Source organism: Acanthochromis polyacanthus, chromosome 4, assembly GCF_021347895.1.
Source record: "Acanthochromis polyacanthus isolate Apoly-LR-REF ecotype Palm Island chromosome 4, KAUST_Apoly_ChrSc, whole genome shotgun sequence".
NCBI classification, from domain to species: Eukaryota; Metazoa; Chordata; class Actinopteri; family Pomacentridae; genus Acanthochromis; species Acanthochromis polyacanthus.
In genome coordinates, this window is record NC_067116.1 from 12,136,359 (window position 1) to 12,274,838 (window position 138,480).

The 138,480-nt window shown below is 41.2% G+C and overlaps 4 protein-coding genes across 4 annotated transcripts; 3 read left to right on the top strand and 1 right to left on the bottom strand.

Moving 5' to 3' along the window:
• The first annotated feature begins 2,491 nt into the window (after positions 1–2,491).
• On the top strand, positions 2,492–9,998 carry bphl (biphenyl hydrolase like). Its single transcript, XM_022205149.2, has 7 exons — positions 2,492–2,723; positions 6,634–6,737; positions 6,921–7,087; positions 8,888–9,041; positions 9,179–9,310; positions 9,499–9,622; positions 9,714–9,998. Exons 1-7 carry the CDS (start codon positions 2,641–2,643, stop codon positions 9,802–9,804), a joined length of 855 nt encoding a protein of 284 aa, XP_022060841.1. The 5' UTR covers positions 2,492–2,640; the 3' UTR covers positions 9,805–9,998.
• Positions 9,999–11,569: 1,571 nt separating this feature from the next.
• psmg4 (proteasome (prosome, macropain) assembly chaperone 4) lies at positions 11,570–18,217 on the top strand. Its single transcript, XM_022205150.2, has 3 exons — positions 11,570–11,885; positions 17,198–17,273; positions 18,000–18,217. The coding sequence occupies exons 1-3, from the start codon at positions 11,709–11,711 to the stop codon at positions 18,119–18,121; spliced, it is 375 nt and encodes a 124-aa protein (XP_022060842.1). The 5' UTR covers positions 11,570–11,708; the 3' UTR covers positions 18,122–18,217.
• A 1,527-nt stretch (positions 18,218–19,744) lies between these two features.
• Positions 19,745–69,014, bottom strand: LOC110958562 (solute carrier family 22 member 23). Its single transcript, XM_022205151.2, has 10 exons — positions 67,931–69,014; positions 65,891–65,994; positions 62,753–62,907; positions 32,498–32,684; positions 32,110–32,237; positions 31,212–31,314; positions 30,763–30,989; positions 24,296–24,328; positions 23,990–24,113; positions 19,745–21,778 (listed from the first exon to the last, which is right to left on the bottom strand). Exons 1-10 carry the CDS (start codon positions 68,357–68,359, stop codon positions 21,358–21,360), a joined length of 1,911 nt encoding a protein of 636 aa, XP_022060843.1. The 5' UTR covers positions 68,360–69,014; the 3' UTR covers positions 19,745–21,357.
• A 14,993-nt stretch (positions 69,015–84,007) lies between these two features.
• On the top strand, positions 84,008–133,880 carry LOC110958566 (desmoplakin-like). The gene is given in 26 exon segments (XM_051947346.1): positions 84,008–84,356; positions 87,399–87,492; positions 88,201–88,316; positions 88,451–88,601; positions 90,107–90,232; positions 93,527–93,586; positions 93,684–93,851; positions 94,169–94,273; positions 94,377–94,472; positions 96,042–96,167; positions 96,591–96,743; positions 100,828–100,982; positions 101,119–101,245; positions 103,347–103,533; positions 106,017–106,516; positions 106,614–106,792; positions 110,446–110,584; positions 110,939–111,132; positions 113,392–113,554; positions 113,674–113,757; positions 113,845–113,952; positions 114,129–114,227; positions 116,082–117,908; positions 118,894–119,298; positions 129,489–130,941; positions 130,944–133,880. Coding segments are annotated over 26 exon segments (9,282 nt in total). The 5' UTR covers positions 84,008–84,087; the 3' UTR covers positions 133,142–133,880.
• Positions 133,881–138,480: the final 4,600 nt, after the last annotated feature.

Below are 138,480 nucleotides of genomic sequence, written 5' to 3' on the forward strand. Positions count from 1 at the left end.
ATATATATATATACAGTGCCTTGTGAAAGTATTCGGCCCCCTTGAACTTTTCAACCTTTCGCCACATTTCAGGCTTCAAACATAAAGATATAAAATTTTAATTTTTTGTCAAGAATCAACAACAAGTGGGACACAATCGTGAAGTGGAATGAAATTTATTGGATATTTTAAACTTTTTTAACAAATAAAAACCTGAAAAGTGGGGCGTGCAATATTATTTGGCCCCCTTGCATTAATACTTTGTAGCGCCCCCTTTTGCTGCAATTACAACTGCAAGTTGCTTGGGGTATGTCTCTATCAGTTTTGCACATCGAGAGACTGAAATTCTTGCCCATTCTTCCTTGCAAAACAGCTGGAGCTCAGTGAGGTTGGATGGAGAGCGTTTGTGAACAGCAGTCTTCAGCTCTGCCCACAGATTCTGGATTGGATTCAGGTCTGGACTTTGACTTGGCCATTCTAACACCTGGATACGTTTATTTGTGAACCATTCCATTGTAGATTTGGCTTTATGTTTTGGATCATTGTCCTGTTGGAAGATAAATCTCCGTCCCAGTCTCAGGTCTTTTGCAGACTCCAACAGGTTTTCTTCCAGAATGCTCCTGTATTTGGCTCCATTCATCTTCCCATCAATTTGAACCATCTTCCCTGTCCCTGCTGAAGAAAAGCAGGCCCAAACCATGAGGCTGCCACCACCATGTTTGACAGTGGGGATGGTGTGTTCAGGGTGATGAGCTGTGTTGCTTTTACGCCAAATATATCGTTTTGCATTGTGGCCAAAAAGTTGGATTTTGGTTTCATCTGACCAGAGCACCTTCTTCCACATGTTTGGTGTGTCTCCCAGGTGGCTTGTGGCAAACTTCAAACCAGACTTTTTATGGATATCTTTGAGAAATGGCTTTCTTCTTGCCACTCTTCCATAAAGGCCAGATTTGTGCAGTGTACGACTGATTGTTGTCCTATGGACAGACTCTCCCACCTCAGCTGTAGATCTCTGCAGTTCATCCAGAGTGATCATGGGCCTCTTGGCTGCATCTCTGATCAGTCTTCTCCTTGTTTGAGGTGAAAGTTTAGAGGGACGGCCAGGTCTTGGTAGATTTGCAGTGGTCTGATACTCCTTCCATTTCAATATGATTGCTTGCACAGTGCTCCTTGAGATGTTTAAAGCTTGGGAAATCTTTTTGTATCCAAATCTGGCATTAAACTTCTCCACAACAGTATCTGGGACCTGCCTGGTGTGTTCCTTGGTCTTCATGATGCTCTCTGCACTTTAAACAGAACCCTGAGACTATCACAGAGCAGGTGCATTTATACGGAGACTTGATTACACACAGGTGGATTCTATTTATCATCATCAGTCATTTAGGACAACATTGGATCATTCAGAGATCCTCACTGAACTTCTGGAGTGAGTTTGCTGCACTGAAAGTAAAGGGGCCGAATAATATTGCACACCCCACTTTTCAGTTTTTTATTTGTTAAAAAAAGTATAAAATATCCAATAAATTTCATTCCACTACACGATTGTGTCCCAATTGTTGTTGATTCTTGACAAAAAATTAAAATTTTATATCTTTATGTTTGAAGCCTGAAATATGGTGAAAGGTTGAAAAGTTTAAGGGGGCCGAATACTTTCACAAGGCACTGTATATATATATATATATATATATATATATATATATATATATGTAGCCTGGCAAAATGAACACTGCACAGGACACAGAAATAAAATTTGGGTTCTTTTTTCTGGACAAAATTAATTGGGGTTATTCAATGGTTAAAAATAAAAGAATAAAAATAAATAAATGAAACAAACTGCAAGACTGACTTGCTGCACTTCACACAAAACTGTGCAATCCAATAGGAATTTCTGGTGCTACTCTGTGCACTCACAACAGATCCTCCAAATAAAACTACACTGGTCCACAGTCAAAATGAGACTGAATGATGACAAAACAAAAGTAAGTACAAAAAACAACTGTAGTGGCACACACACACACACACACACACACACGCACGCACACGCACACGCACACGCACACGCACACACACACATATATATGAAGAGTTTATTTGCAAAAACAGATAACTCCGTTTTGATACTATCAATCAAACTGAAGTTGAGTGGATTTGACTCGGTAGAAAAATACATGACAAAACAGAGAGAAAAGTAATTATTAGTGTTATTATTATTGTTATCTCAAGTAAACAATAAAAATAAGTTTTCTGAAAATTTATAATATGGATAATAATGGATATATACATATGTGTGTATGCATAGAATTTTGCTCTTTTTTATATTTGATTTAGGCTGAGGGAAAATCCTGTGCAGTTTACAAACACAAACTAACAGGATTGTTGTGAGACTTGCGGAGAAGATCCTTCAAAATAAAACGCTGCAGGAGTTTTTAGCAGCAGCTATTAGCACAGTAACATTCAGGTGAATGCTGCTTTGTGTTCGCTTTCGTACTTTCGCTTTAAATCTTTCCGTGGAAAGTGCCAAACTGATCCCAGCTGCTGGACTTCCTGATAATCCTGCTGCAGAGCAGGACCGTGTGGACTTCAGTCAGACTTTGTAGAATCTTTAACCAGCTACAGCAGATCTTCAGGAAGGGATCTGCTGTCTGTGTGCACCTCTGAGGAATGGCGCTGCTTTCAGTTTGCAGACGGTTGTTAGAGTTCAGAGAAACCGTTCAGAGATCCATGACATCCACACAGCTCTACAGGTAACTGTCTTCACCCTGTTCACCCTCACATCAGCTCCATTATCCCTCTGACACCCACAGACAGAGCTGGACATGCTGCGGTGTGTGGCTGCCTGCTCGTTCTCTGTAGAGCAGCAGTTTATTTTTCTTAACACTTTCAAATAGTATTTCAGTCCACCAGATGGCGCTGTTTGTCCGAACATTGCCTTGTTTACCGGATGAACTCCGTAATTCTGCAGAAAGTCTGTGGGGAAACACCAAAAAGTCCAGATGTGTTCCACTTCTAGGGAATTTATGGGGGTAATTATTATTATTATTATTAGAAAAAAAATACACACCACATCCATGTGATGTGAGTGTCAGATCATGTCCAGATGTTAAACCACTGAAACAGAACCCGCATGTCAACGTCCCCCCACAATAGAGCACATCTGCAAGAAAAGTCTGTAGATGAACATAGTTACTATTACTAACATAATAACATAATAGTTATTATTCCAAATGTTCTGTTATACAGAAAAATATCAAGTATTGCTTGGAAATTATTCATACCCATGACAAAATTTTATTCATGGTGAACTTTTATTGGATTAGCAGATTTCTTCTGGAATGTGTTGTGGTTTTGGAATAAACAGCTGACCAAACATGATGAGAGATTGTGTTACAGAATTTGATGGTGAATTGTTTTCCATTTTGTGTAGGTTTTTTGCTTTGTTTGTTTGTTTGCTTTTTACATTTTTACTATAACTGCCATGTCTAAAGTTATTCATACCCTCTCTCATTAGTCAGTAGCAAAACTTTCATTTGCCACCAACTGAATCCAACAGTTCTTATATTTGCTAAGAATTCTTCTTCTCCATCACTCTGGTCTTCAGTTCCTCCACAGTTTCTCAATGGGAGTCATGTTTGGACTCTAAAATACTAATATTGTTTATAGTTAAACGTTTCTTCACCACTTTGGCTCTATGTTTCAGATCACCATCTTTTTTGGAAGATTCAGTGCTGCCCAAGGGCAAGTTTTTCTGTCTGATGTTTTCTTGCTGAATCTTAATGTTCTATTTTCTTTCTATTCTATTCTATTTTTTTCTGATCAGTCATCTGAAAAACTCCCCCAAAGCATCACACTCCCTTCACCATGCTTGACACTGGAGATGGTGTTCTTGGGATTGAATTATTCTCCTTTCTTTTACTGAACAAAAGTCCAAGTGTCCAGTCAACTTTTTAGCTTTTGTGTTCTTGTCATGGACAAGCAGAGTCATAGGTGTCTTCAGTGTCCACTGGAGTGTCTGACTAAGGTGTTGGTCCCAGAACTGCTCATTTTCATCAGGATGACATTGATGGTGATGCTTGAAATCTTCTCCATTCTTGTTTATGCAGGCACAACTTTTGGCTTCCTACCATGACATTTGAGATGTGACTCAGTGTGGAGCTCCTTGTACATTTTGATGATGCTTTGTACTGTGGCTGGAGAAAAGTGTCAGGTGTGATGTGTGATAGAAGAGTTTCAGCTAAAATGAAAGGAAAGGTTTACAAAACTGTGGTGAGACCAGCCATGTTGTTTGGTCTGGAGACAGTGTAACTGAGGAAAAGACAGGAGGCAGAGCTGGAGGTAGCAGAACTGAAGATGCTGAGGTTCTCTTTGGGAGTGACCAGGATGGATAGGATCAGGAATGAGTACATCAGAGGGACAGCACATGTTAGAGGCTTTGGAGATAAAGTCAGAGAGGCCAGACTGAGATGGTTCGGACATGTCCAGAGGAGAAAGAGTGAATATATTGGTAGAAGGATGCTGAGTTTCCCACTGCCAGGCAGGAGGCCTAGAGGAAGACCAAAGAGGAGGTTTATGGATGTGGTTAAAGAGGACATGAAGGTAGTTGGTGTGAGAGAAGAGGATGCAGCAGACAGGGTTAGATGGAGGCAATTGATTCGCTGTGGCGACCCCTGAAGGGAAAAGCCGAAGGGGAAAAGAAGATTTGTACTGTGGACACTGGCACTTGAAAACTCTTGTGACTTGCTGAGTCTTGTTAGCAGCAACTCTCTTTCAGTGGCGGATCCTAATAGCAGCTATCTGAGCTCTCTGGTATTAGCCATGACTTGCACTTGACTGGATAGCTGAATAGAGGACTGCTGCATCAGCTGTTTTGAACACTCGAGGACATGGAGGAAATTACCTGAAACATTTGGAATGGCATAGAAGCTGTGTTTTCTCCAAAAGTGGCAGGGATTTGAATAAGTGATCAATTTTGGACATTGCATTCTTAGTACAAATATGGAGGAAAAAAGTTTTTTGTATTAGCATCTCCAAAGCAAAGTCTTTGTGGGAATGAATAATCTGGGGTTGAAGTGTATCAATACATCCAGTTGGTAAAATATAAATTCCCTTTAAGATCAGTGAATTGCTTCAGAATCTTATCCTTGAGAATGTTTTAAACACCTGCACAATACCTGCACAAGCGCACCATTTTTTCTCTCTCACCCAAATCATTACCTCCGCCAAGGGGTTATGTGACACCCTGCGTTTGTGTGCCCGTCTGTCTGTCCATCTGTCCATCTGTCCATCTGTCTGTCTGTCTGTCTGTCTGTCTGTCTGTCTGTCTGTCTGTCTGTCTGTCTGTCTGTCTGTCTGTCTGTCTGTCTGTCTGTCTGTCTGTTAGCAAGATAACTCAAAAACGCCTTGGCAGATTCACATGAAATTTTGAGGGGATGTAGACTATGGTAAGAGGAAGAGCTGATTTAATTTTGGTGGCAATCCGGAAAGGATCCTGGATTCTGGATCACTTTGAATTTTTTAGTATGTTGTAGTATGTGGTCCAAAATATGACAAAAACATCATAGGTTAGTATGTCGTCCAACAAATTGGTGCAAGGTGTCCAGATAACTCAACTGGTTAAGAAGGTGCTTCGTAAACAGAACTGTGTCAGAGATGGAGGTTTGATTCCAGCTCATGATCCTTTACTGCATGGGTTTTCCTCTCTATCCTTGGCAGAGGTCCGCACTCTCTGAGTGCTTTTCTAGTTTTAAGCATGTGATTGTTCTGTAAATGCTTGTCACGCCGTCAAAGCAGTCAGTGAATCAGACATTGTCGGTGCAGCTTCATGTTTTCTTTCAGGTATCCTTGGTGACAGGATCAAGTTAGAGGCCATCCTCACAACATAAGTAATGCTTTACGTCATGTTGATCTGGTGGACACTGTGTTTACAGTTCAACCAGGCAAAACACATGGGCCAGACAGCAAGAACACAGCAATTTCTCACCCTAAGATTTAGTCAAAAATAACAAGAATCTTTCAAACTGAAGCTGCCATGGCAGGGTGTAGGGCTCAAGGTTTTAACTTTTCTTTTCAAACCTTTTCAAAACAATTAAATCCAAGTTTTCAAAAAAATATATGATCTGATTGTTGGAATTATTAATATGAAGGCAGAATTAATTTGTCATCTTTGGTTTTGGGGTTGGGAAACCAAAGATGCAGTGGTTGTCATTGTTGACGTGCAGCTAGAAGATCTGTGGTTCTCGTCCTGGTCTGGGATCTTTCATGCATGGAGTTTGCATGTTCTCTTTGGACTTGGTTTTCTCCGACAAATAATGTCTTCCTCCCACAGTCCAAAACCATGCTGAGGTTCACTAATGATTGTAAATTGTCCATAGGTGTGAATGTGAGTGTGCTTGTTCGTCTTTATGTGTAGCTCTGTGATAGACTGGTGACCTGTCAAGGTGTCCCTTGCCTTCACCCTAAGTCATCTGGGATAGACTCCAGCCCCCTCGACCCTAATGAAGATTAATGGTTTATAGACAATGGATGGATGGATCTTTGCTTTTAGTCTTTGGTGTAACTTTTGGAATGGAATGGATAGAAGGAGAAGTCCTTTCACGAGACTGATTTATTCTGTTGTTTTCCACTTTACTGCCAAAGTCTATTTGTGTTTCCCTGCAGCTCCTCTGTGGTCTCTGGCAGGCAGCTTGTTAATGGAGTGGATCTGTACTATGAGCAGACAGGCAGAGGGAAACATGCTGTGCTGCTACTTCCTGGGGCTTTGGGTAATAACATCAACGCACTTCTTTTTATTAAAAAAAGTAAAGTTTTTTGCAATATGTGAAGCACTTAAGATCTTTTTAAAAATATAATACATATAATGTCTCTGTTTTATATTATATCAGCCTATTCTTGCCAAAGTTTTGGAAAAAAAAAAATCCCCAACATTTCCTTCTTTTCTACCACAGGAAGCACAAAGACAGATTTTGCTCCTCAGCTCAAGTCTCTGAATAAGGAACGTTTCACTGTGGTTGGTTGGGATCCCCGTGGTTACGGACAGTCCCGCCCCCCAGACAGAGACTTCCCTCCTGATTTCTTTGAGAGGGATGCAAAGGATGCAGTGGATCTGATGAAGGTCTGTTTATTAGTCAAACGAGAAAATGATTACCAATCTCACCTGCACAGTTTACAATGAAGTTCTCTGTGGAGGATAAACTTTTCCATTGCACAGTTAATCCACAAGTTCTAGCTCTTTTGAGCTAAACTTTATTTTCAGATTATGAAAATATGCACTACCAAATAAGATATGACTTGAATTATATCTTATTTATACAATGCTCTGTGTTTAGTTTGTGTGATGCATACATTGTTCCACATGGTTTGATAATCTGTATGGTTGAATTAGCAATTCATGCTAACTAAATAATATTCTACCATTGGACCCACTGTGGGCTCAATGGCTTGCTGTGTCTGGATACAAAAGATTTTAACTGTTTACTACAGCGTCCCTTACTTGCTTTCTTCTCTTTGTTTATACACCAATCAGGCATAACATTATGACCACCTGCTTAATATATATTGGTCCCTCTTATGTCATCAAAAATGCTCTGAACCATTGGGCCTGGACCAGAGGACCTCTCAGAACGTCCTATGGGTTCTGGAACCAGGACATTGACAATGGATCCTTTGCAGGCACATGCAGAGGTGGGGGGGCGGAGGGGGCTGAAGCACCTGCCCCTTTGGCCTCTTGATGCCCAAAGTGCCCTTTTGTCAAAGTTGTTTTTTAAATTTAATTTTATTTAATTTTATTTTTGTTTGTAAATTTGTGTGTCTGTAAAACTATTTGAGCCCCAAAATAATAAATAAATAAAACAAAAACAATAATATTTCAGATCTACCCTCAGTCAGTCACATAATCAACATATACCCCTCACTGCTCTGATGTGTCTGAGCATTCTCTGTGTGTGTCTGACTCTACACACACCTCTCATCAGTTATAGCCGCTAGTTAACCACATAGCGTGCGCTGAGAGGATAAAGTATGTCCTCTATGTGCCCCCTTTTAACTTTGAGCACCTGCCCCTCCAAAGGTCTCTGGATGGCCCTGATCCTTTGAATTGTCCAGGTTGTGCAGTGGGGCCTCTGGGAATTAAACTTGTTCCACTGCATCCTGTTGATGCTTGATCATAATGGGGTCTTGGAAGTTTGGAGGTCAAGTCAACATTTTTGGCAATTGTCATGTTTCTCAGGATGTTGCTGATTGTTTGATGTTTCTATGATGTGGTGGGGTCCATTTCCCTGCGGAGTTAGACCAGTGACATTTAGGATTGCTATTTGCATGAAGGAGTATGCTTGATCTGGGACAATGTTTATTTGGGTGTCCCAGTCTCATCAACACGGATGCCAAAATCCAAGGTTCTCCAGCAGAACCCCACATAGTACCAATATGATCTTTGTTATTCAATGTCTGTGCTCATGATTTGCAGAAATAATGCCAACCTAGCAGAAAAAAAAACAGGAGGGGGTCCAACTTTGAATACGATTACTTCATCGGCATCTCGATTGGGTCTTAGGACCATGGGTTGTGGCTTTCCAGGGCAGAAGAGGTGTGTTTAGAAGGAATTTGCATCGATATAAAAGACGATGCAATGCTTTGTTTCGGCAGTTAAAATCTCGAGATTTTGCTCATGTTTGTTCTTATAGCCTCTGTATTGAATAAACATTATTTGCATCAGACTCTGAAGACTGCTTGAAGACTCTTTCTTGAAAAACGTTTTGAAGACTCCAAGTTTTGATCCAGAATTGATTTTTGACAATGTGTCTGACAAAGCTGCCTGATCATCACTGGATTTAGCAGATGGACTGAGTCACAACACTTGCAGTTGTAGTAATTCCATTTTTAGAGCAGTTTCAAGTGTTTGTCATTTCTTTGACAGGCACTGGGCTTTGGCAAGTTCTCTCTGCTGGGGTGGAGTGATGGAGGAATCACCTCTCTGATTGCAGCCGCCAGGAACCCCGACCTGATCAACAAGATGGTCATATGGGGATCCAATGCCTTTGTTTCTCAACAAGACCTCAAGCTTTATAATGGTACTCCACTTTATACTGTGTCAGACAACTGCCAGCACAGTCATGAACAGACTTCTTTATAAACTGCATGATACAGTCTTTCTTATCTGTGTATTGTGTGTGTTTTTGTGTGCCTGGTATGCTGTCGGAACACACAGCGGTCCGCGATGTCTCTAAGTGGAGTGCAAGGATGAGACAGCCCATGGAGGAGGTGTATGGAGCACAAGTCTTTGCTAAAACATGGGAGGCCTGGGTGGATGGAATCCAACAGTATGTCCACAGACCAGAAGGTGAGGACTTCATGCTGCTACAGACTCATTACACATGTCAGGTTTAGCAAACTAATTTCTGCTACAACTTCATTGTTACATCTATACACAAGGAACATCATACTAGCAAAATTTAAGACTCATGTTAATTAGTTCTAATAAATGGTAGCTAAAAAGCCAAGCTATCTCCTTTGATGTCCTCTGGTTAGGGAACATCTGCATGGAGCTTCTGCCCCTGATCAGCTGTCCAACCCTCATTATCCACGGAGAGAAAGACCCTATGGTGCCGAGCTTCCACCCTCAATACATCCTCAAACACATCAAAGGATCTCGGTGAGAACACACCACAATATGACAATACTTTTAATTTATAAAGTTCAATGTGGAGTACAAGCTAAGATACATTTTTCATCCCAAAATCTAGATTTCATTCAATGCCAGAGGGAAAACACAACCTGCACCTGAGGTACGCCGATGAATTCAATAAACTGGTGGAAAACTTTCTGGAAGAGTGAAACTACTGATGTGTCATTTCCTGTGAAGACCCAACGTTTATAATAGTTAAATGCAAATATTAACATATATATTTTCAATAATTTGAATATTATTGTTTTGATTACATTTTTATAAAGAATAATGTGAGTTTTCATCTGTGCTAATATTAAATTAGAATTTCATATTAAATAAAAATATATGCCGATGAGAAACAGCTATTGTCATGAATTGAAGTCAGAGTAAAACCAGGATTTGCAGGGCTACTTTATTACTAATTGTCTGTGAATAACTATAGTCACTAGTAGATATTTATCTTTAACAAAATACAGTTAGCTGTTTTGTATCTTTATGACATAACACTGCTCCATATATTCAGTTAGAAGTAAGAAGACACCCTTTATGTCTACTTTTTAAAAACAATTGTAAACAGAGGCTTTATTAGTACTTAAGAAATAGGTTACTGCTGCTTAGAGATCATGGTGGAAGAAATATTCCTTTATTAAGTAAAGCACGAATGTAAAAATACTCCATTACAAATTAAAGGCCTGCGTGAAAAATCCTACTTAGGTAAAAGCATGTAAGGGTTAGCAGCAGCATGTAGTTAAAGTATTAAAGTAAAAGTTCTGCCGGTCCTTTTGACTGATATATTATTACTTCACCAAGGAGCCGGAGCCTTGGCTGAGTTATGTGGCGATCGGCGTTGGTTTGTCCATTTGTCTGTCTGTTAGCAACATTACTCAAAAATGGATGAACGGATTTGGATGATGAGTTTCAGGAAAAGTCAGAAATGAAACAAGGACCAACTGATTAGATTTTGGCAGTTATGCAGCTTATTGTCTGCATCAGCAAAGTTGTTACAAATTTCAGCCGTCGGAAATACTACAACGACTAAGCAGCCTTGGCAGAGTACTGCGTTTCTAGTTATATACAAGACCATTAGATTATAAAGAGTAAACCATCAATGTGTCCGCAGCATGTTACAGTTGTAGTTGCTGCAGGTGGAGCTAGTTTAAACTTATACTTTGTTACTTTATATTCAGTTCTATATAGATAAAGTTGATAAAGCTGATGGCTCCAAACATGAATTCTGTTTTCAGTTTTTGGACTTGTTCTCTAATATTGCATTTTTTATGAGATATTGGATGAATGGAGCATTCACAAAAATAAAAATTATGTGAGAAGGTTAGAGGGGAAAAATCCCTATCTAGTGAAGCCACAAAGGTTGAGAACCACTGGCTTAATCTTTAACTTTGTGTTGTAGGGTGATAGTAACTAAAGCTGTCACGCAAACATAGTGGAGTAGAAGGTACAATATTCACTTGTGAAATATAGTGGAGCAGAAACATGAAGCAGAATTAAATGAAAATGCTCATGTATGTGCATGTAAAGTAGACCTACAAGTTAACCCAAGAATGCACTTTGGCACTGTATCTGATAATACAGTGCCAAAGTATTATTTTGAGATAAATATCACTCCTAGAGGGTTGCAAAAACTGGATGACCTAGAGCCTAGTCTATCAACAGTTCTTTAAGACAACTGCAGACCTGACGCCTTATTGATAATTGACATGTTGCCAACATTTCTAAGTACCACGATGACATGGAAACTTCAAATTTGCTTAGTGCATTAGTAAAATATTTCTGAACAGCAATAAAGTTCTTGATTGCAGCTGTTTTTGCTTAAAAAGTCTTTTACAAAGGTCGTGCTGTTCCTGAAATTAAGTTGCACGATAATTCACATTAAATGCATAACTTCCCTATTCAGCGGCGGGTTTACTGGAGCACAGTCTGCGCTGTAGTTCATCAGTTGCTCTGCACTCAACGAGAGCTGACGATCGATTGCTTTGGTCTTCCGTTCGTCGGTAACCAGGAAGTAATTGTGTACAGTTTCACATGTCCACAGCTACTTTAGGCTGAAACAAAAATGAGCACCACACAGAACGGGGCGGAATTTGAAGCTATTTCTGTGCACAGCTTTACAGAGAAGATTTTGGAGCAGGTCGTACACTTTCACGTGATGAAGTTCAGCGGCGGGTTTTTCCTCTGGGTCGGTTCTGCTCCGGTTCTGTCCAACCTGGCGGTGTCTATGAGCAGCAGATATGTGAGTAAAGTTGGAAATTTGAACCAAAACCAAATGAAATATTACAAATCACTGAGCAGAACTGATCAATGGAAGCAGTAGGTTTTTACATCATGAAGATTTCTTACTAGATTAGCTAAAGACAAGACTTCCCTGACTTTTATTTCCTCCATTTGCAGCTTCTAAACTGACTTTCCCGCGAATCGTGACTCATCTTCATTGATTATCAAAGAATGACCTTTTTTTTTTAATAGGTTATAATGTTCCGGTTTTTTTGTAACTGGCGCTAAGTAAATAGTGTTTGAAAATGGATGCTCATTTTGGAGAATGCTGGTTGTTTCAGTATTAGTACCACAGAGTGTAATGTGGGGAACGGTGCCACAATAATAATAATAACAATATCATAACTGTAGGAGATTTATTGGTGATTTGGTTGTGCAGAGCTGGACAGGACCAAACAGATGTAAACAGTTACACTAGCGTTCACAAGTTTAAGGTCACTTAGAAATGTCCTTATTTCTTGAAAGAAAAATTTTTTTTTCAATGAAGATAACATTAAATGAATCATAAATCCAGTCTAGATATTGTTAATGTGGTAAATGACTATTCTAGCTGGAAACGGCTGATTTTGAATGGAATATCTACATAGGGGTACAGAGGAACATTTCCAGCAACCATCACTCCTATGTTCTAATGCTACATTGTGTTAGCTAATGGTATTGAAAGGCTAACTGATGATTAGAAAACCCTTGTGCAATTATGTTAGCACATGAATAAATGTGTGAGTTTTCATGGAAACATGAAATTATTTGGATGACCCCAAACTTTTGAACGGTAGTGTATATTTGTACTGATCATTCTGATATTGATACGTATGCGTATTAAGCAGCTCTCACATAAACACTGTAACCCATGAGTACATTAATCTCATTGATAAATTAATTAATTAACATGATTCTGAAGCATTTTTTGTGAGTAATCTTGTTCATACTCCAACGTGGAACATGAATGGACACATATGTAGGATCAGGAGGAGAATGATTTTAGCATGAAGACAACATAGAAGGATACTGAAACTTTGCACACAACTAGATGGTACTTCCATCTACTACTTTCCTAAATTTCATCAACCTACCCGTGATTCAAGATGTTCATCTGGCCGTTTGGAAATGAGTTACTTTTTTACCTGTGCCAGCTCAGATTGGTCATAAGTCCCATTTCTACTGACATATGAAAGCTTTATAAGCAGTAGTAATATCATTCAGATATTATTCTCACAATGAAATTGATCAAATAGATTACATGTATTGTGTGCATATACATATATATATATATATATATAAATATATATATATATATATATATATATATATATACAGTCAATAAAAACTTTGAGGTAGGAATGTACGCAGAATTCTACTTGTCGGGGGGTTGTAATTATTCATTGTGGATTTACTGATGATCTAGTGCCCTGGTAATGAGTTGTCATTTTGTCATGATTCATTGCACATGGGTTGGTCACTTTGCAAAAGTGAACCAAATACACACCAAGCAATACTCAGTGAGTATCTGCACAATTTGAGAATGGGTTTTGAAGGCCTATATAAAGGCCCAAAAAAGGCCACCATTGTTAGTCCAGTGAACAGCATCATGCCGCGTCTATCACATGAACAACGTCTCCGGGCACTGGGTATGGTGGAGGCCGGTTTGAGCTACAGTGATGTAGCCAGGCGTATGGGCTGTTCCCAACCCACAATCAGAAGCCTGGTCCAAAGCATGCGCCGACGGACTGCTGCTTGCATCGAAGCAAATGGAGGCCATACTCGGTATTGACTGTTGTGACTTTGTGTTTGGCAGGTGCCGTTTTCTTTTGTGAAATTCTTTATTTTGAAATCATTCTTGAAACTTGAGATTTTTGTTTCTGTATGCCAATATGCTAAACAAATGATTCATATGAAGAAAATCCAGTTTCGGGCTTCAAAATAAAAATTATGTTGAAAAATATGGTCTCAAAGTTTTTATTGACTGTCACTGTATATATATATATATTTAACAAATCCTGAATTTGAGATGTGTTCAGTAAAAAACTGAGTCTCGATTGACATAATTTGCTGCATTCTCTCCGTTGACCAGACACTTCTGAACATACCTGAAAATGTGAAGACTCTAGGACACATACTTAAAGAGATATGAACATCTCGAAGTGACATCCTGTTTAATTTCCAACTTGCGAATGATTTATTGAAAATTTACACTGGATGAAAAATTCGGAAAATGTTGGAATTTCAGCTAAAAAGTGGGCAGATGTCAGTTTGAGATGTCAAAGATGATTCATACAAAGTTTCAACAGATTCTGAGACGGTCAAGCAACCAAATTCACTGAGTTGATACGGAATGACTTGGAATTCCTGGTCTCACACACTTATTCATGCACACAGACAGCTGTAGACACCTCAGACACATAGCTGTTGCTGTTACACTTTTTTTAGACTGCTATGAGAGCTCAGTTTAAAACTATAGTGCATCATAGATGCACTATAGTTTTTATCTAATTTTTCTACATGCACACTCCTGCCTTTGTAGAGGGGTTGCAAGATGAACACAGTTTTTGAGCTTCACTCTGGCCACAGTTACATGAAGTTTTTTTAATTCGGAATGAACTCATTCGGAATTAAAGTTTTGTGCTTCGCGTTTACATGGAAATATTAATTCCGAATTAAGGTTTACATGGACCGCAGGTTTATTCCCCTTCCTTAATTCCGCTGTAACGCTTGGGCGTTGGAAAGGATTCTGATTGGACAGGGAGTGGACATGACGTATCCCTGTTTACTAAAAGAAAACAAACTCCATTTGCCATGGCATTTCTTTTCCCCAACAACATGGAGGAACAACTAATAAGCATGCTTTTCGCTTTGCTTTTTATTGTCGTTTTGAAACAGCAACTCGACAATGGCCTACTACTTCTGTTGAGGTTGCAAGAATGTGCTTGTGCCAGTAAGGTCGCAGAAACGTGTACGTCACTACGTCCTTGCTGCGTGAGGAGCCAAGCGTGCGCAGAATCACCGGAATTAACTAAAGCAGAATTAACTGTATACGTGAATAGAACATACATAGGAATTAGTTTATTTGGAATTAACATTGGATTAAACCAGGTAGTTTATTCAGAATTAAGTTTATTCGGAATTAACTTTTCAATTCGGTGTGTTTACAAGGGGATTTTAAAGGGGAATTAACTTTAATTCCAAATTAAAGAGAAATTAAAGGTCTCATGTAAATGTGGTAACTGAAGGATTTGCACACATTCTCACTGACTTGGGGAGATGACAAATTTTATGAACTACAGTGAACCCTCAAGTGTCACTGAGGCCAGCGTTATAACAGTAGTGTTTCTGTTATTTTGTATAGATCATTTACACACGTGGACAAAATTGTTGGTACCCCTCAGTTAAAGAAGGAAAAACCCACAATTCTCACTGAAATCACTTGAAACTCACAAAAGTAACAATAAATAAAAATTTATTGAAAATTAAGTAATCAAAATCAGCCATCACTTTTGAATTGTTGATTAACATAATTATTTAAAAAAACAAACTAATGAAATAGGGCTGGACAAAAATGATGGTACCCATAACTTAATATTTTGTTGCACAACCTTTTGAGGCAATCACTGCAATTAAACGATTTCTGTATTTGTCAATGAGCGTTCTGCAGCTGTCAACAGGTATTTTGGCCCACTCCTCATGAGCAAACAGCTCCAGTTGTCTCAGGTTTGATGGGCGTCTTCTCCAAATGGCATGTTTCAGCTCCTTCCACATATGTTCAATGGGATTCAGATCTGGGCTCATAGAAGGCCACTTTAGAATAGTCCAACGCTTTTCTCTCAGCCATTCTTGGGTGTTTTTGGCTGTGTGTTTTGGATCGTTGTCCTGTTGGAAGACCCATGACCTGCGACTGAGACCAAGCTTTCTGACACAAGGCAGCACATTTCTCTCCAGAATGCCTTGATAGTCTTCAGATTTCATCGTACCTTGCACACTTTCAAGACACCCTGTGCCAGATGCAGCAAAGCAGCCCCAAAACATTACTGAGCCTCCTCCATGTTTCACCGTAGGGACAGTGTTCTTTTCTTCGTATGCTTGGTTTTTGAGTCTATGAACATAGAGTTGATGTGCCTTACCAAAAAGCTCCAGTTTGGTCTCATCTGTCCAAAGGACATTCTCCCAGAAGCTTTGTGGCTTGTCAACATGCATTTTTGCAAATTCCAGTCTCGCTTTTTTATGAGTTTTTTTCAGCAGTGGTGTCCTCCTTGGTCGTCTCCCACGAAGTCCACTTTGGCTCAAACAACGACGAATGGTGCGATCTGACACTGATGTACCTTGGCCTTGGAGTTCACCTTTAATTTCTTTGGAGGTTGCTCTGGGCTCTTTGGATACAATTCAAACGATCCGTCTCTTCAATTTGTCATCAATTTTCCTCTTGCGGCCACGTCCAGGGAGGTTGGCTACTGTCCCGTGGGTCTTGAACTTCTGAATAATATGAGCCACTGTTGTCACAGGAACTTCAAGCTGTTTAGAGATGGTCTTATAGCCTTTACCTTTAAGATGTTTGTCTATAATTTTTTTTCGGATGTCCTGGGACAATTCTCTCCTTCGCTTTCTGTTGTCCATGTTCAGTGTGGTACACACCTTTTCACCAAACAGCAGGGTGACTACTTGTCTCCCTTTAAATAGGCAGACTGACTGATTATGAGTTTGGAAACACCTGTGATGTCAATTAAATGACACACCTGAGTTAATCATGTCACTCTGGTCAAATAGTTTTCAATCTTTTATAGAGGTACCATCATTTTTGTCCAGCCCTATTTCATTAGTTTGTTTTTTTTAAATAATTATGTTAATCAACAATTCAAAAGTAATGGCTGTTTTTGATTATTTAATTTTCAATAAATTTTTATTTATTGTTACTTTTGTGAGTTTCAAGTGATTTCAGTGAGAATTGTGGGTTTTTCCTTCTTTAACTGAGGGGTACCAACAATTTTGTCCACGTGTGTATATCAATGACTATAGGCTAAATAAGACTAAGAATTGAATCTTCACATGTCTATAATATGTGATACATGATATCACAGACCAGAAACTAGAAATAACTAAGCTGTATCTTTAATTTGGAATCACTGGAAGATTTTAAAAAATATATCAGAAATGTTTGCTCAGTTAAAAAAGTATGTATTGGCTAATAGACATGAAGACGGTTAAAGGTTATGCTTGAATCCAGACAAATGATCAGTTTGCTCTGAAGAAAAGCTAACAGATTGTCCTTTTTTTCTTCTTCAGGATTCAATGCCTTTGTCTACGTTAGTGTTGGGGGACCCATCCAACACAGCTCCAAATTCTTTGGCACAGAGATTAGGTAATGTATGGCACAAGTATATGTGCTCTAGATGTTATTTAAATATGTGTCTATACTTATGTAGATATTAAAGGACCATACCAGTGTTTAAGTAAATGTTTATTTAAATGTAGCTTAAAATCACCTTACTGCCAACAGTGCTGCGTGTTTTTGAATATATTTTTTTTCTATTTTTGTTGCAGCGACTGACAGCCATTTTAGTAGCTTAAACATAGAGAGTTTAAAGCTGAGGAAAGTAATACCTTAAAGTGAACATGTCTGCTTTTGGTGTTGTCTGAGTGTGTTGATGTAACTGCAGGTGTAGGCTGACTGAAAACATTACATTGTACAACCATACAATCATAGCATAGTATTGGGTTAGGGTTAGGGTTAGGCCAAATAAAAGGTTGATGATGTAAATTGTAATAAATGATGCATGTCAAGTAGTTAATTCAGTTCAAGTCTCCACAAGTTGATCCAAACTACTTCGAGCTTAAAAGACAAGAGGCTTGCTGTTTTGTTTAAAAAAACAAACAAACAAAACAACCTTCCATGCACAAAAGGATGGCAATGCGAAAGAATCCACAGCAGTCTTAGTAAATGGACTAAAACACTGATATGGTCTTTTAACCTAAACATAGCGACTTTTATTTCAGGCTTCCCCAGCTTAATCTTATACAAAAACACGCCATTCTGTGTATTGTCTAAACTAAAAGTGAAATAAGTGTCTTTTTCTGTCTGTTGCAGCAAAGAAAACCAACAAGCAAGTGTTTGCAAGTTACAGTCTTCCAATGACGGACTCTAATCTCAGTCTTTTGGTGGAGAACAGAATCAAAAAGGAGCTGGAGCTTCACCCTGAGCACTTTTAGATACATCTGGCCCTTGTTGGCCTGTGGAACATACAGCAGCAGATCTTTTTTTCTGTTCATTGCACTTGGAATTAAAGTTCAACAATTTGAGTAAAATATGTTTTCTGACAGGTATTGATATTTGATTTAGAATATAATGTTTCAAAGTCCTGCTTTTAGTTCTCTCTGTAATATATGTATACACTACCATTCAGAAATTTTGAATCACCTTCTGATTCAATGCTTTTTATTTATTTGTGTTATTTTCCACGTTGTAGATTAATGCTGAAGATTAACATTTTTTGTTTACAACATAATTCTATATGTATTCTTTTATAGTTTTGATGTATTCAGTATTAATCTACAATGCAGAAAATAATAGAATAAAAACCATTGAATGAGAAGGTGTGTCCAAACTTTTGATTTGTAGTGTAACATGTGGAGGAGCATTATCACAACATACCAGCAAAAGTCTGTAAAACAACTAACACAACAGAACTGTGATATATATGAGGTGTGGCTATTCAGTAACAATAACCCAGCTCCAACCCACAAAGTCTGCCAGAAACTTGGGTGCCATGATCGATGACCAACTAACCTTCAAGGTTTATGTGGCCTCTGTTGCTCAGTCTTGTCTTTTCTCCTTGTACAACATCAGGAAGATCAGACCCTTCCTGTCTGAACATGCAGCACAATTCCTCGTACAGGGTTTCTAATATCACACATTTACTACTGCAGCTCTTTACTGGCAGGCCTCCCCTCATGCACGGTCAAACCTCTGCAGATGATCCAGAATTCAACCAGACAAAAGCAACTCAGGTCACCTCGCTGTTCAGATCGCTTCACTGGCTTACAGTTGCTGCCCACATAAAATTCAAAACTCTGACACTTGTCCATAAAACTAGGATGACAACAGCTCCCTCCTACCTGAACACTCTCATTCAGGTGTACTGTCCCTCCTGCTCACTATGCTCAGCCAAGAAAAGACTCCTGATACAACCACCACAACTGGTCCGGTTCATAGCTAGATTCTTCTCCTCTGTGGTTCCCCGGTGGTGGAACAAGTTACCAAACTCTGCTCCATCTGCAGAGTCTCTCTCAGTCTTTAAGAAAAGACTAAAGACCTAGTTCTTCACTGAACAACTTTACACTTGACAGACTGCCAAAATAAATAAAATCCTTTTACGTCTACACTTCCTACAGGCACCATGGTCCTGTTATCACACTTAAACTTGTTTTTGCTCTTATCCAAGTTATTTTCTACTGACTAGATCCTTGCTTGTGTTTTTTCTACTCTCAAACATTCATTGCTTTGGATAAAAGCATCTGCTAAATGACATTGTAGAACTGTAGAACTAGACTGGCTTATGTCAGTTGAACCACAGGGTGAATGAATGAACTACATAGTATTAACTGATCAATGAGAGAACATAAACAAGCCCTGACAGTTTCAATCTACTCAAATACAGCATTCTTACCGTCTAATTTAATAGCAAAGTATACACTTTGTATATCATTAATTGAAGCATTTGCAATTTTCTAATCACATTGTTTCAAATTATGATATCAATTTGAAATCCATTAATTTCTCAGCCCTGCTTTTATACAGTAATCACACTCCAACATAATAACCAGGACAAATGGTCACATCAAGTGTTCTTTTATTGACATAATAAATTAAGTGGTTTATTATCAAAACATGTAGGCCTATGGCTTTTTGTACAAATGCATTATATTAAAAAAATAACACTTAGAAAACAGCATTAGTGGTTAAGGTTTTTTTTTCTCTGTTTAACTGTTGAAAACATACGAACTAGCAAACCATACAGGGTGTTCAAAATATGTACTGTGTGCTAAATATGAATTAGAAAATGGAGGATGTCGGGATGTGTTGTATGTTTGGGTTCTGGTATATTTGCACAAAAATGGTTTCTGGGATGGTTTATCTACCTGATGTGCTTCATAGTCTATAAATGTAAGGCTATGCTCCGTACATTATGAATGAATGGCACATGTATATATACCTTACATTTTTATGCAGTCCTAAGGGATACGTATGTAGTAAAGTGTATAAATGTACACTAGTCACAACTAGGCCAGGTCTATGCAGGCTAAGCTGCTCTATTCTAAGCTTCACAAACGTTTATTTAAGAAAACTGTAAAATATTGTGCTTTCTGGCTAGGGTTACACTTCTTAGGAGCAGGCTTACAACATTACCACAGCGCAGAGAACAAGGATTGAGAACTGGAGTGGAAAGATTTGCTAATTAAGGAGGTATTTCAAGCAACAAAATTGCCCTTGGCAGCATGACAAAATAAATACTGTTTTTTAAAAATTACATTGTATCTTCTCTGTTTAGTTAAAAGAACAGAGCCGTCATGATAAAGACATTTGAAAGCTGAGATGCATCATAAGACATAGATTAGTGCACTGACAAGTCACTCTAATGTCCGTTCAGCTCTCAGATTTGTTTTAGCATTATGCACAGTCTCTACAGGCTACACTTAGTCTGCCAAGGTCTCCGGCTGTTCGTCAAGTCAGACAACCATCATACGCCCAACACAGAGTAATGCTGATTTAAAAATCAGTGTCTACACTGACCTCACCTCAGAGGATAAAGTGCCACATTGGACTTAAAGTAGTGAGACCACAAATGAAGAATAAAAAACGTGTAAAACCATGTGTGCCCTTTCATGCAAAAAAAGTGGTAGTGGTTTAGCCAATCCCTGGATCCCCCAATGTGTTGGCTGAAAATCACAAACACTTGATTGTGTCTCTGACATTTAGTGCAAAATAACTTATGAAGAATAAGATGCAGTGAAATCCTGTTTCAACAAGTCAAAACTACAAACAGAAAACTCACAGAGTACACATTATTGAAAGTTAATCTGCTGTACTTTGCCTCTCCACTTATCTGTGTCTGCTTATTTTGTCTGAAAAACCCTCCTGACAGCAGATGGCAGCTCAAGAAAATCACCAACACCACTGAAGACGTTCATATTATTTAACACACACTGACTTCAGATAAATTTAGTCCAGTACAATAGTTTTTGGCAACTCCTGAATGAATCATAGTCACTACAAATTACACAGTTTTACTATGATCATCATTTCAAACCTCACCACAACAAGAGCTCATCTGGTTCATCCGAACAATTCTTTTCCCTTAAAGGTTTTGTTTACAAGTTCAGCAACCATTCAGTCAGGTTAATGCTGGAGCTGTTAATAGCACAGTAGTAGACTATTGCTCTGATGCTCACACTCCGTTGGCTATGGCAGTGTTTCCTATCACCTCACCACCAGTTGCAAGGGCGTATGAGGCAGGTACCGCTGCCAGAGCAGTGGCTGCTGCCACTGTAGCGCCGCCAGTGGCTGAGAGGTGTAATGGCGTATCATGGACGCGAGAGTAGTCCCTGTCACTCTTGGCAAGAAGGAGGTGCTGCTCTCCTGGATGGAGCAGGGTTTGCCGGGTGAAGGTCTCTCCGTCGGCCAGGCTCTCCGGCAGCGGCTGACCCCGCGGCTCAGGCAGCAGCAGCAGGCAGATGATGCACAGCAGGGTACAGCAGGCGAAGATCACATGATGCAGGAAGTAGCCCTTCTGGTTGTGGAGTTCCATGATGGGGGCAGTGAGCATACCAAAGCCAGCACTAGCCAGAACCAGGCCCAGCCCTCCACCTCTGCACAGAGAGACATGCAAATGATGAGTTACCAAAGTTTCCTGATGGAACTTAAACTATAAACAGCATTAATGTGCTTCAAACTGCATGCGTTGAACAGTGTTGGAAGTGGGAGGCTGCATCCTATGAAGCAAACTTTATGTGGTCTTAGTACTTCCCTCTCCCTTTACCCAAACCATCAAATATAGCCATTCAGTACAGCAGTAAATACTTTGGAGGACACTTGATATGAAAAAGTTTGAAGCACACTAGTCTTGAATTCGGGCTGCACAGTGGAGTAGTGGTTAGCACTTTCACCTTGCAGCTAGAAGATTCCTGGTTCGTGTCCCGGCCTTCCCAGGATCTTTCTGCATGGAGTTTCTCCCTGTGCACGCCTGAGGTTTCACTGGGCACTCCGGCTTCCTCCCACAGTCCAAAAACATGCTGAGGGTTAACTGATAACTCTAAATTGTCCGTAGGTGTGAATGTGAGTGTGATTGCTTGTCTGTATATGTAGCCCTGTGACAGACTGGTGACCTGTCCAGGGTGTCCTCTGCCTTCACCCTACGTCCGCTGGGATAGACTCCAGCACCCCCCGTGACCCTTATGAGGATTAAGGGGTATATAAATATTGGATGGAGGGATAGTCTTGCCTGGCTATATTTCTGCAGCACAGAATGGTTAGACTTCACCTCATTATCATTCTGCAATAAGGTTTAAAAATGTTCTGACTTGTTTATATTTCTTCACACCAACCAGAATCATTTTTGAGTGGAGTTGAGGCCATGCTATGACAATGGTGCAACATTTGCATGCAGGCAAACAAGAACTTATTAAAATGGATAATGAACAAAGGGCTGCCTTACTACACGATTCAAATGCTCTGCAAAACTCGACATTTTCATTGTGGTAGGTTGCAGCCCAGAGGCTCTTATTGCTGTGGGGGATGTGAAGGGGATTTTGAAAACAACCCACACAAGGGGGAGGAGAAACCTGCATGAAATCTGTAGCCAGTGTCAGGCTTACAGCCACAGCCAATATCCAGTGAGTCAGAATAAAGCATACTGAACCCTTTGAGGCTATCATGCCTGCTTTGCAAGTCAAAATTGTACCACAAGATGGCACCATTAAGCAATTTGACAGCAGGAGCTGTGTCCTCAGGTTCATGCATTGTTAATAATATACAAGATCAAGTCAGTTAAATGGAACCAGCATGTTTTTCCAAAAAGTACTCTAGTTTCTGTCAATACCAAGTTCTGATTATCTTTTCTGTCATTGGATTTTTTTTCTGTGAGATGGCATGAGGTGTCTGAGTCAGCAGCCTGCCATGACTGAATGAATGTAGCAAATAAGAGAAAACACATTTTTTTCAAAAGTAACAGTGATAGAGAAACTGTTTTAATGCTGTATTGTTTGGAGCAGTTTTATCTTCATTAATAAAGTAATTGAATTTTTGTAGGCATGTATAGGTCCTTTTTTTTCTTCATTCAATGTCCAGTGTACATCAATGGCATGCAAATGTTTGTACATTTGGATGTACGTGGCCTTTTTGTATGTATACTTAAGTACTGTACCGCATGCTGATTGGTTGCTTTGCCCGTGATTGCCTTTCTGGGTGCAATACCAATTACCTTAAATGACATCACATATGGGGATTTTTTTTTACTTAAAGGGCAACTGTGTTGCATAGGTAGGAAATTGATGAAGGTCAGATAACCGTAAACATTTTGTCTTTCCTGCTTCTTTAATTACAGTGTGACCCTCCCGAAGCATCATTTATTAACCTCTTGATGTCTGAATTTACTAACAATTAAATAAAAAGCATTTTTTTGGGGTGTTTTTGCCTTCCAGGTGATGCTAAAATATGTGGAGATTGTTAATTTATCTGTTACACATAGAACAGATATACAGTATAATAATAATAACAGATATATAATAATTTGGTCCCCCTCCGATCGGTCCTATGACAAACCAGTGCTTGCGAAAGGTTCTGAGTTACGTATTGACTATGCACAAACTGGCATTGGGTTAATGGATACGCTATCTCAGCTGCAGTCTGAACTGAAAGTGGTATGATGCGAATTCGTGACAATATGCGTCAAGGGGTTAAAACGGAGTAATAAGGACAATACACCAGTTTTTCTAAATTTTTCTTCTTTCTCTGTGCGTAATGAAAAGCTAGCCAGGGGCTTCAATAAGATTTGTACTGAATTTATGATCATGCAGGCTCACCTGATGACAGTCGGAGTAATTTCTGCACAAAAGAAGATGCTGAGTATGCTGACAGCATGAGAGGAGAACATGCCAATGATGGAGAAGGCCACAGAGAATTTCCTGTTCAGAGTGTCTCGAAGAACTGTCCAGAAGAGAGCAAGACAAGGTAAGCACACTAATGACACCCAACGTACACCAGCCAGTGTTACTTAATGTCAGCAGAATGAATCGGTGCATATGTGGTGGAGTGACCTTGACTACAACATAAGCAACATTGTTCTCAGATCAGTGGAATAGGTTATCATGACTACACTGCAGCTGTACCTGTGTCGTGGCGAAGGCTGTACTTCCCAATCACTGGGTTCCATTAGTGGACATTGGAGAGCAGAAGAGAGGAAACATGTCATTAGTAAGTACAAAGAACAGCACAGTGCTGACTCAAAATAAGCAGAATAAAGAAAGCCTTGAGGAGAATTCGGAACAGTTTACCACTGAGGCCTGAAATAATGACTGCATACTGCAGATGTAGGTCAAAAAGCAGAATGAGGGAAAGACTCCTGATAGACTGAGGATTGAACTGCAGTCTGTTCTGTTTTAATGACTCAGGGATGGCATGCATGGTGTGCAAGAATTTCAGATTTATGTTTTGCATTGTGTGTCCATGACAGTTTTCCTAAACTTCCTGATCTGATTTGTCTGATTTCAAGCATTTCTAAACATTTTCCCCAAATAGCAAATATATGCACAGCAGCAGGTCTGTTGACTTCACAATATTCTCAACATGGCAATTAAGCAAAGTGCATGAGGCACAGCTAATAATGAGATCAAACCGAGAATACAAGGGCTTTGGAGGATTTTTAGCTTTTCTTTTCCTTTTCAGAACTAAAAACTGAAGTATAAAGCATGCATTAACCTTGTGTTTGTAAGCTCTAACTGGCTTACTAACTGAGCTGGTTACAGCTTGCTACAATTACCCATCCATCTGTAAAGTAACTTCCTTGTGCCGACCACCAGGGGGCACGCTCCATATATTACATCCATCCATCAACTATACACAGCTTAATCCTCATTAGGGCCATGGGAGGGCTGGAGCCTATCCCAGCTGACTTGGGGCGAAGGCAAGGGACACCCTGGACAGGTCGCTAGTCCATCGCAGGGCTACATATAGAGACAAACAATCACATTCGCATTCATACCTACGGGCAATTTAGAATCATCAATTAACCTCAGCATATTTTTGGAATGTGGGAGGAACCTGGAGTACTCGGAGAAAACCCAGCCATGCACAGGGAGAACATGCAAACTCCATGCAGAAAGATCCCAGGAAAGCCGGGACGCAAACCGGGGATCTTTCACAGTTTGTCTGTGGTCATGTGACCGCAGGGCGACGTCTGGTGAAAGGGGGTCACGTGATTATTGTTGCTTCATCTGATTGGTGAAACACAGTCATGCGGTAGATCCACTGGGGGCATCTCTCCAGCAAAATAAAGCATATCTAATGTGGTAAATTAAAAGTAACGAGTCGAGTGTAGCCCAGTGTAACGAACTAAGACTAGCGTTTCTTCTTCACAAATCTACTCAAGTACAAAGTATGGCATAGTAAAACTACTCTCAGAAGTATATTTTTTTTCAAAAAAGCTACTGAAGTAAATGTAACAGAGTAAATGTAACTCTTGGTACTACCCACCTCTGGCTGAGACTGACAGTGCTTGTTTCCAAAGTGAGACTATTTGCCAGTGTTGTGGTTGAATGAGCTTATTTTGAGATATGTATTAAGTGTTTTGCTGGTGAGAAACAGTTTTGGGGATAAGATTAACTGTTTTGCTGAGATACAGTGGGTACGGAAAGTATTCAGACCCCTTGAAATTTTTCACTCTCTGTGTCATTGCAGCCATTTGCCAAAATCAAAAAAGTTCATTTTATTTCTCATTAATGTACACTCAGCACCCCATCTTGACAGAAAAAAACGGAAATGTAGAAATTTTTGCAAATTTATTAAAAAAACAAAAACTGAAATATCACATGGTCATAAGTATTCAGACCCTGTGCTCAGTATTGAGTAGAAGCACCCTTTTCAGCTAGTACAGCCATGAGTCTCCTTGGGAATGACGCAACAAGTTTTTCACACCTGGATTTGGGGATCCTCTGCCAGTCTTCCTTGCAGATCCTCTCCAGTTCTGTCAGGTTGGATGGTGAATGTTGGTGGACAGCCATTTTGAGGTCTCTCCAGAGATGCTCAATTGGGTTTAGGTCAGGGCTCTGGCTGGGCCAGTCAAGAACGGTCACAGAGTTGTTGTGAAGCCACTCCTTTGTTATTTTAGCTGTGTGCTTAGGGTCATTGTCCTGTTGAAAGGTGAACCTTCGGCCCAGTCTGAGGTCCTGAGCACTCTGGAAGAGGTTTTCCTCCAGGATATCTCTGTACTTGGCCGCATTCATCCTTCCTTCAATTGCAACCACTCGTCCTGTCCCTGCAGCTGAAAAACACCCCCACAACATGATGCTCCCACCACCATGTTTCACTGTAGGGATTGTATTGGGCAGGTGATGAGCAGTGCCTGCTTTTCTCCACACATACCGCTTAGAATTAACAGCAAAAAGTTCAATCTTGGTCTCATCAGACCAGAGAATCTTATTTCTCATAGTCTGGGAGTCCTTCATGTGTTTTTTGGCAAACTCTATGCAGGCTTTCATGTTTCTTGCACTGAGGAGAGGCTTCCATCGGGCCACTCTGCCATAAAGCCCCTACTGGTGGAGGGCTGCAGTGATAGTTGACTTTGTGAAACTTTCTCCTGTCTCCCGACTGCATCTCTGGAGCTCAGCCACAGTGATCTTTGGGTTCTTCTTTACCTCTCTCACCAAGGCTCTTCTCCCACCATTGCTCAGTTTGGCTGGACGGCCAGGTCTAGGAAGAGCTGTGGTCGTCCCAAACTTCTTCCATTTGAGGATTATGGAGGCCACTGTGCTCTTAGGAACCTTGAGTGCTGCAGAAATTCTTTTGTAACCTTGGCCAGATCTGTGCCTTGCCACAATTCTGTCTCTGAGCTCCTTGGGCAGTTCCTTCGACCTCATGATTCTCATTTGCTCTGACATGCACTGTGAGCTGTAAGGTCTTATATAGACAGGTGTGTGCCTTTCCTAATCAAGTCCAATCAATTTAATTAAACACAGCTGGTCTCCAATAAAGAAGCAGAACCATCTCAAGGAGGATCAGAAGAAATGGACAGCATGTGAGTTAAATATGAATGTCGCTGCAAAGGGTCTGAATACTTATGACCATGTGATATTTCAGTTTTTCTTTTTTAATAAATTTGCAAAAATTTCTATAATAAACAACTGACAATAATTCAGCATGAAACTTTACAACATATCATTTCTGGTGTTGCCATTATATATCATAAATGTGCATTTAGCTACATAATTTACTGTACTGGATTAGCTTTTCCCACACACGATTCCACACTCGTCAGGTTTGTTAGCATTAGCGCGATTAGCGAACGACCATAAATCCTTTCTTACACACAATTCTCTTCACAAACCGTTTCCTTTACTACCTTGTGCAAACTCTTTAATTAGGGACATTTTCTACTCTTAAAGTCTGCAATGTACACTCATTTTAAGCACGTTTATTGACCTGTGATAAAGAATAGAGGAAGCACACAAATTGTAACCTTGCCAGCAAGTTGATTTCTCACGATATTTGTGAGTTCACAAATCTCTCAAGAAACCATCTTGCTCCGCTCCCGCATTCACTGTTCGTACAGAGCCAAGTTGGCACGGGCCAATCATGCAGCAGTATTCGTGTGTGGGGCGGGATATCCGGGTGTGAAGACGACACCAAGCGCCAGTAGATCAAAACAAACATGGCAAGGGAGGACAACGATCGTGTAGATGCTGCTATTAAGTCAGTTTTAGCTGAATCTCCTATCGCTTCTTTGAAGGAAGAACAACGAGAGGCGCTTTGCGCATTTCTGGATGGTAAAGATGTCTGTGCTTTTTTACCTACGGGTTTTGGTAAGAGTTTAATCTACCAATTGGCTCCGCTCGTTGTGAAGATCCCGCGATTGGCTAAAAACAAACCTGTCAGAGGCAGGACATACTATTATACTGTCCAATCCGTGCCTCTTTCCTCCGAACGGATTTACAAGTCACAACAAGTCTGACAGAGCCAAGCAGCTGAACATCAGCCGGATGACCGTCCACAGAGTCGCAGAGAGGCTCAAGAATGGTGAAGATCTTTCAGTGATCTTTCAAGAATGGTGAAGACCTGAAAGATCTTCACCATTCTTTAGCCTCTCCGCAACTCTGTGGACGGTCATCCGGCTGATGTTCAGCACAAAGGAGAGCAGATATCTCAACTCTTTTGACTTCCATCTTGATACAACTTCACCAGAGAAAAAAATTGTATTAAGGACACCTGCCTATAAGGTAGAACTTTCAGTTTATTTAATGGAATTTTTCACTCCGACATGTAAACGTCTCTAAAGATCACGAAACCGAGTGTAACAGAACTTTTGCAAAGCCCGGTATTTCAAGAAATGAGTTGAATTAAATTACTGTCATTGTAATATTGGTTATTCAGAGAAGAATAAACCTTCCTGTTGTGAAGCTAACGTCAGCTCAACGTGTGTGCCTCCTCCATTCTTTTATCACAGCAACACGTCAAGAGGCAGGCAACCAGCTGCCCCCTGTCTGCGATCAGTCAGGGAAGCAACACCTTCGCATCGGTACTTTGGGATCTTACAAAAAATAAAAAGTTTACTGAAAGCAACAAAAAATGCAGAATCTCAGAATTCAGGGGGCAGAATAGAAATCAAGAGATAAAACTCAAAAACCAACAACAAATGTATACTGTAACATTCACACCCTGTCGTCTGCATTTGGTCACATGTTTTCATCCACGTCACATCTCATGTCTTCTCTTGTGATGCACTGTGGGTAGAACTTTTTTGAGTGTCTCCTTTAACATGGTTTCAGATGAGGCCAAACACAGATCACCTGAATTGGTTTTCAGCTGACAACTCCATTCAGCTGTGTTTGGAATTACATATTTTTTTATTATTATTATTGTCAGTATTTTGATATGTAAAAGCATAGTGTTTTGCAGGTGGTGAACTAGTAACTGAGTAAAGAGTTCATGAATTTTGGTGGCTGTGGTCACTGAATGCATTTTGTGTGAAAGCAATGGAAAGTGATTCACAGTTTGAAACACATGGACTTCTGTTTTGTAGACTGTGTTAAGAGTTTTGAACATGTGACTTCAGTTTCAACCAATGCGTGTTAGCAATATAAAAAAACTGTATAAGAGGAGACATAATGTCTGTGCTATACATCCACATCCACACATTTCCATGTGTCTATGCTACAGGGGCAGTAGGGTACATGACAGCAAGAGCATAGCAGGAACAAAAACTACACAGTTGTGTTGTCTGCAGCTGTCCCTGTGTATACATGTTAGAGTATAATCAAGGTTGAATTACAGTAGGTAACTGGATGATTGTTATTAATATTGGCTATTTTTTAAAAGTTACATTTTACTATAACTTCCACAGCCATTCCCCTCTACAGACCAGAGATATGTTTGCAGTTTTTCCTCATGCTTGAAACATTTGCTCTTGTAAAAGAGATACATATTGTGCATTATAAACATCATCCTAACAACTAATAGTTTTGTAGCTTTTGAAACAAATCACAATTGTGTTAGGCCATGCTAAGCCCAGGATGCAGTGATGGTACCCTCTGCAATATAGAGTTAGAGGAATTTTTCATTTAATGCCTGATTTATTGAATGGACCAAGCAGACCTGCCTTATTCTATGAGCCAAATCTTCATCAAAGCTTTTGTTTTTCAGAGTGTAGGTTACTGCTTAAAAGTTGCTGTTGTTCTATAACAAAGGAAATTTCAAAAATGGTAACATGCAGATAACGCAAAGAGAGGAGAGCGGCATGAGATGAGAGACCCACAATCTATACCCTGTGAGTTAAACTATTGTCTACAAGACCTAAATGTCTTTATATTACATTGCATTATAACTCCGCCAAGGAGGAGAACTCCACGGAGTTATGTGACGATCGCATTGGTCTGTCTGTCTGTCTGTCTGTCTGTCTGTTAGCACCATTACTCAAAAACGGATTAACAGACTTGGATGAAATTTTCAGAGAAGGTGAGAAATTACATAAGGACCAAGTGATTAGATTTTGGCTGTGATCACTGACTACAAGTGAACACTACGTCAGCTGCCTGCTGACGATCACATGATTACGATCCTACTACAAACAGAAAGCTGCTGTCCACTAATTTTTTAAAGATTTCATCCGTCGGAAATCAAACAACTGAACAGCCTTGGCAGAGTTCTGTTCTCTGAGTGCTTTTCTTATTACACAGGTGCACCAACAGCACATACACAAGAACATAAATATAAATTCTTTTATTCACACCCTCCCTTCTATTCTCATTAAGCAGTTTCATGTTGTTCTACCAGACACAAGAAAGAAAATATGTTTCTCTTTGCTGTCATGTTTTCTGGTGTGCATGTGTGGAGTGTGTCTGTGCATCATGATTGCAGTATACAGTGCAAGCACATCCGCAGCTGCCTGCATCCACATCCATCCTGAGAATAATCAAGTTTTTTTTCCTATGCTTCACTGAGTTATCATTTTATTCTGAAGCCATCAAATGCGTACAAAGACCTATCAAACAACTAGATCACAGAAAGATGTGAGGGAAAATTCTGAATCTGTTGCCACACTGAAATGACCAAAGACTTCACTAACAATCTGTATGTGATTACTTACAGTTCAGTAAACCCAGCTGGAGTAGTGATGCCAGGGCTGTTATGATCATGAAGGTGAGCAGCCCTCCACGCCGACCCATCAATCCCACCGCGGGGCAAAGCGCCAGGCACGTTGCCACGGCGATGCCAGCCATGGTGTAATAGTCAGCGTGACACAAAGCAGTTGGCTGTGCCTCGGGGTCCATCATACTACGGGCGAAGCAGTGGTGAATCCCATAACCTGTGAGACTGCACAATAAAAACACATAAACAAAGAATAAGAAAGCGGCCAGGGAGGTGGTACCTTTGACATGCTTCTGCCACGGGGGGACTGAGGCTTACACTCACATACATGTCTTCGTTTCTCTCTGGGGACGAGCTCATGTGTAAGTCATGCTCTCAACACAAGGGATGTTGGCTTTGATTAGCAAAGAAACTGTACAAGCCCAGCCACAAATGCAACACACTTACGAGTTGACACACAGCACTACAATGTTTTTCCACAGGTTCCTGGTGCTCATCATCTTGACAATGCAGGTCCTTTGGGGTTTCTTGTGCAGCTCCTGCTCCAGCTCTGGTAGGAAACATGAAACGCACACCTTGAGACCTTTCCTTTCAGAAGGTAATGAGTGGCTGGCTGCTAAGGGAACTTTAGCATAGAGAAGCTAAAGTGCTGTGGGGCTTTTAGACAGATATAGGACATCACTCTTCCCCCTCTCATCGTCTATCTGTCTGCCAGGCCACTGGGAGAGGCAGAGGCAATGAATCAAACACCAGCACAGGGGAGGAAGGGAGGGTGGCAGGGAAAGGAGTGATGTAAGAGAAGAAAATCACCAATGTGTTAAATCTTTGGGGACCACTCAATTGCTAGATAATTAAGCGTCAACTTGAGCTTTCAGTACTCTTGATGGGTATTTTCCATGATTTCTGACTTTATAATATGATGTGAGATATAAAAGTGACTAAGAGAGCAGTGTCTTCATTAATAGTGGAAAATAATTGTTACTGACTGATTTTAGTCAGACTTAACTGATTGTCCAGTGAAAACCCTCTGATGATCTGGTGTGATGTCTTTTTTTGTTTGCAATCGCCTTTCATCATAGGAATGGTTTGGGAAGTGATGCTTAAAAACTTGGACACCTTTGAAAAAGACCTCTTTGAGTTGTTGCATGCATGTCAGTGTCTTTGTATTGGTTGCATGTTCATTTCATCAGACAGCAGGAGCAGCTGCAACATAACATACTGTAGATGATGATGCAAAATAAATTGCATAATGAGGTGAATAAAGCCACAGAAAGTGTAACATTGGTAGCAAAATGGATTTGGCAGTTTTCATCTTGTTTACTGTCCCTCCTGAATTTGTCCTCACCTGTAAGAACTCCGCTGGGCTCCGTTGTCATGTCAACCTGGTTCTTCCTGGCAATGCGCAGCATCATGGCTTTGGATCGCCTGTAGTGCTGGGTGGCCAGCAACCAGCGCAGCGATTCGGGAAAAATCCTGCAGAGTGACAGAAAGAGAGGGATAGGAAGGACATGGAGAAACAGACAAAGGATGAGAGCATAATATGTTGCAAGAGCAAGAAAGAAGCAGAAAGGAAAGAAGAAAAACAACTGGAGAAAGACAGCATTGTTTGTTTGTCGAAGCACACTGTGCATAGTACTGTGTAGTGCAGTGTGTACTGTACAAGCCATCGCCTGGCTCAGCAAGAGAAGAATCTGCCCCCCTCACTGTGCATTTCCTTGGAGGGTGGGACTCACCACACATAGGGCAGCATCAGAACGAAAGGGCTGATTATGACAATCTGCAGGACCTGCCAGTCATCCCGGTTTGGCCAATTGCGGCACAGAGCAGCCACTCCTGGCATCAGTAGCTGCCCGCCCACCATCAGAAAACTGGCCACCATGGTCATGGAAAAACGCCAGCCTGGCAAACAAAGCTCAATCCCTGAAGTAAAGAGACAGAGAGAGAAGAAAGACCAAGATTTAGTTTCAGGGAAAATATAGATACTCATTATGTTGACGCACAAGGAGGGATGAGTAAATTATGTATAAGCCGTGTGCGTCTGTATGTGTCTGACAATGTGATTACCATCATAAACTAAGCAGCAGCCTTAATGGCCTGAAAGAGTGTGATGTGTGCGTTTGTTTAATGGTGAGGTCACTATTGAATCTCCTCTCTGAATTATTGACGACTCCTATTACTGATCTTTCCCCTGAGAATGCACTAGTTTAACACCGGGCCTTTTTGTGAACTTATGCACGTCATGGCTTTTGAGAGGGTTCAGCTGCTCTGTGAGCGTTTGGCTGTTGTCGTCTCTTAATTTCCCCCCAACTGGGCACCCATGTCCTCCCTTACTGCCTGTAACATGGTACAGTCCAGATGGCCTGGCCCATATGGCAAGGTCTTTTTGAAGGTGACCATTGTGGGTGAGGAGTGGGGAGGAAGGAGGGAGAGTCATTAAACTGTACTGTCACTTGTTATTGTGTAGAAGAAGAGGGAGGTGGGGGGAGAAGGGATTGCGGGAGGGAAGTAGAAAGAGTACGGACAGAATACCAATTACTTTTTCCTCAGAAGGATACGAAAAAGTCCCTCTATTCATCAGTGGACTCACTAGAGGAACAACAATAAAGACTAGAGAGAGGAAGAGAGAGAGAGAGAGAGAGAGAGAGAGAGAGAGAGAGAGAGAGAGAGAGAAGCACAATGAGAAAGGAGGAGGACAGGACAGCAAGAAGAAAAAGAGAAAGATGACTAATATTTCCAGATAAAAGAAAGAAAGAAAAATGATTTAGTTGTAAAACAACACAAGGAGGCTGAGAATGAAAAATGAAAGATATTACTGGAAATCCCTCTACCTTCTTCTTCTCTTCTGCCCCAGACTTAAATGTTTAGAGTTAAAAATCTCCAAAAACCTTTGCCGCAGGAAGCAAGACAGTTGAAGGAAATTACACTGACCCATAATCCCTGACCTGCCCATCTGCTATTTCTCTTCAACCAGAAAGACTGTATGTATCTGTCCCTCACCCATTAATGTAAGCAGAAATTTCTCTGTCTTTACCATCAAACACCACTTCCAATGTTTTACCTGGACAACATTTCCACTTTAATACACTCTAATGGGTCTTATTTTTGAAGTTTTGTAGGCTATTTCTTTGGATTATGAATAGATTTGTCTTTGTCTTTACCAAAGTTACTTCCACTAGTGAGGCAAGACATACACAGTGGTCACGTTTTTAATTCAGAATTATTAATTCGGAATTAACTCATTCGAAATTAAAGTTTGTGCTTCGCATTTACATGGAAATATTAATTCCGAATTAAGGTTTACATGGATTGCACATTTATTCCCCTTCCTTAATTCCAATTTAATACTTGGGTGTTGGAAAGGATTCTGATTGGACAGGGAGTGGACGTGATGTATCCATGTTTACCGGAAGAAAACAAATTCCATTTCTTTTCCCCAGCAACATGGAGGAACAACTAATAAGCACACTTTTCACTTTGCTTTTTATTGTCATTTTGAAACAGCAACTCGACAATGGCCTACTACTTTTCTGTTGAGGTTGCAAGAATGTGCTTGCGCCAGTAAGGTCGCAGAACGTGTACGTCGCTACATAGCTATGTGAGCAGCCAAGCGTGCGCAGAATGACCGGAATTAACTAAAGCAGAATTAGCTGTATGCATGAATAGAACGTACACAGGAATTAGTTTATTCGGAATTAACATCGGAATAAACCAGGCAGTTTATTTGGAATTAAGTTTATTCGGAATAAACTTTTTAATTCGGAATTAAGTGTTTACAAGGAGATTTTAAAGTGGAATTAACTTTAATTCCGAATTAAAGAGGAATTAAAGGTCTCATGTAAACGTGGCCAGTGTTTAATAAAAATGAAGTGGATGTTTAAGTAACAGATTGCTGTGAGCTTCATTTTCACATGCCAGATTTTCTCTTACTCTGTGTTCTCAGTACTTATGCCCTATTCCCAGATCTCAGACATTATCTTAGAGAGTACAATTTAAGGTCCTTATAAGCACATGTTGGTGTTTTGGATGAGTTATTTCAACAGTTTTTGCCATTGTTTTGGGCCAACAAGATGAGGCTATTTAAATGAACAGACAGAGCTGCGATTGCATTTTCAGTGGACATTAAAACCAATCTGATAAAAAGTGCTTTAAATGTTTGTGATTTTGCATGAAAATACCTTGCAAAAAGCTGTTTGTTTCCACAGGTTATATTTTGACCATGCTTTATAACACCGTTTGTGTGTTTGTGTCAGTGCAACAATATGATTGAGTGGATGTTTCCTGATTTGGATGGTATTCAGCAGACAACACTTCATGGGGGAAGTGGAAGGGTATACATCATTCAGATACCATCACTGGCATTATAGAAGTCTCCCACATTTTTCTATTTGAGATTCGTGACACAGTGAGTCTGCCCCTTGTATTGTCTTCCTATCGGAATAGAATATCCTTTAACCTTTATTAATCCCACAAGGGGAAATTTGCAGAAAGGGATTATGACAATGGAAGCAACTTTGAAATATGTAACTTTAATAGACTCAGGTAAGTTTTTAGTTTTCAGCACTTATCATTTTAAAGCTGTAGGAAACAATATTGTACTGTCAAATGACTAGACCTACACGAAACATGTCAATCGTGGTGACAAAGATAAAGAGAATTATCATGCAGCTCTGCAGTTTCACTCTGCTCTGCTGAGCATTTTGCCGTCTTTAAGCCTGGAAAACATATCAACAGACGCCTGTTTACATCAGACTAACCTTCACGAACCCACTGTACCCAGCAGCTGAAACACAATAGGTGTTATATTATCCAGATCCACAAGTCTGTGGGGGTCCGCACCTGGCTGTGCTGTCATCATTTGTGCTATTTTTACAGCTTGTTCTGCAGACCCCAAGTGGTCAAAAAACAATGAGTTTTAAGTGGTAAATTTTTATACACAGTACATTATTGATTTACATTTTGTAGCTGGTTGTATACGTAACTGTATTTATCAAATGTTTTCTGTTTGGATAAAGATTCTTTCTACTTAGTAAGAATGCTATTACTTTCATTTGCTAGTCTGCAATGTAGATAAGATAAGAAAACATGCAATACTGCCTTCTCAACTGCAGTACAGTATAAAGTACTTGTTAGTATGTACTGAGTTACTTCCCACTACTGTCACCCAGTGGTACCTGTATCCACAGCCGTCAGTGAGATCAAACAGGGTCTTGCACACAGACCAGACAAATCATGCATACTATGGCAAAGGCAACGCATCCCTAATGCACAAAACAAAAAACACTCTCAAACTCTTGGGGGAGAGGTCCCATCCTGCTGACTCTGCAGGGATATCTATACACACATGCTGGCAAGGACCTTTTGTTCCAGCTGAGTGGGAGAATGGTTGTCCTTGTGCCGATTATCTCACTGCTCGACGACCCCCCACCCCCTACACACACACACACACACACACACACACACACACACACACACACACACACACACACACACACACACACACACACACACACACACACACACACATTATCCCCTCTCCCACTCCTCCACTCCTCTCTTCCCTTTCGCTCATCTGGGCTGAAGTGGTTCTCTCGCCCTCCGTGAAACCACCATCCCCCACCTCTGCCCACCCTTTCCCCATTTCTCCCCTGTCCCCTCCCCCTTGCTCCTCCTCCCTTTACCAAGCAGCTTCTCCACTGACTTTACATCTGCAAGTGAACAGTTGCTGTGGGTTGGCAAAACAAAAGCTATAATGGAAGAAAAGGAGACTAAAAACAAAGAGAAGGAGCTGAAAAGCAGCTGATCTTATGGGCAGACTAATCTTTGATGACAAATGGCTGACAGCAGCAGCACCACCACACAGTTTCTGTTGTCTGCTGCTACCTGGCTAACCTTGCCTGGGGCAGGAGAACAGCGTGGAGAGACAATTGGCTTTCTAACAGCATGAGTTCAGAGTGAGAATCACAGTCTCTCTTTTTGTGTAAAATTAGGATGTATGGCTGGGGACAGAAAGAGAGATGTACTCTGGATTTGGGAATAGGGAGAGATGGAGTGCTGAAAGAATTAGCTGAGTAGTCAATAGGGCAATTAGTAGAAAACTAATTGCCAGTGACTTTCATTATCTGTTAATTGTTTAGGTCGTTTACTCCACAGCCAGAGTAGGAGCCCTGTTAGCTAAGTGCTAATGTCAGCACCTAAGTTGTTTGGTGTGCTAGAAATTAGCACTGAACACAAGTACAGCTGAGGATATTGGGAATGGTTTGAAAGTAGCAAGCGATAAATTAAAGTAAGGGATCGCTAAAGCTGCAGTGCACAGCAGAGGTGAGTATATTGCTGTAAAAAATCACTGAAAGGTCAAGTGATTCAAATTTGTCCCACCTCTCAGTAACTGATTTGTGTCAAAGTTGAACAGTTGAGTATTTCTTCTTATGTCCTGCTTTCATTACCTCTACAGTGGACTACTGTACTGCAACTCATCCAAAGTGCTGCCACTAAAATACTGACAAACATCAAGAAGAGAGAAAATATTCCTCTTGTTCTTAGGTACCGGCACTGGCTTCCTATTAAATAAAGAATTGAATTTAACGTCTGACAAAGACTGGTGAGTTAGTGATGCCTGCATGGAAAGGTGTTTAGTCAATATGCTTCAAAGTCTGTGAAGGTTCTCAGTCATCCAGGTCATCTTAAGGTGAAGGGTTTAGTTCAGGCAACTGGACTTATTCTTGTGATCTTGAAGATGTTTCGTCTCTCATCTGAGAGGCTTCTTCAGTTCTAAAACTTATACCTGGGACTCTCCAAACTAGTTTTAGAACTGAAGAAGCCTCTCGGATGAGAGGCGAAAGGTCTTTAAGATCACAAGAATAAGTCCATTTTCCCTAACTAAACCCTTCACCTCAATATGCTGCAAACTGTCAAAACCAGCTCCTCTTGGAACTTAGTTTTGTCAATGGCTCAGAGGGTAGAGTGGGTTGTCCATTAATTGTGAGGTTGGTGATGTGATTCCCTTCCCCTCCATGTCTACTTAGGCAAGACAATGGCAAGATGCTCCTAATGATAGGTGCCTGTCCCCATCATCATAGGTAAACTTGCATATATGGAAAAGGATGCAGTACAACCAAAAATCAGTGGACACACAGTTACAGCAACAATCAGGAGTTATAGAACAAGTCATAGTACCATTAATCCGAGCCACATTGGCTATATACCCAGGGCTCCAAACTAGCTTTTTTTTTCTAGGAGCACAGTGGCCCCTAACTTAAAATTTTAGGAGCGCAAGCAGAAAATTTAAGGGCACACACCAAAATCGACTTGCAAAGTAAATATTCACATATCCTCTCATTTTCACTGTATTACTGATAAATACTTGAACAATAAATGCAGAAACTATAATGTTTTCAATTCACATTATATTGTGCAGCAGTTGACACAACATAATAAACAGCTAAAGGTGCGTGTCCACTAAATGCGATTGTCCCGCATCTGAAAATCGCAAGGATGGGGGGCGGTCACTAGCGGACCACAACATTGTCAGGTGACGGCGCTCGAGCAACAGCGGGCCACTATGTGGGCACGTGACCGAATTTTGAGAATGACAGTCTGGCAGGCATATCAGATAAGCACAACGGCTCGGCCGCAAACGTTCTCTTTTATTTTGAAAACACTTCAGCGAAAAGTATTTCGGAAAGCATTTGAGGCGAGAAATAAGCTGTGCAGCAGGTGAATCTGTTCTTGTTTTAGGTCACCGGCAGCTAGTTTAGAAGTTTGAGGACAGTTTCAAGATGCATGGGATCTCCACACGTTGCATCGAATTTGCATAAAGTAGAAGTCCAGTCTACTTTATGCATATGAGCTGTGATCCGCTCCGGGTAAACACACCGGTTTGCAGCTGGAAACACACCGCATGTCGCATGCTGGTCTGGTTCGGTGTTGCCAACTCCTCAGTAAAGAAAGTAGCTATTGGCTCTCCTAAAAGTTGCTAGAAGTCGCTAAATGATGTCATCACCTGATTTCAATCATTTCCTGTTAGCATGTAATTGTAATCAACATTGTAGGAGAGAGGAATAACATTGTGGGAGAGACAAAAAGTGAGTATACAACACCCAAAATATGTTTTTAAACTAGAGGCTAAATACAGTGATTTATTTTAGTATGATAGTGAAGAAACATTTTCATTTATATCCCCCTCTGTAAGCCAGGATGGGAGCTGCAGTGACTTTGCGAAAGTGCGATTCATCTGCCATCAGGCTGCAGAGTGATATGGGTCTCCTCTAATCAGACAGTGGGAGTGCTGCTGGGTTACTGGACTGACCGGCTTTCCGGTCATTCTCCAAAACACCAGAAAAAGTCGCTAGATTTGTCGCTAGTCACTTTGACAAAAAAAGTCGCCAGGAGGCTTTGTTATCTTAGCTGTTGCTGTTGTTGATGGAGTTAAATTTGATGTTGCTTGTTGCTCAATGAGTGCAATCTCAAATATAAAGGATAGCAACCTGTAAAGTTATGTATAATTCAGTGCATGTTTTCTTATAGTTTGTTTAATTGCATTTCTCTAATTGTCTGTTAATATGGCTTGGATACTGCTCACCTGGTCAGATTTTTGAACATTGTTTAAAATTTAAATGTAACAATGCCTTGGGCCTATGTGTGTGAGTGTATCACAATGTGCATTGTTAAGCAGTTACAAAATACAATATATTGATTTCTTCAGTACGGTGTTACAATTTCTTTTTTGATTACTGTGATTACTCATATTGTCTGACCCCTTGTTTTTTCTTTCATGAACTGGCTCCAGTTCCAAATAAATTGAATAGCCTTGCCATAGACAATGCACTACTTACACACAGTACCTCTGGAAATGCTTTAGACTAGCCAGGGGTTATCATTGCAAATTGGAGTTTCTGCTCAGACATTTCAAACAGTGCAAAGGACATGAAAAGAAATCTGATAAATAGTGGTCAGATGTGATCGACCGTCTGTTGGGTTCAGATGATTTCAAGCATCCTGGGATAAACACTGGAAGGACTACAACAGTGAAAGCATTATCCTGACAGTAGAGCACAGAGGTGGGAGTGTGATGATATGGAGTTGCATGTTGGGCAAGTATGCCACCTGACCTAAATCCAACAGAACACAGTAGAGAGAATTTCAGCAGATAAATAGAATTACATGAAGCCTCGAGTAAAGAGCAACTGGAAAAACTGTTTTCTGAAGAACAGCAGAACATCTGGTATCCTCCATGTTAAGGAAGACAGTGTGTCATAAAAACATAAAGGTGGGAATACGGCATCTTCAAAAAAATCTAAGATTTTATTCTCAGTAATGAAAGGCATACTGACTTTTGTTGCTTTGAGTTCCTACTATGGTGCCTGTATTTTAAATACAGGCAATCTTATTTGTTAGTTTTTAATTTTGCACAAGAGCAAATCCCTACTGTGTAACTCTCAAGCAATGCAATTCCCGTAAGATAACATAATTATATTATTGCATAATGTATTACAATTTAGCTTGAGAGAAACATATAAAATGAATGTGTACACATTTTTATGGCAATTAATCCAGTGGCTGTTTCACTTAAACCCACAGATTGTCAATCATATGATTGTACTTCTGGAAATGCCATAAAATAACCAAAGTCACTGGTCCATCTTCTGTGACCCGTGAGTCCTTGAATTTCACAAAGTGTTAACATCAAGGCTAAAATGATTAGTTGAACATTGAACAACATTTTTGGTAATGATTGAATAGCTAAAGTTATTTTCAAACAATAATACCCTCTATAGAGTGAAGATTTGTGACTTTGCTTTACTTAATGCTGCAGTAAACTGGTTGTTTTGGGGTGTCAGACTGACCTATAAAATTGGCTTGATGAGCCATGCTGCTACAATGTGGCAGATCTTCTACTTTTGTCTGTTTTATGCTATTGACTGATGGTCAGACCAAAAAGCGACTGACTACAACTCCACAGGGTCTGCAAACTTGTGAGGACCATATTTATGTCATTTTGTAGACTAAATAGAATTAATGAATAATGAAAAAATCTTCTTTTGCAGCCTTAGGGGATGACTCTACAGAAAGGGAGGGATGGGAAACAGTTAGAAGGTTTGACAAGGGCACAGCATGACGGCACTATTCCCCCACTGAGTCAGCATAAGTCATCCCCTTCAATTCACACGCACACACACACACACACACACACACACACACACACACACACACACACACACACACACACACACACACACACACACGTGTGTTTTCCTATCCTTGTGGGGATCTACCATTGACTCCCATTCATATCTAACCCCTAACCCTTACCCTTACCCTAACCTTAACCCAGACCAAAACGATGCCGAACCCTAAAGAAACGTTTTGCACTTTTACTTTTTTCAGTAACAACAACATGGCCAAGAAAACACTGTTTCCCCTCATGGGGACCCAAATAAGGCCCTTACAAATGACATTTCTTTTGGTTTTCCTATGGTTGTGGGGACATTAGGTCCCCACAACAATAGCCACCACCTGATCACACACACACGCATGCACGCACACACACACACACACACACACACACACACACACACACACACACACACACACACACACACACACACACACACTCACTCACTCACATACACACACACACACACACACACACAGAGTTACGTACTGTCTATACTCAGTGTCTCTGTCATTACCTACAAGTCTCTGAGGACCAGAGACATAGAGGAAGAGGCACCAATATTAACCTTGTTTCACTGCTGTAAAAGGAACTGCATTCTCGTTCGTCTGGGCCCATGTAAACCTTATTCAGTGAAAATCTTTTGAGTGCCAAGCACTCATCCCCTGTAGGCTTGAAAGAGGCACTGGAAATTCTGTGGTGTGCTACAGTCGCTCCAGCAAGTCTACTGGGATTCACACCATGTACAATGGCTTGAAATGTTGACCCAGTTTATGAGAAAAACGAACCAAATGTCTGTATAAACTTCTTAAATGACTGTGACAGAATAATCCACTTTTCTGGTGCAGTATGTTGCAACTGCCCTAAAATCTTTTAGGTGCTTTCAAGTCAAACCTGATGTTTGTCAGTACAAGTCATAAATCTCCAATCCCGTCTAGTTCAAGTGTTAAGCCTTGGTGAGCAAATTGCCAGTTCAAAGTCTTTCACCATGAAAAGCATTTTTTTCCATCCATCCATTCTCTATACACCGCTTTATCCTCACTAGGGTCACGGGGGGTGCTGGAGCCTATCTCAGCTGACTCGGGTGAAGGCAGGGGACACCCTGGACAGGTCACCAGTCTGTCACAGGGCTACATATACAGACAAACAATAACACTCACATTCACACCTACATGCAATTTAGAGTAATCAATTAACCTCAGCATATTTTTGGACTGTGGGAGGAAGCCGGAGTACCCGGAGAAAACCCAAGCATGCACAGGGAGAACATGCAAACTCCACGCAGAAAGATCCCAGGCCCACCCTGGGATTTGAACCGGGGATCTTCTTGCTGCAAGGCAAAAGTGCTAACCACTACGCCACTGTGCAGCCCAAGCATTTTTTTAAATTTGTCAAATTCTGAAACCCCTAATGATTTTTTCAATCAAAGGCTCAAGTTTTTCAAAGGTCAGGGCAAAAATCGATTTGTGACCACTTTGGGCTAAAAACAAGATACTGACAAATTATCTCTCCTTTAGTTGATATGGCAAGCTTGTTTGCAAACAGTTGCGTGTTTACACATCCAGTAGATGCATTTTGGAACTGTGTTTCTGTCCTCAGGGAAATATCTGTGTCTTTAGCTGCTAAATACTACATAATACAGTTTGTTGGCAGATAATGTACTAATGTAGCCACAAGGGGACACAAGCCAGTGTCTTATTGTGCCGGTTCCAAGCCCAGATAAATGCAGAGGGTTTTGTCAGGAAGGGCATCCGACGTAAAACTTTGGCCAAATCAAACATGCAAATCAAATGTATGACTTCCATACCGGATCGGTCGAGGCCCGGGTTAACAACGACCGCCATCGGTGCTGTCGACCTACAGGGTGCCGGTGGAAAATGGATGACTGTTGGTCGAAGAAGGAGGGGAGGAAGGTGCGTTCGTAGGAAGAGAGAGAAGAGATACACCAAGAGTCTAGGACTGAGAGTAGGGACTTTGAATGTTGGAACTATGACAGTAAAAGATAGAGAACTGGTTGACATGATGCAGAGGAGGAAGGTGGACATACTGTTTGTCCAGAAGACAAGGTGGAAAGGTAGTAAAGCTAGAAGTCTAGGAGCAGGGTTCAAGTTGTTCTATCATGGTGTAGATAGGAAGAGAAATGGAGTAGGAGTTATCTTGAAGGAGGAGTTTGTTAGGAATGTCCTGGAGGTAAACAGAGTGTCAGATAGAGTGATGAACCTGAAGCTAGAAATCGAAGGTGTGATGTTCAATGTTGTTAGTGAGTATGCTCCACAGGTAGGATATGAGCTGGAGGAGAAGGACAAATTCTGGTTGGACCTTGATGAAGTGATGCAGAGCATACCTAGAAGTGAGAGTTGTCATTGGTACAGACTTCAATGGACCAGTTGGTGCAGGAAACAGAGATGATGAGGAGGTCATGGGCAGGTTTGGTATCCAGGAGAGGAACGCAGAAGGACAGATGGTGGTTGACTTTGCAAAAAGGATGGAAATGGCTGTAGTAAATACTTTCTTCCAGAAGAGGTAGGAACATAGGGTGACCTATAAGAGTGGAGGTAGGAGCACAAAGGTAGACTACATCTTGTGTAGATGGTGTAATCTGAAGGAGATCAGTGACTGCAAAGTAGTGGTAGGTGAGAGTGTAGCCAGACAGCATAGGATGGTGGTGTGTAGGATTACCCTGGTGGTGAAGAAGATGAAGAGGGCAAAGGCAGAGCAGAGGACCAAATGGTGGAAGCTGAAAAAGGAAGAGTGTTGTATGACTTTCAGGAAAGAGTTGAAACAGGCTTTGGATGGTCAGGAGGTGCTTCCAGATGACTGGACAACTACAGCAAATGTGATCAGGGAAACAGGTCGGAGAGTACTTGGTGTGTCATCTGGAAGGAAAGGAGATAAGGAGACTTGGTGGTGGAATGAGGAGGTGCAGGAGTGGATCCAGAGAAAGAGGTTATCTAAGAAGAAGTGGGACACTGAGAGGACTGAAGAGAGTAGACAGGAGTACAGGGAGATGCAGCGTAAGGTGAAAGTAGAGGTGGCAAAGGCCAAACAAGGGGCTTACGATGACTTGTATGCTAGGTTGGACAGTAAGGAGGGAGAGACTGACCTGTATAGGTTGGCAAGGCAGACAGACAGAGATGGGAAGGACGTGCAGCAGGTTAGGGTGATAAAGGATAAGGATGGAAGTGTGTTGACAGGTGCCAACAGTGTGCTGGGAAGATGGAAAGAGTACTTTGAAGAGTTGATGAATGAGGAAAATGAGAGAGAATGAAGAGTGGAAGAGGTGACTGTTGTGGACCAGGCAGTAGCAAAGATTAGTAAGGATGAAGTGAGGAGGGCATTGAAGAGGATGAAGAGTGGAAAGGCACTTGGTCCTGATGATATACCTGTGGAGGTATGGAAGTGTCTCGGAGAGGTAGCAGTAGAGTTTCTGACTGGGTTGTTCAACAGGATCTTAGATAGTGAGAAGATGTCCGAGGAATGGAGGAGAAGTGTGCTGGTGCCCATCTTTAAGAACAAGGGAGATGTGCAGAGTTGTGGCAACTACAGAGGAATAAAGCTGATGAGCCACACGATGAAGATATGGGAAAGAGTAGTTGAAGCTAGACTAAGGGCAGAGGTGAACATCTGTGAGCAGCAGTATGGTTTCATACCAAGAAAGAGTACAACAGATGCAATATTTGCTTTGAGGATGTTGATAGAGAAGTACAGAGAAGGTCAGAAGGAGCTGCATTGTGTCTTTGTAGATCTGGAGAAAGCTGATGACAGGGTGCCCAGAGAGGAACTGTGATTTTCATCTTAGAAACTCGCTTTCAAAGCAAATAGTTACTCTGGATGGCATCACATTGGCCTCCAGTACTACTGTGAGGAATCTTGGAGTTATTTTTGACCAGGACATGTCCTTTAACTCACACATAAAGCAAGTCTGTAGGACTTCCTTTTTTCACCTGCGTAATATTGTAAAAATCAGGAACATTCTGTCTCAGAGTGATGCAGAAAAATTAGTTCATGCTTTTGTTACTTCCAGGCTTGACTATTGCAATTCCTTATTATCGGGTTGTCCAAATAGCTCTCTCAAACATCTACAGTTGATCCAAAACGCTGCTGCGAGAGTACTGACAGGAGTTAGCAAAAGAGATCATATTTCCCCTATACTTGCTTCTCTTCACTGGCTTCCTGTTAAATCCAGAATAGAATTTAAAATCCTTCTTCTGACATATAAAGCTCTTAATAACCAATCTCCATCATATCTTAAAGATCTGATAGTACCTTATTATCCTAGTAGAACTCTTCGCTCTCAAGCTGCAGGCTTACTTGTTGTTCCTAGAATTTCTAAAAGTAGAATGGGAGGCAGAGCCTTCAGTTATCAGGCGCCTCTCCTGTGGAACCTGCTCCCAGTTTGGGTTCGGGAGGCAGACACCCTCTCTATTTTTAAGACCAGGCTTAAAACGTTCCTTTTTGACAAATCTTATAGTTGGGGCTGACTGGGTGACCCACAGGGGTTCGGCTTGTGTCTTCATTTGCACAGCTGACTCCCTCTTGGACGTCCCTTCGTTCTGCCTCTAGTCATGCTGCTATAGGCCTAGGCTGCTGGGGGACTTTTCTTGACGCACTGAGCCCTTCTCTATCTACCTTTACATTTAATATGTATACCGTTATTGCATTACATTCACTCTGTTTCCCCCTGTGCTATTTCTCCGAGTGTCCCTGGTCCCAGAGCTGGATGCTTCAGATCTGTGGTTGATGTTCCACCAGCTGGTCCAGTCTCCACCATGTCCACTGTGGGATGCTGCTGCTGACCTTCCTCCAGCCCTCTGCTTCCAACTCCCTTTTTCCACCAGTCAACTCTGCATTGCCTTCACTATACTGTTATGCTAACTTACATACTGTTTGAATTTTACTGCTAGCTATATATGGAGTATGTTTAATGTCAGAGCCGTACATCATAAGAGTAAATTATGAGTCAGTTTTCAATGTTAGCTTATACTTTGTGTCACATATCCTGTCATGCATGTATCCAAATGTGTGTTGTGTTTTCCTTGCTTTCCCACCCCTCCCTCTTCTCCCATCCCTCCCCCTTGCCCTCCTCTGTCCTTCTCAACCCGCCCGGCCAGCAGGCAGATGGGTCCCCCCTATATAGAGCCGGGTTCTGCTCGAGGTTTCTTCCCTGTTAAAAGGGTGTTTTTCCTTGCCACTGTCGCCTTTGGCCTTGCTCTGGGGGTCAGGCATATGGGTTCTGTAAAGCGTCTTGAGACGAGTTGACTGTAATTGACGCTATATAAATAAAATTGAATTGAATTGAAATTTTGTATGAGGAATTCTGGAGTGGAAGAGAAGTATGTTAGAGTGGTGCAGGACATGTATGAGGACTGTAAGACAGTGGTGAGGTGTGCTGTAGGTGTGACAGAGGAGTTCAAGGTGGTGGTGGGACTACATCAGGGATCAGCTCTGAGCCCCTTCTTGTTTGCTATGGTGATGGACAGGATGACAGATGAGGTTAGACAGGAGTCTCCATGGACTATGATGTTTGCAGATGACACTGTGATCTGTAGTGAGAGCAGGGAACAGGTGGAGGAGAAGCTAGAGGCGAGGAGGTTTGCCCTTGAAAGGAGAGGAATGAAGGTTAGCCGCAGCAAGATGGAGTATCTGTGTGTGAATGAGAGGGACCCAAGTGGAAGAGTGAGGTTACAGGGAGAAGAGATCAAGAAGGTGGAGGATTTTAAGTACTTAGGGTCAACAGTCCAGAGCAATGGAGCAAAAGCGTGTACAGGCAGGCTGGAACGGCTGGAGAAAAGTGTCAGGTGTGATGTGTGATAGAAGAGTTTCAGCTAAAATGAAAGGAAAGGTTTACAAAACTGTGGTGAGACCAGCCATGTTGTTTGGTCTGGAGACAGTGTCCCTGAGGAAAAGACAGGAGGCAGAGCTGGAGGTAGCAGAACTGAAGATGCTGAGGTTATGTTTGGAAGTGACCAGGATGGATAGGATCAGGAATGAGTATATCAGAGGGACAGCACATGTTAGAGGCTTTGAAGATAAAGTCAGAGAGGCCAGACTGAGATGGTTCGGACATGTCCAGAGGAGAGAGAGTGAATATATTGGTAGAAGGATGCTGAGTTTCCCACTGCCTGGCAGGAGGTCTAGAGGAAGACCAAAGAGAAGGTTTATGGATGTGGTTAAAGAGGACATGAAGGTAGTTGGTGTGAGAGAAGAGGATGCAGCAGACAGGGTTAGATGGAGGCAATTGATTCGCTGTGGCAATCCCTGAAGGGAAAAGCCGAAAGGAAAAGAAGAAGTTGGCAGAAAATGTACTAAGCTTTTGCTAAAAACAAAAAAACAAAAAAACAAAAAACAAAACAGCTGTCAGCTCTAGATAGAATTTGTGCAGTTAGATCAATGAGACTGAACAAAACTTACTGGCCAGAAAATCCAAACATCAAGTTCAAGTGCTCTGTAAAACTACACAGTGAGATGATCATTCTGATGAGATGATCATTCTGTTTGTGTTATATATTATGGACTTTCACATACAAATCTCTGATCATTGCTTGCATAGAAATATCATTTACTGCCATTTATTTATCTCTTTAAGAATGATATAAATCCAGATCTACAACTCTGACACAACTTCCTGTTTTCTTCCTTTTTAGGAAGCAGAGCTTGTCGGAAATATACTGACCTTATCGATACGTAACTAAGAAATGCAGTGGTTTTATATGTCTTTTAAGACTTTGTTGTCTTTTAACATTAACACGTTGTCTCATTGTAATAGTTGCAACTGATGTAAATCTAAACATCCTCTGAAAAGCCTCTTTTGTAAGCCACTGGAGGTCAATATTTATTACTCTCAAGAAAGAATTTCAGTAGACTAGAGGTACATCTTCGTAAAAGTTCTCTCTCAAGCCTTTATGTACATTCTACAACAGAAATGAATGCACGCCTGTTAAATATCACTTCAATGTCAAGAATTTGAATTACATTATTCTTCAATAACTGCATTACTTTAGAATTGACAAGTATTCAAATATAAATCAAATACTAAATTAAAGGTGGACATACAGTGTTGAAAATATGAAAGATTTAAATCTCAGTAATGAAAGGTGACTTTCATTTTTACTTTTCTCCTGTAATGCTTCGAGTTGTAATAGACTAAATCTTAACCGTTAGTTTTTAATTTTACATTACAGTAAATATCTGCTCTTCAACTCAGCAATATTAAAATTACTATAAGGTGATATAATTTTTATTATTTGGCATTTATGTGGATTGCACAGTGGCTGGCCCTGGAATCTTTCTGCATGTAGTTTGCATGTTCTTCCTGTGCATGCATGGGTTTTCTCCGGTCTCCGCGGCTTCCTCCCACAGTCCAAAAACATGCTGAGGTTCATTGGTGCTTCTAAATTCTCCATAGGTGTGAATGCAGTGTGATTGTTTGTCTGTATATGTAGCCCTGAGATAGACTGGCGTCCTGTTCAGTGTGTCCCCACCCTTCACCTTAAGTCTGCAGGAATAGACTCCAGCCCCCCATGACTCGACTGAGGATTAAGCGGTGTATAGATAATGGATGGATTACATTTATGTGATACTGCACATGAGTGTACTTCCTTCTATTGGATGCTGTATACTTTCTCTCCCAAGCTTTTACCACACAATATTTTACAGAAATGGTTGCAAAGTGGGCTGCCATGTTTGCAGTACTGTATTACATTCTGTGAAAGAAAAACAAGAAAACAGCACAAGGAGAAGGAAGCTCTATACCAACAGCTTCCAGAGGACAGCCCAGAGCTAGGTGCTACCTTACAAACTAATAAGCCCGTGTAGAAACAACCAAATATTCACACAACAAACACACACAAGAACACATTTACATTAGCAGAGCAAACTAAAGCTTCCTCTGGGAGCTCCAGTGGAGTTTATTATGCAGCGTGTGCTGCAGAGAGATAACCAAACGATGAGAGATTTCAAATGAGCCTCAAGAAAATGAGCGTTCAAGAGCTGGTAGTAATAAAATGGTAGTGTGAGGGAGACAAGGAGGAGGAGGGTGGGATGAATGGAGTAGAGGACATTGGAGGCAAGAACTGATGGAAAATGTAAAGGGCCAGAGAGCTGCTGGATTTAGAAACAGAAATTCGGTACTGCATTTACAGTGGCAGAGGGTGACAGGAGGGGAAGATAAGGTAGGCTGAAAGTCTTTCTGTGGGAAGACAGACATGATAATACAGATGGAACAGTGCAACCACAGCACATAAACATATATACTGTACAATCATACATAACACTGCATACACGTGCATGCTTATTTTTGCATTTACATGCAGTCTCCTTCCTGATAGATAGATAGATAGATAGATAGATAGATAGATAGATAGATAGATAGATAGATAGATAGAAATTTTATTATCAGGTCAGAGACCTAAAATTTGTTTTACATATTCGGCAGCTCTGCCACCCACAGACGCTTGACAGACATTTAACATATAACATTAACATATAAGACCATTGTCCACTCGCTGTTGTCCACTATAATTTGATTTTGTAGCTTGAACTCAAGTTTTAACTGTTTAAGGATGGACTGATGGACAAAGGAGTTTCTTAATTGGACCTTGTTGAAGCCGAGTATACGGTACCGACGCCCTGATGGTAACAGCACATATTCCGAATTTAGAACATGGCTGGGGTTGGAGGCGATGTTCTTAGCCAGCCGCACAGTGTTGTTATGATATGAAGTGTCATATTGTCCATGTAGGGGCTGTCCCACTATCTTTGAGCAGATCTTAATCAGCTGCCTCAGTCTAGATTTAATAGTTTCAGACAGAAAGTTGTACCACAAAGCATTACAATACTGCAGGACACTGAGAATGACAGAGGTGTAAAACAGAAGGAGCACCTGACGAGAGGCTCCGAATGACCGCAGGCGACGGAGGAAATATATTCTTTGCTTTGTCTTTTTACAAATAAAGTCAATGTGATATTTCCATGATAAAGCTGAGTCTATCATCACACCCACATATCTGAATGACTCCACTTGTCTAATTGGTTCATTGCTTATGATAATAGGAGCTATAGTAAGTGGTGCTGAACTAAATACCACTTCCTCTGTTTTTTGGTGTTTATTTCCAGAGCGTTGTTTCTGCTCCACATCACAACCTCGTCAACTCCCTGTTGGTGCACCTCGGAAACTGTCTATGTCTGACATTAGTGTCAGCAAGACAGTATCATCAGAATACTTGATTATGAATTGATTATTTGAGGTTGCACGGCAATCATCAGTATATATGTGGGAATATGGCCTTTTATTTACTTTGATTATTTTTATTTGCATGATTATTTGGTGTGTGGTTTTCTTATATTTTGTTGTCAAATTATTTGTTTGATTTTTGTGTTAGTTTCCTAAATTGCATGTCTTGTTGTGGTGTTTTTCTTGTGTGTATATTCTTTTTTTGTTCCTGAATGAGTTTAGGTCACGCCCACTACCTGCCGGTGTGTATCAGAACAGACTGTGGACACTGGTTGAGCGCACCTGGAGCCAATCAGTTGATTACGCAGGACAGCATCTGGGGCAGTGACGGCAAACAAAAGAGACAATCAACGGCAGACAGACAGGGCAGTGCGGCGGCGGCAGAAGCAGCGGCGAACGGCAGCGTGCAATGGGCAGCACGATAGATAACCAGGCAGGAGCGACGGTGAATGGCGGCGTGTAACAAGCACCATGGCAGACTATTAGGCTGAAACACGGGTGCACAGCACCGGCACAGAGACAGGACGACCGAAGAGTGAGAGAGAGACGCACGGGAGCCACAAAGTGGGGCCAGGTCTGGAACGCACGGCGGTGCTCAACGCGTGTTTGCGGCATACTGGGCGGCTTGGATATAGCTGCCCAGACCCGGTGAGTCGCCACACACGGGAGGGATACACGTGGGTCCTTTATTGCTTCCCCTACTGGCAGATCCTCTCTTTCTCCCAGGCTCCAGAGCCTGTGTGATCGCGAGGCGCAGCGCCGTGGCCCCGGAGGACTGGAGAAGCTCCCCTCAACCCCCATCCAAGAGAAGGCCCCGCATGACTAGTCCAGTGGTCACCCATTCTGTAGTGACTTTATTTTAAGAACTTTTAGCTTGCTAACTTTTTATCGTTATCGTTTAATGTTTTTTTTGGACAAATAAATTGATTTCCTGAATAGAAAAAATTGCTTTACCCTCTGTTGTTATGCACTGCTCACCTCTGGGTTAAGAACTTCTTTTAAAACGGGTCCTAGTCCCTTACTAGGTGGCGTTGTCAGTTTTAATTGTTTTGTAAGTCAAACTTCCCAATTTAATTCTATTTTAAAGGCTTTAATCTGAGACACATAGCCCACTCGGCCGTGACAGATTTCCTGGCGTTGTCAGCAGGATCCAGAATTGTGAGCAGCGTTTTAACCAGAGTCTTTTGTTTTTAGCTTTAGCACTGTATTTTTTATTTTTTTATCCAAAATCATGATGCCCATTTATTCTGGGACCCCATGGGTGCCTCAATGTGAAGGACAAGATGGGAATTTGAAAAATGTGGAATGGAAGGAGCAACTGCAAGGTCTTTTAGATGCTAATAATTTAAATGAACCCCAAAAAGTTAGAGTTTTAATTGGTGCATTGTTGGAGCTGCCAAAGCGGCAAATTAATGTGCTGGCAGATGAGGACCGTGATCTGTAAAAATTTTTTTGATGCTTTGGATGAAATTTATTCGAAAGATGTCCCTGTCTCTATTTTAAGGTCTCAGTTTTTTTGGTTATGTGTAGAAACCAGGCCAATCTGTTCAAGCATATGCCCTGTGCTTGAGAGAGAGTTATATCAGAAGTTGCAGAGACAGGATGAGGAGAGTGCACCCACCGATGTCCACCTGAGAGACCAGTTCATGCTTGGCCTGGAGGATGGGTTCAGAGGATACGTTTGGCCAGCTCAAAGGCGAGGAGTCAGGATCCCTGCACGGAGTGAAATTGTTGTTTGGGGACGGGCTCGAGCTGGACCGAAAGGAAGGGACTACTGTGGCCTAGTTGAGGCCCTTGATGAGGTAGGATCCCTGTCCGGGAGAAATTTAAATGATTATCCCATCACTCTAGGACGCCACCAGAAGATCAGCCACCTGTACCAAGTGGATGACGCCGATGTCCATGGTGCCCGGGATGTTGACCTGACCCCCAACGACGATGGAGAGGTGGAGGTTGGGTTGCTAGAGGCAACTGGTGACCATGTGGATAGCAACCACTTCGACATGCAGAAGCTGGTAAACGGATCGGATTTGACGTCGGAGCAGGCTGGTAAGCTGACTGCACTTCTGCATAAGTGGGGAGACGTGTTTTCTAAACATGAGGAGGACTTTGGTAGGACGTATGCCGTCACGCACACCATTCCAACGGGTGATGCTGCCCCTATCAGGGAGCGATTCAGACCGTTGCCACCACTCATGTATAAAGAAATGAGGTCACTGCTAGCAGACATGTTAGATCGTGGTGCAATTACTGAGAGCTCCAGCCCTTGGGCCGCACCCATCGTTATGGTTAAGAAAAAGGATGGGAGCTGGAGATTTTGTGTCGACTACAGAAAGTTGAACTCTGTCACACACAAAGACGCCTTTCCTCTCCCGAGGATTGAAGAAACTTTCACCTCCCTTTCCAAAGCAGAATGGTTCACCACATTGGATCTATCCAGCGGCTATTGGCAAGTTGAAGTTGATCCTAGAGACAGAGAAAAGACTGCCTTCACCACACCTTTAGGCCTGTTTGAATTCCAACGCATGCCTTTCGGCCTCTGTAACGCGCCCGCGACGTTTCAGAGATTAATGCAGCAGTGTCTGAGTGGCCAAATTACAGAGTCCTTGCTTGTTTATCCTGATGACATAATTGTGTACTCACCTGATTTTGATACTCATCTGCAGAATCTGGAGGAGGTTTTCGAGTGGCTCTGGAGACACGGGTTGAGGTTGAGGCCAGACAAGTGCAGACTCCTTCAGCGCGAGGTCAAGTTTCTGGGCCATGTGGTCAATCAGGCAGGTGTAATGCCTGATCCAGAGAAGGTAACCGCAGTGACTGAGTGGCCTGTACCAACATCAGTGAGAGAGGTGAGGGCATTTTTGGGTCTAGCTGGTTACTATAGACGGTTTATTCAAGGATTTGCAAAAATAGCTCGTCCACTAAACCTCTTGTTAACTGGCATCCCCAAAAGTGACAAAAGACCTTTGACGAAGGCTATCGATTGGACAGCAGAGTGTCAAACTGCCTTTGACCAACTGAAAGAAGCCCTGACCAAAGCCCCAATTTTAGCCTATGCAGACTATGGGAAACCTTTTAGCTTGTACACCGACGCAAGCCACAGTGGACTTGGCGCAGTGCTAGCACAAATGCAAGGTGGTAAAGAGCGTGTTATTGCCTATGCGAGTCGTAGTTTACACCCCACAGAGAGAAATGATTCAAATTACAGTTCCTTCAAACTTGAACTGTTGGCCCTCAAATGGGCAATCACTGAAAAATTTAAGGACTACTTAACTGGAGCCAAATTTACAGTATTTACGGACAACAATCCAGTAGCCCACTTACAAACTGCCAAATTGGGGGCTGTAGAGCAAAGGTGGGTTGCCCAAATGGCATCCTTTGATTTTGAAGTGAAGTATCGAGCCGGCCGTGAAAATTTGAATGCAGATGCACTGTCCAGATTTCCTGCCGTTTCAGCCCCAAGAAACGCCGCCATTATTGCCACGACTGTAACGGCCCCTGATAAGGAGGACATTTCCACTATTGAGTTTGGGAAATATCGGAAAGCCCTGCAGGAAGCAGACCCAAATATTCAGTTGGTGCGGAGGTATGTTGAGACGAGGGTCATCCCTCATAAGGCAGAGAGGGAGGCTCTGCCGGAAACTGCTAAAAAGCTGTTACAACACCGAAAAAGACTCTGCTTGTATAATGGGATCCTCTGCAGGAAGGTGTTTGACTCCCATGCATGTGAGCCTCGTTTCCAGATTGTTTGTCCAGATTCCAGCCACCAGGAAGTGGGGAGGAGGTGCCATGAAGCTGCAGCCCATGCCGGCACAGAACAGACCTTGGCTTATATAAGGCATCATTTCTTCTGGCCAAGCATGGAAAAGGTGGTACACGGCCTCCAAACAGGGTGTTATTTGTAATCTCCAGAAAGATAGGATTGAGCCAAGGGCCCCCCTACAACCAATAGAGGTATCGTATCCCCTGGAAGTAGTTGCTTTAGATTTCCTCTCATTGTGCCGTCCCCATGATCTATACCAGAATATTCTTGTGATGACCGATATGTTCACGCGCTATTCTTGGGCTGTTGCCACTCGTGATCAGACTGCTAAAACTACTGTCCGTGCAATTTGGTCTAATATCATTCAACCATTCGGCTGTCCATCCCGCTTCCATTCTGACCAGGGACCAAATTTTGAATCTGAGCTGATGAAACAAGTGTGTAGCATGTATGGTGTTTCTAAAAGTCGTACAACTTCTTACCATCCGTCTGGAAATGGCCGGGTTGAGCGAATGAATCAGACCCTACTGAACATGCTCCGAACGCCTGAGGTAGAAAAACAGAATAGGTGGCCGGAACATCTCCCAGAGCTTTTACATGCTTATAACAATGTCGTTCATAGTGCCACTGGGTTTGCTCCATCGTACCTTATGTTCGGTCGTCATCTTAGGCTTCCTGTTGATGTTAAACTGGGGATGGTAGACAATCAGCCTCAGCACAGTTTAGAGGGATGGGTCTCGGATCATCATAAGAAGCTGTCTCATGCTTATCAGTTGGCCCATGACAAAATGACAGCTGCAGCTAGACATGAAAAACAGTACTACGATCGAAAAGCTAAAGCTAATACTCTTCTTACAGGTGAGCGTGTGTGGGTACGTGATAGAAACCGAAGAGATCATGGTAAACTCCACAGTTGGTGGGAATCTGTGCCCCATGTAATAATTGGTCTGGTAGGTGATTCAGGTTTAGTATATCGAGTCAGACCAGAGCAAGGTGGTAAAGAGAGAACTTTGCATAGAAATGCTCTTAAACCTTGCATTGCTTCTACTAATAATCTGCCCCTTGAAGTAACACGAAATGAGAATCAACCATCTGAACTGCCTATGGTGTTGTACTATCTTGTAACCAATGTTGAGCCTGATCAAGAGCCCCGTCGGTCAACTCGTGCCACTAGAGGACAATGCCCCGCTCGTTATAGAGACTGAATTAGTGGTCCAGGGACTGGCACCATTTAAGTGTGGAGGGGTGTGGGAATATGGCCTTTTATTTACTTTGATTATTTTTATTTGCATGATTATTTGGTGTGTGGTTTTCTTATATTTTGTTGTCAAATTATTTGTTTGATTTTTGTGTTAGTTTCCTAAATTGCATGTCTTGTTGTGGTGTTTTTCTTGTGTGTATATTCTTTTTTTTGTTCCTGAATGAGTTTAGGTCACGCCCACTACCTGCCGGTGTGTATCAGAACAGACTGTGGACACTGGTTGAGCGCACCTGGTGCCAATCAGTTGATTACGCAGAACAGCATCTGGGGCAGTGACAGCAAACAAAAGAGACAATCAACGGCAGACAGACAGGGCAGCGCGGCGGCGGCAGAAGCAGCGGCGAACGGCAGCGTGCAATGGGCAGCACGATAGATAACCGGGCAGGAGCGACGGTGAATGGCGGCGTGTAACAAGCACCATGGCAGACTATTAGGCTGAAACACGGGTGCACAGCACCGGCACAGAGACAGGACGACCGAAGAGTGAGAGAGAGACGCACGGGGGCCACAAAGTGGGGCCAGGTCTGGAACGCACGGCGGTGCTATATATATATATATATAAAAGAAAAGAGGTGGGCCTTCAGCTTAGTTTTAAATACATTAATGGACGATGGTTGCCTGATTTCAGCAGGTAGACTGTTCCACAAAGTGTGACAAAGTTTCTTAATAAAAAAGGACTACACTTGTCAGGCCCTTCTGCCTTTCTGGCATCGGTTGCTCTAAATGTCTTTCTGACCTCATCAGCAGTAATCTCAATTCTGTCCAACCCCGGTTGAATGTTTGCAAGAATTTGATCACATCTCTGGGCACTGTCAGGAGATTCAAATCTGGAAAAAAATATGTTTAGGTCATTGGCAAATTTGTACTCATTGTCAGTCACAATTGGTTTACTAGGAGAGGTCATTCCGGTCATAGACTTCAAGGTATCCCATAACTTTTTGGAATTTTTACTTTTATAGGCATTTTCTAAGTCTTGTCTGTGTGTTATCTTCGCCTGTCTTAATTACTTCTTTTCACTTTTTCTGTCTGTTTAAGTAATCCTGTATCTTTCTTTTTAAAGACCAGATTTCTTTCATTTATGGTCTTTTTAATATCTTTTGTCACATAAGACTTATTGTTTGGATATATCTTAATTTCTTTAGTTTGCACCACTAGTTGTACACAGAAATTTATATAGTCATTAATAACTGTACTTCTTTCATCTATAGAACCCTCAGAGAACGTTTCCCAGCAGGCCTTAAGTTGTTCTTTGCTTTCATTTGTCCAATTTCATATTATCTTCCTAACTTCCAAACCTATCTTCCTTTCGTATTATCTTCCTTCCTGATGTAACCTATTTACCGCTCAGTAGTCTAACAAACTTTGCAATTTTGTGCCTCCACTGTGCTTCGGCATCTGCTTTTAACAATACTGTTGTAGAATACTGAGACATTTTCCACTGGTTTGGTGCAGCTCATTGGGTTTGAAATGAAACAAGACTTTGGGATTAAAATGCTGGCTTTCAGTTTTAATTTGAGGGTGTGTGCAGCCATAATGGCTGTAAACATCTGGTCATTTTTAGACACAGAGGAGCAGGATAATGATACTTAACATACAAATGAAGCAACCATTGAGTTTTTTATGATCCAGGAGGAGCGGTCTTGACTGGTTAGTTCAGTCATATGACCTCAACGACAAACTGAAGACAAAAAACCCCAAGCAAGTAGTAAAGAATGCAGAAGAATAGACCTGAATAAAACACTGCCAAGATAGTAGTTGATATCTGTGGATCTGAACTGAACAGAAGAATTTGATCGCAAAATTTTACAGGAAAATTCTTGTTGACTACAAGTCTGCTCTCATTTTGCAGTTTTTCCTCTACAGGTAACTGATAATATTGTAACTGCCAGGTTAGTTGGTAAGATTTAGTAACACGACAATAGTAATCATGAGATGAGCAGACTGTAAACAAGTTCATCTTTGTTCTGTAAACCCTTTTGGGTATAAAACTAAAAGTGAGGACACTAATGTGATTCAATGATGTGTCTTCAAAAAAACCTGAGCACACAGGTACGGTAAGTCAATGATGAAACAGAAGATAGATCTTTAAACTCTGATGGATGTTTTAAATAGACAGTTTGGACATTTTTGTCCTCCAAACATGATAAGATAGAATTCTGACAGAATCACAGCCCCTCTGAATTCCAGACTGCTAACACTTCTTGCCCGCCAAGACCTCTTTCAATTATGTTGCCATCTGATATCACACCTGATATCACCAGCTGGTGATATCATCAGTTTAAACAGGCTTAGAGATTCCAGTCTTAATTTCTCCAGTAGGAATTAGATCAAATCTCCTAAAACCCTTGTTGCAATAAACCAAAATTCATCCCACTTTTCCAGTTACTTTTGTCTCCTTAAAACTAAGATTTTTAAACAAGGCTGCAGTGCTCATCTGAAACTGTTTGACTGTGTATGGGATTGCTGAGCTGCTCTAATGTAATAAATATTGGTGACTGTGTATATAAAAAGCTAATAGTACAGTGTTCACTCAGTATGGATGAGAAAGGACAGCATTTCAACCTTGCAGTCATTTCTTTTCATTTTAGATCTGATGAGCTGGATTACAGAGTGAACAAAGCAGTGAGTCACTGACTGTACGGTTTCTGTCCTGCAGGGCCACTACTGAACCTCTGTTGGCAAACAGCAAAAGGAGAAACAAGGTAGAGTAGTGAGAAATGTCATATTCAGTGTCCAGTCTGTTTGTATTAATGCAAAATTGCAAATGAAGTTTTATTGCCATGCAGCTCATGTGTTTGTACAGTACGTCTTCAGCCCTTGAGGGTGTCTTTCAGGACCTTCATGATTCACTGTGTGCATACATGTTTTTTTTACCCAGATAACAGTGTGTTAGACTGTTCACTTCAAAGACAACCAGTCTGGAGCAGGGAGTCTGTTCTTCCTACTGTATGCATCTACACCTCACACTTTTTTGTTGCACTTCAAAGTGCATGCAGACAATCTGTTCTCTCAGCAAACACACATAGAAGCACACACACAGCTAATTATCCAATCGCCAACTCTGAACACACGAACAAGTAAAATACAGAAAAACTGCCTCCCATTTCAGGAATATTTCTTGGCAAGCACACTGTAAGAACAGGAGAAACATGACTGAAGTGTGTGTGAGTGAGAGTGTCTGTATGTGTGGTGACAGAGGAGGAAATGAAATGAATCTGTTACATAGTTTGGCCCCAAACATGCCTTTGGTGGTTGTTGTTCTTAATAATACAGATTCCAATTTAATGTAGATAATATAGATTCATGTCAAATATTCTAAAAATATAACTTTGGTCAATTCTTTCACAGAAAACCAAACATGCTGACTTCTCGTGGAGCCTTTATTTGTTTTTTCTAAGGAAAATTTTTTAAAAGAAATGAAGAACAATACACAGATACACAAATACAAATGTGAAGTTCATGCTAAGACAAAATATTTGCAGTTTAAATCTCAGTAGTAGTCACAGAAATCATGAATAAGTAGTAAAACAATCTGTAGATAGATTAAAAGCAATTTTATACTGTAGCACTATATATTAAAATTGGCTATATACAATAACTGGAACTTTCTTTGTAACTGCAGTTGTTCTGTGTTTAAAGTCAATGGTAATCAATATCATTGATCTCAGTAACCCTTTGTAACTGGAACGAGTGCTATCTTCATCTTATACCAGCAGTTTCACAATAAATCCCATTACACTCTCATATTCACAACTGTGTCACTTAGAATTAAACGCCTCAAAATACAACATTATTTGTGTTTTGTTTGCATCACAGATTAAATCCAATCCTCTGGAGTCTCTCAGCAGACAGCTCAGGGGCATCCATTTTGTTTGTTTGTTTTCAGAATCAGTTCAGTTGAGATTTATCAGGAACCCCTGCTGAGAAGTACAAAACCCGCCCCGCTGCCCAAGCTCAAAGTCTGCCCTCGCTTCACGCATAATGTATGACTACTCACTGTGGCCTGAAAGAGAGAAGAGGCCCACTGAGGGTGAGAAAGAGAGTGGGGGACAGCAGCAAGGAGAGGGGGCTGTGGAGAATGCAAAGAGGGCGAGGGCATTCTCTGGAAAAATTAAATCGTTATCAGTCAGATTGGTGTCAGTTTGACCACCTCGACCAGTGGCTCTTCTACATAGCCGCTGAGGGACGTGAAGACAACATTTAAAAGGGGAGGGGAAGAAACAAACCTACTTTTGCATTTTCCTACCAAAATGATGAGGTCTGTTGTGAAGCATGGAGATATGAGATCCCAGAATCAGCCACAAAGGGGAGACTCTGACAGAACAACAGCTAAATAAGGGAGCATTGTGATATTATAACCTGTGATTTAGAATCAAATTATGCCATAACCTAATGAATGTGTTTGAACTAACCAAGTGTCTATTCTTACATTCTTTAATGTTGAAACAGTGTAGAAATCAGAAGAGTGCCTCATTTAGAAAGAATGAAGGGTTGATTATTTTTTGGGAAAATGTCTTTTCTTTCTACATTTTTATAAGTTGGTTGTTTCTTTAAATATGTCCTTTTTACTGGTTTGATAGGTTTCAGAAAGAGTTTTGATAAATGTTAAAATAAGAGGGTTTTAACTTTGTAATGAGGTGAGAAGTCACGAGCAAAGTGAACTAGGGTCAAATGATTCACCGTAAAGATTAAACTCAAAATAAATTGTTGATTTTTATAAGTCTGGAAGATGGGTGACTGGCTGTCTAGACAGTCCAAGATAGATTGTTCCAGTTCCTTAAAAGTGCAGGTGTCCATGCGGACGGTGCATGGTACATGTGTGCGAGTGGGGAGGGGGGAAGTTGGAGTCATTGCCTATGCATAAGGTTCAGTAAACTATAAATTACATCTGATCGAGACGCAAGTTGGGAGTCGTTGGGTGGTAGTTGCTTGATGCAAACCAGGGTAGAAATGCCCTGAGAAAAGGGGATTTTATCACGTAACTCGGACGGGGGATTCAACATGATCTACAAAGGAATAACTGTTCAATTGGAATTATGGACGAAAGAACTGCTTTTTCTGTAGTGTTAGAGGATTACAGAACTGTGATCTGGATATAACACTGACTGATGGAACATTACTGGATCCTATTATTTCCAAAGGAATAACACCAGAATGATTACAACAAAATTTTTATTGGCCCAAACAACAAAATGGATATATATACAGATCTAAATCGGGTCTGGACCCCCGTCCACTTCCCCCTGGGCCCCGGCGGGTCTCAAACACTTGTCGGGTCTCAGGTGAGCAGCCGGGTGTGGCCACACCCTGACTGCTCTCCCCCTCCAAATTACATATTTTGGGTGATTATTACTCTTCTTTTAGAAAAGCATGATACCAGTTAGGAGTTAGGATGAGTGATTTGTATATTATCTAATGTTTGATTATTTGTCTGATGATTTATTGGCTATGCTTTTGCCCTGCTAAAATATATTTTAATAAAGCATTATTCTGTAATTAAAGACAACAAATTGCAAGTGCTATTTTTATCCCCGAATGAATACTTATACATCTAGCTCTGGATGTAAAAAGTCAGATTATTGCGTGCATAACAATAGTAGAGGTTCTGAAAGGTTACCTAGTCATGGGGGCCAGGTTGGCCCGGTTTAAACATAACCTAGGGGTTGTCTAAATGTCCATAACCTCTGAATTAAACCTAGCAACTTACCAAGTGCAAGATCCATATGAGGAGAAGCTGCCGTTAACAGGCGTGACTGGTGATTAAATTTAACTATACCGAAGTGGCTACTTGGTTAAATTAATTATCAGAGGAAGCAGGGTTAGGCGTCTGGATGTAGGCAGTGAGAAAGCTAGGCGAATTCTCCTCGTTTACCAGCTTAACAGTTCTGCAGCATCCCTCTGAGCTAGATCTCAGGGGGAGGTAGAACCGGACCTGTAAGATGGAGAGCTGGTCCGGTGATTCCCTGACAGCTGAATAAGTTAATTAGGGGGTCACTGGCCCTGAGGATCAATAGGTCTCATGACCATTTTGCCACAAAGCTTAAGAAAAAAAGCATTTCATATTTATCCAGTATACAGCAAAAGTGAATCCACCCTTGTACAGAATCCCTTAAATGTCAAATGATTGGAAATTTTATCACCTCTCAATATTTGTGTTATTTCTAAATTGAACATTAAAGTATTTGTTCTCATGTAAAATTAAAAACTAACAATTTAGTTTTACTGTATTTAGACCCCACAGTAGGAAATCAATGCAGCTTAAGTGAGTAACCTATTCTCAATAATGAGCATCAGATTTTTTTTAACGTTTTAAATACTTAATATGCCATCTTTGTTTTTGATGAAAGACTCAGTCTTCCTCAGCATTAAAGATACCAAATTGCTGGAAAGACATTTTTTCTTCATGCTCTTTGCTAGAGGGGGTGGTGTTGCTCTATCTTTTACTTAAAATGCCATTTGTTTGGTTATTATGGTGGAGTATTCCACTTCTGCCAAACTTCTACAGAGTGAGGGTCTTCCTGTCAGCCATTATGTTGCTATATCCACAGTCATTCATGGTGCATCTATACATGTCATCTCCCCAACACCTTTCAGACTCATGCAGTTCCATGTCTTCATACTCCCACCTCCATACTTTACTGTCGGGACTACACCTTCACCATGGTCATCTTGGGCACATCGAACACACTTGACTATGCCTAAACAAATTTATTTCCGTCTCATCTGACCAAATAATGTGCTCCCAGTATTTATCAAACTATTTTTCATATTCTTCAGTATAGTTTCAACTTATAGTTTTATGTATGTTTTTCTTGGATGCTGTTCATAGAGTCTGATTTTATGCATGTTCCGTCGTACTGTCGGAACCGTTACAGAAACTCTGATATTCATTGATAGCTGTTATGTCAAGCCCTAAGCAGTGGACCATCTGACTATCTGCAGCTAGTGCACTGTTCATGGTGTCAGTTTAGTTGTGTCATTGAAGTTGTATTGCAAAAGGGTGTACTCACTTTTGTTGTGAGTACACCCTTTTGTAATCACTATCACTGATTGAAAACACCTATAGAAACCAAAGTCTTGGCTTTACATTGTGGCTTCCTATTGATTCCTTTGCCTCTGTGCAATTTGTCCCTGAGCATCTCATACAGGGGATTTATTATCCCTATACAGTGAACAGATCTTAACAAAGAATAAACCAAAAATATGGCAGTGAGTGTATACTGTACATAACTGTATATGCTGGTTTCTCTTGTATTCATAAGACCTCCTGACATTTTTACATTTTTAGTTGCAATGACTGCTGTTAAAAACATTTCTCACCTTACCTATCGAGAAATATGACTGTTTTAGGTGCTAAAACAACAGCTGAATGATAACATCCAAGGTGCAGACAACAAGCTTCTTAATGTGACACGAACATTTCGGACAAAAGTTTTTAAAAGAATGTACACGTGCCCCTTTTGTTGACAGTAAAAAGCAAAGCAAAAATGGGGAAATCCAGGAGCAGGAAAGCAGAAATTTTAAAAAAAAGCAGACAGAGGAGATGAAAGCTTGTACTTACTGAGCACGTAGAGGGAGAGAGCGAGGCCCGCCAAGCAGAAACCCTCAAAGAAGCGCAAGGTGCTGAACATGGTGACATTTACAGAGAAGGCAACACTCAGACCAAACACCAGCATGAAAAGCACCGAGAGAATCAACACCGGATGTCGACCAAACCTTCGAGACAGAAAGAAAAAGAAGCAGCAAAGACTTTAAAAAAAATTTCACAAACTGGGGGGAAAACTTCTGATGTGTAGTTGAGGGAAAGAAATCATTGCTCTCATTGTTCCCTACAGACTCTTAGGACTTCCTGGTTTAAGAGGGGCCAGTAGGTCAGTGGGTCAGGTCAGGGCTAAGGACTTGTTGGCCTGCATATTTCTTTACATTGTTTCCATGGGTACTGATCCCTAACACAACGCAGGGACTTTTTCCCATGATGCAGCTCAGGTGGCTCACAAACTACGGACAACATCAGAATGAATTTAACAAAAAGGGTCAGTTTTTCCCAAATATAAAAGACATTTTCTCACTGCAGATAGTTTGGGTTTTAACTGCCCAGCTTTTAAGATATAATGTTGAAGTTCTCACTATTATTGGCCAGACGTGCTATATTACTTAAGTGGAAAGACTCTTCATCCCCTTCGCATGCACAATGGTTAAAAGATATAATGTCCTGTTTAGCTCTAGAAAAAATCAGATACACAATCCGTAGCTCTAAAACAAAATTTTATAAATTATGGCGCCCGTTTCTCGATTTCTTTCAAAGACCTACGACTATAGTTTCTGAATAGCCCACTGTTTCCCTAGCGCCCTCCCCCATATTTTTTCTTTTTCTTTCGTTTATTTATTTATTTCCTTATTCTTTAATTATTATTTTCTTATTTTCTTTCTTTATGTAACATGCACATTTATTATTTTAAAATCATATGTTTGCATTAATCTTTATGAGAAAATATAAAAAAGTCCTTTGTACTTTGTATTATGTGTTGTATTGATGCTTTTTGCTTAATAATAAAAAGACCTTGGAAAGAAAGATATTTCTTTCTCCACTACAGAATTCAGAATTCACTCTAAACACTTCTCCTACAAAGAAACTGTCCCTACTAAAACGGTTGCCAGTATGGCATTTTAGAGTGGCAGTGATACTGTTTCTGAGATCCGTGGATGGCATTATTGGCCATCTGATATTAGCCGGGATATTTCAGTTTGGATCATCTGACCAGATGGCCAATAATGCCATCCACCGATCTCATTCCAGAAACAGCATCATTGTTATTCCTTAATATAATTCACCTTGACTGGCAACAGTTTTAGCCTTGACAGTTTCTGTGTTGATCTAGATTGAAATATGTCAACAAATATCACAAATCAGACAGACTGCCATGAAATTTGGAGCAGACATCAACTGTCCCAAGACGATGACTTAAAATGACTTTGTTGATTCCTTGACTTATAATAAAGTGCTACCAGTAATTGTGGCTTACCTAGTAAAATATCTAACATATCTATTATAAAATATCTCCATCCATTCATTCTCTATACACCGCTTTATACTCACTCGGGTCGGTGGGGGTGCTGGAGCCTATCCCAGCTGACTCGGGCGAAGACAGGGGACACCCTGGACAGGTCGCCAGTCTGTCGCAGGGCTACATATACAGACAAACAATCACACTCACATTCACACCTATGGGCAATTTAGAGTAATCAATTAACCTCAGCATGTTTTTGGACTGTGGGAGGAAGCCGGAGTACCCGGAGAAAACCCACGCATGCTCAGGGAGAACATGCAAACTCCATGCAGAAAGATCCCAGGCCCAAGCCGGGATTTGAACCGGGGATCTTCTTTCTGCAAGGCGAAAGTGCTAACCACTACCCCACAGCCCGAATTATACATCATTTCTAAAAAAAAATAATAGGTAGATAGATCCTGTTACATGTTACAATTGGGTTATAGCCTACTTTGTGCCACCTGGAGGACAGTTGTAAATGGAAAATGGTTGTAGTGTACGTGAATTTGGTTCATACATTTACACAATTTGTCCAAAACTTTGGTTTAAAACCAAATACTTGCAAAACGACTGACCTCTACATCAACCCCAGTCTGTCTTTGAGTCTTGTGTTAAATAACAAATGCTAATTAATTGCAGGAACTAATAATTTGTTAATTAGGTTGTAAGCAACATAAAAAGTCCATTCTCTAACTGAGGTGAAGGCACAAATATAAGAAACCAGACGAGCCCTCAGTAGATGGCAGAACCACGCCCATGCATGATACTCTGTATCAATTTTGATCATCCTACGTACATCCCTTCCTATACAAATGATGCAATATGCAAGAAATGTGCTAAGTGACCCCTGTGACCTTGACCTTGATCTGCTGACCTCTAACTCCACAACTGAGCAGGGGACCTTAGACTGATCTTCAGTGCCAAGTTTCATTATCCTGACTTCAGCACTTGCAGAGATATCTGAACGGACATACACACACACATACATACTTACCCAGCCAGCCAGATACCGAAGCGAATGCAGTAACCCCGCTGACGCACACGTCAGGCGTGGTTAACTAATACCTCAAAACCTAGACACCCACAGCTAATTGTACTGTTAGATACAACTGGTGGTGAAAAAATATGTTCTGTGTGATCTGGGTGAACTGATTTAGCATCCTAGGTTATGACAACATTGTTTTCTCAAAGTTAACTAAGGAGATATGGCATAGTACAATGTTTGACAGAGCAAGAACAAGGTTGTAAAGAGAAAAGTAAAACTATAAGTGAGAGTACTAATGTGAGTATTAGTCACATTAGTCCTGTACAGGCTGCACTATTGATGGTGTTTAAATGTTACAGCAGAAAGCGAGTCTGCAAATTCTAAAAGGATTTTAGGTGGGTGTTTAAGCAATATTTTTCCTTTTTCTCTTAATTTCCTGATACATTTGGCTATCCTGGAAGTTTGCTTTCAGCCTGTCTCCCTGCTCATGTTTCCTGCCACATTGGACTATTCTGTAGCCATGTTTCTGTATTCCAAGATTCCTGCAGTTCATTTGGTTTTTGAAAACCTGTAAAAATCCTGGCCAAAGTACAAAATTAAGATTTGACTTGAAAAACTGGAATTAGCCTCTAAGACGAACGAAACAGAAACAGAGAAGGCAGCGTACCAGTCAGCCATGACACCCATCACTAGGTAGCCAAATATGGAGCCCACAAGCAAAGAGAACTTGGCTATGTGCACCTTCCAGGCAGAGTCACACACCAGGTTCCACTGAAACAGACAAAAACAAGGGGAGAGGAGCATTAGAATACTGTTCAGAGAAATCCACCCACAACAAGATAAAAGGGAATTAAACATCAGTACCCGAATCACTTATAATATGAAAGCTGCACAGAAACAAAAAGAAACGTGGGCTTCTCTCATCACAATTCTGTCAAACTCTGTTCGCTCTCTGACTCACTGCGTTGATAATTCATGAAGTCCGATGAGTGTGCAAACATTGTACAGACGCTTCTGAAATATTCAATATGTTCATCCTGTAAGTAAAAGAGAGAAAATGCAAGCATGTATATATGTGTGTGTGTGAGAGAGAGACAGAGAACAAGCATTATGTGTGGGAATGTGGGCGCGTGTCTATAATAACAGAAATCAATAGTTTTCCACTCTTGCCTCAAAGCCCATGGGTCAGTGCACACACCACTGCAGCTCTCAGCATCTGAAACTCAGCCAAGGACACATGTGGAAGCACGATGTGTACTCTATGTTTGTGCACAACCCTGAAAGTATCTGCAAGAGCCCAGTCGACCGATTCAGCTGTGTTTGAAAATGGTGTTAGTGTTTAACAGGAATTTACAGAACTCCCTGCTGAGCATCCAACTGTGCAGAAACCGTAGAGAGGAGGGGGTAGAAGGAGACAGTTATTGGTTATGCCTGATTACTTTTGGTTGTGAAATGGCCACTGGTGGTGCGCAGTCAGTGTAACTTTATTTTGTGTGGGCTATTAGCAGCAATGCTATTTGAGAAAACAGATAATATTCATGCACACATGCCAGAGCTGGGTGATCACTATTTGTAGACCATCAGCAGTGACCACATAGTTTCATAATTTTTCAAAATTATGTCGCCTTAATTCAGATTCCAAACAATGATTTGATAATTAAAGTTGTGTATTTCACACAAGTGCAAGCAGGTCTAATGTATTAATCCCCTGTTCCCTCCACTCTCCATGCAAAGTGTAGAGATTTTCTTCTAGAATAGTACCTGGTGCAACAACCTGGTACTCAGTATGGGGATGAAGGCATAAATGTATAAATTATGCTCGGTAAGCACAAACCTGGGGTAGCCAAGGTTACATCTGTATGATAATACAAGGACCCTCTTCAGGATCATGCTGCATAATTAAGTTAGGAACCATGTGAAGGCTATTATTATATCAACAGTTATTGTGCTTTAGTTTTGCATATTAGGGGAAAAACAATTTGCTAGAAGCAGTTGACACACAGTCCCTCTAGTTCAGGGAAGGGATGCGCTAGTCTTATTGTATCTGCTTGATCAGCCTCTGCATATACTGAGCTTTTCAACAGACTGGGTATGACTAATGCACTGTACATAAAATTCTTTAGCGTGATAATTGTAAAAATTCAGTGTTGCTGCTGCGGATTTGATTTATTAAGTCACAGATTTTAGCTATAACCCACAGCTTCAAGTCATTTTACATAAATGTGATCAAAAGGAGTTCCACATAATGAGGTGTTCAATGTTTTTAAAACGTCAAAAGAGGTGATCAGTAGTATTAGTGCATTTCTATGCCTGGGGTCCTGGGTCGCTGTCTATACTCAGCCCTGCATCGTTTTTGGAATGATTTAGCATGCATTTGCAATCGTGCAGTATCTAGAATATCTATAACTAGTCATTAGTGCTGCTATACTGATTTCAAAGCGAACACCCAGCCCCATCACACACATGTACCAGCTCCAGCCACCAGCTGCTGTCTCCTCTATGCTCCACACACACGGTCCTTTCATATTGAGGTCAGTGGGCAACTTGTCAATCAGCTGTTTGGACTCGTGTCTCAGACTCTTCACTGTTCTGACTCTGGCTCTGGAGCTGAAGGGATTGTGAGGATGACGATGATGATGGTGAACACTGTTTTTTTTTCTTTCTCTCAGAGATAACACACTGGATCTATCTGCTGCTCACTCGTTACCTTGGTAACCACATTCTGACTAAGTCCCGTCTGCAGCTCCAGCTTCCACTCCTTACAGGCGCATAGCAGCGCGCTGTCGTCGCCGTGTCCCTCCCCGGTGCCGTTGCCTTTGAGTTGCAGCGCGGGCGCGCCGCTGGTGGCGGTGACCAGCGAGGACGACACGGTCCAGTTACTGTCGTTGGCCAGGGGTTGCACGCACGTGCCATTGGGTTGTGCCAAGAGAAAATAATCCGAAAATTGGCTAAAGCCGATGAACAATGCCGGTATCCAGGTCAGGACCACGAGCTGCTTCTGATGCTTCCCGAAGCCCCCCAGAGACGGCAGCACGGAGCCGTCAATATGCGGCAGCAGCCGGGGCGTCGGGTGCTCCAGTGGGGTGAAGCCGTTTTCCGGCGGGTGGTCCTGCGCCTCCGGCCGGCCGGCTGCCATCACTACCCGGCCACAAAGAGAGCAGCTGTGTGCAACAGCGGGTGAAGCGGAGCCCCCGCTCTGTTGCCCTCCGCGCACTCTGCGTTAAGCCCTTTGACACAAAGGAAACCCACAGCGCAGATAAATCCGCTGCGTAGCCAACAAAAGACCAAAAAGAGGGTCTCCGGTCCGTGCAGGCAATCACCGAGCTGTCTCCCTCATGGCGATGGGACTCGAAGCGACCAGGGGATGTCCGAGAGAGGAGACTGTGTCAGGAGGACGGGGCTGTGGAGAGGCTCCCTGAGAGCAGAGGACTCGGACAGGCAGGCATGCTCACCAGCACGGGCTTTGTATTCCATGAGTACAGCTCCTACAATGGCATCCATCCATGTGGGGCTCCAGTGTGCCAGGCCTGGTGCTTGTATGGAAGAGTGATAACGAGTTTCATCCAGATCCTTTAAACATCTGCTGCTCCTTCATCCATGAGCGCCACAGGTCTCATACCTGTGCAAACTGTGACCTCCTGGAGGTGCACATCATTTAGCTCCTTAAGTCCACCACAGCCGCGCTCTCAGACATCACCGCGCCACTCCGAGGCTGCCGAGTTCAGAGACGCCATGAATTGCGCTGTGCTCGGTTCGTCGCCGTCTAGTCAATGGGACACGGTGCCAAAACGGGGCTTGGAGCAGAGATGGGGGAGACTAAACCCCGCCCTCCTTGGTGGCGCTATGCGCTGCGATTGGAGAACCTTCAAAGAGCGACTGCAGCACTGACGGGCATCTGCAGGCAACAATGATCCTCTTTGTGCAGCCTCTGCCCTCTGTGCTGAATATAAAGCTTGTTAGGGTCACTCAATCATTCATTTTTTCAACAGATTCCACATGATTTATGATGAAGGGATCGAGTGAGTCAGCTCCACTTTTTTGTTTTTAAATATTTTTCAGGGCGGTTTTATACAGATGCATATTTCGCCGAACATCCTACGGAGGTAGTTTTGCGTCATATGATTTTGTCATAGCCATCATATGAATAGGCAGAGGTATTAGTTACTGGTTAGAGGAGACAATAGGAGGATGAGAGGGATTTGGGATGGCGTGCTGCCTCTCAGCCGCGAGGGGGCGTCAAACGATCACTATACTCGTCATTGCATCAGTTTGGTTCATAATTAGACAGTGAAACAAAAAACAGGACAGAAATAAACAACGGCTCACATTCCTGTATTATTGAAGGTGCAATGGAGAGAAAAGTGAGCTGATGGTGTGTTTGAACAGATACAGTAGTGAGTGTTAATGTGGCTGCAGCGGCTCAGCACTGTCTCAGTGACCTTGAGAATCCAGTGAGTGACAAATGTCTCTTGGCACGGTGCAGCGCAAAAATAATGTGACAAAACCAATGTGTGTGTTAATGTATGTGTGTGTGTGGAGCTGTGGGCTTGTATGTATTTGCCCCACAGCAAACAGTTTAGTTCTGGTGTGTGACTGACATGGATCTGATATTCAGGGTGAGGTTGACACAGGTGACCGGAGGGTGAAAACTTGTGCTCAGCTCTTACCCTCTTCTTCCTCCTCCTCTTCCTCCTCAGAGACTTAAGGCATAACATTAAGTAGGAGGCTGTTTGTGCATGTGTGTTTGTGTGTGTGTGTGTGTGTGTGTGTGTGTGTGTGTGTGTACTTGTTTCTGCTATACAGGTGGGGACTTTGACCTGACTATTTGCTATAAAGGTGGGGACTTGTCTTACGGTGGGGACCTAAAATGAGGTCCCCACGGGTGGCAACACCGTTTTCTTGGCCATATTGTTGTTAATAAAAAATGTAAAAGTGCAAAAACGTTTGTTTAGGGTTAGGCATTGATTTGGTGATGGTTAAGGTTAGGGTTAGGGTAAGGGTTAGGAGTTAGATATGAATGGGAGTCAATGGTAAGTCCCCACCGGTATAGAAAAACAAACATGTGTGTGTGTGTGTGTGTGTGTGTGTGTGTGTGTGTGTGTGTGTGTGTGTGTGTGTGTGTGTGTGTGTGTGTGTGTGTGTGTCACAGTACTCCAACCACACCCATATTGTAACATACCAGAGCTGGCTCAGTCATTTATGGGGCCCTAAACAGAAAATCCCACCATCCACATAAAGAAGGTAACAGAATTTGAGTAGGTTAAATTGAATTGAATTATTTAACTGCTTGAATTCCATTTTTTTTCAAATATGTCCAAATAAGCACTATAATGATTTGTTATTATTGCATTAATACACCCAGCTGCCTAAAATGAATTATACATAATCCATCCATCCATTCTCTATACACCGCTTTATACTCACTAGGGTCACTGGGGGTGCTGGGGCATATCTCAGCTGACTCGGGCGAAGGCAGGGGACACCCTGGACAGGTCACCAGTCTGTTGCAGGGCTACATATACAGACAAACAATCACTCTCACACTCACACCTACAGGCAATTTAGAGTAATCAATTAACCTCAGCATATTTTTGGATTGTGGGAGGAAGCCGGAGTGCCCGGAGAAAACCCACGCATGCACAGGGAGAACATGCAAACTCCATGCAGAAAGATCCCAGGCCCAGGCCGGGATTTGAACTGGGGATCTTCTTGCTGCAAGGCAAAAGTGCTAACCACTACTCCACAGCCTGAATTATACATCATTTCTAAAAAAGTAACAGGTAGATAGATACAATTGGGTTATAGCCTACTTTGTGCCACCTGGAGGACAGTTGTAAATGGTTGTATTACATACATATTAGATACATCACATTCACCCATTGATGGCAGAAGGCTTTACCCAAGCAAGGTACCCAAAGCGCTTTACAGAATACGTCACATTCACCCATTCACACACTGATGGCAGAAGCTGCCATGCAAGGTGCTAACCATGACCCACCAGGAAGGTATCTTGCTCAGGGACACCTCGACATGAGCTTGACGGGCCGAGGATCGAACCGGCAATCTTCCAGTTACAAGCCGGCCACTCTACCCACTGAGCTATGCCGCCCCATGTAGTCCCAGTTGTAGTCAACAAAGTTGCCGCAAGAGGCCTTCAGTTATGATAAATTGGTCAGTTTAGTTATGAGAGAGATGCTACTCCTGTTGTTGTCTTCTCTTTCTGTTTGTATGTGAAGTTAGATGTAAGTAAAATAGTATTCTGTAAACATAGCTGGGACCACTGCACATCTAGAGCCTTTCTGTTTTCATGAAATAATCACTAAATGGGCCTAACAGGGGTGAAGAGGTGACAGTCCCTGAAGGCCTGGTTGCTTGATGTGACTGTTGAGATTTCTAGTATATGTTTCAGAAAAGTGTCAGAGGGTTTGTATAATATGAAATAAAATTCAACCTGGACACTTGCTTAACATAAATTCCATATCTGCTTTGTTCTGTAGAGGGTTGTGGAGGCAGGAGTCCACCAACTGATGTTGAGATAGAGACAGGGTACAGCCTGAGCAGGTTAGCAGCCAATCAGGGTCACACACGAAGACAGACAACCAAGCACATGCAGACCTACAGACAATTCAGGATCAACAATTATCCCACCATAAATGTCTTTGGACTACGGGAGGAAGCTGGGGCACCTGCAGAAAACCCACATAGGCACATGGAGAGCATGCAAATACACAAACAGAATCCAAACAGCAGCAACAGTGTTAAACACTGCACAACTGCAGTTCCCTTAACACAGTAATCTACTGCAATAAGCACCACGTTTTCATTTCAAAGGTGACAATAATAAAAAGAGAGAATGATGTTTACAGTGTTGGACATTCAATAGTTTCCAAATTGGGAAGTAAGTAAACCATCTAAATAATCTTAACCAGGATATTGTGTTTTTGGAAAACAGATTTGGTAGCATAAGCCTGGTTTGTAGTGAAATGGCTCAAATGTGTAGAAACAGTGATAGTTCTTAAATCCTTCAAAATGAAGATGCATCACAGACTATCTCTGCCCCACTGACAGACCTGGAGTGAAAGAAGTTCTCTGTATTCAAGGAGCTGGAGCAGCATCGTTTGTCTCCATGTGACCAGCGACCCACATTGGTTCAGGTGTCATGTGGCAGCTCTCTGATGACCCCTTCCTCCCATTCACCTCTTCTTTCCTGGTTCTCTCTCCAGTTGTGTTTCCATACCCCCAGGAGGCATATCCATATCAGCCTGCTGCACAGGAACGCCACTGTTACAGGATCAGTGAATTGCAGCAGTCTGCAACCTGCCTCCTCTCCTGTTCTTAACTACCATAAACCAGACAGCAAGATACACAGTGGACACATATTTATAATTGTAAAAGCTTCTGTAGGGTTACAGTATGTTTATATTAACTATGTATTTGCATTTTCAGCACTAATATCATGCAAACCTGAACAGAAACATGGGCAGCAGGACAGCCATGTTGAATCTGAACACAGAGTTCGTCTCAGTTTCTCACATTCTCTCTGCACAGTAACCTCCTTCACCTCAGGCAAAGAATGAGTCTTGTCATTGTCTTATAAACACACACATGCACGCACCTGCACAGGTACAAACACAAGATTAAGAGCTCATTATCATTTCCATGCTCCCAACTCTCTTTTCAAAACTCAGTTCAGTGTGCTTTAGTAAAAATGTTCTCCAAAACCTCTTAAAAAAATCTCCTAACACTTGTGTGTGTGTGTGTGTGTGTGTGTGTGTGTGTGTGTGTGTGTGTGTGTGTGTGTACTTGTACTTGCAACATTGTGAGAACCATTTTCTGCATTTAACTATCAATGTGAGGACATTTTTACAAAGTGAGGACATTTTGGCCGGTCCTCACTTTGAAACAGCCATGTTTGAGGGTGAAGACTTGTTTTTAGAGAACAGGTATGAATTGAGGTTTGGTTAGGGTTAGGGTAAGGATTAAGTTTAGGCCATCAGTTGTGATGGTTAAGGTTAGGGTAAGGCTCTAGGAAATGCATTACGCCTATGGATGTCCTCACTAAGATAGAAGTACAAACATGTGTGTGTGTGTGTGTGTGTGTGTGTGTGTGTGTGTGTGTGTGTGTGTGTGTGTGTGTGTGTGTGTGTGTGTGTGCTTATGTTTTTGCTACATTGTGGGGACCAAATGTCCCCACAACTGTAGGAAAACCGAAAACTATGTCACTTGTGGGGACCTCATTTCGGTCCCCACAAGTTTAAACAGTATTTTCTTGGCCATGTTGTTGTTACTGAAAAAAGTAAAAGTGCAAAAACGTTTCTTTAGGGTTAACCATTGTTTTGGTTAGGGTTAGGGTTTGGTTAGGGTTAGGGTAAGGGTTAGGAGTTAGATATGAATGGGAGTCAATGGTATGTCCCCACAATGATAGCAAGACACACACACGTGTGTGTGTGTGTGTGTGTGTGTGTGTGTGTGTGTGTGTGTGTGTGTGTGTGTGTGTGTGTGTGTGTGTGTGTGTACTTGTACTTGCTACATTGTAAGGACCATTTTCTGCATTTAACTGTCACAGGGTTAGGGTTAGGGTTAGCATGAGGACATTTTTACAAAGTGAGGACATTTTGGCCGGTCCTCACTTTGGAACAGCCATGTTTGAGGGTGAAGACTTGTTTTTAGAGAACAGGTATGAATTGAGGTTTGGTTAGGGTTAGGGTAAGGATTAAGTTTAGGCAATCAGTTGTGATGGTTAAGGTTAGGGTAAGGCTCTAGGAAATGCATTATGCCTATGGATGTCCTCACTAAGATAGAAGTACAAACGTGTGTGTGTGTGTGTGTGTGTGTGTGTGTGTGTGTGTGTGTGTGTGTGTGTGTGTGTGTGTGTCTTTTGGTTTATGGTTACTACGTTCCCAACTCCACCCAAACTCCCATCACAGAGTCAGTATCAGAACATTCAAAACTGTGTGCAAATAACGTCTGTGTATACAAAACAAATCCAAATGACACACGCAATTAGTGAAAATGCATAAATTCATCATTCATAAAGGACTCTTTGATTCAGCTCAGTAATGTCTCTCATTTTATCCCAGGGGAAAGTACTGCATGTCTTTGCAGCTGCAAAGGCTGCCTATGTTGTTATCTTTTACACTGAATTGTTAGTTGGCTTAAACCACATAAAGAGTTGATTTCACAGTTTTAAGTGTTCTCTGAATGAAGTGCATTCTCATACCTGCAGAGTAAGTTCACTTCTGTTCAGATCCATACGTCACTAGTGTGTGGTTGCAAATGCAGATTTAATTTTTTTCACATTTGGTTACAACAAATCTATTTTCAGGATTATTTTATGATTTGTGAAAGGTAGCGATAAACAAGGAACTTGGCGAGAGCGCAAAGTGAAGTGACATTCAGCAAAGTTCAGTGGCCAGAATCAAACTGTTAGTGCTTTACTTGTGCAGTTAATCAAACAATTATTCTTGTCAAAGTCTGATTTAATATATTTCAAAAAACTTTACCAAAAATGCCACGTCTAGAATTAGTCTGACCATTTTCAATTGTTGCAGGAAAATGCAACTATTATATTGTTCCAAATGGTCCAGGTAAGTAGTTTATTTTTTTTACCAAATTGTACAGCATTCTAATCTCCTATAAAATGAGAACAGCTGATGCATGCTGATGAATCTGAGCAATTGTGGTAGCAACATCTCAAGACAGACACTGAACAAGGCTGATCTCCAAGGACGCAGGCCAAGGAGATAACATAAGATAAAACTTTAACGCTGAAGGAAATTCCACTTCTCCAAGACACACATACAAAAGCTCACCTAGATAAGTAAGGAAGATTTTGGCCATCAGTTCTGTGTGATGAGATGAAAATGGAGTTGTTCAGACACAGTGATGTGACTTTTTTTGTTAAAAAAAAAAAAAAAAAGAACCACCATCCCACGGTCACACATGATCTTGGGGATGTAATGCTTTGGGGGAGTTTTTTAACTGATTCACTAGGCAGTCTCTTCAAAGTAAATTAGCTACATTCTAAAAACTCTTGCAACTCAAAGTTTCTGCATGTGCTAGAACTCTTCTACTTGATCTGCAAAGCCTAAAATCAACCCACAGTCTGATCTCTGCATCTGTGTTGTGGCTCACATGTGTTAAGTATGAAACCAAAAGCCCGAAAATAGCTTTGCGAACACTGGACTCAGCCTGAAAACAGACAGCCATATCACTATGGTTGTCTGTTTCCAGCTTCTAATGCAAAGCTAAGCTAAGCATTCTGTTTACTGTAGATTCAAAGTTACAGTACAGTCATGAGAGAGTCAGCTGGATTAATGCAAGAAAGCAAAAAACTATATTTTCCAGTTAAGTAATCCAAACTTATTTTTCAGTTTTTCATATGTTGCCAGTGTTTGACCACTGAATTACTGACGTTTTTTTTTTTTGTTTTTTTTATGAGGATCACTTTTAGCATTTATTCATTTACTTTCATGTTTGCATTTGTCCTCTCTGCACCACCTGCATGTACAGGTGCAGACATAGATGTTAGCTTGGCATGCCGTTAGCCTTCAGGGTGTAAAGCAGAGAGGACACCGCAGGGCCGCACCCATGCATAAGTGCATGACTGGTTCTGCTCGTTGTCTTTGTTCATTATGTGACTTCTTACTTCAACAATGCAGCCTGAGAGAAATTTGGCTTTATTTAGCTTAAAGCATGTGAACTGCAACAACCAAGTCCATCTTTTACCTTAATCAAAAGGTCATCCTTACAGGAGAAGATGAGTACACTGATTTGATGACTTGTGGATCAAAGGAGTTGGTTAACTGTGGTAGGAAGCCAGAGGCTTATTAAATGTTTGGATTACAAACATTATAATCTTTGCACCAACATCATTTCCATGTTTGCATTTCAATGTAAAGCAGATGACTAAATAATTAAGTCCAGTCATAAAGTCAGTTTTTTTCAAGTTCCTCATATTCACCAGTATCTCTGACTGTTGAACATCCAAGCAGACCCACCCTAAACACCAGTAATTATCAGCATGACTCAACATCACATTTAATCCATTCTCTTACTGACTGAAAACTTTCCCTTGACACAAATAGACATGCAGAGGAGATTCTGGGTTGAAGATGCCAAGGACCTGACAAGATGAGACAGCCCTCAGACAGAGTAAACACGAACCAAAACAATTAAAACGTTCCTCCTCTCACAGGGTGTCAAAGTGAGAAGCCCTGAGCTGTCTGTACATGTAGCAATGCAGTTTGAGACAGCGTAATAGAACTAGCATGAAGAGATAGTTGTGTGTGTGGAACCCTTGAACCACCCAATCATGGGTGTATTCATGGGTGTGGAACGGGTGTTTAATTTTCCTCATCTTACCTGTGACAACAAAGTCAAATTGGAGGAGATGGCAGGCCGTTTGATGTACTGACAACTAATCTGAAAGGTCATAACGGCTCAAAAATGATGAGAACAGGTTTAATAGATTTTTCTTTCAAATCGCCTTTAATTTTTTTCAAGCATGTCTAAAACACTAAGGATAACCTGAATTGACCCCAAACAGGACGGCAGAAATTAATGACATACTTGTACTTATTCCAAACGAACATCAAATTAAAAATAACGATTTTTACAATTAAAAAAAAGTGCTCATTACCAATGTAATCATTAATATTTTTTTGCAGCCACACTGAAAAAAAACACACAAAACACAAACCTCTGTAGCTTTCTGACAACAGAGCGTGACAGAAAAATTGCTGATTGAGTGTTATTGAAGATTGGTTTGGGAGGAGGGAGGACTCCCTGGGCTGTACAGACTGATCCCATAGAATTTTCCCCAGGACTGTTCATCATTTCATTTAATAGTTGCTGAGGGTGGATGAAGCCTGTTATTTTAGTAAAAGGACAAACACTGAGAAAAAAATGCAACTTTTTCCCATCAGTTGTCAAATAGGAGCAGATGTTGCTCAGACTTTCTCTCTACACTAATAAAATTCAGCATTGTCAAGAAAGTTTGCTGCAGTGACAAACAAAGCTGATATGTCTCAAATGTGAGGAAACATTTGCTTATTTACACAGCTAGCGGACAAAGAGTATCACTAACATTGATTTTGAACTTGTGGTAGACCTGATACACTGTATGTACAGTGGTTGAAAAAAGTTTTTGGACACCCTTAAAATTTTACACAATCTCAAATATTATCATGAAATATTTGTGGAAAAATCTTTATTGTGCTTGAAAAGGTGTGGCTGCATTAAACAGACACAAACTCAAAAAAATATATAAATCCAAATGATTTTTTTTTTGTTTATTGTTTTCAAGAAAAACTGACAAAACTAAATTCCAGTATGTCAGTTCTCAACATTGTCAGTATCAAAGTCAACAAATAACAAAGAATATATTCAAAACTGAACAAAAAGTAACCCATCCCATCATCAAATCAATATTTAGTAATCTTGCCAATAGCACGCAGTAGACCTGGCATGTTCCCCATGAGCCTTTCACACTGTTGAGGGCTAATCTTGTCCCATTCTTCTTGAAATAATTCTTCCAAATTCTTTGGTTTATGGTTTGAAACAGACCTTTTGATAATCCACCACAGATTTTCAAAGGGGCTCCTGTCCCAGGTCACTCTAAAACCTGGATACTGTGCTCCTGTAGCCAAATTCTACCAGCCTTGGATGTATTCAAGGGGCATTACCTTGTTGAAACATCCAGTTTTGACCTTGACAGAACAGAGCACGTGTAGAAGGGAGCATGTGGGTTTGGAGAAAGTCACAATACTTGGCAGAGCTAAATGTGCCATCACAGACAGTGAAATGACCAACACCAGCAGCACTCATGTATCCCCAAACCATGAAAATGCCTCCACCATGCTTGACAGTACGTACTGTACATGCTGGAAAAAAATGCTTCACTTGGCCTTCTGCGTACCCTCACATTAGCAGGAAGAAGATAAACCTGGAAATTGGACTCATCTGAATCTTCTTCCAATTCCTGGCTGTCCAGTTCTTGTGTGCTTGGGTCCAACAATGCTGAGTTAATCTCTGTCTCTCATTGATCAAGGGTTTCTTGACAGTGTTGTCGGACCTTAAACCATGATCTAAAAATCGGCCACGTACAGTGCAGGTGGAACACTGGACACCAGTTTGGTTTGACCACTGCTGTTGAAGCTCCTGCGAAGTCATTCGGTGGTTTTCCCTGCACATGCGGATCAGGGTACGGTTATTTTTTTGCTGAAGAAACCCTTGGACACCCAGATCTGGGTTTGTCTTCCAGGCTGTTGGTTCATCTGTATTTCTGCAGAGTGTATCCAACTGCTGAAGGATTGCATCTCCACTTTCTGCCTATCTGGTGGCAGTTGTACCCTTCCTGGCTGAGAATCTGTATCTTCAGTCGTGTTTCCTGTGTTAGGTTCCTTGTTTTAGTCATTTTTGTCTCTGAAGAATTTTCAAATGTACTGGCTTTATAGTGTGTCATTTAATAAAAAGCATGACCTTCATTAGTGGATCACTGGTACCAACATGACCCAATACTCAAAATTTCTTAGATATTTTATGGAATCAATAAATTTTAAGTTTTTAATGACTTTTTTAAGGATTTATTTAGTATTTTGGCTGTGACTGTACTAAAAGAAATTGTACTTGAAGACCTAAGAGTGATTCTTAATGCAATATTTCACAAATGCATGGGGTGACCAAAAAACTTTTTTCCACCACTGTATATGTAAAGAAGCATCAGGCTCTTTAGCCACTAAATGCACTGCTTTCTCCCTCAGCTAGCTTCTTCTGTCATTTGGTGCTTCATGGGCAGGTAGAGCACAGTGGGTTTATCAGAGAATAGCTGCCTGCTGCTGGGAATGAGGCTGGCAAAAGAAAAGAATAAACTGCGCAATAACTACAACTACTGAGTGCAGGAGGCCAAAAATGCTCAGCAGAGTGTCATAGATGGCAATATTCCTATTTGAATTTGTGATTAGAAGTGACCCCAGTCACATTTCATGTAGTCATTTGTAACTGATTTGTGAAGCTTACACTTATGAATCGAAATAAATAAAAAAATGGCGATAGGAAATTTCTTTATATTGATACAGTCACTAAAAATCTCTGAAGCATTTGGGAGTGCTTTTAAAAAATAATAATAATAAAGTTGAAGTGTTAATAAAGACAGGAAGCAACATGCCATGGTCTCTTTAGAATTATTTGTCTTAATGTAGCGTCCTGGGCCGAATGAGGGTGAGACAAGGATGCCTGAGTACGGTGGCCCTGAGGTGCAAAATACATTAGAGAAAACACAACATTTTATAAAACAGAACATTTCATAAAACCCAACATTTCATAAAATACAGCAACAAAACAGAAAACACGACATTTCAGAAAACACTACAACAGCAAACCAGAAAAAACACAAAAAGTTTCACACGACAGAAAAGATAGGAACATTTCTTGTTTGTGATTGGACAGAACCCAAAGCTGTCTGCTAACAGCTCTATATCATTTTCTATTTGTGTTACGTGCTGATGTCAGCAGTGTCCATGTGTGAACTTAAAAGTGAGTTTGAAAGGAGAGGATTATTATCTTTAACGAAGGATATAATACTTAACATGATTTTAATCTATCATGACAGTAAAAATGTCTCTTTGGACCTTCAAAAGTATTTCTAAAAGAGTCCAGTCTGATGAGACTGGGCAACGTCTGGCATGTGGCATCAGAACTGGCTTCTTATCGGATGACTCTTAGGTAAAGACATGGCCTTTGTGTTAAAAGGAGAGGGTAATGTGGATGCTTCATGAACTGAACCCACACAGAACCTTGTCCTGACACGTCATCGGTTTATTGGAATGGTGTCTAACATTTCTGGCATGAGACACCTACTTTCATACTCTCTTTCACGTTCTCACGCTGCCCAAAGAGATCTTGTGCAAAAAAACAAACAAAAAAAGAAACAGAGAGGAGGAGCTCTTCCAAGTTGTTGCATTTAGACTATTTTGCACCTCAGGGCCACCATGCCTGCATTATACCAGACAATCAAAGTCAGAACCTAAATGAGGCTGTTCTGATGTGGGAATTTAGTCACTTCTAGACAACTTAATTCTCTTATTTATTGAGAATAAATGTGCACCCCATCTTCCCTGCTCATAACTGGTGCTGAAGTGACTCACAGTACCTGGAGGATACTGGCCAGTCAGGAACTGATAGTCGTAATATAGATACCAAGGCCAACCAAAGCCTGGGCCACCAGGTGGAGGGTACAGGCCTGACACCGAAGGGGCAGAAAGTGAGGGTCTGGTCAAGAGAAAGGGCCTGGGCCTCCCTGGATTAACTGTTCCTCCGCAGTTTTTAATGTCAGTGCTACATGGTATTCTGGCAAACTTACAACTCATTAAAAGTGAGCAAGCTTTGTCCTGTCTCTGGGAATCAGGAATGAAAATAGATGGGAGAGGGTGGGAACAACAGGACTACGCCTCGGATACACGCCCTAAAAATGATATAACTCATTTATCCAGGGGGGAAATAAGGCGCACTCACGCACGCACGCACGCACGCACGCACGCGCGCGCACGCACACGCACACGCACACGCACACGCACACACACACACAGTAAATGTGGATTTAAAAAAATTTTTTGGGAGAAAATGACAGTCTTATTCTCATTTTATCTCAATTTATTATTGTCCCTGAGACACTGTTAGTCACAAAACATGCTCATGCAGACTCAGAGTTGAAGTTCAATAGTTTGTCATTTAAGTGACACTAGAATTTTCAGAGCTTCAAATTAGTGCTCAGTGTGTTGAAAGATAAAGAAAGGCCAGCGCTGGAATGCTGTTTTGGCAAGAGGTAGGCTGTGTGAGTTTGTGAGCAGGCTAAGGTGTGCTCTTAAATGTCATTTGCCAAAGGGAATAACATGACGGTAAAGTGAGACTTTTTTTTTTTCTCTGAGAAAATGTTAGAGCAGTTTATTACGTTTATGAATCACTCACAGAACCATAAGAAGCTCCAAGAGTTACAAGACGAGCTGCATTCATCATTGTCCCCCAAAAATGTTTCTACTCTCACTTATCCACTGCAAGTCTGCAATTGGACTTGAGCTAATGGAAAACAACTGTTTACAATAAATCAAGACAGCAAACACACCATAATGTGCTGTTCCCTCCTCTGTCTCCAGCACTTTCTTTATGCACATACTCACAATCCCACACACTTAGAAACACACACAGGCTACATTCCTCAATAGCTGTAGAGTCAGGAGGGTGTAAGGAGACTGTCCTCAAAGTGCAAGGTCTGAGTTCAAACATTTGCACTTTTTTACTGTTATTTACTGCACTATCTGTACTTACACTTGTGAACTGTGTAACGCCAAAGGTAGAAGGTCGTACCGACCTGAGTTGCTTCCGCATGCTTGTAAAGTGTGAGACATGATCGGTCTTGACTCGATATCCTCATTGTTGGTATTCCATTTATGAAGTCTGCTCTTTCTTTCTCTTCTTCTTTGGTAAGTTGTTCTTTTGGGAAACATTTGTGCTAAATAAAACAGACTGCAAACTCATGATCAAAATCTCTGTGACTAAAGGTGAAAAGAAGATGAGTCCACAGACATACTGACCCCTCTGTGAGTCTGCACCTGGTTGCAGACACACTTTGGTTAATGTAAAATGCATCAGGATGCTAACACAGACATAGTAGCAAAACTAGCACGCTCATGTTTAGTACAGGTTTACCAACAAACATTTGGTAGTTAGTGCTGAACACAGAGCACAGCTGAGGTGAATGATTTGGCAGGTAGAATAACTGGACAAGTTAACTGGACAAACAGCGATCCATCCAGTGCTTCAGATATTTCCTTTTGAATCAAAGTCTCACTCACTGAACTATTAGTGTGGCTAAAAGAAATAGAGGACAGCTCCTCTAGTTGTAAAAACAAGAGTGAATGTACAGAAGACTATGAGAAATTGAACATACTTCTCACTTGGTTTGTTGCATCAGTAGCTATTTTCCTCATGAGTTTATAGTCTCAGTTTTAAGTCGGGTCTGTATCTGTAGACACTACCTTAATATAACATGGTGCTCCTTTTGTGAATTAAGGCCCTATTTAGATTACAATGGACGATAAAGGTAGTTTTAAGGCAGAACTACCTTGTGATGGAGAGGTTACTATGGTGTGAGTACTTGCTTCATTTTCTCAGTCAGATCCGCACCACGCCATACTTCGAGTTTCAAAAGAGCAAGGGGGCAATGGCCAAATTCCAAACTCTCCTCTTCAAAACTATTAGTCCACAAACCAAAGGGTGACATCATACATGTATCTCTTCTGTGCAGTCTGCCCTCAAAACACAAGCAGCACAGATGTAGGATTTGGGCAGATCAAATACATTTAAATGTATTTATCTGAACTGACATTGCCATCCCAAGAGACCACCAGTTAGCATGACATCCTCCACCAGCAAGCTAATCACAGACAAGTTTTCTGATTATTCAGTATACAAGATAGAAGAATTATATACGACTGAACTTCTGAGCTAGTGTATTTGTGCTTGTGTTATTTGTCTGATTTTGTGGTTTCCTAGTAGTCAGCTTGACAATTTTATCGTATAGCTGAGAATCTCTAGCATGCCACACACAGGAGAGTCCCATCACCTGCACATAGTCAAAGATAGCATATCAAACAATGAGGATGACATAAACACATGGACATTATGAGCACTTATCTCTGTGGAAACTCCACAACTGTTCAGTGACTTTAATCTGTGTGAAACAAAATATACAAAACGAGAGTGATTGGATTTGTGGCTGAAGAATCAATGAATGAATGCATACATGCATCAAAGCTCAATGAGAACTGCACCCTGCTGTGTGTGCATACATTTGTAGTGGTTGGCGTCAGACACACTCAACACAAGCAAACCAAATAAGTGGGAAATGTCTGAATAATGAAATAAGTGGTCTCTTGGACAGTCAGGGGATTTTGAGCATTTGTGATATGTGTTACTGTCACTCAAAAGTAGCTGTCAAACTTGTTTTTCCTGTGAGCACCACCCTTTGGCTGCAGGTAAGTGTTTAAGCAGAGTCAGCTTGTGTGAGAGAGTTTATTGCAGTCAAAAAGGCAGAAAAACTGTGGATGTCAAGGGTGTGTAAAGGTAAAGGCCTACAAAGGCCTGAGAAGGAGGGGAAAAGTGAGATAGATCTTAGAGGATGCTTTATTTGAAATTTTCAATCACACATCCCCTGATCAAGTGCATGCATCATCTGCCCTTTCTGCTGTTTGCCTTGAAAGCTTGAAGCCTTCACAACTGTGATGTAACAGAGATTCTGCTGACTGTAGATGGAACAAATATCTCTTTGGGAAATCATTTTCTTGATCATTTCAATGTATTTTAATTGTATTTTATGCTGATGATATGTTACATATGTGCATTTTTATATCTAGAATGATCAGTGCATATTTTACAACTATTTTTTGCAAATGAAAGCATTTTCTACTTCTAGCTGTGATGTAATGATGGGCATATTTTTCACTCAAAATTGCCCTCACTTTCCAAAGTACTTCTCAGTCAGCGACATGTCCTTACTTTGGTAAGTATTTCTAGCTTTCTAAAAATGCCCTCACCCTCCTTAAAGTCAAACTAGTCCTCATAAAGACAGAAGTAAAACAGTTGTCACTTCTGCCTCCAGCACAGTTTGGATGGGAGTGGCACAGAGTTAACTACTTTTTGGCACAGAGGTGGGGTGGAAGCGGAGAGGTGTGGTCACCAGTCTCCAAAAACAAGCCTCTCCCACCTTCTGTTGCAGTCTGCCCCAGAGGGACCGGGCAGGCAGGTCGACGGAGACGGTGCTGATCGTGAGGTGAGCAGAGCGGCTGAGGCTGCTGCGTCCCAGTCAGTATGAGTATGTACGGGTCCCAGCAGGGCCTGAACATGGGCCGGAGGGTCAGCTCCAAAGGCGACCTAGCTGGCGGGGGGAGCTACCATTACGCACGGAGCGAAGTGGTGCACGGCGGCGGTAATGGATACGATCCCTACATGGACGGATACAAAACCTACACTTTCTCCAAGTCCACTGGAATGGGGGGCGGCATGGGAAGCGGAACCATGAGCGGAGTGATGAGTCAAATGGCCAGCGGTATGGAAGGCGGGACGATGACCAGAATGAGGTATGAATTCAGTCTTAATTTTATTTTAGAAGTGTTTTGCCACCTGTTGCGCATTTTGTTGCGCTCATTGCAGGGAGGACACATAAGTCTATCAAATATTTATCCAGCCTCTCGGTGTCTGTTTCACCCCCTGCAAACCCCGAACACACTCAGCAAGTCAGAATAACTGTAACACTTGATTTGCCAAGTAAATGCGTGTTCATATATTGCAGATCACGTTTAGAGAGGATGCTTTTGCTCTGCAGCTTTCATTGCACTGATCTGTGTTTGTTTAGAGTTTAATGTCTGAATGCTTTATTAAATTATTCTGTCCAATCTTCTTACAAATTACTGAAAAGCTGCAGGTATTTTGTAATGAAGTTAAAACTGCACTCTTGTGCATATATAATGTTTTTGCTGAGGGAGTGCCCCCATTACCTGATCCTTAAATTACATAACTGATCATACACACTGATAATGGAACAAACCTGCTCTGTGGTGAATGTTTTAATGATGACTTATAGCCACTGAGTGTTGCATATTTTTGGAATTCTAAATCAGCTTCGTCTGTGCATAGTAGCTTGCCTCCCCAGGGAGAAATGTGATTTATGGCCCACACTGAATGGATCAGTTCTCTCTGCTGCAACAGTTTAATACTCATCCAGAAACACCCATGTCAGTTTCTGACCTGCCACAATATGCCACTGTGGCGCTTTAGGAAAGAGAAGAAAAGAAGATGATGTCAAGATGTTTGACATGAAAACTGCTATTCATGTACGATAATTAGGTTGATGCTGGAAAGAGTCAAGAAAACAATGTAGTTTTATTTCAAGGAGTTTCTAATGTTTACTATCAGAGTGAAACTGAGAAAAGGTAGACCTGTTGTTGAAGTCTTCACAGTAAAAGCCTGGCATTTGTTTTGGTGAGTTAAACTGATACAGTTTGCTGGGGCACATACAGATTGTTGAGAGCAAAATACATCGAATCTTGATGTATTTGCTGATATTTTAGATACATATATGAAGATTTATAGTTGCTTGGTAAACTTGTCTGCAGCTTCACTGCATACCCCTGTCTGCTCACCTGTGACGTGTATTCTGCTATGTGTGCTGCTGGCAGTGCTGAGTGTCATAAAATGGAGCTGTAGCTGCTTTTCTAGACCAATTATGAGATGACACCTTTTCCAAACTATCCTAAGCATCATTTTCTGCATTGTTTCTGTTAAAAAGCCTCTCGTATTGGTACACACTGGACAACGTACATTACCGTTCAAAAGTTTGGGGTCACCCAAGCAACTCTATGTTTTCCATGAAAACTCACACTTTTATTCATGGGCTAACATAATTGCACAAGGGTTTTCTAATCATCAATGAGTCTTTCAACACCGTTAGCTAACAATGTAGCATTAGAACATGGGAGCGATGGTTGCTGAAATGTTCCTCCATAGTCCTATGTAGATATTCCAGTAAAAATCAGCCTTTTCCAGCTTGAATAGTCATTTACCACATTAACAAAGTCTAGTATATGCTGATACAAATATATCTCTGATAGGCCATATTGGTTGTGCCGACCGGTATATTGGTGGGACTTTGCTACTTATCACTTACCCAAATTATACAGATAGAACATCTGAGCCAGTATATGGGTTGATATAAGTTAATGGCAGATATGAGTAAGTTTTGTTAGATGTATTGTTATTAGGACATATGTTGCCTAGGAAGTAACCTGCTGGTCAGAAATGTACAAGATTTGCTTGACACTGGTCAGAAACAGTATCCCCATCATATATCGTTGTTCCAAATCTTTTATATGTTGGTGTCACTCTCTGACTGGTTCATGCTGCAGTACAATGTTAGTGATCCTCTTGCTACATAATAAGGGGAAGAAGCCATTTTCATGGAGTTCATTGGTGGATGTTAGTTTTTAACAGATTTATCTGAAAAACCTGGGCATCAATGTAACCTTCTCTTGTAAGTGCTACTACTGTAGATGATAATTATTAAGTTCAGATTATTGTGTCCTGCATCAACTGCACAACTCCACATGTGCTGCCTGTACATGATGTCGTAAATAAAAAAATATTCATTAATATATATCATATCAAATATATGAGAATTCCGTGTGTGCATTTGCACAGGGTACTATTGTGTTCAAAATTAATAAATAAATTAGTCAATATGAGCCGCTGTCCATAAGAAAATCCCTCATTTACTCATTAAGCAAAGGCAAATGAAAGCTTTACCAGAAGTCTGTTTACTTGCCTTTAAAAAAAAAAAAAATCAATTTGTTTTTAGTTAAAAACAAAACAAAAGAATCTGGGAAGTTTTCAATCTGTTGTGCCATTTGACTTTTATTATTATCAGTAACTGTGCATTGCTTTGTAAGTAAATATCTACGAAATGTAGTTTTATCAGGGCCAGTTCTAGTCTGCTCTGTGTGCTAGTACGGATAATACGTGGACAAAGGGGATGGCTGGTAGTTCAAAGCAGGAGAAGCTGATTAGTTTCCCAAAGGTTTCTGTTTTAAGGTTGAATGCTGGCATCTCCTCCTTTTTTTTCTGAGATTACTGTTTTTGCGTGATCCCTGACAAAAAATAAATAAATGCAAACTTAGTTAATGTTTAGAATACTAGTTTGTTCTGATTTAAGTGTGTGATTTTTCATGAGCAGTGAAACTCTGCAGGATCTGTGCAGCAGGTGACTTTGGAGGCGGGGTTTTCCTTCTCACCAAACCAAACAGTAGAAGGGATCTTTGGTGTGTAGTTCTTTGTGCTATTTAGCTCACTTAGGTTTTTTGTCATTGATTTAATATTAATAATAAGGCCCAAGAATTGATTGTCAAAATAATTGGTGATTAATATAACAGTGGACAAATCATATTGTCACAGGGGGTTAACAGGTGGATCTTGGTTCATTTTAAAAGGGTCACACTGAACAAAAATTGGGAACCACTGGTCTGAACAATGATATGTTGGTGGATATGCCTCTAATACAAATAATGCTGCTGAGGACAATAATGAGAACGATCTTTGTGCTGATGAGCTGACTTTGCTGCCCCCTGCAGTGGCTCGACCTTCGGTGCCATCAACCAGAGAGCTGAGGCCCTGCAAAGCCAGTGCAATGAGTACCTGAAGAAAGCCGAATATGCCATGCAAGCTGTGAGTCATGTTTCATTTTGTCTTATTACTTGCCAACTGTTTTCCTCCAGCAGTACAGATACAAGCTGGTCTAGTTTTAAAGTCATTCAATATTTTTTTTTATCTGCAAAGAAAAATATTGCAGCTCTATTGGCAAACAGATGGAGAAAAAATGACAGAAATGCTGTGTGGTTGTAAACTGAGCAACTGGATGAATATGCCTTTTATGTTTGTATCCAGAACATGTAATAGAAACCAGGCATATCATGAAAGGTTTTTTATGCTTTCTGCTAAATGTGCCAATCTCTGTGAGCACTTAGTTTACAACACACACTCATTTCGTCGTCATCACCTTTTGTGAAGTTTTTTTTTTCTGTAGCTTGAATGTTGTGGGTGTGTGATTTATTAGTCTGTTGACTTGTATCATGAGCTCTGTCTGTTTGACTTGCAAAATTGCATTTTTGAAACAGCCAGTGTCACAACCATGTCATATTTTCCAACATCACAAAGCTGTCCTCTTACAAAGTTTTACTTAAGAGGATTTTTTCTGGGTTTTGTCACTTTTGCCACCACAACACAAAGTGAAAAAACAGCATTTACTAAAACAATAAAGGGCAAAAGGTGTTTACATGTACGTTATACTTTAGTTTGGGTTCTGGCTCAGTTGTTGTTGTTTTTTTGAAGAGCAGCCTTGTACACCTGTCTGATTATTGCACTTATTTCTTGCAGGGCAGTGGGGATACAGAGTACTACATGGGGATGGCCAAAGATGCCATTGAAAAGCTAAAATACTGTGCGATGGACCTGAGGCAAATGGGACAGCCCAATGACAATGTAATCAGGAGGTAATGAAGGCTGCCTCTGACTTTTCTGTTTCTCATTTCCTCTTCTGATTCTCTATTTACTTAATTTGTCTGTAAGCAAAATGATACATGCTAAACTCATGAAGATTGTATATCTGATTCCTCTCAATCTCTAGCTTGGAGATCTGTAAAGACCGGCTGAAAGGGGCCCACATGGCCATGACGAGCTCCATGCAGAGGAGGAGAAGCACCAGGGGGAGCTCTGGAGGATGGGAGGACCCTGGAAGGAGCTTCCATGATGCTATGGCCTGGATTGGACAGCACAAGGCATTTATACACACACAGCTACACATTCACACACACACACACACACACACACACACACACACACACACACACACACACACACACACACACACACACACACACACACACACACACACACACACACAGCTACATGACCTCTATAGCTATGCTACCCGCATTTCCACTGCAGGAATCGGGGTCAAAATGAAGTCCTCCTATTGATTTTGTAAGATTTCTTCATGGTTGTTTTTCATTGTCTCATCTCCAAATTCTGCAAAAAACACCCAGCTTTTTAACAGATCAGCTAATTTGCCTAATCTTTGCAGTGCTTTAGACGGCATGACAATGCAGAAAACAAAGGGTTGAAGGAACGTTTGGTTCTTTGGAAAATGCCACGGCAGCCCTGCTTTCCTGTCTGTCTCGACTTAAATTGATTTTGAGTGTGGTTGAACAACTTGAGTACATTCCTTGACTGTTTATTAAGAAATTGCTTGTAGTTGTCTCAACAAATCAGAATCCGAAATACATGGTGGTTTAACTGATCTAAACAAATGAAAAACGTAGATGTTTCTTTGTTTGAAAGATCTGTATGATCTAGGTTTTGGTGGTGATGTCCATTTTGTTAACCTTTCAATTATACGTACATTGATTCCTTCGTTCAAATAATTCGACATATTAGGTTAAGTTTCAAATATCTTAACAATGTTTCAGATTTCCTGGTGAGTCACTAAATCTTCCTTCAGAGTATCTGTCAGTATGATATTTTAATTATTTTTTATTGACTTATTTGGTCTTCCATTCATTTAGCATCAGACAGTCTGAGATACATGCTATTAAAAACACTGAACGCAAACAGTGAAAACATGGACATAATTAAAAGGATGATGGGAAGATGGTAGCTTGATGCCTCATGAAGATCTACTCGCACAACTGATTCTTTTAAAGATTAAAGACTGGGATCATTCATACTCAAAGGCAAGATCTTTAAGTCATATGTCAGCTTATGAAAGAGGTAGCAGCATAAAAGGACAAAAATGTCTCTGTGTGCGTCTATATGTCAGTACTATGTAGATAGGAGCCTCAGTGAGGTGAGGAAGCTTTCAGTCAACGCTAAAATGCAAGAGCTTGAGCACAGTTTAGAGATAAAAGCTTTGTACTGCTGTGTGTTGTTGCAGACACACTGGATATGGTGACTGAATGCCTGTTATGTTAATAAAAATAAAAGAGGGCTTTGTACCTGATGCTAAATCATTTTTTGAAGGTACATTCCAGAGATGTTTGACCTAAGTGGTTCATAAATTCACAAAAGAATCCTAACTTGTTTCTCTGCCACCACCTGCTGGTGACATTCAGTGTACATCGTTAGAAAAACACTTCACACTAACTATCTGTGCTGATAGCTGTGGGGCAGTTGTTCGAGATGCTTTGCCTCCGGTCTCAGAAGGTCTTAGTAGCACCATTGTGTTTACTTCACAATTTTGCTGTGAGCTCCTGCCTCCTGATTCTGTAACCTTTGTGTATTGCAGCGTCTGATTGAAACAGCTCCCTGGGGAGACGATCCTGCAGCCATTGAGCAGCAGCTCATCAGCCATCAGAAGTTCCACGCTTCCATCCAGAGGAGCCCTGAGATGGACCGAGCCAGAGACGACCTGGTGGGTTCAGTCTGCAGTGGGCTAGCAGCCATGTTGTTGTTGCTATGGGATGAAACAATGTTCACAATCATTTTAGCTGCTGGTTTGTTGAATTTTAATTCAATTCTTATAAAAACAATGTTTCATTAGATGAGGTGTATAAGGTGGAAGAACTGTGTAAATCTCATTCTTTACTCTTCAGTGTTAACAAAGCGAAGGAGTTCATTTTTAATCACATAGGCCCAGTAACATGTCTATTACCATTCTGGTAGCTGGAAGCTGGTAATAATTTCAGATGTCTGGTAATATGCCCTGACAGCAGACTAAACCTCATACACAGAGATGACTCTATCTGTCAGAAAGCTCATCAGAGATTATTTCTTATCAGGAAAGTAAGAGGCTTTGGAGTTTCTAAAAATGCTTTGGAAATATAAGCCTGATCGAGAGCATCCTGGTGTTTAAAGACAGCTCCAGTGAAAAACATGTTTTTTTAACCTTGTTCACATATCAGTGTTGTGTTTTTATAGGCTGGTAGACACATTCAGAGCAAAATAAGCAGTCAATGACAATATGCGCTTTAGTAGAAGGTAAGTAGAAGGTAGCTGGAGAGCTATGTTTTTTCTTATTTTTTTCACCTTTCATCCATAACTGACTGGTGGGGAGTCCAAGATTCCATGACCCATGGCCTCGTATGAACCCATGGGTGCGTTCCAGTATCTATACTAACACAGCATACAGTATGACAGATAAATATTTAGTGTGTTCCATTACATAGTATGCCAACTGCAATGTGCCAAAACTACAAGGATGTTCTACTACAGCCAGTCAAATTTTGCAGTAATCAAGCCAGCATGGTTTTCCAACCCACAATCCTCTGCACCATTACTTTATGTATGTTAGAGTGTCTCCCGAGTTTCTAAATTACATTAAGGTAGAGTGAGCACATAGAAAGGTCCCAGCTCATTTTGTATTGCAGCTGAAAGTTTCTGGTGAAATATTATGACAAAAAATTAGTATGTTCCAAGTGTATACGTACTGCATGACACACTGCATACTATGTATGTAGTTGTAGTACATATTTAAAGTAAAACAACAAGGTATGTGATTTAGAACTCAACCCAAAACTTGCACAGCATTAAGTGTGAATGGTGGAGAAACTACACTACTCACAATAAGTTAGTTACATTGTGAGGGCCTCAGTGTATTTTATACATAAGGTGTTTGTTTCACTTCAGTGATTTTTGGGATAGGGAGGCAATTGTATTAGGATGCTAGCCACACCTCATTTTGTGTTTTCCACATAATGGTCTCACTGTGTACAGTGCGCCTTACATATTGGGGCCGATACCAAAAAATACAAATGCAGCCCTTTTCAATGTGGCATCAATTTCAACATTATGGGGGTATAAAAAGCTGGTATTGTCAATAAGTCATTCTCAGTTCATCATTCAAGCAGCCATGAACACACGACGTCACTGAACGGACGAGCAGCGCCACCTGGCTATAGCGCGCCTTCAGGTCGGTAGCAGGCAGTCAGATGTTGCTCGTGAACTTGGTGTGTTTCAAAGTGTCATCAGCAGACTTGCAGCAAGACACAGAACTACTGGCAGTGTTTGTGACAGACCCAGGAGTGGAGCTCCACGAGTGATTGACTGCAGTGATGACCAGTAACTAAGGACCTTTGCACTCAGACACCATTATGAAACTGCCACAAAGCTGCAGGCCTGTTTACAAGAAATGAGGAGTACTAGGGTTTCCGGATAAACCATTCGCAACCGACTCCACCGCTTTGGCTTCAATGCCAGACGACCGTTGCAGGTGACTCCACTGACACCAAGACATGGCCGTGACCGTTTGCAGTGGGAACAAGACCATGTGATCTGGACAATGCAGCAGCGGTCTACCATCCTGTTCACTGATGAGTGTCGGGTCACCTTGCACAGAAATGATGGTTGTCAGCGTTGCTGGAGAAGGCAAGGTGAGCGATAAGCCTAGGTCAAAATGGTCCCCAGGGTTTGCTTTGGTGGAAGAGATTCAACAGTCTGGGCAGGCATCATCAGTCAGCACAAAAGAGATTTGGTGACTGTAGATGGCTCAGTCACTACACATTCTTACCTCAGTGACATCATAGAACCCAGCATCATCCCCCAATTTTGCCAACACGCCCCAACTTTCTGTTCATGGGTGATAATGCTCCACCACATGGTGCCAGAATTGTCACAGCTCGACTTCAGGACGTCAGAGTGCCTCATATGGTATGGCCAGCAATATCCCCTGACCTGAACCCCATAGAGCACGTCTAGGACCAGCTGAAACAGCAACTGGATGCCCGTACCCCACCCCCACGTGACCTGGCAGAACTGCATGTAGCACTTGTGGAGGAGTGGAACACATTCCCTCAGAAGAACATCATGAGGCTAGTTAGGAGCATGAGACATCGCTGTCAAGCTGTCATTGTGGCAAATGGTGGAAACACCCGCTACTGACTTTGTTAATTTTGGTTATTTGGGGCTATCTTTGTTATTGTCTAAATTGTCGGGTAATAAATATTGCACTAACGAAAACGGTGCTTCTTCTCATTCATTAATAGTAATATCAAAGGGAATTTTTACTTATTTCATTAAAATTCAGACCAAATAGGAAAAGCACTCATGTAAATAACAATATTCCTAACTTATTGTGAGTAGTGTATATGGGGAGGGACCTAAAGACTGTGTTTTAAGTACCTGATAAGTGATGATGCAGACCCCTCCTCTGTTTAGAAATGCTTGTTTCACAACTTACTAAGAGGTGAAATATCTTCAAGAACCAAATAGAGACAGTTGCCTTTTACTGAAACACATCAGCACCATGGCATTTCCACCTTGAAGTGCAGTGACCAAAAGCACAGGTTTATACATAACAATCCAAAGGAGTCAATCCTGTCAGCTTGAAGTGTGCCGCCTTCTGTAGAATCATTCCTCATCAGAGTCAGTTTACCTGTTAAAGCAAAAGGATATCTCGGCAGAAGTTCAGATACTCTGACTTGCAATCTAAAGTATGAGACAGTGGCTCCAAAAACACATTTCAAACTTGTTGGTCTTTTGACTGTTTTTTTTTCACTGTTATTTTTAAATGAGCTTTGATTAGCTTTTGCGATTTAAAAAAAAAAAAATCTCAAAAGCGGATTTCTGAAATTGTTTTACTGTCTTGATTTGTGTTGATTTTTGCTGATTTAGCAGCTTGTTGTCTGTAAAACACCTTGAATGCACTATGCTATACAGACAGTGCCTTTTAAAGTAAGTGTGATTAACTCAAAAAAATTTTTCCCTTTAGGCAAAGAAAGGAGACAAAGGAAGTCTTCACGCTCTGGAACAGGAATGGGACAGTCTACAGGTGAAAAAAAACTAAGTGTTCCTCACTGCCTGTGTAGTCTATTTTTTTGGTATATTGTCAGTCTTGTATTTAAAGTTGCTCTCCTCTCCCTTGCTAGCAAATGTCATTCAGTCGGACCCAGCAGCTGCGAGATTTCCTGCACCTCATTCAGGAAATGTCCAGAGAGATTATGTGGGTGAATGACAGGGAGGAAGAGGAGCTGATGTTTGACTGGGGAGACAAGAACATCGACCAGTACGTCCCCAAGAAGCAGGAGAGCTATTCGGTTAGTAAAATACAAAATCGCTGGGAATTGGTAGAGATTTGGGTTCATTTGCAGAAATCCATGTGTTAATTTCAGTTTTTAAGAGCTTCAACTATAGTCGATTAACATTCTTGGCAATCCCGTGAGCCTAAATGGCGCTAATGTCTTTTATGAAGTTAATCTGCATCTCATAAGGGAGCAATCATCTGTGGTAGATTAGATTTTGGCAGCTGCAGTCAATCATCCACTTAGAGCACAGCCACAGAGGTTTTCCTTCAGCTGCATGCGGATGTTTTTCTGTTTCCCCTGTGATTACTAAACCTCTTCTTATATAACAGAAACTGATGAGTGCCCTGGAGGATAAAGAGATGGAACTGAATAAACTCAAAGCCAAAGTGGATAACGTCCTGAAGAACAACCACCCGGCTGCAGACAAGATTGAGGTTTGGACTTATCAGATCACTTGGAGAAATATGAGATGAATTGCCAGTAGAACATTCAATAGTTTCTTTATTTCCCATTTTTTGCATTTGTGCATTTTTCCAGGCTTACAAGGACACCTTACAGACTCAGTGGAGTTGGCTCCTTCAAATTACAAAATGCATTGATGTCCATCTGAAGGAGAATGGAGCTTACAGCCAGGTAAAATAAAACTGTTTCAATGTGCAGTTTATAAGCACCATGACCATGTGTGATCTGAAAGCAGTCACTCATAAAACACACAGAGAATTATAAAGGCCTTCCGTCTGCAACCAAATTAGTTTGAAAGAATATAAAGCAAAATCTTGCAACATAAATAGCCAAATATTAAGCTGATATGAACTGAGTTATGCAGTGATGAAGATGTAAGAAAAGGAGATGTTTTAATGGACACAGTGAATAAGACTGCACAGACACCATGAACATCAAATTATTTAACAATTTTCATTTTTGGTTCTATTTGGGAGAGGGGTTCTAAGTGCAAGGAACAGCAATATATTATTTATTCAACGTGTTAAAGGAAAATAATGTAAGTACAGGTAGCAGAGATGTTCTTTTTTTTCCTTTCTCTTTTAGCATTGGACCCTAAATACAGCATTGTGCACTGAACTTGTCTGGGTTTGGTGTCAGTTGAACCGTGTTGAGCTAGAGTACCTGGAGACAAACCAATGATTTGGCAACATGATGGCATATGCAGTCAGAGTGCAGCATACATTTTAACAGTTGGATTTTAAAACCATTCATTTATGTGATAGACTTCCTCTATTTGTACTCGGATGTCAAATGTGGTTTGAAAATTTTAATGATTTTAACGTGAAGACTGAAATTCTGAAATGGAAAGTATGTAGGAACCATGAATGCTAGACACAGCTTAAAGTAAATTCTGGTTTTGTTATCTGTCGACTGGGTGTTAAATAAGCAACTGTTTGCTAACAGTTTGAATTTCCCTTCGGGGATTAATAAAGTTATTGTATTGTAAATTTTAACCACTTCTCTTCTAGAAGTTGGTAATATGTCAGTGTTGTACTTACAGCACTGCCCTGTAGAGGGCAAAAAAGCACTGCTTTAATTGATGACAAGGAAACTTATGATGTGAGTAATTGGTCACAGTCACCTGTCAATCTGAATCAGACAGCTCCTGACACCTCTCATTTGATTAAATTAGGTTATCCTGTGGTGTCCACACAGATTCTAAGAATGTTAATGAATAAACCAGTTTGTTTAGAATCTTCATCAGGGTGTTACGTTTAACTTTTCTTATGCAGTTGTTTGACTGAAGTTACTTGAAAAAAGCTCCAAAATGCAAAGAAAGTACAGGAGGACTGCACCAGTAGTTCATAATCCATCCATTCATTATCTATACAGTGTTTAATCCTCATTAGAGTCGCAGGGGGCTGGAGTCTATCCCAGCTGACTTAGGTTGAAGGCAGGGGACACAATGGACAGGTCACCAGTCTATCACAGGACCTCATAGAGACACACAGTCATACTCTGATTCAAATTTATGGACAATTTAGAATCACCAATTAACCTGAACATGTTTTGGACTGTGGGAGGAAGCCAGAGAACCTGGAGAAAACCCATGCATGTACAGTTAGAACATGCTTCAGTCAACTCCACACAGAATAATCCCAGGTCAGGATGTGAACCGCACTGAGAGGTCATGTGCCGAATACTTCATAATGTGTTCTATTTTCCAAATGCTTATGTAGAATTATGCATTTTTAATAGTTCTTCAAGGAAGCAAATGACACGTACAGCGCTCTGCAAAAGGAACATGAGACGGTTCGTAAGAAATTCCCTTGTGACAAGAGCACTTCTCTGGAGAACCTGCTGGAGCTCCTCAGAGGCCTGGAGGTATGACAGCTTCTTACAACAATAACAGAGCAGCATATGCGACCTCTGAAGCCTTCATCATAACACTTTCTACTTTTAGTACAGCAAAACTAAGGAGGACCTTTATTTTCATTATACACTTTATTTTCATTATATTGTATATTCTGTGCAGAATAGGCTCTTAGCCACGGCAAGAAAATGTTAAATCTCAGGCACCAAAAGAAAGTTCACAAAAGGTCTTTTAAAAGCTGGACCTTTAAGAGTTTATTCTGAAGAACTGCATTTACTTGCAAAAGGACAATAATCCTACAAAAAATAGTTCTATGCTTCTCACTGATTATTCAAAGAAAGTGAAACTGTGGCTGTTCATAAGTTAGCAGTTACAGTTTAGTAATGTAATTTGTATTCCTGATCTAAAAACTTTTTTTTAAAAATTATTTTCAGAGGGAAAAGGAGAAGATTTTGGAAAATAAGAGGCAGGTGCAACATCTGGTCAACAGATCAAAGAGCATCGTGAGATTGAAACCCAGAAACCCTGAAGAGAAGAGCAACCACAGCGTCATCATCAAAGCTCTGTGTGACTTCAAACAAGACCAGGTCAGTTTTCTCATGATCATGTCGCAGTCTCACACACACAGCACAACATGTTCAGTATGTTTAACCCTTAGATGCACCAGTGATTGGACTCTACACTCTTCTATAAGTGGGTCAAAAATGACCCGTATAAGAATCAATGTGTTTTGATACCATTCTTGTCATTTTGGTTCCGAATAATCATTTGCATTATTGTATGTATTATATTTTTGTCCACACAAGAACAATTCCATGTTTGAAATTTGTTAATTTTTTACTTTGCAACAGATTTTGAACATTTTGATACCTGAAAACATTACGGTACGAGGGAAATTCAAACCCAAAGTGAGAGAACACGGAGCAGTCTGCAAATAGATCACAAATTAAACAGGTCTTTATTACAAATAAGACCAACTAAGGTCAAAAACCTTCAATGGGTGAGGGAGGGGAAAAGGCAGGCTCCTGGGGATTTGCAGTCGAAGGGCACACACTGGTGCTCATGGCACCTGTGCGGCAGCGGCAGCCAGGAGTGATGCCAGGTCCTCTTTAGGGAGCAGGGCCAGGTCGTACGGAGCAGGCAGAGGATCCACGTCCTCTCACCTAGAGGGCAGCATGGGTCCCAGTCCTCACCCAGCACCGTAGTCTTTGTGTGACACAGGCAGTAGAATCCCACACCAAATGGTGTGAGGAGACAGTCTTTATTGAGGTGGTGATGGGGATGTGCATTCCCGCAACTGCTCTCCCTCTGCGCTGATCACCCACAGCGTAGAGAAAGGGGGGAGAAATAAGCGGGCAGAGGCTGCAAGGGGGAGGGGCTAGGCAGATGCCGTGATAGAAAAAGAAAGATGTTACACAGAACAGCAATAGAAGAATGTCAACATCCATTTTGTAGACATTTTTCAACTCTTTTCCTCTAACTGTTGCTGCTCTCGGTCCCCTGAAGTTTGTGTACTTCATTCCCTCTTGTATGATATTAGCAGTGATAAAGAGTTTGGGGTAATAATACAAATATTACAGTTTCTTTAAAAATATAAAAAATAATTCAAAAATTTTAATGAAATGGTATCAAAAACATGTTTTTTGAGTAATATTTGGAATATTAAATGACAAAAACTTTTCATTGCAGAGATATTGCAAGAAAACGACCTCACTGGGTCATTTGTGACTACCTATGCATCTCAGGGTTAAGCCAGCTGTTTACATTTTATCTGTTTACATTCAAGTAAGGAGTAGAATTGGGTGCTGAGGCCTGGTATTAGATAGGCCCTAGGGTTAAATTGTGAAGACTGCAGGGTCAATAAGCTCCAGTGTTATCAGTTTAGCTGTATCTACTGGAGAAATTACAAAACTAGATTCCCTATTTGTCACTGCTACATCAACGCATGTTTGTCTAATTCCAGTATCCAGTAATAGTTCATCAAATACAGGTGGAGAAATACACAGTCTTCCACTGCCATGCTCAAAATTTATGTCTTGTTTCCTCAGATATGTTTTGTATGCTAGAGTCCTCACACAAAGTTAAATAAATTTCATAAACAAGCTTTGATGATTTAAAATAACCACTAGTCAGCTGATGGTTGAGCCATGGGTGTGTTCATTAATTCTATCTGAAATGATCAGAGCTTCATCTGAGCTGTTCAGAAATTCAGTTTCAGAGTTAATATAGAGTCAAAGAAAAAGTTCTGTATTAAATTTTCTAATTAAAAATATGCAACGAAATACAGGAAATTTGAAAAAAAAGTTTATTCTGTTCCGACTTTGTTTATGTTTTTTTTTTACTTGAAAAGTAACTGTAGCTGATAAGTATGGAGGTAAATTTGTTTCTTTATTCTTCAATCGAAAAAAAAGTTGCTCCAATCTCAAAACATGTTTTCAATCAGAAAAAACTTCACTTCAATCAAAAAAAACGTTTTCAATCAAAGAAAACTCTTGTTCAAATGCAAAAAAATATTTGAGACCCAAAAAATTGCATATAAACATGTTTTTTCTTTGATAGAATTTTTTTTGTTTTTGTTGAAAATACATTTTTTGATTGAAGTCATATTTTTGGATTTGAGCCATATTATGGGTAGGACATTTGTTTCTTTATTACTCAATGAAAACAAAAGCATCCTCAATCTCAAAAAATGTTTTCAATAAAAAAAAGGTCACTTCAATAATAATAAAAAAAATTCAATCAAAGAAAAAAACGTTTTCCCAATAGAAAAAACATTTGAGACTAAAAAACAAATGCATTCGAACACGTTTTTTCTTTGATTGAAATGTTTTCATTATTGAATTCAGTTTTTATTTGACTGAAAATATATTTTCTGATTGAAGTCATATTTTTGGTTTTGAGTCATAAAATGAGTAGGACGTTTGTTTCTTTATTACTCAATCGCAAAAGATATAGCTTCAATCAAGAAAATTATTTTCAATCAAAGCAAATAAAAAAGTGTTCGGAGTGTTTCGACTTTGTTTTGGCATTCAAACACCTTTTTTTCCGATCGAAGTGAAAAAAGTTTTGAAGCCTGTTTTTTGCGATTGAATCATTTTGACACAAACATCCCACAGTGGGCGGATGCTTCTCCATTGGTCGGGCATGTTTGAGTGACAGGTGTCCACACCAACATCCACGATACTGAATTTACTGTGAGTACAGTGCCCTCAGCACACTTCATATTATAGGCTATATAAACACTGTTAAGCACGTTATATGGTTTATACCGGCGGATTCATGAGAATCTGAGCTTTCCATCGGCGTATAGTGTTTGTATAATCATGTTTGCAGTTTCAGACATTTAGCAAATTGCTTATGCAGATCTCAAAGTGAACCGCGGGCGGGACACTGAAGCGCAACTGAAGTGCAACGGGTTAATATAACGTGTTTAACAGTGTTTATATAGCCTATAATATGAAGTGTGCTGAGGGCATTGTACTCACAGTAAATTCAGTATTGTGGATACTACAATGCAGCTGCAGCTGGTGGTGGAATAAGTAGTGGCGTTCGCCTGCAACCACAGATGCAGTGTCAGCTGCACAAACATACGACTATAGAAAAGACTGACTTCCCCGCACACAAGTAGCTTCTTCTGGAGAGAGATTCGTCATTGGTGTGGACACCTGTCACTCAAACATGCCCGACCAATGGAGAAGCATCCGCCCACTGTGGGATGTTTGTGTCAAAATGATTCAATCGCAAAAAACAGGCTTCAAAACTTTTTTCACTTCGATCGGAAAAAAAGGTGTTTGAATGCCAAAACAAAGTCGAAACACTCCGAACACTTTTTTATTTGCTTTGATTGAAAATAATTTTCTTGATTGAAGCTATATCTTTTGCGATTGAGTAATAAAGAAACAAACGTCCTACTCATTTTATGGCTCAAAACCAAAAATATGACTTCAATCAGAAAATATATTTTCAGTCAAATAAAAACTGAATTCAATAATGAAAACATTTCAATCAAAGAAAAAACGTGTTCGAATGCATTTGTTTTTTAGTCTCAAATGTTTTTTCTATTGGGAAAACGTTTTTTTCTTTGATTGAATTTTTTTTATTATTATTGAAGTGACCTTTTTTTATTGAAAACATTTTTTGAGATTGAGGATGCTTTTGTTTTCATAGAGTAATAAAGAAACAAATGTCCTACCCATAATATGGCTCAAATCCAAAAATATGACTTCAATCAAAAAATGTATTTTCAACAACAACAAAAAAAAATTCTATCAAAGAAAAAACGTGTTTATATGCAATTTTTTGGGTCTCAAATATTTTTTTGCGTTTGAACAAGAGTTTTCTTTGATTGAAAATGTTTTTTTTGATTGAAGTGAAGTTTTTTCTGATTGAAAACATGTTTTGCGATTGGAGCAACTTTTTTTCGATTAAAGAATAAAGAAACAAATTTACCTTCATAATAAGAGCACTGTCTCAGTATTGGCTCAACAAGCACTATCGGTAGTAGTATAGTAGTGGTAAAATCTTAAAACACACATACAGACTCTCCAGAGTAGGAATCTGCCAACAGAGAATCTCTTGTTTTCCTATGAGCTCAAGTCATGGGTTGAAATGTGGCAATACTATTTTACGACCAGTTTTGTGTTTAAGATAACTTTTCATTGGGCTCCACAGAAAGTGATCTGTAAGGACAACGAGGCCATCCTGAAGGACAACAGTCAGCGCAGTAAGTGGCAGGTAACCGGCCCCGGAGGACTGGATATGTTGGTGCCCTCTGTGTGCCTGATTGTACCACCTCCTAATCCACTCAGCATCAGCCTCGCCAACAAGTAAGACACACAATCACATTGTTTTGGCACTCAGTGACGATTGAGTAAGTCTGTGGTGAAGGACAAATTAAATTCAAGTGTAGCTCTTTGCTGTGAGTGCAGGTTTAAATTTTGCCTGTGCTTGTGTTGTTTGAAGGAATGAGCAGTACTATGAGGCCATCCTGTCAATATGGAACCAGCTGTACATCAATGTTAAGAGTCTCATCGCCTGGCAGTACTGTCTGCTGGACATCAGACGCATCAACTCTCTTACCATCAACATGGTAAGGAGGAATAAATCTCTCTGTCTCTCATGAGACAACATATTTTGGATGATAATGAGAATTTCATTTTTATCATGCAAAACAAACAATACAAAAAAAGAAAAGTACAGAACATGCAGTATGTGAGCTCTTCAAGGAAAGACCAAAAAACAAACCTGGAGATAATATAGCAGCAAAAGAGTTCAATAACCAAGGAAATCAAAATTCTGACAGATTGCCAAGAGTTAGATGAAAATATCTGCTGAATAACTATGATGCTAATGCTAGCTGTTGAGTAGCCTATCTTAGCGTAAAGATAGTAAACAAGTGGATAGCAAACAAGATGGTAAGTATGTGATTAACAAGATTTACAGGTTGGACTACCTGCTTTTCTGTTTTCAGCAGCTGTAGTTTACTGCAGTGTGCAGGCATGAAAGTGATAGACAAATTGTTAACTTTTCCTTGTACAGGGTGACACAAAAAATGGGAACTTTTTAACAATCCAATAAAACCAAGAGTGGTGGAAGAAAAACATTTTATTCATAGTAATTGAAACCTTAAAACATGCCATTTAAGAAACAATGATGGAATTTTCATTTTTTTAAAATTACTTCCTGTAATGCATCCTTGAAATCTGCCCTTGAGATTCCTCATTGGCCGCTGCAACATCTCAGCTGGGATACTGTGAATTTCAGCCTGAATTCTCTGTTTTAACTCATCCAGAGTTCTTGGTCGAGTCGTGTACACTTTACTCTTGAGATAGCCCCAGGTAGATTTCAAAATGCAAGTAGGAAGTAATTTTTAAAAGATAAAAATTCCATTGTTTCTTAAATGGCATGTTTTACAGAAATCAGTTTCTAGCAGTACGAGGCTCAAAGTCAGACTAAACTGAATATCTGTGGACAAAACAGGACATTTGAGGAAACTCTGATCCACGTTTTCACCATTTTCTGACGAATTCATTGATCCAGAAAATAATCGACAGATGAAAACCCATCGTCAGCAGAAACACGAGCCAATTTCCAGGAACTCAGCAGTACTACTATACATTTTTGAAGCAGACTTACTATGAATAAAATATTTTTCTTCCATCACTTGGTTTTATTGGATTGTTAAAAAGTTCCCATTTTTTGTGTCACCCTGTATATCTAATGCATTTAATACAGTACATCTTAACAAAAGACCAAAGCCAGCAGCATTTATGGTGTACTGCAGTGTAGGTGTACATTGTATACCCTGCCATTCAAAAGTTTGGGATCACTTAGAAAAGCATCTTTTTTTCAATGAAGACAACATTAAATGAATCATAAATCCAGTCTAGACATTGTTAATGTGGTAAATGACTATTCTAGCTGGAACTGACTGATTTTTAATGGAATATCCACATAGGGGTACAGAGGCACATTTGTAGCAACCATCACTCTTTTGTTCTAATGCTACATTGTGTTAGCTAATGGTGCTGAAAGGCTAATTGATTAGAAAACCCCTGTGCAATTATGTTTGCACATGAATAAAAGTGTGACTTTTCGTGGGAAACATGAAATTGTCTGGGTGACCACAAACTTTTGAAGGGTAGTGTATGTGTATAGAATTCACAATACATACATTGATTGCTTACAGTACACTACAGCTAAGAGGCAGATGTCATTAAAAGGACCAGCATTATAAATAAATTCTCCTGACACAAATCTACAGAGCAGTATGATGAGGAGGACAGGTGTTCAGAGATAAACCCGCACAGAAATATGCTAATAAGCATGTTGGTCAGAGAAAAGGACCTCTGTGGCATCCAGATGCCAACAAAGCAGCAGGGATTCAGAGAGCTGCATATCTCTCAAGCCTCAAAATGGACATTTACATTTTTGAGGTTATCTCCTGCCCTAAACTTAAGCCATCACTTTTACTGTATTAATTCTCCACTTTGTTACTTGTATGAAACTGAAATTTCTAATAATAAAAACATTTTTAAAAACCAATCCAACAAAATGGAAGTTTTCCTACAGTTGTCTTATTGTTGTCTGATCGTTATAAAGTACATTTGCTTACCTTTCACTTATGATCAAGATTTTTTTTTCTGGTTCTTTACATCTAATTCAAACATAATGTTTGTGTGTGTCTTCAGTTGGCCAAGATGCGTCCTGAGGAGTACCGACAAATTATCAAGAGCCTCGAGACTCACTATGAGGAGTTCAAACTGAGCAGCCATGGCTCCCAGATGTTTGCTGATGAGGACAAGAGGAGCATTGAGAACCAGTTCACTGGAGCCCAGGCCCACTACGACCAGCTGGTGGTGCAGCTGCCTACTTATGGTCAGTATTTGTGGAAATCATCAGATAGAAATCAAGCTATATAGTATACATATATACTTAAACACACACTTTCCATTTATTTTGTGTAACTTTATTTAGTGTTATGTTCATAATTAGTAATATTCAATAATGATTAACAATGTTTAAATTATATTACTAATATACACTACCATTCAAAGGCTTGGGGTCACTTAGAAATGTCCTTATTTTTGAAAGCCAAGCATTTTTCTTTTCATTGAAGATAACATTAAACGAATCAGAAGTCCAGTCTAGACATTGTTCATGTGGTAAATGACTATTCTAGCTGGAAACGGCTCATTTTTACTGGAAAACCCAAATAGAAGTACAGAGGAACATTTCCAGCAACCATCACTGACATGATTAGAAAACCCTTGTGCAATTATGTTTGCACATGAGTACAAGTGTGAGTTTTCATGGAAAACATGAAATTGTCTGGGTGAGCCCAAACTTTTGAACAATTGTGTATCTTTATGATATACAGTGGGTACGGAAATTATTCAGATCCTTTGAAATTTTTCACTCTCTGTGTCATTGCAGCCATTTACCAAAATCAAAAAAGTTCATTTTATTTCTTATTAATGTACACTCAGCACCCCATCTTGACAGAAAAAAACAGAAATGTAGAAATTTTTGCAAATTTACTAAAAAAGAAAGACTTAAATATCACATGGTCATAAGTATTCAGACCCTGTGCTCAGTATTGAGTAGAAGCACCCTTTTCAGCTAGTACAGCCATGAGTCTTCTTGGGAATGACGCAACAAGTTTTTCACACCTGGATTTGGGGATCCTCTGCCATTCTTCCTTGCAGATCCTCTCCAGTTCTGTCAGGTTGGATGGTGAACGTTGGTGGACAGCCATTTTGAGGTCTCTCCAGAGATGCTCAATTGGGTTTAGGTCAGGGCTCTGGCTGGGCCAGTCAAGAATGGTCACAGAGTTGTTCTGAAGCCACTTCTTTGTTATTTTAGCTGTGTGCTTAGGGTCATTGTCCTGTTGAAAGGTGAACCTTCGGCCCAGTCTGAGGTCCTGAGCACTCTGGAAGAGGTTTTCCTCCAGGATATCTCTGTACTTGGCCGCATTTCATCCTTCCTTCAATTGCAACCAGTCGTCCTGTCCCTGCAGCTGAAAAACACCCCCACAACATGATGCTCCCACCACCATGTTTCACTGTAGGGATTGTATTGGGCAGGTGATGAGCAGTGCCTGCTTTTCTCCACACATACCGCTTAGAATTAACAGCAAAAAGTTCAATCTTGGTCTCATCAGACCAGAGAATCTTATTTCTCATAGTCTGGGAGTCCTTCATGTGTTTTTTGGCAAACTCTGTGCGGGCTTTCATGTGTCTTGCACTGAGGAGAGGCTTCCGTCGGGCCACTCTGCCATAAAGCCCCGACTGCAGTGATAGCTGACTTTGTGGAACTTTCTCCTGTCTCCCGACTGCATCTCTGGAGCTCAGCCACAGTGATCTTTGGGTTCTTCTTTACCTCTCTCACCAAGGCTCTTCTCCCACCATTGCTCAGTTTGGCTGGATGGCCAGGTCTAGGAAGAGCTGTGGTCGTCCCAAACTTCTTCCATTTGAGGATTATGGAGGCCACTGTGCTCTTCGGAACCTTGAGTGCTGCAGAAATTCTTTTGTAATCTTGGCCAGATCTGTGCCTTGCCACAATTCTGTCTCTGAGCTCCTTGGGCAGTTCCTTCCACCTCATGATTCTCATTTGCTCTGACATGCACTGTGAGCTGTAAGGTCTTATATAGACAGGTGTGTGCCTTTCCTAATCAAGTCCAATCAGTTTAATTAAACACAGCTGGACTCCAATAAAGAAGCAGAACCATCTCGAGGAGGATCAGAAGAAATGGACAGCATGTGAGTTAAATACGAATGTCGCTGCAAAGGGTCTGAATACTTATGACCATGTGATATTTCAGTTTTTCTTTAATAAATTTGCAAAAATTTCTACATTTCTGTTTTTTCTGTCAAGATGGGTGCTGAATGTACATTAATGAGAAATAAAATGAACTTTTTTGATTTTGGCAAATGGCTGCAAATGTATTTACATGAAAACAATGTACATTTTTATTTGGTAATCACTCTCTGCACTACTACCATTGCTGCTTATATTTAAATATATAATATTTTTAACAGAAACTTGTAGTGTGCATCTGGACAAAGTTGAACTAAAATCTAAATTGTAGAAAAAAGAGTTATATTACGCTGCTTGGTCGTTCTTAAATATTTTTTTATGTAATTCCAAAAGCTAACTTCAAAATTATGCTAGAAACCCACTCTATGATCTGACCGTAATGTAATAATGTGACCATAAATACTAATACCTTCCATGTTGTAAACGAAAAAACACGATATTACTTTAATGTGTGAGAGTACAGAAAATCATATTCTGTTCACATTTAGGTCAAGGGAATTTAGATTTAGATTTCTACAACTGTGCATCTTGTTTCTCCACAGTTGCACAGCAAGAACAAATAGAAATCCAGCAAGTAGTTGAGCAACCACGCCATCAGTTCATTATAATACAGCAACAGCAGCTTCAACAAGATGCTGCCGAAGAAGAATTCAGGAAGCTTGAAGAAGAAAGACAAAGAGTGGAGATTAAAAAAATAGCAGAGAGGAAAGCTGCCGCTGAACAAGAGGCGAGGAGGATTGAAGAAGAAAGACGGAGAGTGGAGCTTAAAAAAACTGAGAAGAAAGCAGAAGTGAAGAAAGTGGTGAACAAAGAGCATGTGGTCAAGAAGGAAGTAGTGAAAGTCGTCAGAACAGAGCCGGTGAGGAGAAGAGTGTCCTCTTCCTCTGTCTCCACTGCCTCCTCATCATCTCACAGTCTTTCAGAGCTGCACTCGCTCAGACTGAGGCTGGAGGCTGCTGAGAGCATGCTGAGTCAGCACCTTCATGTCTGCGTCGGAGAAGACGCTGTGCACGACTGTGGCCTCAAAATCATTCAGTTAGAGGTACACACAAACTCTAATGTACAAGAAAAACTGACAAACACATAACATTACAAACATCTTATATCAGACACCAATAGTAACTATTTGTTTCTTTCAGATGGTGCAGCGGGATGTTGATGCGATGCGTGATGAGTACTTAAGTTTGAGGGAGCGTATTTTGAGGGAGCTGGAAGGCATGAATGACTCAGATAAGGCCCAGTTCCTCCGCAGTGAGGTTGGAGTGATCAACCAGAGACTGGGCAGTCTGGAAAGCAGCTCGTCAGCTTACGTACAGAGGTACATAACATGACCAAACTACTGTTATCATGCTTTGTTTATTCAGGAAGTCTCATTTGCCACGTTTACGTGAGACATTTAATTCATCTTTAATTTGGAATTAAAGTTAATTCCACTTTAAAATCTCCTTGTAAACACTTAATTTCCCAATTAAAAAGTTAATTCCAAATAAACTTAATTCCGAATAAACTACCTGGTTTATTCCAATGCTAATTCTGAATAAACTAATTCCTGTCTATGTTCTGTTCATGCATACAGTTAATTCTGCGGATGCTTGGCTCCTCGCGTAGCGATGACATAGCAACGTACATGTTCTGTGACCTTACTGGCACGAGCACATTCTTCACAGAAGTAGTACGCCATTGTCGAGTTGCTGTTTCAAAACGACAATAAAAAGCCAAGTGAAAAGTGTGCTCATTAGTTGTTCCTCCATGTTGTTGGGGAAAAGAAATACCACGGCAAATGGAGTTTGTTTTCTTCCGGTAAACAGGAATACATCACGTCCACTCCCTGTCCAATCAGAATCCTTTCCAAAGGAAAGGATTACAGTGGAATGAAGGAAGGGGAAAAAAACGTGTGGTCCATGTAAACCTTAATTCAGAATTAATATTTCCATGTAAACGCAAAGCACAAAACTTTAATTCCGAATGAGTTAATTCAGAATTGATAATTTTGAACTAAAAAACTTCATGTAAACGTGGCCATTGAGAAAACGGCCTTGGTAGCAAGAAAGACCTAAGCTGTAATTACTTACTGTACAACATCACAAAAGTCACTAATATAACTAAAATGTCAGCAAAGTCCATAAAATAATGATTTTGTAAAATGTAATGACTTAGAACTGCTATCAGCTTCTACTATTACTCATTTAGTTCAGGGCTATTCAATTAATTTGGAATCGGGGCCAGTTCATGAAACTGAGGAAAAGTAAGGAACCAGACACTATGAGTAATCGCAGCAACAAATAAAGAAATTACAACAACACACTGAAGAAATCAACATATTGTATTCTGTAAATGCTAAACAATGCACATTGTGATACACCGACACAAATAGGCCCAAAGCAGTGTTACATTTAAATGTTCAACAATGTTCAAAATCAGACCAGGTGAGCAATATCCAAGCCATATTTACAGACAATTAGAGAAATGCAATTAACTAACAGAAAACATGCACTGAATTGTACATAACTGTATCAACACAACTTTACAAGTAGCTATATTCACTTTTTAAAATTGCACTCATGTGGGTAACAGGCAACATCAAATGTATCTCCACCACCAACAACAAAATAAAGTGCATTGTATGGTATAGAATAGAATAGCAACAACATAGCAGTTCATGGTATTTGATCAAGGCAATGCATTTCAAACTGCAGCACTCAGTTCAGGTGAGCCAAATCAGCTGTTTAGAATTTAATTAACTGAACTGGCAAACAACTTCATAGTGTACCAACAAATACAAAACATAACTGCATATTATGCATCTGAATAGAATTCTAACATAATGATGCAAGATACTTTATCAAGGCAACATGCTTTAAAGTAGATTTAACAATAATCACTTCATCCATTTTAAGACAGAAAAATCACTATCATCTGTCAGCAACATGTTGATGCCCATCAAATCCAAGTTGTTCTCCTCAAAGATCGAAACAATTTTCGTGAAAAGAATCTCACCGCTAGTGTGCCCCTCCATCGAAATTAGTCCAAGCAGATCCTTGCGAAAAAGTTCCCCATCAACAAATCGCACACAGGCATAGCTGTGCAACATCACTGTTATCTGTCGAGTCGTCCTCGGCCAAAGACATCCCCTCGGCCTTCTTCAGCTTGTCCAAAAGCGTCTCGAAAATGTCCGATGCAAGGGACTCCACTCCCCTAATATTTGACGTGTCAGGTATTGGAATTTGCTTGATGGAATCAATAATGCTTTTTCGAGTTTTCTCATCTGTTACGACCTCCTCAATGGATGCTAACTTACACTCCCTTGACGGTCTCGGAGTCTATAAATGGCTTTTTATTTTTACTTAGTATCCATGCAACTCCTAAGCATGCTGCCGTTGCTCTCTCTTGATCCGTACAGGCATGAAACAAAATGCGACAATCTTTGCTCATAAGATGTAAGGCCCGATAACTTGTGCCTCTGAGCAGCAGAGTCCAGTGGGAAAGTAGCATCAAAGTTAGTATGTGAGTAGTTATTGTGAAATGCCATCTCAAATTGTATTCTTTACCCACCGCGACACACTCATTGCAGATTAAGCACACTGGATTCTTTTCCACTGCAATAAACACATATTTTTCTGTCCTTTCATTGTTGAACTGCCATTTGTTTTAAGGTAGAGAGAGACATTTTGTCTTGTTAGTGCGGCTTCAGAGAAACATGTGGGTCAGAATGTAGCACCAGAGCATGGATGGACAACTTTGATTGGTCATGTGTTGTTCCTCAAAATATCTGTCCGGCCAAAACAGGTAGTTGTTTTACCTGTTTTGGCATCATGGCTTAAATGAGTGCATACCACGAGAGAATGTAATACACTGTATGAGACTACCCTTATATAATAATATTTACACTACATTCCGGGGTAAAAAATTACTCGGGGGGGCCGGACCCGGCCCGGGGGCCACCAATTGAATAGCCCTGATTTAGTTGTTGTAGTTAGCTTTAAATTTGACTATGAATATAATAGATGCCCTGATCAGCATGAAAATACACATTGCCAATGCTGATTTTGAAAAGATCTATTTCGTATGTCCAAAGTAGGAGGGAACCAAGTATTGATCTTTGTAGGAAATCCTAAATATCATTTTGGACTTGACCAGATAACACAGTCAAAAACATGACTTAGACTTAGTAGAGTCAAATCCATGAAAAGCCACTTGTCATATAAACTTCGTAATCAAATAGTATTGAATACTTTGGGAAGATTCACAAACAGTGCAGCACAATGTTGAGGCTGGTTGATCTAAAAGTCAACCGCTGTCGCTGGAGGATGATTGTACCTCCTGGTAGCCCATAGTTTCTAGCATATAGAGTTTAAAAATACAGTAAAATTTACTGAGGCAATACTTATTTAACTTGCCATCATGGTGCTGAAATGAACAAAAGCAAACACAAGTTTCATTATAAAGATGATGCTGTAACCACTGCTGGTTTAAAGCCTTTGATCAAAACCGTCTCTCCGGGAGTTTAAAGAAATGAAAGGTACTCTTCCATAGCATGTATTAACGGGAAAAGCACTCAGAGATTCAGTACTCTGCTGCTCAGTCGTTGTATAATTTCCGACGGATGAAATCTTAAAAAAAATTTGTGGTCTGTAGCGGTCGATTTGTAGTAGGATCGTAATCATCTGATCGTCAGCAGGCAGCTGTCGTATTTGTTCACTTGTTGTCATAGTTACAGTGCCGCTGTGCCGCTATCTCGCAATGATACAGAAATCATTAACAAATCAATGGATTCAGACTATAAATCGCATCACTGCCAAAATCTTATGAGATGGTCCTTCTGTCATTTCCGACCTTCCCTGAAAATTTCATCCAATTCTGTTTGTCCGTTTTTGAGTAATGTTACCACATTCCTTGGCGGGGTAACAACATAATAAATGTATCGCATCTCATCTTTTAAATATGACTTTCTTCACCTCTTGTCTTTATCAGGCTGCGGGCTCTAAGGGACATGCTGGAGAGTGTGGCACGAGCTGAGGACATTGTTAAAGTTCATGAAGCGAGACTGACCGAGAAAGAGACCACATCCCTTTCTCCTGGGGAAGTGGACGAATATATGTTGACATTGAAGGTATTTTGTGAAATGTATTATGCTGTCAGTGAATTTTGAAAAAAACATCAGCAACATATTGATGGTTTTTGTAGGTTTAGTATAATTTACAACTGTGGGGAAGCATTGCTGCAACGAATCACTTATCAAACCCATTCTAGCTATTTCTACTTATAAGTACCAGAATACCAGTGCATATTAGCACAAGGCTCAGTGGTCACACAAAAATCTGTTATTTGATGGCCAACAAATCCCATTCTTATGTTGTTAAATATATAGCATAGTATATGCTATACAATGCGCCTATTGAGTTGCTTTATATTACATAGGAGATAGACTGGATTGACTGGTGTTCTATGTGCTGTTGATCTGTAGAATGTCAAAGCAGAGTTGGATCAGAAGAAAGATGTGATGTCCTCCATGGAGAAAGAATTGACCAAGGCCAGCCACTGGAACAGCCAGGTGGGAGATCCCTTCCACAGGTGTGACATGATGTTGTCAAAATACACTGAGGAGGTGGGCGTGCTTTCAGACCGCTGGAGACGAATCCAGGGACAGATCGACACCAGGTATGTCTCTGTCTTATATCCTTTACTTAGGGTTGTTAAAATTAATGCATTAACGCAGATTAATCCATTACCGGTATTATTCAGATTAAAAATTTTAACGCTATTAACACATCTGCAGCACAGAATGAGTCAAAATCCCTGAAATGTATCTGGCAGCGCATTTCGGGTATTTTAAATTGGATGGGTTGCTTCTATTTTACTGGCGCAGCTTTTCCAGTGTTTATGGCATTAGTTTAACAGCTAAGGAAACGCACAGACCAATAAGATACGAGTTCAGCCATCCCACGTGACACTACTCAGCCAGTGACTTGGTCTCTGCATTCCAGCTGTTAAACATTGAAGCTGAGTTAAAAAAAAAAAGGTGAGGGACAGACGAGAGGATGATGGGCAAAAAGATAAACAAGAAAAGCACTCAGAGTGCAGTGCTCCACCAAGACTGGTCAGTTCTCAATTTGTGTGTTCAGAAATCATGGTAACATAGAATCTAGCCATTTAATATAGATCGACCAACAAACTAACTAAATAAATACAAAATTGCCTTGCGTGAGCACAGGCATGTGTTGTGCATGTGTACGTCATGTAGTACAGATACTGAATTGGGTGACCGAAGTAGTGAACTGAGTGAATTGATGCAGGTAACTGAAACAGTGTTCACTTGTCATGGTTACAGTGACGCCGTGCCGACCGCTATATCTCGCAATGGAAAATCCTTAATAAATCCGTGGATCCAGACTATAAGCTGCATCACTGCCAAAATCGAATGAGGTGGTCCATATATCATTTCGGACCTTCCCTGAGAATTTCATCCAAATCTGTTTCTCTGTTTTTGAGTAATGTTGCACAGGACACACAGATTCACAGACAAACATATGCCGATCATCACATAACTCTGCTGCGTTCCTTGATGGAGTAATAAATAAATCGACACTGAGAGGAAAGTCGCCCTGCACATGCTGATCATGTTTGGCTCATCATACAGCTGTAAGCCAACTTCTCAACTATGAATATAATCCAAACTAAATAGGGTTTCAGACTCACCAATGAGCTCCTAATGTGTTTGAGAATGACCCTGACACCGTTCAGACTACAATTCAACATACTGGTAGCTCAGTTCTCCCATTAAGCAGCAGGAGTATAAGGGGATGATGTAAGAGAAAATAAAATGTTGAAGTCTTCAACTGTTTAAATTTTTTGAGATTTAGAGATTGTTAAAGTTGATTCAGGTTTTCCAGTCATTACTTTTCATTTTATTTTGAGATGTACAGTTTATATATATATATATATATATATATATATATATATATATATATAAATGATTTGACGGTCAGTTATTGAATAAAGCTACCAGGTTAATTCAACATATGCCACACTAATTCAAGTTTGACATTATGATGTTGTGGCATTTTCTCTGACTGGACCTCTTTGAATTTTAGTTGAATACCCCTGTGCCAAACAGCACATTGGCCCTCTTTTTGAATACAAAAAAAACCCCCAAAGACAGAACAGTCCACCAACTTACAGTAATATGAATTCTCTACAGGAAGGAGTTTTCGTTTCACTGAAGCACAGGTGTTTAATAAACATATTAGGTGCATATATGTTCCCTTCTTTCCTGAATCTGTTTGCTCATGCAAAATGAAATGCGATATAGATTAAAAATGAATATTTAGTTGTGATTAATCGAAATTAATCCACAGCAATCCCATGATTAATCTGATTAAAAACTTTAATCGTTTGACAGCATTACCTTGTTTATAACAAAGACCAATGTCAGAGTTTACCTATAGCTGACTTAAACACCAACTTGAAGACCTGATGCTAGCATTGTTCTGTGCTCTGACAGCATTGTGTATTTTTGTCTACTTTGTGGTTGCCAGTTTAATAATTCACGCCATGTCAAAAGCCACAAGGCTATCACTTCAAATGTGAATCTAGAGCCTGTTTTACAAAAGCAGTTTGCAAACACAGATCTGATGAAATCATTATTTGACCCTAGGAAGACTAGTTGGTGCCATTGGCATCAACTAATGGGGATCCTTTTAAATAAATGAATAAATCCAGTTGACAGAAAAATGAATGACTGATAAAAACAAAACTAATTCAAAGATGAGTCCTTAATGAATATAAGCATTTGTTACTGACCAAGACATTGGCAGCTATTTACCAGGCTGCATTAGATTGAAGCCTTGTTTTTAAGACAAATCAATGAGAGATATGGTATTCTCTTTTGTATTCGTTTTCTTGCTTTGTCTTGCTCAGACTCCAGGATCTGCAGTTGTATGTGCCTCAGCTGCAGCACTACAAGCAAACCAGCACTTCCCTTTTTGACTGGATTGATGCCACAACGAAAAAACAGAACGCACTACAAGCCACCAAGATAGAGAATGTCCAAGCACTTAAAGACCACATTACCAACCAGAAGGTCTTCTGTTCAGCATGTCATTGCTATTCATTAGCTTGTTTACTGCAGTGACTTGGTTGTAAGTCCATGCCTGTTTAATCATTAGATGTCTGACTTCTTTGTTTGGTTGCTTTTTCAAGGCTCTGAACACAGAAATCAAGGCGAAGAGGGAGACAGTAGAGAGGGTGCTGAAGGACAATGAGGCCTGTGTGAACGCTATTAAGGCAAGTAGGCCACAGCACTATATAATCGACTTCAAATTCATCAAGTAAATTACATTTCTGATTTCCTGACTGTTTTCTTTTTTGCAGGACTATGAAACCGACCTCTCTTCTTACACATCTGGTTTAGAAACTTTGCTCAACGTCCCCATTAAGAGGACAATGCTGAAGTCTCCGTCAATGGATCTAAATCAGGAGGTACTGAAACTAAAACAGTGTCATTTAAAAAAAAAAAAAAAGAATCCTAGCTTTGGGCATTTTGTGACCCTCCAGCAACTTTGATATCTGTAGGTTAAAGGAGGTTATTGTTCCATAAACTTCTTTCTGAATAGTGTAGGTATGAGACAGTGTATCTAAATTTGTCTTTGTTTCAGGCTATACAGCTGCAGACTCGTTACATGGAATTGCTTACAATGTCTGGTGACTACCACAAATTCCTGGGCGAGTCGCTCAAAAACATGGAAGAGCTCAAGGTACCTATCTCCTGTACTTAATTTTTGTGCTCGCTATATATTTGTTTGTGCTGTATCTTATTGTATGTGTACTAAATTTTTTCTTTCCACGTTGGATTTAAACTTATATCGGCACCCCATCCATTGACTTTGAACAAATTGTGCCGTTTCTGGACGTTTTTTCCTCCTTCCACCTTCCAGTAATGTGAAGTCCTGTAGCTCTCTGGAAACATCAAAACAATGTATAGAAGTAGGGAGAATTTTGTTACAAAGCTATATCGCTATGAATCATAAAAAAAAGTTTCATTTGATAAATGATTTATTTTACAAACATGAGAAAATACGTGGAATCAACATGTATAAAATTTGCGTAAATCTCCAAAGGTATTACCTACACATAAAAAAGTGGTTGCTCGACATGCTATAAATACTTCATTGTTTGTATTTTTACAACCCTACACGCGTTTTTCACACTACTCTACACATCAACCCCATACAGATATTTTACTGTTCTGAATGTAAGCTAAGTTTTAACACTCTGAACCCCAATTAGTTTCTGGGCATTTTTTACTCCTGTCACAGTTCTACCATATTTTTGATTTAATATAAAGTATTTCACTTCACAACAAAACCATGTCTAGTAGTCAGAAAGATGTGACTGACTAAGCTTTGACCAATAGACATATGACAATAATTTTTAAAAATCCAGTGAACTGCAGTCTGTGTTGACACAGAGCAGAATAGAGACAGTATGAGAGATTTAGAGGGTTAGGGTTAACCAAATAAAATGGAGTTGATCAAAAAAAATTAATGCAGCGTGGCTCAAAAACAGTTGGCAGTGGGGCAACGTATCATTTTGTTGTTGGAAGATGCATTTAGAATCATCAAATAATTTTCTAGAGGTTATCTGCAGAGTAGTGTGAGGTTTTAGAACCACCATTTTCCCCCATTTCTGTTAACACCTGTGGGGGGTTGGGAAAATGTTCTACTTGATGGTTCCAGTTTTTTGTCAGTTTTTGTAGAATGAATAATCAGAAAAACTATCCATTCATTATCTACTATTATCTCTATTAGGGTCATGGGGGGTTTGAGTCTATCCTAGCTGACTTGGGGCGAAGGCAGGGGACACCCTGGACAGGTCACCAGTCTGTCACAGAACTACACATAGAGACAAACAATCACACTTGCATTCACACCTACAGACAATTTAGAATCACCAATTAACCTGAGCATGCTTTTGGACTGTTAGAGGAAGCTAGAGAACCAGGAGAAAACCCATGCATGCACAGGGAGAACATGCAAACTCCATGCAGAAAGATCCCAGGTCTTGACTGGGACATGAGCTGGGGAGCTTCTAGCTGTGAGGTGACACTGCTTACCACATGCAGCCCCCAAAGAATTTTTTAAAATGATTTATGGCATTATAAATGTATTAAATTGCATTACACATATTTCTAAGTTCTCTCTACTTGTACTTTCTCTTTGTTTTACTGCTTCCACAGAGCTGCAGGAATTTATGTTTCACTAAAAAATGAGTTCACAGTAAGTAAAAATGTGACAGCAGCAAAAACCACTTAGAAACCTTGGAGTTCAGAGGGTAAAGTTACACTAAGTTAAGTTAATGTAACATTAACGAACATTGTCATCTTAACTAAAAAGAAGAAATGATGATAAATGCTCATACTAACAAATTCTAGAGCACACTTCAGCCTTTTGCAGTTCATTCTTTTGTTTTAGGGCCTATAACTTTACAGTTTTGGTTGACCACTCATTATCCCCATTTCCAGTTGCAGTCTGCCCAAATAAACTCATTCAAATCAGTCATCAAAATGTACCTAATTCTCTGTATTCACCTTTGCTCTGTCTTGCTTCCAGATTCGCGACACCCGGATTGACCTGTTAGAAGAAGAACTTCGTCTCCTTAGGGAGGATATCCAAGACTGCAACGGCAGAAACAAATCACTGGAAGACACGGTTGCTCGTTACCAGCTGGAGCTGTCTCAGTCACAGGAACAGCTGTTGTCCGTGGAGGAGGTGAAGCGAAATACGGCCTTGCAGTGCAATGCCACCAAAGAGAGCCTTGACAGTACTCAAAGCCAGCTGACAGAGCTCAGTGATCAGGTAACACGTCTTAAATACTTACTGGATGAAGAAAAGAGGAAGAGGAAGCTAGCGGAGGAGCGCTATAATCAGCAGCAGGAGGAATATGAATCAGTGTTGAGGAAGAGGCAGAATGAGCTGGAGACAGTCAGCTGGTCCAAGATGGACGTTGAGAAGAGTGTGGCAAATAAGGACCATGAGATCGAAAACCTGCGGCGGCAGCTGGATGCTGAAACAGGAAGGGTCAAGGAGCTACAGACGGATATATCAAAGGTAAGAAGCCAGTGCAATATGGAGATCAATAGTTTAAAACTCAGCTATGAATCCCAGATCCAGGCCAGTCGCACAGACATCCACAGGCTGGCAGCCCAGAGGGACGAGGATACCGCTGAGCTCCACATGCAGTATGACAGAATGGAGGCAGAGAGAAGGAGTCTGGAGGAGGAGGTCAAGAAGCTTAGGATATCTGTTGTCCAGGCTGAGGAGCAAAGAATGAGATCGGAGGAGGAAGCTCAGAGTCAGCGAGCTTTGATCATAGAAGAAGGGCGCAGGAGGAGAGAACTAGAAAGTCAGGTGGAGTTGTTGATGAGTCAGAGGGATGAGGAAAGCAGTGAGTATAGAGAGGAGCTGGCTGAGCTCTTGAAGACTCTGCAGGACAAGAGTGACCAGTTGGCTTATGTCACACACAGTCTTGAAGAGGAGAACCGAAGGAGAAAAACCATAGAAGAAGGGCAAGCTGTACTCAAACAAACTGTGAACCAGCTGCAGGTAAAGCTAGCAAGCTCATCGGTGGCTACAACCCAGCTGAGGGAATATGATGAGGAACTTCAGAAGATGCGTTTGGAACTTGAGAGAGAGAGCAAAGAGCGAAGCAGGATGGAACAAAATATGAGCAGGCTAAATTCTCGCATCAAGGACCTGCAGGCTGTGAGAGATGGGCTGGAAAGTCAGATGGAGAATTTGAGGATAGCTAACCAAGAAGAAGTGGCCAGACGAAGGCAGGCTGAAGCAGAGCTGGAAAAGACCACTATTAACATGACCGAGTATGCCACCACCATCACTGCACTACGCAAGAGCCAAGAACAAGCTAGCACATCAGGAAAGAGAGGTGAAGAAGAACGTCTCAGGTTACAGGAAGAGTTAGAAAGAAGCTTGAGACAAAACAAGAATTCTGCAGAGCGCATGACACAGCTTAGCACCGAGCTGAAAGCCCTACAGCAACAACTGCTCCAGGAGCAGGCCTATCTCAAAGAAGCAAAACTTAGGAATGACGGTCTTTACAGAACAATAGAGGAGAAAAGTAAGGCACTGAATGAAAACACTGTTCAGCTTGAAAGCCTGAAGGAGATAACAGAGACCCAGACCAAAGAAAGGCTGAGGCTGGAGGAGGAATTAAGGGCAGCACATCATGATAAAGAGGAACTCTTGAGATCCAAACAAGGAAGGGATGATGAGCTCTCCACACAGATTACTACCTTGGAGCTGCAGCTGCAGGCCAGTGAGCGTAGCAATAAAGACTATCACAGCCTGGTCTCAGAGCTCTCTTCAGAGCGGGAGAAACTCAAGCTGGAGACTGAGAACATGCAAACACAGGCCACCGAGGTACATCGGTGTTTGACACTTACTTCTGGACTACTCTCGTCTTTCCAAATCAGTCCTAACTTGGAACATTCAAGTAGCTACCATTGTCCACTCTCTGTAGCTGAACCTTTGCTTGCATGCTGGAACAACTATTGATCCACTGTGAATGTATCCCACGCGGTAGTCTGATCTGAACGCATGTATGCGTATGTGTTTGAATAAGCTTGCATGTCAATTACTTGCATGCAAATGTGATCTGTGCCTCTCTGCCTTCCAGTCTCCTCAATCCATTGCATCCCTGTCCCCAGTATGCAAAAATGTGCAGTCTGCATGCTTTTTTGAATTTTCTTCTTTCATGCAGAATTATCATTTCCGTTAATTACATCACTCCTGCCAGTTCACTGGTATCATACAATTTGATTGTTGTTGATTGTACTGTAGCTACGTTATAGTCTTTGGGATAGATTTTGCAAATTTATAAAACAGCACTAATATACGCTTAAAATATAAACAATTTGTCAAACTACTTGAGGGACCCCTTCCTTCAATTTAAAATCATGTAATCAAAATTCTCCCCATCTATTGGTTTTACATATCAGTGCTGTTTTGCAAATGTACAGAATATAGACTATAGATCTATGACAATCTAAAGAAAATCCTGGTTAAAATACTTAATTTGTTGGTTTGTGTGTGTAGCTGTAATTGCTATGTCTGCAGGATTGGGAAGGTTGATTTGACAACAGAAAATGATAGCTTTTAAACCTGTTGAAGCATGCGTTTCGACTGAATAATTGCCTTTAAAATGTGAGCAATGTAAAAATGGTACCTTATACTTTTACTTCCCAGTCTTGTAAGACCTCGAGCATGATTGATTATTTACTGTAATTTAATATGCACTTAAAGTAGTGTTTTTTTCTATGATACTGCAAATGAACTAGTGTGTTTCTGAGCTGACTAATTTTTTCTCTTTGTTCTTTCTCTGCTTTTTCACTTTATTTTTCTGCAGACAAGAGCCATGATGCAGTCCCTTCAGTCCCAGTACAATGATGTTGTAAAAGAGAGAGATGCTGAGCTTCGCAATAAGCAACGTCTACAGGAGGAAAATGAGAGGGTGAAGAGGGACTTAAGTTACTGGAAGGACCAATGTGATAGTAAACAGGGAATGATTAGGCAATATGACACAGACAAGGAGATTTTGGAAAGGGACAAGAAATCTTTAAAAAGTGAGATTGAGCGGTTGATGAGGGAACTCAAGGATCTTGATGAAACAAACAAAAGTAGGTTGTCATCCATCCAGAGAGAAATGAAAGAGGTCAGTGTCAGACAAACCAAGGAGACTGAGCTGAAGACAACTAGAGCACCACCAATCTTGGAAACATCCACTGCAATTTTTGATGGAGTTCGCAAACCAGTCACAGCAAACCAGTTGCTTGACTGTGGTGTTTTGGACAAACCAACATTTAACCAGCTAATGAAGGGACATAAGACTGTCCCTGAAGTATCTGTTGACAAAAAAGTCAACCTAAAAGGGACAGGCCCAATAGCAGGGGTGGTAATTGAAAGTCCGAAAAGTCCAGGGTCCATGACGAGAACACTTTGCAAAATGACTTTCACAGAAGCTAAGAAAGACAATCTCCTCCCACAAGACAGTGTTGACTTGCTACTGGATGCTCAAGCTGCTACAGGCCATATTATTGACCCGAGAACAAATCAGAAGTTGACAGTTGAAGAAGCATGTAATCAAGGTGTGGTTGATGATGAGGACAGAGAAAGGTTGCTTGCTGCAGAAGCTGCAGCTGTAGGATTTGGTGGACCTGGCACAAGCAAACCTCTTTCAGTATTTCAGGCCATGAAGAAGGGGCTGATCGACAAGACCACAACACTACGTCTGTTACAAGCCCAGGAGGCTACAGGAGGCATTCTGGATCCCATAAACAGTGTGTTCCTTCCCAAAGACACAGCCATTGAGCGTGATCTAATTGATGATACCATATGTCGTGCTTTAAGTAAGAGGCCCGAGCTGTACCTGGACCCAGAAAATGAGGAGGGTGTAACCTATAGTGCGATGAAAAGGAGATGTAGAGTAGATCCAGACACAGGCCTCTTGCTTCTTCCCATTCCTGAGAAGGTGGACCCCTCAAAACTTGTTTTTGATGGTGTTCGTAAACCTGTCACATCCAGCCAGTTGCTTGATTGTGGTGTCTTGGACAAGCCAACATTTAAAGATCTAGAAAAGGGCAAGAAAACTGTCCCGGAGGTGTCTGAGGATAAAAAGGTCAGTCTGAAGGGCACTGGACCGATTGCTGGGGTTGTTGCTGGGCGTAAAGGCAAAATGTCTTTCACACAAGCCAAGAAACAAATGCTCCTGTCTGATGATAGTGCAGATTTGCTATTAGAAGCCCAAGCTGCCACAGGTCACATCATCGACCCCAAAACTAATCAGAAGCTAACCGTGGAGGAGGCTTGTGCCAAGGGAGTGGTGGACATTAGAGATGAAGACAAATTATTTGCAGCAGAGGCTGCTGCCATAGGCTATAAGGATCCTAATGTAGCAAAGCCTCTGTCAGTGTTTGAGGCCATGAAGAAGGGATTAATTGAAAAGGAGACTGCAGTACGCCTTCTGCAGGCCCAGGTGTCATCGGGAGGCGTTCTAGATCCCATTCTTAGTGTGTTCCTACCTAAGGACACAGCTATCAAGCGCAAAATTTTTGATGAAAACCTCCATAATGCTCTAAGCCAGACTCCTGACTGTTACCTTGACCCAGAAACGGACCATGAAGCAAGCTATGAGGCTTTGAAGAAAAGATGTAAAATAGAACCTCACACAGGTCTGCTACTTCTGCCAATCACTGAGAAGATAGATCCTTCCAAATTGATCTTTGATGGCGTTCGTAAACCAGTAACAGCACAGCAACTGCTTGATTGTGGAGTCTTGGACAAGCCAACAGTTACCCAGCTAATGAAGGGGGAGAAAACTGTTCCAGAGGTGTCAGAGGATAAAAAGATATTTCTAAAGGGGACAGGATCAATTGCTGGTGTGGCAACTGGACCATCAGGGAAGGTGTCTTTCTCAGAAGGTAAGAAAAAAATGCTTATACCACCCGATAGTGCAGATTTGCTATTGGAAGCTCAGGCTGCCACAGGTCACATAATTGATCCCACATCCAATCAGAAGCTGACAGTAGAGGAAGCATGTGCGAGAGGAGTGGTGGACAAAAAGGATCGAGATAAACTCTTGGCAGCAGAATGTGCTGCTGTGGGCTACCGGGATCTGAACACAGCTAAACCTCTTTCAGTGTTTGAGGCAATGAAGAAGGGACTGATCGATAGGAACACTGCTGTACGCCTGTTGCAGGCCCAGGAGCTTGCAGGAGGAATTCTAGATCCCAACCTTAGTGTGTTTCTTCCTAAAGACACAGCTATAAAGCGCAACCTTCTAGATGAAGAACTCCGTCATGCACTCAACCAGGATCCTCAGTGTTACCTTGATCCTGACACAGAGCGAGATGCTAGTTATGGGTCTTTGAAGAAAAGATGCAAAACAGAGTCTCACACAGGTTTGATGTTTCTACCAATCACTGAGAGAAAAGACCCTTCGAAACTGATGTTTGATGGTGTTCGCAAGCCAGTCTCCGCACAGCAGTTGTTTGAATGTGGGGTCCTTGACAAGCCAACATTTAACCAACTAACGAAAGGAGACAAGACTGTCCCAGAGGTGTCTGAGGATAAAAGGTCAATCTGAAGGGGACAGGCCCCATTGCTGGGGTTGTAGCTGGACGTCAAGGTAAAATGTCATTGTCAGAAGCCAAGGAACAGAATCTCCTGTCTGATGATAGTGCAGATTTGCTACTGGAAGCCCAGGCTGCAACAGGTCACATCATTGACCCAAAAACTGATGAAAAGCTGACAGTAAAGGAAGCATGTGCCAAAGGAGTGGTGGACATTAGAGATCGAGACAAATTATTGGCAGCAGAGGCTGCTGCTATTGGCTACAAGGATCCTAGTGCAGCCAAGCCTCTGTCAGTGTATGAGGCCATGAAGAAGGGACTGATTGAAAAGGAGACTGCAGTACGCCTTCTGCAGGCCCAGGTGTCATCTGGAGGCATTCTGGATCCCAATGTCAGTGTGTTCCTACCTAAAGACACAGCTATCAAGCGCAACCTTTTAGATGAAAACCTCAGTCGTGCTCTGAACCAGAGTCCTGCGTGTTACCTCGACCCTGAAACTGAGCATAATGCCAGCTATGAGGCTTTGAAGAAAAGATGTAAGACAGAACCTCACACAGGTCTGCTACTTATGCCAATCACTGAAAAGTTAGATCCTTCCAAATTGATATTTGATGGTGTTCGTAAGCCAGTAACAGCACAGCAATTGCTTGATTGTGGAGTCCTGGACAAACCGACAGTCACCCAGCTAATGAAGGGGGAGAAAACTGTTCCAGAGGTGTCAGAGGATAAGAAGGCCTTTCTGAAAGGGACAGGATCAATTGCTGGTGTGGTAGCAGGTCCTTTAGAGAAGATGTCTTTATCTGAGGCCAAGAAAAAGATGCTCATGCCATCAGACAGTGCAGACTTGTTATTGGAAGCTCAGGCTGCCACAGGCCACATAATTGATCCCACATCCAATCAGAAGCTGACAGTAGAGGAAGCATGTGCAAGAGGAGTGGTGGACAAAAAGGATCGAGACAAACTCTTGGCAGCAGAAAGTGCTGCTGTGGGCTACCGGGATCCAAACACAGCTAAATCTCTTTCAGTGTTTGAGGCAATGAAGAAGGGACTGATCAATAGAAACACTGCTGTACGCCTGTTGCAGGCCCAGGAGTTTGCAGGAGGAATTCTAGATCCCAACCTCAGTGTTTTCCTTCCTAAAGACACAGCTATAAAGCGCAACCTTCTAGATGAAGACCTTTGCCGTGAACTAAGCAGGGATCCTCAGTGTTACCTTGATCCCGACACAGAGTGTGATGCCAGTTATGGGTCTTTGAAGAAAAGATGCAAAACAGAGTCTCATACAGGTCTGATGCTTCTGCCAATCACTGAGAGAAAAGACCCTTCGAAACTGATGTTTGATGGTGTTCGTAAGCCAGTCTCCGCACAGCAGTTGTTTGAATGTGGGGTCCTTGACAAGCCAACATTTAACCAACTAACAAAAGCAGAGAAAACTGTCCCAGAGGTGTCTGAGGATAAAAAGGTCAATCTGAAGGGGACAGGCCCCATTGCTGGGGTTGTGGCTGGACGTCAAGGTAAAATGTCATTGTCAGAAGCCAAGAAACAAATGCTCCTGTCTGATGATAGTGCAGATTTGCTACTGGAAGCCCAGGCTGCTACGGGTCACATCATCGACCCAAAAACCGATGAAAAGCTGACAGTAAAGGAAGCATGTGCCAAGGGAGTGGTGGACATTAGAGATCGAGACAAATTATTGGCAGCAGAGGCTGCTGCTATTGGCTATAAGGATCCTAGTGCAGCCAAGCCTCTGTCAGTGTTTGAGGCCATGACAAAGGGACTGATTGAAAAGGAGACTGCAGCACGCCTTCTGCAGGCCCAGGTGTCGTCGGGAGGCATTCTGGATCCCATTCTCAGTGTGTTCCTACCTAAGGACACAGCTATCAAGCGCAATCTATTGGATGAAAACCTCAGTCGTGCTCTGAACCAGAGTCCTGCATGTTACCTTGACCCAGAAACGGAACGTATTGCCAGCTATGAGGCTTTGAAGAAAAAATGTAAGACAGAACCTCACACAGGTCTGCTACTTATGCCAATCACTGAAAAGTTAGATCCTTCCAAATTGATATTTGATGGTGTTCGTAAGCCAGTAACAGCACAGCAATTGCTTGATTGTGGAGTCCTGGACAAACCGACAGTCACCCAGCTAATGAAGGGGGAGAAAACTGTTCCGGAGGTGTCAGAGGATAAGAAGGCCTTTCTGAAAGGGACAGGATCAATTGCTGGTGTGGTAGCAGGTCCTTTAGGGAAGATGTCTTTTTCAGAAGGTAAGAAAAAGATGCTCATGCCATCAGACAGTGCAGATTTGCTATTGGAAGCTCAGGCTGCCACAGGCCACATAATTGATCCCACATCCAATCAGAAGCTGACAGTAGAGGAAGCATGTGCAAGAGGAGTGGTGGACAAAAAGGATCGAAATAAACTCTTGGAAGCAGAAAGTGCTGCTGTGGGCTACCAGGATCCAAACACTGCGAAATCTCTTTCAGTGTTTGAGGCAATGAAGAAGGGACTGATCGATAGAAAAACTGGTGTACGCCTGCTGCAGGCCCAGGAGCTTGCAGGAGGAATTCTAGATCCCAACCTCAGTGTTTTCCTTCCTAAAGACGCAGCTATAAAGCGTAACCTTTTAGATGAAGACCTTTGTCGTGCTCTAAACAAGGATCCTCAGTGTTACCTTGACCCAGACACAGAGCAAGATGCCAGTTATGGGGCTTTGAAGAAAAGATGCAAAACAGAGTCTCATACAGGTCTGATGCTTCTGCCAATATCTGAGAGAAAAGACCCTTCGAAACTGATGTTTGATGGTGTTCGCAAGCCAGTCTCTGCACAGCAGTTGTTTGAATGTGGGGTCCTTGACAAGCCAACATTTAACCAACTAACAAAAGCAGAGAAAACTGTCCCAGAGGTGTCTGAGGATAAAAAGGTCAATCTGAAGGGGACAGGCCCCATTGCTGGGGTTGTGGCTGGACGTCAAGGTAAAATATCATTGTCAGAAGCCAAGAAACAAATGCTCCTGTCTGATGATAGTGCAGATTTGCTACTGGAAGCCCAGGCTGCTACAGGTCACATCATTGACCCAAGAACTGATGAAAAGCTGACAGTAAAGGAAGCATGTGCCAAGGGAGTGGTGGACATTAGAGATCGAGACAAATTATTGGCAGCAGAGGCTGCTGCTATTGGCTACAAGGATCCTAGTGCAGCCAAGCCTCTGTCAGTGTTTGAGGCCATGAAGAAGGGACTGATTGAAAAAGAGACTGCAACACGCCTTCTGCAGGCCCAGGTGTCATCGGGAGGCATTCTTGATCCCAATGTCAGTGTGTTCCTACCTAAAGACACAGCTATCAAGCGCAACCTTTTAGATGAAAACCTCAGTCGTGCTCTGAACCAGAGTCCTGCGTGTTACCTCGACCCTGAAACTGAGCATAATGTCAGCTATGAGGCTTTGAAGAAAAGATGCAGGACAGAACCTCACACAGGTCTGCTACTTCTGCCAGTCACAGAGCAGCTAGATCCTTCCAAATTGATATTTGATGGTGTTCGTAAGACAGTAACAGCACAGCAATTGCTTGATTGTGGAGTCCTGGACAAACCGACAGTCACCCAGCTAATGAAGGCTGAGAAAACTGTTCCAGAGGTATCAGAGGATAAGAAGGCCTTCCTGAAGGGGATAGGCACAATTGCTGGTGTGGCAGCTGGACCATCAGGCAAAATGTCTTTATCTGAGGCCAAGAAAAAGATGCTCATGCCATCAGACAGTGCAGATTTGCTATTGGAAGCTCAGGCTGCCACAGGCCACATAATTGATCCCACATCCAATCAGAAGCTGACAGTTGAGGAAGCATGTGCGAGAGGAGTGGTGGACAAAAAAGATCGAGACAAACTCTTGGCAGCAGAATGTGCTGCTGTGGGCTACCAGGATCCAAACACATCTAGACCTCTTTCAGTGTTTGAAGCAATGAAGAAGGGAATGATAGATAGGAACACTGCTGTACGCCTGCTGCAGGCCCAGGAGCTTGCAGGAGGAATTCTAGATCCCAACCTCAGTGTGTTCCTTCCTAAAGACACAGCTATAAAGCGCAACCTTCTGGATGAAGACCTTTGTCGTGCATTAAACAAGGATCCTCAGTGTTACCTCGACCCTGACACAGAGCATGATGCCAGTTATGGGTCTTTGAAGAAAAGATGCAAAACAGAGTCTCATACAGGTCTGATGCTTCTGCCAATCACTGAGAGAAAAGACCCTTCGAAACTGATGTTTGATGGTGTTCGCAAGCCAGTCTCTGCATTGCAGTTGTTTGAATGTGGGGTCCTTGACAAGCCAACATTTAACCAACTAATGAAAGGAGAGAAAACTGTCCCAGAGGTGTCTGAGGATAAAAAGGCCAATTTGAAGGGGACAGGCCCCATTGCTGGGGTTGTGGCTGGACGTCAAGGTAAAATGTCATTGTCAGAAGCCAAGGAACAGAATCTCCTGTCTGATGATAGTGCAGATTTGCTACTGGAAGCCCAGGCTGCAACAGGTCACATCACTGACCCTAAAACTGGTCAGAAGCTGACAGTAGAAGAAGCATGTGCCAAGGGAGTGGTGGATAGGAAAGACCGAGACAGACTACTGGCAGCAGAGGCTGCTGCTATTGGCTACAAGGATCCTAGTGCAGCCAAGCCTCTGTCAGTGTTTGAGGCCATGAAGAAGGGACTGATTGAAAAGGAGACTGCAATACGCCTTCTGCAGGCCCAGGTGTCATCGGGAGGCATTCTTGATCCCAATGTCAGTGTGTTCCTCCCTAAAGACACAGCTATCAAGCGCAATCTATTGGATGAAAACCTCAGTCGTGCTCTGAACCAGAGTCTTGCGTGTTACCTTGACCCAGAAACTAAATGCAATGTCAGCTATGAGGCTTTGAAGAACAAGTGTAAGACAGAACCTCACACAGGTCTGCTACTCTTGCCAGTCACAGAGCAGCTAGATCCTTCCAAATTGATATTTGATGGTGTTCGTAAGCCAGTAACAGCACAGCAACTGCTTGATTGTGGAATCCTGGACAAACCAACAGTTACTCAGCTAATGAAGAGGGAGAAAACTGTTCCAGAAGTGTCAGAGGATAAGAAGGCCTTTCTGAAGGGGACAGGATCAATTGCTGGTGTGGCAGCTGGACCATCAGGCAAAATGTCTTTATCTGAGGCCAAGATAAAGATGCTCATGCCATCAGACAGTGCAGATTTGCTATTGGAAGCTCAAGCTGCCACAGGGCACATAATTGATCCCACATCCAATCAGAAGCTGACAGTAGAGGAAGCATGTGCGAGAGGAGTGGTGGACAAAAAAGATCGAGACAAACTCTTGGCAGCAGAACGTGCTGCTGTGGGCTACCGAGATCTGAACACAGCTAAATCTCTTTCAGTGTTTGAGGCAATGAAGAAGGGAATGATCGATAGGAACACTGCTGTACGCCTGTTGCAGGCCCAGGAGCTTGCAGGAGGAATTCTAGATCCCAACCTCAGTGTGTTCCTTCCTAAAGACACAGCTATAAAGCGTAACCTTTTAGATGAAGACCTTTGTCGTGCTCTAAACAAGGATCCTCAGTGTTACCTTGACCCAGACACAGAGCAAGATGCCAGTTATGGGGCTTTGAAGAAAAGATGCAAAACAGAACCTCGCGCTGGCCTGATACTTCTGCCCATAACTGAGAGAAAAGACCCTTCGAAACTGATGTTTGATGGTGTTTGCAAGCCAGTCTCTGCACAGCAGTTGTTTGAATGTGGAGTCCTTGACAAGCCAACATTTAATCAGCTAGTAAAAGGAGACAAAACAATCCCAATAGTCTCTGTAGATAAAAAGGCTTTTCTGAAGGGGACAGGTCCCATTGCTGGGGTTGTGGCTGGACGTCAAGGTAAAATGTCATTGTCAGAAGCCAAGAAACAAATGCTCCTGTCTGATGATAGTGCAGATTTGCTACTGGAAGCCCAGGCTGCTACAGGTCACATCACTGACCCTAAAACTGGTCAGAAGCTGACAGTAGAAGAAGCATGTGCCAAAGGAGTGGTGGATAGGAAAGACCGAGACAGACTTTTGGCAGCAGAGGCTGCTGCTATTGGCTACAGGGATCCTAGTGCAGCCAAGCCTCTGTCAGTGTTTGAGGCCATGAAGAAGGGACTGATTGAAAAGGAGACTGCAGTACGCCTTCTGCAGGCCCAGGTGTCATCGGGAGGCATTCTCGATCCCAATGTCAGTGTGTTCCTACCTAAGGACACAGCTATCAAGCGCAATCTATTGGATGAAAACCTCAGTCGTGCTCTGAACCAGAGCCCTGCATGCTACCTTGACCCAGAAACTAAATGCAATGTCAGCTATGAGGCTTTGAAGAACAAGTGTAAGACAGAACCTCACACAGGTCTGCTACTCTTGCCAGTCACAGAGCAGCTAGATCCTTCCAAATTGATATTTGATGGTGTTCGTAAGCCAGTAACAGCACAGCAACTGCTTGATTGTGGAGTCCTGGACAAACCGACAGTTACTCAGCTAATGAAGAGGGAGAAAACTGTTCCAGAAGTGTCAGAGGATAAGAAGGCCTTTCTGAAGGGAACAGGATCAATTGCTGGTGTGGCAGCTGGACCATCAGGCAAAATGTCTTTATCTGAGGCCAAGAAAAAGATGCTCATGCCATCAGACAGTGCAGATTTGCTATTGGAAGCTCAGGCTGCCACAGGCCACATAATTGATCCCACATCCAATCAGAAGCTGACAGTAGAGGAAGCCTGTGCGAGAGGAGTGGTGGACAAAAAAGATCGAGACAAACTCTTGGCAGCAGAACATGCTGCTGTGGGTTACCGAGATCTGAACACAGCTAAACCTCTTTCAGTGTTTGAGGCAATGAAGAAGGGAATGATCGATAGGAACACTGCTGTACGCCTGCTGCAGGCCCAGGACCTTGCAGGTGGAATTCTAGATCCCAACCTCAGTGTGTTCCTTCCTAAAGACACAGCTATAAAGCGTAACCTTTTAGATGAAGACCTTTGTCGTGCTCTAAACAAGGATCCTCAGTGTTACCTTGACCCAGACACAGAGCAAGATGCCAGTTATGGGGCTTTGAAGAAAAGATGCAAAACAGAACCTCGCACTGGCCTGATACTTCTGCCCATAACTGAGAGAAAAGACCCTTCGAAACTGATGTTTGATGGTGTTTGCAAGCCAGTCTCTGCACAGCAATTGTTTGAATGTGGGGTCCTTGACAAGCCAACATTTAATCAGCTAGTAAAAGGAGACAAAACCATCCCAATAGTCTCTGTAGAAAAAAAGGCTTTTCTGAAGGGGACAGGCCCCATTGCTGGGGTTGTGGCTAGACGTCAAGGTAAAATGTCATTATCAGAAGCCAAGAAACAAATGCTCCTGTCTGATGATAGTGCAGATTTGCTACTGGAAGCCCAGGCTGCTACAGGTCACATCACTGACCCTAAAACTGGTCAGAAGCTGACAGTAGAAGAAGCATGTGCCAAAGGAGTGGTGGATAGGAAAGACCGAGACAGACTTTTGGCAGCAGAGGCTGCTGCTATTGGCTACAAGGATCCTAGTGCAGCCAAGCCTCTGTCAGTGTTTGAGGCCATGAAGAAGGGACTGATTAAAAAGGAGACTGCAGTACGCCTTCTGCAGGCCCAGGTGTCATCGGGAGGCATTCTCGATCCCAATATCAGTGTGTTCCTACCTAAGGACACAGCTATCAAGCGCAATCTATTGGATGAAAACCTCAGTCGTGCTCTGAACCAGAGCCCAGCATGTTACCTTGACCCAGAAACTAAATGCAATGTCAGCTATGAGGCTTTGAAGAACAAGTGTAAGACAGAACCTCACACAGGTCTGCTACTCTTGCCAGTCACAGAGCAGCTAGATCCTTCCAAATTAATATTTGATGGCGTTCGTAAGCCAGTAACAGCACAGCAACTGCTTGATTGTGGAGTCCTGGACAAACCAACAGTTACTCAGCTAATGAAGGGGGAGAAAACTGTTCCGGAGGTGTCAGAGGATAAGAAGGCCTTTCTGAAGGGGACAGGATTAATTGCTGGCGTGGCAGCTGGACCATCAGGGAAAATGTCTTTATCTGAGGCCAAGAAAAAGATGCTCATGCCATCAGACAGTGCAGATTTGCTATTGGAAGCTCAAGCTGCCACAGGGCACATAATTGATCCCACATCCAATCAGAAGCTGACAGTAGAGGAAGCATGTGCGAGAGGAGTGGTGGACAAAAAGGATCGAGACAAACTCTTGGCGGCAGAACGTGCTTCTGTGGGCTATCATGATCCAAACACAGCTAAACCTCATTCAGTGTTTGAGGCAATGAAGAAGGGAATGATCGATAGGAACACTGCTGTACGCCTGCTGCAGGCCCAGGAGCTTGCAGGAGGAATTCTAGATCCCAACCTCAGTGTGTTCCTTCCTAAAGACACAGCTATAAAGCGCAACCTTCTGGATGAAGACCTTTGTCGTGCATTAAACAAGGGTCCTCAGTGTTACCTTGACCCAGACACAGAGCGTGATATCAGTTATGGGGCTTTGAAGAAAAGATGCAAAACAGAGTCTCATACAGGTCTGATGCTTCTGCAAATCACTGAGAGAAAGGACCCTACAACACTTATGTTTGATGGTGTTCGCAAGCCAGTCTCTGCACAGCAGTTGTTTGAATGTGGGATCCTTGACAAGCCAACATTTAACCAGTTAGTGAAGGGAGAGAAAACCATTCCAGAGGTGTCTTTGGATAAAAAGGTCTTTCTGAAGGGGACAGGGTCAGTTGCTGGTGTTGCAGCTGGACCTTTACAAAAAATGTCCTTTACTCAGGCAAAAAAACAGAAAATCATGACACCCGCCAGTGCTGACATGCTGTTGGATGCTCAGGCAGCCACAGGTCACATCATAGACCCCGTAACTAATCAGAAACTCACAGTAAAAGAAGCATGTACCCGAGGAGTGGTGAGCAAGGAGGATGAATCGAAGTTGTTTGCAGCTGAAGCTGCTGCCATAGGTTACAGAGAACCACATAGTGCCAAGCTTCTCTCTGCTGGCCAGGCCATGAAGAAAGGATTAATAGACAAGGACACAGCTCTACGCGTACTTCAGGCTCAAGAGTGTGTCGGAGGTATTTTGGATCCTAGTATTAGTGTCTTCCTACCCAGAGAGATTGCTAAGGAAAGGGATCTTATAGATGAGGATCTATCCCATGCTTTGAATCAGTCTCCGGAGTGTTATCTGGACCCAGACACCCAACAAACAACTACATATGTATCTTTGAAGAAAAAATGTAAAGTTGATCCAAGCACAGGCCTTTTGCTTTTCCCTGAACCTAAAAAACAGTAACTGTTAAGGGTATTAGGAACCAGGTCTCAGTCATAGATCTGGTGGATGCAAACCTGCTGAAACAATCTGATGTGGACCAATTGAGAGAAGGCAGACTAACAAACCAAGAGATTGAAGACCGCCTGAGCTCCTACCTGGGAGGTTCCACCTGCATAGCAGGAGTCTATGATGAGGCCAGTGATAAGGTGCTGCCAATCTATCAAGCAATGAAAGAAGAACTATTGTCACGTGGAATCGCTGTGCAACTGCTTGAGGCCCAGGCTGCTTCAGGTTTTATAGTTGATCCTCTCAACAACCTCTATCTGACTGTTAGTGATGCCTACAATAGAGGACTGTTTGGCCCAGAGTTTAAGGACAAACTTCTAGCAGCAGAAATGGCTGTGACTGGTTACAAACTGCCTGGTACAGACAGTATTCTTTCCCTCTTTCAGGCAATAGAGAGAGGTCTAGTGGAGAGAGGTCAGGGGCTCCGTCTGCTTCAAGCCCAAATTGCCAGTGGAGGTATCATTGATCCCAAACACGGTCATCGTCTTGACGCAAACATAGCAAACAAGAGAGGCTATTGTGATGATAAAATGAACAACATCCTAGCTAATGAAAAAGGTTTCTTTGACCCTAACACAGAGGAAGACCTAACCTATTTGGAGCTTAAGAAACGCTGTAAAACAGACAAGAAGACCGGCCTTATCCTTTTGCCTATCAATGAAAAGACAAAGCAACGATCAGTACAGAAAAATACCCGAGGAAAAAGGAGAGTGGTAATTGTGGACCCAGAGACTAATGAAGACATGACAGTACGTGAAGCATTCAACAAAGGGTATATTGACTATTTAACCTTCATTGAGCTGTCCAAGCAGGAGTGTGAGTGGGAAGAGGTCACTAGCACTGATCCAGATGGTTCCTCACAATGTGTTGTCATTGACAGGAAAACTGGAAGAGAGTATAACATTACTGAACTGCTTAAAAAGCAAGTAATCAGTCAGTCAGTTTTCCAGCAGTACCGTTCACAAACCATGACCCTTACTCAGTTTGCAGATTTCATCACCAAAAAGACTGAACATGGATCACCCTCATTATCATCATCATCACTTTCATCATCAACAACTTCAAGACCATCAGCTGCCTCATGTACTTCTTCAGTAACATCAACATTAACTTCAAGACCATCAACATCTTTAGGTACATCTTCAGTGACATCATCAACTTTAAGAACATCTGAAGCCTCAGTTCCATCACCACTGAAATCATCATCATCAGTTATGTCAAGACCATTATCACCTACCCTTGCTAAGGTGACCACAACAAAAACTACCACTATCACAGAAAGAGGCTCCACAATCAGCACAGGTGTTCGAGACTCACCTGACTCCTTCAAGCATATATCCAGCGTATCTGTCCATTTGGAAACTCCTGATGAAATAGTGGGTGAACAGGAACCAGTGGGTGCCATTTTTGACACAGATAATGTGGAGAAGATATCTATCACAGAGGCTTTAAATCGTGATTTAGTGGATTCCATAACTGCCCAGAGACTTCTTGAAGCCCAAGCCTGCACTGGAGGAATTGTCAATCCTGCAAATGGACAGAGGCTCAGTATCCAGGAGGCCTCACGCATGGGCCTAATAGATGATGACATGGCCACTAAACTTAAGCCTGCCCAGAAAGCTTTTATTGGCTTTGAAGATGTAAAAACAAGGAAGAAGATGTCTGCTGCTCAGGCTTTGAAGGAGAGGTGGTTGCCATATGAGGCAGGACAGAGATTCATGGAGTTTCAAGTTGCAACAGGAGGGCTTTATGATCCAGAAGTGGGTTGCAGAAGAACCATAGAAGATGCTCTGAAAATGGGCTGGCTGGATGTAAGAGCAGCCCAGAAACTCCAAGATATGAAACACCATGCAAAGCTCCTAACATGCCCTAAGAGTAAACTTAATATATCATACAAAGATGCCTTGGATAATTGCCTGGTGGAGGAAAGCACTGGGGTGAAAATACTCCAGGCCTCATCTGTGTCTTCCAGGGGAATCAGTAGTCCATACAATGTTGCATCTGCCCCAGGATCCACCACAGGCTCAAGGAGTGGCTCACGCCGAAGCTCCCGCAGGGCCAGTTTAGACCTAGGCTCCCCCACCTCCTCATCAACTAGTCGCTACAATCCTACCAATGTCACCTACTTCCCCTTCCAATAATAAAACAAAAATAAGACGAGGTCCCGCACATGTATACTTGCAAACAAATCACAATTTGTCAGAATATTTTCACTGTTCAAAAAAGAATTGTGGAAAATATATGCCTTGTTTGTGCAGAGTAACATTTTAAACCTTTAACTTTTGTATTGCATAATTCTAGATTTAAGGCTTTGGTGTTGCTGTGCTTATGTTGCGCATCTAAGGGTTAAAAATGCCGTGGTTCATAATAATGAACACTAGTAAGAAGATGTCTGCTGCTCAGGCTGTGAAGAAGAGGTGGTTGCCATATGAGGCAGGACAGAGATTCATGGTGTTTCAAGTTGCATTTTTTTGAAAATTTACAAAAATATTAATGGCAGGCATGCTAAATGTTTGGATTCAAGAACAAGTTTATGTTAATATAACAGTTGGTGTCCCTGAATGGGCTTAGAAATTATTACCGTATTATTTGTTTGCATACACATACTTCACATAAAAAAAAAAAATTTAAAAAGTGCTTTCTTCTTGCTGTTAATTGTTGACATAATGGTATTGCATTTGCAAATATCTGACATTTAAAATATGTCCCTTACCTGTTTTTTGTAGGGAGGGATGCTAAGTTGGGTTGCATATATTGTTTTTACTGCTGTTTTTTCCCCTCCCAATCAGATGAGCATTGCTTTGTTGCTGTTTAGCAGTTCTGGTTTTGTACCAATTTCTCACTCTCCTAAAATAAAAGACTCCAAGTCTTTTGCTCATATATATTTGTGACTGTTCTAATTTGTGCTCGTGCAGAATCCAAACAGTATTTCTAGCTTCATGTAAAATATCTAAAATGTCATAGTTATTGTAGATCATGACTTAAAGGGTATTTGTTAAATATAAAATGGTACTAACAACACATAAAAGGTGTGGGGGAAATATCATACTTAATGACTTACATTAGGTTTCATCAAGGGAATAGTTGCTTTTGACGTGTAGACTTTGTAAGCCGCAGCTTGTGTAATGACTGCATTGTGGAAATCTTTAGGGTGCAACCAGTAAATTACTGTTATTTGCAGGCAAATGATAGCAGATTGTAATAAAGCCAGTTATAAAAGTTGTTGTAGCACTGTCCCTAGAATATAGACATCCTTCTATCTTACTGGGGTACATGAGTTTTAACTATGCATAAGTATATTTTACAAAACCTATAAGGAAATTGACCGAAAAAAAAACATAGCTCAAATATAGTGGAAGTCAAAGAAGAGAGAGACAGCTGACCGACCTCACAGCATTATTATATAGTAGAACCACACCAGGTGAGCTGAACCCCCATGACCCCTTGGGTAAAGCCAAACTCTGTCCAACACGCTCCTCATAAGAAAAGTGTGGTATAGCTCCCCCAAATCCTTGACACTGAAACTCCACTCATACCACATGTTCCTCCAGGCAATCCATATTCAAATATTGATAACCTGTGTACCAAAGGAAGTCCTTTAAGAGTACAGCTGGAGAAAAAGATTACCCTTTGCATAAGCAGCAGCAAGAGGCAGAACAAACCAAGTAGGACAGTAGAGAACATAAATTGTGTGTCACAGGGCCAACTTCCAGTCTCCACAACACTCAAAACAATACATTTGGTCAGTGTCTGCATCAAGAGCCCAGGTGGAAGGGTCCCTACCAAGTGCTGTTGGTGACACGGACGGCTGTAAAGGTCGAGGGCCGATCGGAGTGGGTCCACGCGACATGATGCCGCCCAGCCACAGTCAAAGAGGAGGGTTCCGGGCAGGAGTGATGTGAAGGCTGATTCTACTCCTAGTGGTCCACCACCATTCCCCACACGGCGGACAATCGAGAGATGCACCTGGAGCATCTCCTGTTGGAGAGGGCTTCTCACTCCGACTTCCCCATGAACCCCCAAAACCTAGAGATAGAGAGAGAGACAGAGACACAGAGAGTGAGAGTGTGTGAATGAATGTATGTGTATGAGAGAGAAAATGTGTTGGAGTCAAAGAGAGAAAACAAGGGTGTGTGAATGAAGGAGTGGGGGAAAGTGTCTCTATCCTTACTGCTACTGTCTCCCTGCTGCATGTCCGCTTCCGTCTTTCACTTTTGAAGCCCTCACGATCATGGCCTGGATGAAATAGTCCATTATTAAAAGAAATGGGAGGGGTGTACACGGATACTTTATTTCTTTGTATTTTAGTTTGTTGTCTTTGTTTCGCATTTAAACATACAAATTTGCTATTTAAAAACGCAATGGCTGGGGATCACTGTCCGCAGGGCCCCGATTCCCAGCTGAATGGAGAGTGGGCTGCCGGTCTGGGGGCCCCTGCAGTTGGAGGGGCCCCAGGCAGTTGCCTACCTTGCCTCTATTGTAAAACCGCGTCTGCATGCAGGCTCTGGAAGACAGCAGAGAGGTACAGTGAGAGTAGACCAACATACAGACATGCAATGATAGAAACAGCTGTGAAGATCTGACACATTCAAAACTCTTATTTTCAGTATGGATTTGGAAAATCTGGAAATAACCCTATATTTGGTTTCTAATTATCAATAGAGACACTTCAGCTGTGACCGAGGAAGGATGTTTGTCAGTTCCAATAATAATGAGTCATGAATTAAAGAGTTTTAATAGAGCTTTTCTGTCAAGAAATTTCCTGTGGAAATCAACATGTGCTTATACATTGAAAAAAAACTAGTAAATGATTGATTTTACTGTCTCAGTACTGAGTTTATTTTTCTTAAGAATCTCCAGTCAGACAGAAAGTGCAGACAGAAAAGATTTAGTAGCACTAAAGAGCACATCAGGATTGTCTTTAGTCAAACCATTTTTTAGCAGAAACATGTATTTGTGATGCATCTTTGTCGTGACAAAGTCCTTGTTAGTTTGAATAAATCAGTAAATAAAACAGCCACTATGAAAACTGTAAAGTGTAGTCATAGAGTAATGTAGATGCTTTTGACTCGATTTTTTAAATATAATTCTTTAACTTTTTAAACTTCAGCCCCACTGACAAAACATTTATATCTTATATCTTGTAAATTTGTAATAAATGGAAAAAACTGGATTTACACAAAAATTGCAACTTAGATATTTCTTCATTGTTCAGCTGTTTTACTTTGTGATATAAAATGAATATGTTGCAGTTTTCTAAATGTTAGTTTTAAATGTTGTACCACATACTAAATTCCATGCACTTCTTCAGAATTTTCATCTAATAACCTACTAAATACATTTTAAGGACAAAATGAAACAGACGATAATCCAGCACCCTAATTATACAGATAAATAATAGTTTTTAAGGAGCAAAACTGAAAAACTCTTCATAAAAATCTACTTCATACACCTAAAGAGAGATTTATTTATCAGCTGTACTACTGAAGGAGTTGGAGTTATGTTTGAAGAGACTGTATCTTATATATTTAGTTAATTTCTTAATGAAGAAGACCTCCTAGATGAAAACGCTACCATGATTTAACCCCCAATCCACTCCTACAACCCCTCTGACCACCACCAACATTACACAGGATACACATTCATACACCAGTGTAAGTGGCAGCACTGGAGGTAAGGTGGGTAAAGTGTCTTGCATTGGACGAACTGCTCTGCCACCTGAGCCACAGCCGCCCCTAATCTAAATACTTCTCTGCATGTTACATTGCACACATACAGACAAGATGTTTGTGTAGATTTTGTTTTCATGTGCTTTTGATTTACTATTGAGGAAACAAAAGGAATAAAGTTTTAAAAGAAGTGACAGACAAAGCATGTCTATATAAATGTTATTGCGTTCTTACAATGTATCATATTGTTCATATGGTTTTACTGTAGCTCTGAGTCAAAAAATGATTAAAATCCATGAATAATTACAGAAGGTTATTTTAGAATATCCATCTTAAACTGCAGTGGAGTGGAATAGATATGAAAGCACAAAAAGAGGCAATAAAGTGACATATTCCAGTGTAAAATATAGTGGGGTCATAAATGACCCCAGTCGGTCATTTTAGTCGCTAAAATAGTTTGGTCGCTTGAGGGTTAAAGGAGCGTTAAATGACTTTATTGAAGCCATAGGATGTGCAGACCGTTGTCAGAGCAATTAGGTGAGAAGAGATGCTACAGTGTCAGATATTTTCAATGTATTTCTTATTGAAGTTTAAATTTGAAATGGAGTCATCAAACACCTCCATATGACGATTAACCGATTTCTAATGCAGTAGAGAGATGGCACCCAGAAAAAGTTTAAAAAAAAAAAAAAAAGCACACTGAATAGGCATTTTCGATAGGCATGACCCTACAGAGGATCAAGTGGAGTACAGAAAATGGATGGATGGATGGATGAATGTATTTTGTGTGATTCCAACTGAACTCTGTCCTTGTCAGTGGGACTCGGGTCAGGGTGCCTTTCAGAGGTGTGGGTGGATCTGTGGGGATAGCTCCCTCAGTGTGAAGCTCCGCTCTGTCTAAAGGTGAGAAGGATATAGACAGCATGTCATGGAGTAGTAGTATGTGTGTCTTATATACACACGTGGACAAAATTGTTGGTACCCCTCAGTTAAAGAAGGAAAAACCCACAATTCTCACTGAAATCACTTGAAACTCACAAAAGTAACAATAAATAAAAATTTATTGAAAATTAAATAATCAAAAACAGCCATTACTTTTGAATTGTTGATTAACATAATTATTTAAAAAAAACAAACTAATGAAACAGGCCTGGACAAAAATGATGGTACCTCTATAAAAGATTGAAAACTATTTGACCAGAGTGACATGATTAACTCAGGTGTGTCATTTAATGGACATCACAGGTGTTTCCAAACTCATAATCAGTCAGTCTGCCTATTTAAAGGGAGACAAGTAGTCACCCTGCTGTTTGGTGAAAAGGTGTGTACCACACTGAACATGGACAACAGAAAGCGAAGGAGAGAATTGTCCCAGGACATCCGAAAAAAAATTATAGACAAACCTCTTAAAGGCAAAGGCTATAAGACCATCTCTAAACAGCTTGAAGTTCCTGTGACAACAGTGGCTCATATTATTCAGAAGTTCAAGACCCACGGGACAGTAGCCAACCTCCCTGGACGTGGCCGCAAGAGGAAAATTGATGACAAATTGAAGAGACGGATCGTTGGAATTGTATCCAAAGAGCCCAGAGCAACCTCCAAAGAAATTAAAGGTGAACTCCAAGGCCAAGGTACATCAGTGTCAGATCGCACCATTCGTCGTTGTTTGAGCCAAAGTGGACTTCATGGGAGACGACCAAGGAGGACACCACTGCTGAAAAAAACTCATAAAAAAGCGAGACTGGAATTTGCAAAAATGCATGTTGACAAGCCACAAAGCTTCTGGGAGAATGTCCTTTGGACAGATGAGA

Excerpts from the sequence above, each read along its gene's own strand:
- bphl (XM_022205149.2), top strand. The coding sequence starts at position 2,641 with ATGGCGCTGCTTTCAGTTTGCAGACGGTTGTTAGAGTTCAGAGAAACC. Across the intron at positions 6,738-6,920 it reads GCTACTTCCTGGGGCTTTGG|GAAGCACAAAGACAGATTTT; the intron begins GTAATAACATCA and ends TTTCTACCACAG. Across the intron at positions 9,311-9,498 it reads GTATGTCCACAGACCAGAAG|GGAACATCTGCATGGAGCTT; the intron begins GTGAGGACTTCA and ends TCCTCTGGTTAG.
- psmg4 (XM_022205150.2), top strand. The coding sequence starts at position 11,709 with ATGAGCACCACACAGAACGGGGCGGAATTTGAAGCTATTTCTGTGCAC. Across the intron at positions 11,886-17,197 it reads TGTCTATGAGCAGCAGATAT|GATTCAATGCCTTTGTCTAC; the intron begins GTGAGTAAAGTT and ends TTTCTTCTTCAG. Across the intron at positions 17,274-17,999 it reads TTCTTTGGCACAGAGATTAG|CAAAGAAAACCAACAAGCAA; the intron begins GTAATGTATGGC and ends TGTCTGTTGCAG.
- LOC110958562 (XM_022205151.2), bottom strand. The coding sequence starts at position 68,359 with ATGGCAGCCGGCCGGCCGGAGGCGCAGGACCACCCGCCGGAAAACGGC. Across the intron at positions 32,685-62,752 it reads TCTCTCCCTCTACGTGCTCA|GGATTGAGCTTTGTTTGCCA; the intron begins GTAAGTACAAGC and ends TCTTTACTTCAG. Across the intron at positions 24,114-24,295 it reads CAGCCTTCGCCACGACACAG|TTCTTCGAGACACTCTGAAC; the intron begins GTACAGCTGCAG and ends TCTTCTGGACAG.